We start from the raw sequence: 127,532 nt of genomic DNA, 5'->3' as shown, positions 1-127,532 counted from the left end.
CATAAATTTTTTAAAAATCATAAAACCGAACGTTAATAAATTTAAATTTCAAATTAACGGAAAAAGTCTTCTAAGTTCATAACAAGAAATGATGCCCAAGATTACTGAAACTTTGTATGTCTTTTCGGCTTTAAGGCAAAAACTCAATGGATTTTTCTGCTTACTACTTTCCGCTTCGCTGCAAAGCGTAAAAGTTCAAGAAGAATCTACAATTTTTCCTTTATGTTATCGAAAAAATTGTAAAAAATAGTAGGCTTTAAAATTTAAAATTGCTGAACATATCAATTCTCCGCCTGGCTTCATATTTGGTGTAACGTTTTGACATTTAATTTGATTATGTCAAACGTGTTAAATTACAAAATCAAAATTTGGCACATATCACATATTTTATTACTGTTCATGTTCTTTTGTTTTGAACACATTTCAATTATTGTTCCACATATTTTTTTTAAAGCTGGGTACACATTGTTAGCTATTATTGACAAATTTGCTCAAATATGTACTGCACTTTACAAAAATTTCAAAAAATTTGATTACCTTTATTGTCTGTGAAGAGATTATCGACAGCTGGGAGACAAACGTATTTATGTGTTAGTTAATTAGGGTTGTATTTTAAGACAAATTGTCTTGTGTAAACGCCTAGTCCTTGGTCACACTAGCTGGTTTCATTGAAACAATTTCATGAAATCCAGGGGTCCTAGGTCGATTTCCATACTAGAGTAAAATCATAAAGTTGCTGTAGTGGGGAACTCGATTTAAGAATGCCTAAAAGTTTCAATGAAACCACTCTAGTGTGACCTTCGACCTAGTAAAAGTGTTCATTTATTTGACAGCACTTTGTTTAGATTTTATGGTTGCTTTTTCATTTATTTCTTAAAAAAGGTGCAATTGTACGTCATTTGCCATAAATGATTAAGAAAGTCTAGACATTTTGTTTGATTTTTTGCAAATCAAATCTTTCATTTGATAAAAGAATAAAGAAGGCCGAGCCATTTTTCGAACTAGGTTGACCGTCTATTTTTTATTCTTTTATCGGAAGCAAGCAAGGCAAGTAGGCGAGGCTGCTTATGTACCCAGGCCTAAAGCTGAAAACAGATACAACGTTTGATTAAAGTTTTGCGTTGGGCGTCGAGAAAAAAACAACAACAACAGGGCGACGACGATACCAAAGTCCAGCGTTTATCTGTTTGTCGGCATATATTTCAAATGAATTTGAATTTTTCGGCATCATGCCCAACAGTGTAAAAACGGCCAAAACGACACAAAACTTTACCCAAACGTTGTATCTGTTTACAGCTTTAAAGAAGGCCGAGCCAATTTCGAACTAGTTTGTCCAATTCTTCTTTATTCTTTTATTTTTGTTATGTCAGAAATGAAGCAAGGCTAAAAAAGCCTGTCGGCGAGGCTTATTATGTGCCCAAGCCTTCAAAGCCGATATATAAACTTCATTCATTCATTCATTTCGAAAAAAAAAAAACAATGTATTTCCGCGCCAATTCTAAACGTCATGTATTTTACAAAGTCACCTCGTGGCAATCTTCGCCGTTGACACTGAAAATGGTTTGCTCAAGGGGGTTCACACGTATACATATGTTTATTTGGTTCGATAATTTATATTCAGGGCAATCATGAATATTTCCCTCGGAATTTTCCGAACGGAAAATTACCCAGCAAAAAAAAATGGAAGTGGTGCAAGTTGGAGTGAGGATTTCATTACATGCATGGATGCGCTTCCAGTGGACTAATGAAAAAGGCAATCCTTTTCCTCACATTTGGATTACATCCAACAAGCACTTTTATGTATAAACGATAAAAAATTCAATTTTCATTCAACAAATGAAATTAAAGTAATACGGCGTTTATATTATAGTTTTTTGCAGGGTTAACCTTCTTTATGAGGATTTGTTTGAAGTATATACAATGGAAATGACATTTGAAACCCAGACCCACTGGGTTAACCTTGTTATATATAAACGGCCTATAAGAATAAAATTAAAATGTCTTATTAATGGCCTGTTCCCGTACTTTACAAAGTGGTAAAAGTCGTAAAAGATTTTCATACAAATTTTGTGTACGGGAACGCAAAACTCGTAAAAGTGGTAAAAATTGTAAAAATGGAGTGCTTCCTAGCTGCGTGCTGCGGAAGCAAAATGGAGTGCTTCCTAACTGCGTGCTGCGGAAGCAAAATGGAGTGCTTCCTTTCTGCGCGCTCCCTTGTAAAATTCACTGAGGAATTCATAGAAAAAGAAGCACTTCGTGACACTTGCACCAGTGATTTAACTGCTTCCGTGGATGCAAACTTTTTGCTGGGTATTTTAAAAAGTGAAATTCTTCAAAAATCAATAATTTAAAACGTTAAAACTACTAGAATCACTTAATTATGGAATATTCTTGAAGAATCGACAAAAATATTCCTTTTTGGACAAAAATATGGAAATAAAAAATTTTGAAGTCGGGAAAGGGAACTAATTCCGCACGGAATTTTTATTCATCGTTTACTCAAAATTTGTACGAATTTTTACTGGATGTTGTTCGTTTACTCTACAGTACAATGCAAAAGACCTTAAGGCCTGGGTACATAAGCTACCTCGCCTGTTGGCCTTGCATTCCTGCTTCATTTCTGACATAATAAAATATAAAAGAATAAAGAAGGAAATGGCAATATAATTCGAAATTGGCTCGGCCTTCTTTATTCTTTTATTCTTGTTATGTCAGAAATGAAGCAGCAAAGCAAGGCCAGCAGGCGAGCTTATGTACCCAGGCCTTTAAATCTGACATGTTTTATAAAACGGTTGAATTCGCATTTAAACGAATTCATCAGTCACATTTATTCTTGAGCTCGAGTCGTCATAAAATTGGGGAAGGGTTCTTTGTTTCAATACAAAGAACTAAGAGAACTGATGAGTCCAAGTGGCGTTGGACGAAACTAGTCTTCTCTGCCATCCCCAAAAGTAATCAATTTTAACTACATCCCACTTTAAACTTGTTGTTTTTAAATTTGAAAACAACAAATATGAGATTAAGCTTAACTAACATACAAATAGTAAGTATTTTATTTTTATTATGTCAAAAATGAAGCAGGAAAGCAAGGCAATCAGGCAGAGCAGCTTATGTACACAGGCCTTTATTCATTTACATAAAATTAAGCGTGAAGCAAGCAACAAAAGTCATTGTGTTTCTACCATTAAGGTGAGAACACAATGAGAAATTCATGCTTATCCAAGCCCGAATTTGTGTAAAGGAATAAAGAAATCCAAAATCGCATTTGAATTAGGTAATACCTAGTCTTTAAATTGAGCGAGAAGCAAGCAACAAAAGTCATTGTGTTTCTACCATTATGCTTGGTTTACATTTACGAAATCCACTCGATTTCATCTGTCAATTCCTTTGTGTATACGTCAAATGAAAACTCATCTGAAATCGATTGGATTTCATTTGACGTTTGAGCAATGGAATTGACAGTTGAAATCGAGTGCATTTCGTAAATGTAAACATAGTATTAGGGCAATTTTGTGAAAATTGCCTTTGTCCCCTTAAGCGGAGTACACACGATCAGTTTTGACTGTCGATTTTTCGCAATTATCGATAACTGTCCAACTGCAACCGATTATTCGAGCGAAACTGACAGTCAAAACTGATCGTGTTTACTCCGCTTTGGTCTTATGCCACACGCTGAAACTTGCATTAAAAACTTTCCCATTTTATAGGGGTTCTTAAGTCGAGTTACCCACTACAGCAATTTAATAAAATAACTCTAGAATGGAACTCGAGATCAGTTTTGACTATAGGTTTTGCTCAAATAATCGGTTGCTTGCCAGTGTGGCCGTTCATTTTTGTCAGTCATCGGGCAAACACAAAATATTTTGTGGTTGCTGGACAGTTTGACATTTATCGATATTTCCGAAAAATCGACAGTCTAAACTGATCGTGTGTACCCGACTTAAGAGCCCATAATTTCATGAAATTTATTTCGCCGTGCTGCAGGCGGCATACAAATTCCCTGCAAAAATTTTTGGAAGTTGTGCAATTGGAGTTATGATTTCACAACATCTTTAGATGTAGTCCAACAGAGCTATGAAAAATGCACTCCGTTCGATACATTTTATAAGCAGTTGCTGTAGAGATCCCTATAGAAAAAAACCAGTTGGTTGATCCCTACACATTTCTTCAAAAGACAAACAAGAGTGTATACATTTCGGAGAATTTGTTATAAAATTAAGAAATAAAAACTTAAGTTGCGAACATTTTTGCGGTAATTCACGAGATGGACATTTTTAATGGAGCGGAGTTGGAGTCCATGTCGAAAGCTGAACTAGTGATGGGAAGGCAACATAAAAAACCTTTTGGATGATGAAGCAAAATCAGATTCGCTTGTATTAAATTGAGGATCGGAGGAAGTAAAGGCCTGCGTACATAAGCTGCTCTGCCTGATTGCCTTGCATTCCTGCTTCATTTTTGACATAATAAAAATAAAATAATAAAGAATGCCGAGGAAATTTCGAACTGGGTTGCCCTTTTCTTTTTTATTATTTTATCAGAAGTAAGCAAGGTAAGCAGGCAAGGCAGCTTATGTACGCAGGCCTTAAGCTCAAATGTGATTGAATTTAATTGAAACTTTTTTTTTAAATTTATATAATAAATTTGTGTTTATATAACAAATATTATAAAGTTCTTTGAGTTCTTGTTTTACACAAATAATAAATGCATTTTATTTACATATTTTGGGATATTCCGCAATGGCTTGCATTTTTATTGCATCTTTAGACTGACTAAAAATGCAATCCGAAAAGTGCCTTTAAATTCAATTCAAAACATTACATCAAAAGCTGTGATTTGGATCGAATATGGAGTGCATCCTAGCTGTGTGCTGTGGAAGCAAAATGGAGTGCATCCTAGCAGCGCGCTCGCTTGCAAAATTCATAAGTGAATTCATAGGAAAAGATGTACTCCAACGGCAATTGTAGTGTACAGTTGTACTGATTAAACTGCATCCACGGATGCAAACTTTTTGCTGGGTTACCATAGAAATTTTGAGGCCCAAGTGGCACGTGTTAACATTTTCCGATTGCACTCAAACTTTGGCAATCTTAAAATCTAATAAAACTAAAGCGGGGTACACACAATCAGTTTTGACTGTCAGTTTTGTTCAAATAATCGGTTGCTTGCCAGTGTGGCCGTTCACTTTTGTCAGTCATTGGACAGTTATCGATAATTCCGAAAAATCGACAGTCAAAGCTGTTCGTGTGTACCCCGCTTAAGAGTGCCATCAGACCATCTATTTTTCTTATACTATGTTTACATTTACGAAATCCACTCGATTTCAACTGTCAATTCCATTGCTCAAACGTCAAATGAAATCCTATCGATTTCAAATGAGTTTTCATTTGACGTATTCGCAAGGGAATTGACAGATGAAATCGAGTGGAATTGACAGATGAAATCGAGTGGATTTCGTAAATGTAAACATAGTATTATGCCATGTACCTGTTTTTCAGGTCAGTAAGTTCTACTCGTCGTGTGATACATAAAAAAATTTTTATGAATCAAAATGGGATGACTACACATATTTACTTTTTTCGATAAGAGCGCGCTCTATTCTCGTCTGCAAACATAAAGGGAACAGCTGTTTTTTGTTTGGCAAAGCTGTTGTTTACATTTTTAGGTTATGTCATACAAAAAAACTTAACCTGTAGTGGAATTCTGTAACTCATTTTTCGAGTTGTCGACAAATATCGGTAAAATTAAAATGTTTATAATTTCGGGAATTAACGAACATTTTCGGTAATTTAACAACCAAAATAAAGCTGTTGCTAAATCCTACCGATAGCAAAAGTGTTGTCAGCTTTTATTGACACTTTTCATTCATAATTTTGCATATTAATGTTACCGATTTTTGTCGCTAACTCGAAAATTGACTTACAGAATTCCACTACAGGGTCTCAATTCTGTTTCTATGAAAATGTGAAATGAAAACTTTTATAAAGGAGAAAACTGTCAAATGAAAAAAATTATTAAGGAAATATTTTTCATTTCAAGTTGTCATAGAACAAGAATCCAGCCCCAGTAGTGGGATTCTGTAACTCATTTTTGCTGTTATCGATAATTGTCTGTAAAATTAAAATGCATATAATTTCGATAATTAACAAAATGTTTCGGTAAGTTAACGATGAATAGAAAGTAGTCGCTAGCCTCTACCGACACAAACAGTGATGCCAACTTTTCTTTATGTTTTTAGTCATAATTTTGCGATTTAATTTTACCGATTTTTGTCGGTAACAGCAAAAATGAGTTACAGAATCCCACTACAGGTATGAAAGCAAAAATCATAAACTGTATGAAAAATGATAATTTTGTTGTACATATGAATTTGCATGTGAATATACAAGCTACATAAAATACTCGTACGTAATAAAGCAGATGCTCTGTAGTGCGATTCTCTAACTCACTTTTTGAGTTACCGACAGTTGTCGGTAAAATTAAAATGCTTATAATTTCGGTAATTACCGATGTTTTTCGGTAAGTTAGCGACGAATAAAAAGCAGTCGTATAGTTCTACCGATAGCAAGAGTGTTGTCAACTTTTATTTGAACTTTTCATTCATAATTTTGCGTTTTAATTTTACCGATTTTTGTCGGTAACTCAAAAAATGTGTTAGAGAATCGCACTACTGATGGCAACTTAAACACTTTATGGGGTGCCGCACATGGTACAATTATTTTACAGGTAGAGGCAAGTGTTGTTGTATAACAAACGTAACAGCAACCACATAGGAGTTTGTTTTCCGGGCCACACTATGAGTAATTTCACTGAAATTTTTACATGAAAGTAAAAGAAAATGTAAAATATAACGGTCTGTTTGTTTCATACGAATATTGCAACAAAGAAAAATTGCAGACGCATGAAACCGTGTACACTAGTTTCTTGAAATTATGCATTTTTTTCAAAAAATGCAAATTTTATGTCAAAATTTCATGGAAATTTCTCTAGTGTGGCCCGTTACTAAGGTGTAGTTTACACTATATGTAAATGTCATATGACATGAAATTTTCGATCGTTAAATATTCACTAATATGTGGAATAGTGGAGATTTTCCATACGCCATTTATTCTGTGCGTCCACCCCAACAAAAATATAATAGAATTTCGTCTCCACATTGCCTCCGTGGGTTGATATGGAATGTTTTTATTTCGTGTCATATGACATTGATAGATAGTGTAAACTACCTCTAAGTAATACTAGTGTCACTGTATTTGTAAACAAAACATAAAAAGAATCAATAAATTATTTTAATTTCCAAAATATATATTTTTATGCTAAGTTTACATTTACGAAATACACTCGATTTCACCTGTAAATTCCATAGCTTAAACGTCAAATGAAATCTCATCTGGATTTCATTTGACGTTTAACCTATGGAATTGACAGTTGAAATCGAGTGGATTTCGTAAATGTAAACCAAGCATAAGATTTGGTTACATAAATCTGAAAATCATGAATGAAAATTCGATTTATGTTGAATTCTAAAGTCCTGGGTACATAAGCTGCCTCGCCTGAGTGCCTTGCTTTCCTCCTTCATTTTTGACATAATGAAAATAAAAGAATAAAGAAGGCCGAGCAAATGTCGCACTAGGTTGCCCTTTTCTTTTTTATTCTTTTATCAGAAGCAAGCAAGGCAAGCAGGCGAGGCAGCTTATTTACCCAGGCCTTAAGGGTCTGTTTCAATATGTCGAAAGAAACTGAATGAAAAGGAAAAACACCTAAACTTTGATTGATGATAAACTTTGATATTACCATGAAATATTGACTTTGTTTTTGCTTCGAAACAAATACAACATTTGAAAATCATACACGTGTTAAAAAGTTTTTATTTCGTTTTCATTTTCGTTCGACATAGTGAAACAGGCGGTAATGTTTCCATCCCATTCCTCTAAATGGATAATTGCTAGCAGGGAGGATATTTGTTCAATAAAAAATGAAAATCTGCTTCAAACTTTTGTTTTTGAAATCAAAAAAACTTATGTTTATTAGGGCTTTATTTATTACATGTTACAAAATAACTCACAGTTTGTCCCACCTTCTCTCGATCGCGAAAAAAGTTTTTGCATCGAAACAATTGAGGTATTATCTGTTCTGAACGGAATCACATATTTGGTCTGTTCCTTTACTTTTGAAAGTGAACCGGCAAAAGTAGTATACGTTGTAAACTGCACTCATATGTATTATATGGTGTCTAAAGTAAAGGAACGCTTTTCGAGTAAAAAGTGGTAAAACTTGAAGATTCTTGCACGTAAAGGAACAGAGCTATTGCAAACATTATCTTAAATTGACACTAATGCTTGGTTTACATTTACGAAATCCACTCGATTTCAACTGTCAAATCCATAGGTTAAACGTCAAATGAAATCCAGATGAGATTTCATTTGACGTTTGAGCTATGGAATTGACAGTTGAAATCGAGTGGATTTCGTAAATGTAAACTTAGCATAAGTTGATTAATGCATCATACATAAACATCGATGTAAATGTAGTCCAGTAGTCCGGTCAATATATGTATGCTACCTATGGATTGTTACATACATACATACATACATATATGGTCAGACAAATTACAGAGAGAACCCCCTATTCTGCAAAAACATATTCTCTTAATTTGTGCATATAACAAAAAATGACACGGGGTAATTTTAATATGTTATGTCAAAACTTTATTTATGTTGTTGGTCAAAATACAACAAAAATATATTTTTATCAAGGGATTTGATACTTCATATTCGAACAGCTGGTGTGTTACCACTATCTTGGTAATTGTGTCATGGGTGGAACAAAAGGATGACAGCCAATATCTAGGAACCAATATCTGGTCACGCAAGTAGCACAACAACAACTCAATTTTGGCCGAAAATTCGTCAAAATGTTTGTTTACGTTTTCATACAATTTATTCACATTAACAAAAATTTGACAGATTGAAACCACGACGGTGGCGTTTTACGCAACCTTATGAATTCATCATGGAAATTTGCAATTTAGAAAACGAATGAAAAATAAAGCTTAGCTATGAAGAAGGAATCTCATATGGACAACAAAGTGACTGTTTTCATGCATGAATATGTAAAAAATACCTCTGAGAAGACGTTTAATACCAAGTTTACACTTTCGCTCCAAAATCCACTGGATTTCACGAAGGTGTTTATACTTATTTTTTGTTGATTTAATGGCTTTACCTAATTAACTGCGTGTTGCGTGTGCGTTCAAAAAAACAAAAACAAAATACATGTATTTGTTTTTGTTGTCAATTTTAAATACATGTATTTTGTTTTTGTATTTTTGAACGCACACGGAACACGCAAAGCTATAGGTTTTGGCCTCAAACATATTACAATAATCAAGGTAGATGCATATGCGCAGCTGATCCAACATGAATTTTCAAAACAAGTTTTAAATTGAATTAGTCATCAAAAATATACAACAATATAGAACTTTACAACTTTATTTCGAAAATTATCTATATATAGTATTAATTGTGTATAGTATTAAAAATGAAAAAATAAAAAAATGATTTTATCATTGAGTTATCATTATAATACATTTTGATAGGTAAAAGTTGTGTTCAGAACCTGCAAAATATTGCTACTTGCTGTAGTTTCCCCGTTTAGTGCTAAAAATGCGTTCCTGTACTCCGAAATCTGACAAGACTTGCACTTCTCTTTAAACAAAAATAGCAACAAACAAAATTAGCCAACAAAAATTTGCCAAGTAGAAACTAAAGACCAGAACAGAATCAATCGTCGCTTGCTTCCCCAATTGTCATATTATAAAGGAAATCCGCATGCGTTCTCCTTTATGAGGCTCTTGCATTCCTTTACAATTTGACATTTGGGAAGCAAGCAAAGCAAGCGACGATTGATTCTGTTCTGGCCTTAACAGCCTGTTCATTCGCTTCTAAATACGATAGCTGACACGTTGATTTTGACATTTCTCCTGGAGTTTTTGCAATTTCCGTCATTTTTCCGTTCCCGTATTTTTTAAGAAATTTCTATGGGAAAGCAATTTTTGAAAATACGCTCTTTTTTTCTAACATTACCATTAAAAAAGTACGGAAACATAATGAAAAATAGCATTGTAACAAAGTAATTTAATATTTTAATTTTTATTTATTTAATATTGTTGCAACTTTTGATACTGTTTTAGGCAAAAACAGTGTTGAATATCATGTGTACTGTGATTTCGATGTTGATTTCGCTGAAATCACGAAATGAGATGATTTCATTTTTATTTTGCGAAATCATGATAAATTTAGCTTGATTCCGCTCGAAATCACGAAACGCCTTCGAAATCATGAAACGACGCCGTATGTAAACCAAGCATAAGCGAGGCTGTGATGGCGTTTCTAGTGCGTTTGCTACCGGGATTAATAACCCCTCTGAGTTTCAGATGTCAATTCTATTTGGTATACTTCAGATAAATCCACATAAAGAAGGTTAACCCAGCAAAAAGGGCTAATGCAAACGGTGTTTTATTATCATAATAATAGATCTATCATGATTTACGTAGAATGTAATACCCCGGTTACACTTAAGCGGATTAACCCAGTGGGTTTGGATTTAAAATGTCAATTCCATAGCACAAACGTCAAATAAATCCTCTCGAAGTGGGTTAACCCGGCAAAAAACTCTAGTGTAACCATACTATAACATCTGTCAACCAAATGAAAGTAGAACCATTATCTTGGTAATAAGCACATTTATAAACGTACTATTATTATTGTTCATAAGTACATCACATTCAAAAATATTGAATCTAATTAGTTTTGCTTATTGCTTTTTCATTTTGGTTTTATACATGGTTTAATAAGAAAGGTTAGCCAAAGCTTTATGTCAATTTAAATTTTTTCATTCGAGTATGCCTAAAACTTCAAAACAATATAAACAAACTGTGTATTGCCAAGTTTACACTTGCGCTCCAAAATCCACTGGATTTCACGAAATCCTGAAATACACCCCGGTGTTTACACCAGCGATGCTCGCCCTCTTACACAAAAGTGGAAACAAACCACACGTATTCTCTCTTTATTTTTGATTTGTCATTGTTTAGCAATGGAAAGAGTGTCTTACCACTACTAATACACCAACTTTTCTGAGCATCAATGGTTTACACTTATTTTTTGTTGATTTCAAACATATCACAATGATAAAGGTAGATGCATATGCGCAACTGATCGAACATGAATTTTCAAAACAATTTATTGTAAATTGATTTAATCGTCAAAAATATACGACAATATAGAACTTTACAACTTTATTTGGAAAATTATCGTAAAATTATCTATATATCGTATTAATTGTGTATAGTACTAACAAATGAAAAAATAAAAAATTATTTTATAGTTGAGACATCATAATAAATGTTGATAGATAAAAGTTTTGCTCAGAACCTGCAAAATATTAGTACTTGCAGTAGTGTTTCCATTTAGTGCTAAAAATGCGTTCCCGTACTCCGAAATCTAGCAAGACTTGCACTTCTCTTTAAACAAAAATAGCGCCCTTTTCTCCTGTTTTCTGCCATAAAATGTTGGCCTAGTAGAAAGTAGCAGCAAGCATGTTCATATGTTCATTGGTATCTAATATTATAGCTGATACGTTGATTTCGACATTTCTGCTGGATTTTTTGCAATTTCCGTCATTTTTCCGTTCCCGTATTTTTTACGAAATTTGTATGCGGAAGCAATTTTTGACAATTCGGTCTATTTTCTAACATTACCATTAAAAAAGTACGGGAACACAATGAAAAATAGCATTGTAATAATGTAATTTAATATTTTTTCACATTGTTTACAAATTTTGATATTAACAATTTTTGTTCCAGCAATTCGCACATCTACCTTGTTTATTGTGATACGTGAAAAGTGTTGCAACTTTTGGTACTTTTTTAGGCAAAAGCAAGGTTGTATATCATGTGTACTGTGATTTCAAAGTTGATTTCGCCGAAATCACAAAATGAGATGATTTCATTTTTGTATGCGAAATCATGATAAATTTCGCGAAATCACGAAACGCCGAGTGTAAACCAAGCATATGTATGTGTGGTGTTTGAATAATATGCCAAACAATTTTAAAAACAATCGAATTCAATGATTTTTAAAATTGTTTTTAGACCATTTGTATGGAAGAAATTTGTAAGATTTGCATTGAAACAATCAGTTTATCATATTCACAACTCGATTATGTGGAGAAAACTTAACTCTTCATTCATTTTTCGTGTTTTTTTATAAAATGCTCAAAAAATGCATTGTAAACAAACCCACTTGTTGCTTTTATTTTGAAGTTTTAGGAATTCAAGAAAAACAAGGGTTCTATAGATTTTTTTCATTTAAATCTACCTCTTTACTTATACCATGGTTTTATATTGTTTGACTTTAGGTCATTAAAAACGAAGTTATTTTCTTGCTAAATGCCAAATTTTATTATTTCTTAAACACCCTGTAGTCTTATATTCTCTCTCTCTCTTAATTTACTTGTCCTTTCTCTCTCACGCTCTTTTCACAACACTTCAGTTATCGATAACATGTGTTTTGTGTGGAGCCTACTTGTCAATTGCCGAGAATATCCTTTTATTGTCTTTTCATTTCCTCATTATAAAAAACGACAAACTACAGTACAAAAGTTGTTAAAAAATAATTGTTAAATATTAAAAAATTGCAAATAATTCAAAAGGAATATATAATAATTGTTATAAACTGTGTTATTTATTGTTAGAAAAAATGAGAATGAAAAAATAAGCAAATAAAATGTGTGAGTGAATTTAAAGAAAATTGTAAAAATTAACGTGAATAGGAAGGAAACCTACATACATATGTATAAGAAGGAGAACGAGTAGAAAGAAGTGCAAAAGAAGGAAAACAGAACATCATGTAACGAAGGGATTTAAGCTAAACAGGACAATTCATTACAGCTCCTACGTACTATATGTCGTATGTGTGTAAGTTTGTGCATGAGAATGCTTGTAACGAGAACACCCACAGAACAATTCAAAAGAATCCTCTCTTATACATGTAATATTATGTATGGCAGAGTGAGGCAGAGAACATTTTTGGGTTTCTCTTGTGCTCTCAATGAGCGTAAATTTGTTGTTGTTCACAACGTGTTAGCATCTACACAGGCTGTGAGCGATAACAAATTTACGCTCACTTAGAGCAAATTGGCTCTCTTGTGAGTCACAATGCCTCCTCCTGATGTATGGTGTCTGTTTGTGTTTGTGGGGGAATGAAAACGTGTTTAGCATACGTTTTCATATTCAGGCTTCTCTGACTGACTGTCTGACCATCACACTATTAACCTACAATCATCTGCTGTGATATTATTATGTGCCTGTGCTCCAGTGTTTGTTTGTTTGTGTTCTATTACAACAACGTGATACTTATAGATGGTGGGCATGGAATAATGTGGAGCTACACGTATAAGAGGCTCCCACAAATGTGTATATGTATGACTGACTGTAGGTGATAGTAAGTTTGAAATTAGGTTATCGGTGAGGGTGTTATAAAATATGCCATTACTTGTCCCTAAATAGTTTTGTTTTGCAGAATAAAACTTTACATAAGCAGAAAATTTAAATTGTTTCAATTTTGTGATGAAAATCCAAGTCGCTGGGAATATTTTATTAACTCAAAATGTTTCAGAAGAAAGATTCTTTGTAACTTCTTCCATAAAAAATTAAGAAAAATATACCAATTCACCGTGATACCAATTCAAATACCCGTTAAAAGTGTCAGCTAAAGTGTTATACAAATAGAAGGATCCAGACGATTTTTGAAGTTAGAGACGGATAATAGGATTAATAATTTTGCCCCTTAACGTCCACTCTTGGAAGGCGATAACCGGCTTGTCCTAGGGGATGTTAATCTGCATCATGAAATTACATTTAATCCTAGTAATTGCAAATATATAGCTCCATATTTTGCACCGTCATGTTCTCTTCGTGTCACCTGGTCCGACGATGACGTGAATTGGCAACCTGTAATTCCCTTTGGGTCGGATCATCTTCCTATCCAAATTTCCATCAATATACCGCCCGATTTCTTAAAGTTAATTGACAAGGATTCAGAGAAACTTTTACAGTTTTAGAAGAGAGCGGAGATGAAGAAGCTCATGCATCTCCGCTCTCTCCAAAAGCTGTGAAAGTTCCAACGTGTAACGGGCCCGTTCTTCTAATGTTCGGGTGACAGAGAGGAATTTTCAAGACATCATTAACTCTTCAGCCGCTCACCACATTCCTGTCCTGAAATAAGAGGTCTGTTCGATACCTTTGAAAGTAAAAAGTACTTGCAAGTACTCAGCAAATCCCTAAGAACTTCTCTCAATGAATTTTACTCTCTCGAAGCTAAAAATTTGCAGAATGTTATCAAACAACAATTTGCAATCACTTGCAAGAAGTCAGCTGATTTGACAAAGAAGAAGTTTGGCGGAAATGATTAAATTTAACAATTAAAGGTTGTTAACGAAAATCAATTGATTTTCCACTGAAAATTAAATATTAGCAACAAAGGAAAAATAGATCTAGTGTGCTCCTCCTACTCCACGGATGCACCACTTTTTCTGGGATTTGATACCTTTAAAATAAAAAATAGTCTTCACAAACTACAAAATAAAGGCCTGGGTACATAAGCTGCCTCGCCTGCTTGCTTTTGATAGAAGAATAAACAAGTAAGAAAAGCGTTAAGTTCGGTCGGGCCGAACTTTTTATACCCTCCACCACAAATTTCAGCCATTTCGGTGGATTAATGTAGCCACAACCTTCAAAATACCGAAATTCGGAAGGTACCGTTCTATGGGGGCTATATGATGGCGTGGACCTATACCTACAAATTTCTGGGGGAAAGTTTCATACGCCTTAAGAAGACTAAATACCAAATTTCAGCCATCTCGGTGTGATAATGAGGCTAAAATGTACAAAATATCGAAAATCGGGATATATTGTATTATGGGGGCTATATCAACACGTGGACCTATATAAACATTTTATGGTAGAAATGTTTCTTAGCCTCTGGAAACACAAAATACAAAGTTACAACCGATTCTTTGGTCAAATGGGTCTAATACATTCAAAATATATTAAAATGACGCGTACTTTATAAGGGGCCTTATGTGGGGCTATACCAAAACGTGGACCTATATAACCCAACTTTGGTAGGAATGTTTTCTGGACTCTGAAGACACAAAATACCAAATTACAACCAATTCTGTGGTCAAATGGGTCTAATACATTCAAAATATATTAAAATGACGCGTACTTTATATGGGGCCTTATATGGGGGCTATAACAAAACGTGGACCTATATAACCCAACTTTGGTAGGAATATTTTTTGGCCTCTGGAGACACAAAGTACCAAATTACAACCAATTCGGTGGTAAAATGGGCCAAATATCTTAAAAATTTCTTAAAACGACGACGCGTCAAGCGTCATTTTGTATGGGGGCTATACGAAAGCGTGAACCTACATAGCCCGCTTTCAATACCAAAAGTCCTACGTAAATATAACACATTTTCCCAAAATTTCATCAACCTACGTTAATCCGTTCGGACGCTAGAGTGATTTCCACAGACGGACAAACGGACAGAGGGACGGACATGGCTATATCGATGTCGAATTGTACGCTGATCAAGAATATATATACTTTGTGGGGTCTACAATGATTATTTCGAGTAGTTACAAACGTAGTGACAAACTTAATATACCCCCATCCTATGGTGGAGGGTATAAAAAGAAAAGGACAACCTTGTTCGAAATTGGCTCGGTCTTCTTTATTCGTTTATTTTTGTTATGCAAGAAATAAAGCAGGAAGGCAAGCAGGCGAGGCAGCTTATGTACCCAGGCCTTTAGTTATTTTATTTACCATCTCGTTTTCCATAATACTCGTAATATAGTTATTTCTTCCCCTTTTTATCTTGTAATTATTTTAATAACAAATGGTTGTCTATGTTTTTTGCCAAGAATTGCAAAGTCCGCCACAAAACATTCGAATTTAAATCAGCTGATCAAACTTGCAAATTCTTACAAGGAAAATTTTTGTTTGCAAAAACTTTTAAGTTCTCAGTAACAAAACTCTCCAAAATTCTCTCACAATACGCTCTCTCTCTCTCTTTTACTTTATAAGTTTGTTATCGAACAGCATTTTGTAAAGGTTGGTACAAATTTGTACAAACGTAAGATCTTAGTTTCATTCCAGTACTTTTTGATTGGTAAAAGTGTCAGAAGAGAAAACCGTCGAAAATGAGTTCTACATACACATTTTTCCAAAATGTACGCGTTTCGAGATCGAGTTTGCCTATGGCACAATAATACAGGTACAACGGCAAAAACAGCTGGTTATAATACTAGTTGTCAAAATTCATTATAGTGAATTAAATCACATACAAAATGTAAACAAGCAATTCACAGTAATACATTTGGTCTGTTCCAGAACTGCAAGAATCTACTAATTTGTACTATTTTTTCCGATAACATAAAGGAAAAATTGTTATCGTAGTAAAAAATAGTAGATTCTTGCAGGTTCTGGAACAGAGCAATTATTGTGACCAAATTTGACGTTTGGTATGATTTGATGTAACACCTTCTTATTCCACCATGAGTTTGCCCATAGATTAGCTCTGTTCCTTTACGTGCAAGAATCTTCAAGTTTTACTACTTTTTACTCGAAAAGCGTTCCTTTACTTCAGACACAATACAATTCATATGGGAGCAGTTTACAACTTCTACTACTTTTGCCGGTTTTACCATTTTCAAAAGTAAAGGAACAGACCAATTGTTGACTTGGCAGTTTTAAGCGGGGTACACACGATCAGTTTTGCTCAAATAATCGGTTGCTTGTCAGTGCGTCGCTCACTTTTGTTAGTCATCAGGCAACCAGAAAATATTTTGTGGTTGCTGGACTGTTTGACAGTAATCGATAATTCCGAAAAATCGATAATCAAAACTGATCGTGTGTACCCCGCTTTTCACTTTTGGCGTTTTTGCAGTCTCAAAAGAAATCAACGAATGGTCGATTATAAACTATTTTCTGCGGTTATAAAAAAGTGGAAAGTCGAGTTTCAAGACAACTGAAATAATCGCAAGACCGAAAAATCGCATTTTACCTGCGTGGTGTTAGTAACGATAACAAAAGTTATTGAAAAACATAATACGTTTTTTCCAACTGTGGGGACGAAAAATAGCTACGAATATAAAAATTAAATTTATTTATTAATTTAAAAATAAGCTCCAATGTATAAACGTACACAACAAACTATACATTAAACGAAAGAGGGAGTCCTCACGAGCATTTTGGCATACCCCATGTGTTCCAAGTGAGTGTTTTGTAGAACAAAGTTTCTAATTTTCTGGTTTCCAACTGGTGGTCAGTGCAGAAAATTGGCTCTGGAAGCCACAATATAAAAACGTACGCAAAAGTCTCAACGCCAAATGAAAGAGGGAGTCTTCACGAGCATTTTAGTATACTCCTTGTGTTCCACGTCAGTTTTTTGTAGGACAAAGTTTCTAATTTTCTGGTTTCCAACTGGAGTCCTCACTAGCATTTTGGCATACTCCATGTGTTCCAGGTCAGAAAATTGGAACTGGAAGCCACAATATTAAAAGTACAAAAAAGTCTTAACGACAAATGAAAAAGGGAGTCCTCACGAGCATTTTGGCATACTCCATGTGTTCCAGGTCGGTTTTTTTAGAACAAAGTTTCCAATTTTCTGATTTCCAACTGGTGGTCAGAACAGAAAATTGGCTCTGGAACCCACAATATAAAAACGAACACAAAAGTCTAAACGGCAAATGAAAGAGGAAGACCTCACCTCATTCAGCGCCATTTTTGTTTAAAGAGAAGTGAACATTTTACAACTTTTTTGTGTACGGGAACGGGTTTTCGGGTAAAATGTGTAAAAGTCGTAAACATTTTAAAAACTTTTTTGTTGTGGAACAAAGCTTTCTTTTAATGATAACAGCTTTGTTCCAGAATTAAAAACCACTTTTACGCATTTTACCCGAAAAGGCGTTCCCGTATACAAAAAAAGTTGTAAATGACCTGTTCCCGTACTTTATAAAGTGGTAAAAGTTGTAAAAGTCGTAAACGATTTTCATATAAATTTTGTGTACGGGAACGTAAAATATGTAAAAGTGGTAAAATTTGTAAAAACTTTTTAGTTCTGGAACAGAGCTAAAATGTTCACTACTCTTTAAACAAAAATGGCGCTGAATGACGCTGTCTTTAAAACAATGGTGAGCAAAACATGAAAAGAGGAAATTTAAGAGAGAATTAATATTTAACTTTTCTTGTTGTTTCATTACATATTTAGAAATTTTTAAGCACTAATGTTACTTAAAATCGTGCTACAAATGCATTATTAAAGAATTATTACAAAAAATTCTTAAACGCCCAAATGTTGTTGAATTAATTAAATTAAGAGTATTTTACAGAAACCACCAGTGGATGGACGTGCACACCATTGCTTTAAAAACTTTTTAGTCGACAAATTTGGGCGAGTAAGAAAATAGTAACATGGTTGCCGGTGTCTGATTGGCTGATACGCCGACTTTGACATTTGTGCCAGTTTTTTGACGTATTTTCCATTCTTTCGTTCCCGAACGATTTCAAAAAATTTGTGTGTGAGAACAAATTTTTCGCAGTTCTTACTTTTACGAGTTTTACTGTTAAAAAGTAGGGGAACGAAGCTACGGTTGCCGGCGTTTGATTGGCTGGTACGCCGACTTTGACCTTTGTTCCAGTTTTTTACGTACTCTTATGTTACACGCTAAAACTTTCATACGAAACTTTCCCATTATTTTGGCGTTCATAGATCGAGTTCCATACAAAAGTAATTTTATGAAATTACTGTAATGGGGAACTCGACCTAAGAACGCCAAAATAATGGGAAAGTTTCGTATGAAAGTTTTAGCGTGTAACATAAGAGGTATTTTCCATTTTTCCGTTCCCGAACTATTTCAAAAAACTTTTGTGTGAGAACAATTTTTTTACAGTTCTCTCGAAGCTAATCTGTACATACCCAATTGGCGACAAAACAACTCATTTTCTTCTATTCTTGTATTCTACTCCTTCTTTTATAAATATAATTTACAAATATTTATAAAATGGTAAAAAAATAGTGAACGTTTTAGCATGTGGCATGAGCATGAGTTTACATTAGAACTTTTGCAGGATTTACTAAATGCAGTGCAATGTAAAACCGAAAGCACAATAAACAAAAAAGTTTTGCGTCATTAAAAGGCTTGTATTTAGGTGAAAAGATAAAAAGTTATCTTTTCACCTAAATACAAGGTCTATAGCAAGAAATCGGAATTCGCATTCAAAATAGTTCATATTTTTCTAATACCCCGGTTACACTTAACCGGATTAACCCAGTGAGTTTGGATTTCAAATGTCAATTCCATACCGCAAACGTCAAATAAATCCTCTCGAAGTGGGTTAACCCAGCAAAAAACTCTAATAATCCGGTTAAGTGTAACCGGGATATTAGCTAAAGATTTCTATCAGTTTACATTTTTTCTTTCGATTGTTCCTAAAACGTCAAAACAATATATGTATATAGACAATCTGTGTATGTACTGTTTGAATAATATCCCTGTAGGAAGTGTGGGGTCATGTGTTGACATGTCGCCACTTTGTCTGTTGAAGAAAAATTTTCTTTCCAATTTGAATGTCTAAACACGGTCTTATAGCTGGTTTACATTACGAAATCGAGTCGATTTCAAACTGTCAATTCCTTTGCTCAAACGTCAAATAAAATCGTATCAATTTCATTTGAGTTTTCATTTGACGTATACGCAAACGAATTGACAGTTTGAAATCGACTCGATTTCGTAATGTAAACCAGCTATTAGGAATTCAGGAAAAACCTGGGTTCTATAAATTGTTTTCATTTAGATCTAATGCTATGTTTACATTTACGAAATCCACTCGATTTCATCTGTCAAATCCATAGGTTAAACGTCAAATGAAATCCAATGGATTTCAGATGAGATTTCATTTGACGTTTGAGCTATGGAATTGACAGATGAAATCGAGTGGATTTCGCAAATGTAAACTTAGCATAACTCTTTACTTATACCATGATATGGCCTGTTCCTTTACTTTTGAAAATGGTAAAACCAACAAAAGTCGTAAAAGTTGTAAAGTGTTCCCATAACAATTGTATGGTGCCTGAAGTAAAGGAACGCTTTTCGAGAAAAAATGGTAAAACTTGAAGATTCTTGCGCGTAAAGGAACAGAGCTATAGTCTTCATTTGTTGTCAAAAGTTTCTGTGCGAAGAATCTACAAAATATAGAAGAAAACGATAAAATATTCCGCGAAGCTTAAATAAAGTTGTTGACCACAGATATGGAGTAATATATCCATTACTGTTCCAATTTTAAAATTGGACAATGGTTTACACATAACCAGATTTAATAAATCCACTGGATTTCAAATGTTAATTCGATTGCGTATACCTCAAATAAATCCTCATACGGTTAACCCGGCAAAAAGTTCTAATATTAACATGGCGTGATAGTACTTTTAGTTTGTACTGGATTTAAATACGTTTACATTATACTGGATTTAATAAATCCAGTGGATATAAAATTTTAGTTCCATGCATTCGGCAAAAAATTCTCATAAATGGTGTTAATCCTACAAAAAGCTCTAATGTTAGCATGTCATAGGTAATAACTTCAATTTCTGTGAACTTATAATTTTAAAGACTAAACTTCTATTTCCCAATCGATCATATCATATCATTTTTGCATTACTACTGCCCTGAAAATTCTGTTACAATGTAACCACAATCCTGCTGTATTTAGGCTACTAGTGTGCGATTGTGTGTTTATGCCAAGTTTAGTTAAGTAAAAATTCTTTGTGGATTTTGTAAGTTACTTTGAAAAGTCTCACCACTTCTCTCTACTCACTGCACACTTTTATTCATGAACAAAAATTATAAGACCAAACACAAGAACAACTATTACACCCCAACATGCACTCCACTTATGAGACTCATTAGGTTTTGTTGCTGAATCGTGTGTGTGGGGTTTTGGGGAGAGACAGAGCGGGGACTAGTTGGTCGTAGTTTTGTTTTTTTTTTTCTGTTGGGAAGACGAAAACAAAAACGATTGTAAACGAATCAACGACAACGAAGACCGACAGACGAATGAATGTTGGGACAGACGACTCTTGTTTGGTTGGTTTAGATCACTTGAGATTTTTGGCCTAAATCTGTAGGCCTTGAGAAAACGCAACAAAAAAACTGCGACAACAACAACAACCAAGCAAAAACAACATGCACACTATGAATGAGGGAAATACCTGCAGCAAAGCAGCGCTGTTGACGTTGACTTAATAACGTTGGCGTACGACGAAAGCGTCACATAATAGTGTGGGGAGAATGTGAGAAAAATTATAAGAGCTCCAATACACAGCAACCAACAACTATGCTTAACCATCATCGCTCACATTTCAAACAGAGATGGAAAATGGGAAATTCAAATTGGAAAAGAAATTATTTAAATTAGAAACATATACTTTTTGGGAAGAGGAAAAATTAGGACATCATTCCGTTGTCAATTTATTGACCTGGGGTTTAATTTACTCAATTTGTCCGAAACCGATAACAATGGGTGCTTGCTAGCGTAATTGACTCTGTAGCTTCGTTCCAGTACTTTTTTAATGATAAAAGTGTCAAAAGAGAAAACTGTCGAAAATGAGCCCAACATACACATTTGTCCAAAATGTACGGGAACGGAAAAATTGCAGAAACGTCAACACATCTGGAACAAATGTCAAAACCGACATGTCAACCGGCAAACATGTTGCACATTTTTGCTCGCCCAAATTTGTTGTGTAAAAAGCTTCTAAAGAGAAAGCTACTCTGCGCCATTTTTGTTCGAAGAGAAGTGAACATTTTGCAACTTTTTTGGTGTACGGGAACGCATTTTGGACAAAAATGTGCAAAATGTGTTAAATGTGTAAAAACTTTTTAGTTCTGGCACGAAGCTTGTATATTATAATACGTTAACATATAACCGGATTTATTAAACCTACTGGATTTCACATGTCAATTCCATTGAGTATACGTCAAATAAATCCTCAAAAAAGCTTCAGCTTAGCTGAATAGAGTTTTCCATAGGAAAGCAAGAATTGATTGGAGCTGAATAAGGTTTCCATAGGAATACATTAATTGAGCGGAGCTGAATTGAGGTTTGCAATAGGAATACCTCAATTCAGCTAAGATAATTATAGTTTTCCCTAGGAAAACATCAATGCAGCAGAGCTGAATAGAGTTTTCCATAAGAAAACATCAATTCCGCTAAGCTGAATGGCGTTTTCTATAGGAAAATATCAATTCATCTAAGCTGAATATAGTTTTTTTTATAGGAAAACATCAATTAAGCGAAGCTGAATAGAGGTTTCCATAGGAAAACATCAATTCAGTTAAGCTAAATACAGATTTCCATAGGAAAACATCAATTCAGCTGAGCTGATAGAATTTTCCCATAGGAAAACATCATCGCGCTTTGGATGAATCGTTCGTTCACGTATCATTTTGTGTAAAACTCCGCGTTTTTATCAGGTATGTCACAGATTCGGATCGGAATGGTTTCAATTCCATAATTTCATTTCGACCGTTTTTGTTTTAGCTTCTTCAGATTTCGATCCGAAAATCTCATTATCAGGCATGTCACAGAAACCAATTCCGATCGAAAGTGAAATTGGTTTCGTATTTAGCTTCTTCAGAAACCGAAAAACGAAAAAAATTTTCGGAAGGAAACCGCTTTTGGTTTCTCAAGTGGAATTGCATTTTTTTGGAAATATGTCACTTTAAAACACTCCAAAAACACTTAAAAATAATAAAATTATTGTTTTATTAACAAAATCACATTTATGTTCATATTTTTTTATCATTTTAATTAAAAAATTGCCAAATTTTCATTATTTCTCAATCAACGAAACCACTTGTTAACGAAGTGTTGCCACATAATTTTTTCGTTAAAATCGATTTTTTCGTCGAACAAATATTAATCGTTTGCAAAAACTAAACAGTCTGGAATTACGAATGACAACTTAAAGGGAAGATAAAAAAGAAAACATAACAAAAAATAACTCAAACAAGGAGTTTCGTGCAAAATGTAAGAATTTTTAAATATGTTATTTTGATGTATTAATTAATGTTTAATAAATTAGGGTCAAACACAGAAATTCGGCACAATAAAAAATCTTTATAGATTTTATGCTCACACTGCACTGGAATAGGACAAGGGGTCCGAAGTATCTCTTAAATTCCTTCGGCGTATTTTTCCGCATTGCGCCTCAATTACAGAAACAATTGAAACTCCCGGCATTTTGTAAAAGTTAACTTTCTTTTCGCACAAAAAACTTCCTTTTAATAGAATATTTTTTCACAATTTAAATTTCTACGGCGTTTTCTAATCATAAGGTTTTTGTTTTGATCCTTTTTCGTCTAACGTTGCCATATTTATGCTAAATAATGACAATTCCGAAATTCACCAAATCGATCGGAATCTGAAGAAGCTAAAACAAAAACGATCGAAATGAAATTGCGGAATTGAAACCATTCCGATCCAAATCTGTGACATGCCTGTATTTAGTATAAATATGGCAACATTAGAGAAATCAAAAGAAACAAAACAAAAAGATATGATTGGAAAACACTGTAGAAGTGGGAATTGTGAAAATAATGCGTTTAATACCCTAGACAGACGGCAGCGGTTATTTGCATTAACTGCCTTAATTCAAATTAATTCATGCATTATCCACATTCTTAATGCCCAAAATCAAAGGAAATTTAAACTGAATTTAGCAATTTCAATATGGCAATGCTGTTGAAAATCAATTGTCTTTTGTCAAATTTCCATGTTTAAGAAAATAAAAATGGAAAGCAAATCAGCAATTTTCGCGTTTCTTCAAAATAAGTAGTGGTCTTTCGCGAGTAGAATAGCAGCTAATCGTTTTTCACGCCTTCTAAAAAAATCTTTTTCAAATTTTTATTTTCACAAAAAATTGCATTACCCACCATACCAATTCTATCGAAAATTATATCTTCCTCAAATGTTTTTTGAAGTTTTGCAATATTTTTATAACATTAAAAAGACTCAAAAATATCGCGAATAAATTAAATTTATTTTTGTTTCATCGTGGTGAAAAGATCAAAGGTAGAAAGTGTATTTGTTTCGCATATTTTGTCGAACTTTTGTAAAGCTTTATGAAATGGTCTGCTGGGTACAAACAAACAACACAAACAGCTGTTTCATAAATGCAGATACTATCGTCTGTCAGGGTGAAAAATTAATTCAAATTAGGACATTTTTAATGCAAAATAACTCTGTCTCTGTTCTAAAGAAAGCTTTTTTTGTGCGAAAATAAAGTTATTTTTTTATTGGATTTTCAATTTTTCTATTGGTTCTCCAATGGTACAATAATTTATAAGGTTGGCTACAGCTAACAGCTGATTAAATTTTTTTCTTGTTTTGGCCTATTCTGCCGAAAGCAGTGTTGACATTAGCTGTGTCTGGTTACCCTAAAATTTGTAACAATTTGTACCAATTGTTGCTGGAAGTCGTCTGTTAACACAAAAAACCAGCAAAAGAGAGCGGTTCGAGAGAGACATTTTGACAGTTCTTTCACTGAGAGCTTGCAAATTCTTGCTGGACAAATTTCTTCTAGCAAGCACTTGCAAGCTCTTCTTCTTCCTGAAAACAATCAATCAACCGTTTTTTGTTTTTTGTTGATTTATGTTTGTGAACATTAAAAACAATTTTATTGTGGAAATAACATAGTCTAATTGTATTGTTTTATGGAGAACTAATTTGTAAAGTGGAAAAATACTTTTTTGTTTCATTTTCTTTTTTAATAAAATACAACGTGTTTGCTTCCTTTGTTGGCGGACAAATTGTTCTGTTTTGGCAAGTCAGCTGATTGCTTGCTGGTTTTTGCTGGGAAGGTGTCTGTTTACTTTTTACAATTTTCTAGCAAAAGAGAATAAAAACCCCTTACTCTCTGAGAAAGTTCTTGCTGGACAATTCTTGCTGGGAAAGTAACCAGACAGACTTATTTTTTACTGTTGTTGACTTTATGCAATTAGAAAGGTAGATGCATCCGTGAATTATTCCAACAACAGACTGCTTTAACACTATATCTTAAAATTGAAAACCAGGACAAAAAATTTTATTTGCGTGGCTAAATTAAATTGTTGATTTTTTAATATGTAATAATACTTGCGAAAGAACGATTTGTCAAGTATTAATATTTATTGAAATTTGTTCTAAAAGTACGGGAACGGAAAAATTAAAAATATTGTGAAATTTCTAGCTAAAGTGTTGCCGTATCTGCAAATCTGATGCCAGCAATCACGCTGTTGGATCAGCCACACTTTTCAAGTAGAAGATAAGAGAATAGCATTTTTGTTTTCACTGTCTTAAGTTTTGGGTACAACCATTGCTATTTTTGGAACACTTATCTAGCAATAATATTCTGGAGCATAACTGAAGTGATTTTTATTTTTTACTCTATTTGATACTTCTAACATAAACAGTGAAGTTCTAAATTTCATATGTTTTTATAAAACGGACTAACTATGCATATACATCTACCTTTATTATTGATCTATGTCATTTGACATTTCAAGCCATGGCTACAGGGTTGTATTTTTCAGTGATTTTCATACCTGTAGTGCGATTCTATAACACATATTCTGAGTTAAAAAAGTTAAACGCAAAATTATGAGTGAAAAGTTGAAATAAGAGTAGACAACACTCTTGCTATCGGTAGAACTTTACGACTGGTTTTTATTCGTCGATAACTTAACTAAAAACATAATTACCGAAATTATAAGAATTTTAATTTTACCGACAATTGTCGGTAACTCAAAAAATGAGTTAGAGAATCGCACTACTGGCCTACCTCCACTTTATTATACCATGGTTTCTGCAATCTATCTTTCGTAATGTTAGATTGTTAAGTTTTTACAAATTTACAACGAAAAAATTATGTGGAAATACCTTGTTAATAAATAATTGGTTTCGTTGATTGAGAAATAATGGAAATGTGCGCATATTTTAAATAAAATTATAAAAAATATGAAATTAAATGTGATTTTGTTAATAAAACAATATTTTTATCATTTTTATACGGCGTTTAGATTATAGTTTTTTGCAGGGTTAACCTTCTTTATGAGGATTTATTTGAAGTATACACAATGGAAATGACATTTGAAACCCAGACCCACTGGGCTAACCCGGTTATATGTAAACGGCCTATTACAGTGTTTTAAAGTGACATGTTTCCAAAAATTACAATTCCATTGAATTGAGAAACCAAAAGTGGTTTCAATCCGAAAAAAATTGTCGGTTTCTGAAGACGCTAAATACGGAATCATAAAAAATTCAAGAACAAACTTAGCATCACTTACACATTTTTCATGTGGTTGTTCTTTTCAACGCGCAACGCATCACACAACGGACCCTATGTATTTGGCCCTTTATTAGGTGTTTAGTACTTGGTATGATATGGTGCGAACACAATGAGAAATTCATGCTTATCCAAGCCTAACTAGGCGTTTACACCAGACAGTTTGTCTTCAAATACAACTCTGATTTACTAACACATACATACATTTGTCTCCCAGCTGTCCATTATTTTTTCACAGACAGTAACGAAGACAAATTTTTGGCATTTTTGTAAAAATAATTGAGATAATAATTGAAATGTGTTGAAAACAAAAGAACATGAACAAAAACAAAATATGTGAACGGAAAACAAAAAGATGTCGAAGATTTTCATTCAAAATTTTACAACTGTTTTTGCAGTTGTCGGGACGTCTATGTCACACAGGCAAGTTGTGGGATTTTGACAATCAATACATGAAGTCAACTGTCCTGTCATTTGTAAACGCAGGGTTAAGTTATGTAACAGAATAAAGAGACGCAAGATCGCATTTTAATTAGGTAGTACCTGGCCTTCATTCTTCTACATGAAATACGCAGGCCTTTAAGGCCTGGGTAAATAAGCTGCCTCGCCTGCTTGCCTTGCTTTCTTCTGATAAAAGAATACAAAAGAATAGGGCAACCCAGTTCGAAATTTGCTCGGCAGAACTACCAGGTAGTGGCATCGTAAAATTTTGAATATGTTATGTCAAAACTTTCTTTATGTTGTTGGGGAAATTACAACAAAAATAATTTTTTTATAAAGGAATTTGACTTTTTATATTCGATCAGCTGGTGTGATACCACTACCTGGTAGTTCTGCCATGCTCGGCCTTCTTTATTCTTTTATTTTGATTATGTCAGAAATGAACCAGGAAAGCAAGGCAAGCAGGCGAGGCAGCTTATGTACTCAGGGCTTTACAGCTTTGAGCCTTTTTGGGATAGATGTCCCCATTCTTCTTGTAACTTAGCGTTTACACAAGACAGACCCCAGTTGTTCGGGTAACTAGGGAATAACTAGCAATTTTGCTAGCTACTGGTAAACACCCCTAGTTACCACCCAATCTACTCGCAATGCTATAGACTGGTGAATTTAACATGGGGATGTCATAGGAAGGGGTCTATTGTCCCCCCACTGCATTACCAGTAACCACCCAATTCGATAGTTGTGTGAGAGGCAATCGTCTCTTCATTGCATTACCAGTAACCAGTCAAATCGATAGTCTTGGGAAACCCAATAGTCCCTTCGCTGCATTACCAGTAACCAGTCAGTTCGGTACTCAGAAATGATAGCCAAAACTACTAGTAACTTGAAGTCATTTATTTTATTACATGGAGTGCAAATATTTTACAAAGGACAATATAATCTTGTATACAAATAGATCTTGATCCTTGATACTGGAACTAGTGTATGACTACTTGATACAGCGACTTATGTTTATTTGGTCCTCGGAATGTTTTTCCCGTGGGTCCTTCAGATCATTCAAAAGTTCCTGGAATAAAATGTATAGAAGTTTAATGAAATGGCGCGATAATGAATTGTGTCAAGATATGTATCAATACTTACCACATATATTATAAATATTCTTCTTAAATTAATCATCCTTTCTATGATTTAGCTCGTAACACGTTCTTTTTTGCATCTTAAATTTTTTCACAACAAACGCATCAATAATTTTCTTATTTATGAATAAACAAAATGACAGAACATTTTTTTCTATTTTGTTAAAAAAAAAAGAAATATTGTTGAAAAGAGATTACAAGAGAGAAACATTGTCGATTACACTATCCATCGGTAGTCTGTAAAATAGTCAATATAATACACGCCGCATTACCTGTAACTAGTGAATTGACATGATAGGTAGGGAAGACCATTTCCAGTGGCAAAAGCAGGCTATAGGCTATTTTGTGTGCCATTTTTGGGTGTAAAGTAACTGGGATCAATGAGTAACTAGTTACATGCCTATGTCAAAGTAGACAATTGCTATTTATTGAACAACTGGGACTGTCTGGGACTGTGATTCACTAACACATACAAACATTTGGCTAGTTGCCTCGGCACTGTCTGGTAATTTTCGTAGACAGTAATCATGGACATTTCTGAACAAATGAAAACAAATCTATTTCAAATAACAAAAAAGACAAAAGGGATGGGATGCAACAAAACAAAACAAAATATGTGAACAGAAAACAAAAAGAAATCGACGATTTTCATTCATAATTTTACAACTGGTTTTGCAGTTGTCTGGACGCCTACGTCACACAGGAAAGTTTTGGGGTTTTGGCAATCAATACATGTACTCACCTGTCCTGTCATGTGTAAACGCAGTGTAAGGCATTTTCAGGGATCCTATACTTGAGATGTAATGACTTCTTATGGCCCCGGCACATACGGTCCGATGTGAGTCGCGTCACGCGTTTATAACAACAACCACATAAAAGAAGTGTAAGTTATGCCAAGTTAGTTCTTGAAGTTTTCATGTGGTCGTTGTAACACGACGCTCAACGGACCGTATGTGCCGCGGCCTTTATATTTGTCTCCAAAATTCTCCATACATTTTCTATAGGATTCAAATCCGGAGATTGGGGAAGTGTTTGAATCACTTTTGGATAGTTATATAGCACCTATTCTCGAACAATGTGTAATTTTGGGTCATTATCCTGATAAAATTGGAATGTTGTCCCCAATCACATTTTTCACCGCTACATTTCAAATTATCTTTCAGAATGTTTAAATGACACATCTTATTCATAATTTCTTCGATAAACACAAGTGTTTCTTGTCCAAGGCCGTATTTGCAAGTATCATTTGCTTTCAAAATTACAGTCTACCAAAATTTCTTTTCTCGTCCCATGGTTTTAATTAAAAAAAATTATCTGTCAACCGGGAAACTTATGCGGAATGTGTAAAAAACAACTATTGCAATATTGTGGTTGTAATTTCAACACAAAAATAACTGTTAACCGTTATACATATATACATATGTATCGTGATCATATGTATCGGTTTTTAATAAAAAGTGAACATTTGAAAATTTTGAGTTGCTACCTTTTTTTGAACGGGTGCGACATATTGTACATATTGTGAAAGTAATGTTCAGTTGGCAGTTGAAATTTCCTTGGTTTCTATTAGTCTTATGCCAGACTATGAAAATTTTCATTGAAAACGTTTTGCCATTTTCTTCAAAATTTTCATTGACATCTACACACATATTTGAAATCCTATGAAAATTTTGATATTTTCATTGCTTTGAATTGGTTTGAGAGTTACGAATATAAACACAAAGAATAATTTCAGATTACAGAACCTTGTGTACAGAGTTTCACCCCCTTCACACCTCTTACCTACAAACTCGTTTTCACGTTAATGAAAATTTTCATAGTCTGACATAAGACTTATATCCGGAAAAAAAGAAGCAGTCGCCATGGAGTAGTTTTCTTTCTCTTTCATGTCGTAGAAAGCCCTTTTTGGAATAAAAATTATTTTAAATCTAATTCAAAACTCCCATCCCTGCTTTGGAGTATGCCATTCATGCATGTTGCTTATGTTTTTGCTGATTTTGTTCTTGTTGTTGTGGAACAATTGTTGGGTTGTTGGTGGGCCCCATAGAAGACGGACGATCTGATGTGCAGCATAGAGAAGAATCCCAAAAAAGTTGGGCGTTTTGAATGTTGTTGATGGTGGTCGGACGGTTTTGGTTGCTACTGCCAGAGATTTGTTGATTCGTTGGCTAGTTTGTTTTGCTTTTTGAACGAAACACCAGGCCCCATTGCCAGCCATTTCAGTATGTTTTTGTTTTGCGACCATTGCGGATGCGGAATTTGACGACGGCAACACACGATACAGCTTCTTTTTGTTGATTTTTACGTTAAATTCGTATGTTTCGTTGTTTTTATTGTTTTTCGAAAAAATATTTCTCTGGATGTTTGTTAAACGGCGGTTCCGTTGTGGTTACAGTGTCAAGCAAGAAGTACATTCAGCCAAACAAAGCGCCCAACCAACCATCATCACAAGCGTTGATGGCAAAAACCGAAACATATTGCGGTGGTGAGGCGGTGTTGCGCTCGTTCATTGAGTTGATGCTTTCAGTGCGTTTGTGGGCTTACAAAGCAACGCGTCATTTTACGCTTCTTATGATTATCGTCGGACCTACAACTTAGTTCTTCTTTCGTAGCAGCATCATCATTGTCGGTAAAGCGGGTCGATCGATCGGTTACATATAAAGGAAGAAAATAAAATAAACAAAAAATATAAAGTGTTGCCTTTTGCAATCCGGATTGCAATCCGCTGGCTGTATGTCGCCTTCCACACGATCTCAAGCAAATAGAACGAAAAAATGCAATACTATTTATTGTTGTCGTCGTCGTTACAAAGTTTAATTGGATATTTGTTCTACCAATGAATTAAAAAAAAAAAAAACAAAAACAACAAAAATTTAAAACCTATAAAAATATTTTGTTAAAAAACAAAAGTCATAAAAGAAAAGTGCAATTATCCCAAGGAATTTATTTTTAAATCGTGAAAAAGTCGTTAAGCTGTTACCATTAACGGATCTCTAATCTTGCAATCAATTGGATCACATTCATCACGCTTTAACCCAGTTAAAAAGTTGTTAAAAAGTGAGTCGAAAAAAAATTCCCTTGAAAATTACAAGAAAAGACAACCCAACAAAACATGCCATCCCACTATCCCCCATTTAAAGTAGCAGCACACCTTTATAATGGGTATGCTCATTTTTGTTGTTGTGTTCTAAAAAACCATAAAAAAACAAAACTAAAAACAAATGACCCAAATAATTTTTTTAGAGCAAAAAGAAAAAAAAATAAATCAAGAATACGGCAGGCCGTTATGCTGTTGTTGTTTTTGTAAATAAAAAGTGGGAGAAGAAATTCTTTATCTGCCATTGGGAAACGCGTCGGTGTGTGTTTTTGTGTTCTGTAATGAAATGTCCACTAGATATGTTTTATGGTTGTAAATAATTATCCATATCCACACCTGCAGCGTTGGATTTTTTGAACTCTTTCGTCTAGCGCCCTTCTCATTCACCCATGATCCACCACCCATACAAATGCAAAATAACATTTTTTTCATTCGATAGCCAAGTGTCACAAATACAAATTTTGATTCTTGTAATGGGTTGGTTGGCTTTTTTGGCTCAAATCAGTGATGCAATCTCTAATGATTGCATATGTGACAGGGTTACCACATAGCTTTGTGTGTATGCGAGCGTGGGGTTCACACTTTGTCACAGTAGCCAAGAACTGTCAATCGTTTGCTGTCAAAATCATATGTGGAAGTTCAATGCGACAGGTGTTGGGAATGAAAAAAAATAATGATTTTCTAAATTAATGTTTACATAAAGTTAACGGTGTATAGTTTCAGGAAATTGAGGTTTTTTAAACCTACAGTACGATTACACATAACTGGATTTAGTTAAAACAATGTGTTTAAATTGTCAAATTCATTGCGTATACGTCAAATAAATACTCATAAAGAAGGATAACCAGGCAAAATGCTTTAATGTAAACAGGGGTTTATACATGTTTTTTATTGGAAGAACTGACAAGTATTTTTTTTAATTACATTTTATGCCTGTTCCAGAACCAGCAAGAATCTACAAATTTTTATTTTGCGATAAAATTTTGCAGTTCTGGAACAGACTATTTATTATGTTTAGATGTAATGCAAATTTACAGTCGTTATACAGGGCTCATCCAGTGGTAGGTGATAGCTAAGTGGGTGTGCTTGTGATACCCCGTTTGTACTAAATCGGACTTAATAAACTCACTGGGTTTCAAATGTCAATTCCATAGCGCAAACATCAAATAAATCATCATAAAGAAGGTTAACCCGGCAAAAAGATCTATAGAAAAATGCTGTTTGAGGTTTCTAAAAAATTAATGAGAAGTATTGTGGAGACCATAAGTGGATGGGCTAAGTGTGGGATTGCAAGATCAATACTCCTTGGCCTAAGCAAAGTTTTGTATGTTTGTAATGTATTTGTGCTATGAATAAATTGTGTAACAGTTCAAATTCGGGTTCGCCCTGATGGGGGGGCTAGGGAAGAGGATGGGTTGAGGACCGTAGTGCCGAGACCGCAAATAGGGAGTTGTAACAATTATACCTATTATAACATTATTATGGAGAAGATAAAATTTGGATAGACATTTTGACGATTCAGTTTAGACCTTTGAATCAAATCTTGAACGAAAGAGAAATTTGAAAAAAATCTTTCTTCTCCTCAAAACAATCAAGTATGACTAGTTTAATTTACCAACATATAACAAGGCTAGTGATCCGTCCTTTAAAACTGTTTTGGGTTTTTGGCAATCAATACAACTGTCCTGTCATGTGTAGACGCAGGGTTAGGACAGGTACACACAATTATTGGAAATATGGAAACAGACGATGAGAATAGTGCTATGGACAACCTGACTGACGTTCTTCTTCGCCTGTCCACTTTCTTACCCTGGTATGGCGGAAAAAGGATCTTGTCCAACTGAGGAAAATCGCAAGAAAACTACATAATAGGGCGCATTCGACCGAACTCGACGTTGCTAGGGACTCTTGCAAGCCGAGTTTCAATAAATATAAGAACGAAATCAAACGCACCCAGGGAAAGTCTTGTATTAATTCCTGGGATTCGATAGAACGAGTCAACGACACAGTTAGGTTTCAAAGAATATTCTCCGAGGACCCCAAATCCATTGGTAGTATTGAGGCTCTAAGCCTCTTAGCAGGGAATCATTTTCAAGGCTACAATGACCCTGGTCCTGACGGTATGACACTGGTCTGGCCCTGATGGTATGGCACCGACAATGCTCCAATTTGCAGCACTGTCAGTTGCGATGGAAAAGAAACGTTGAGGAGCGGACGAAGAGGGAAAAAATTGCACTATATTCGGGCACGAAGTCAATCGAAACAAACTGGGGACCGCACCCATCGATTATATACTGGATGTATTACACTGTGGTAAGGCCAATCCCATTCTGCCGGTCTTTAGTCCGGTGCCACTCTCTACGACAAAAACACGACATCCTGTAAAACAAACAATGTGCAAAGAGCAGCTTGAGTCATGAACCATGAGTTCACTCTACGGATTATTGATAGGTAAGTCGACTTTCGATTAATCGAATAATCGACTTTTTGCAGTCAAAAGTCTAAAAATCGTAGTCGACTTTTGTCTGGAGTGAAAATAGCATAATCGATTATCTTGTGCTCGATTTTCGAGTTTGCCCATAAGCGGGGTACACGCGATCAGTTTTGACTGCAGTTTTGGTCAAATAATCGGTTGCTTGTCAGTGTGTCGGTTCATTTTTGTCGGTCATCAGGCAACCACAAATTATTTTGATGCGACTTAGCGGTTTTGAAGTTTCAAAAGAAAACTCGAAAATCGACGAATAATCGTTTTGCTGCTGTTATGAAAAAGTCGAAAGTCGAGTTTTAGGCCAACTGAAATAATCGCCAGACCAAATTCTCGCATTTTTATTTTTTGAAATTTTGCCTGTTAGGGCGAAGATCATTTTTAATGATTCTTTATCAGTTTTCTCGTTTAGAGTTAAGCTTGATGATTGAAAATTATTTGCAAGTGAAAAAGGAAAGCCAAGGGCTCGAACCCACATAGTCACCAAATTACGTTACCTGGTTTCATTGGTGGTAAAGCAAATCTTCGGACGTATCGACTATGTAATGGCTTCTCTGTCCTAAAACTTATCGTTTTTCAAATGCAAATGTGTGTTTACATTTACGCGGATACTTGGCCACAGAAATGTATTTTCTTCACGACAAACGCTTTTTTTGCGCTGCCTTTGAAGTTATGAGTTTTGGCTTTGAACGCTAACACGCCGTGGCAACATTTTTTGATATGTTTTCAAGGACGTGGGTTCAAATCCCAGCCTGGCTCAGCCTGTTTTTTATTTTTTGAAACTTGGCCTGTTAGGGCGAAGATCATTTTTAATGATTTTTTATTAATTTTCTCGTTTAGAGTTAAGCTTGATGATCGGAAATTATTTGCAAGTGAAAAAGGAAAGCCAAGAACTCGAACCCACATAGTCACCAAATTACGTTACCTGGTTTCATTGGTGGTAAAGCAAATCTTCGGATCGCATTTTTAGTTTTAGACCAAAATCGAAAAGCCGAAAAATCGATTATTGCTTCCCATTACCTATACGGATTTAGCGCATAATCGGGATTTATTTTCTAAATCCGCTAGAGTTATCATTTATCAAAATCAGCTAGATTTATCGTACAAAATTAAATCCTCGTATTTATTGTTTCTAATCCGACACAAATCCTCCATTACAACACAGTTTTGTAGAAACAAATCTGAAAGCTTCCAAAAAAGTACCAACAATTGACTGGAGCTTTAATCCTCTTAATGGTATATATAAATGATGCGAGATTTGTAATGGATTTATTAAATCCAGATGAGGTTTTATGTATAATAGTCTAAATCAGCTATATGTCCAATAGTCTAAATCAGCTATAAATTTATGAGGATTTATTTGACATTTGAAGCAATGTGGATTTACTAAATCCAGTTATATGTAAATGTACGATTATTTTATATTTAAATATTAAATAAATGTAAACTCCATCCGAAATAAACCCACCGAAGTGTTGTTGGCGACATTTCCTGAGTATTTCAGCCATGTAAAACGTCTCTACAAGTGGTGTCTTAGGACACGCCGTTCGGACTCGGCGATAAAGTGTAGGTCCCATATCATTGAGCTTATATGTATGAATCGGGGTGCACTCACTGATATGAGAAATGTACTCCGTTTGTTACTTTCTATCAGCAGTTGTTTAGGGATCCCTACAAGCAGAGACTTTACTCAAACGTTGGATTTGCTTTCGGCTTTATTTTGACAGTTCAAGTTCGATCAGCTGGGCTGATATATCTACATTTCTTAGTAATTTTTTTATGCCGCCTGGCAACCACAAACATATTCATGGAACTTGTTGACTGAAGCTATCGATCATGGTACAATAATACAGGTAGCATTATCATGCCAGCTGATGGTAACATAATGTGTCAATTGCATTGAATTAATGTCAAATTTTGACATCTTATGTTGCCAACAATTGCCGATGCGGCTACCTGTGTATTTGTACCATGCTATCGATATTCGATGAAAAATGACAATCAAATATGCTCGTATGTACCCCGCTTTATGGAGACTTTTTTGTGTTAATAGTTGTGTTCTAGAATTAAAAAGTTTTTATAAATTTTTTTAACACATTTGCACATTTTGCGTTCCTAAAACACTGTACAGTTTGTATGGGAGTCATTCTCAACTTTTATTACTTTTGCAATAAAGTTAGTCCCAATTTACATTAGGCGAGTTTACTTGCGGCAATTTTTCTCGTTCCCTTTTAAACTTGCCTTTTGCATTTATACAAAGCAATTCTGTTCCGACAAGTTTTGTTTTCAAAACAATGAAAATAATGTCAAATACGAAAAATATGAAAGGAATTGCCTGAGAATTGCCGGTACGAGCATTTTTTTCCATTTCCATTCCCCTTACGTGTCTCTTCTATAAACTGGGACTTGCCGCAAGTAAACTCGCCTAATGTAAATTGGGACTTAATAAAGTTCGGGAACAGACCAAGTGTAATAGAGTTCTTAATATTCTTGTTTTAGGGCGAAACCTATAGCTCTGCGTGTTGCGTGTGCGTTCAAAAATACAAAAACAAAATACATGTATTTCAAATTGAAAACAACAACAAATACATGTATTTTGTTTTTGTATTTTTGAACGCACACGCAACACGCAGTGCTATAGGTTTCGCCCTTACAAATTTCTTAAAATATGGAATTTCCTAAATAGCAATGGCTGAGCTCAACGTCCGTACTCGAAGCAAGCTGTGGCGATATAAATAGTGAAGAAATTATTAATACAGTGGTAAAGCCATCGTTTTACGAGTATATTTTCCCCATTGTTGTCTAAACCTCGGGATACTCATAGCTGTGCTAAAAGAAATGACTGAAAAAACCGCCTTAAATACCATATCTTTATTTATGTTTTTTTTTTTAGAAATTTGTAATGACACAATAAAAATGGATACTGGCATGACGTCGTATAAGTAAATACAGGAAAATTAATATAATATTGGGTGCACCGTGATGAAATTGTTAGTTAGAACTTGCTCACAAATTTGAGGTTAGATCTTATCAACTGATATTCCCTTGCGTTGATTGTGTTACGATTTTTATTTGCATACCGATTGCAGTATGTGGCTGCCCTTCGGTATGCTTTCGTTTTCATTGCTTCTTTGACGTTGGCATTTTTGGAGGTCTGCGGTATCGGTGACTCATCCGTCTTATTGATTGATGTTTCTCCCTTTGGCACTTTCCCCCTCCAGTGTTTGAAGCAAAGTTTTATTGGACAAAACGTCCGGTCCAGTGGAACAAGTCGCTTCAGTAACCTTAGCAACGGTTTGGGGTGCAGTATTATGACTGGATATGGAGACAACGAACACTGTCCATGGCTTCATACTTTTCTGTCAGTGAAAAATTCTACCGAAAGTCGCCCGCGATTCTCTCTTCCCTGAGAGTTAGGAGGACATTTTCGTCAATGAGATTATGGAATTTTCATCAATTGGTCTGTTCCAGAACTGCAAGAATCTACTAATTTTTACTATTTTTTCCGATAACATAAAGGACAAAATGTTATCGTAGTAAAAAATAGTAGCTTCTTGCAGGTTCTGGAACAGAGCAAATGTTTTAGTATGTGTTTATGTATGGGTGAAGAAAACAACAACCACATGATGTTTATCGTTTGTTTTTATTCACGTACACCGTAAGTGAGAGAGAGAGAAGCAAATGCAAAAAACAACTCAGTGGGTGCCCTCACTACAGCCATGCACGCGTCTTTACGAAAAAGTTAACTACAACTCTCTTTCCCATACAAAAACCCAAAATAGCATTCTCTTGTGCACCATTGCCTCACTATACTTCTTTGCAAAGAAGCCCGTCTCTGATTTAGGCTGTCCCCGCCCTTGGTTACAGCACATTTTTCTGTTACTCTGGTTCTCTTGAGCTGATGGCGACAGCAGAGAGAGACAGAGAGAGATTCGCTGTCAGTTTCCATATTTGTGATGGTCGGGCGTAGTGAGGTTGATGCATTTGTAGAAGACCGAGAGTTCCACAGTATCCCACCTACATCTGTCGAAGGTTTATATTGGAGGTTCTTAGTGAAAGTTCGTATATCCATGAACTGATTAGTGGAGGGACTGAGGTCGACCGCAGAATAGCCTCCTTACCACGGAATGGTATCTAGTAGGTTCCGTTCAAATACAGTTGGTGTCCTAAAGTCGTCGATCACAACGCTTTCTTTAAACTTTGAAAAAGAAAAGCAGTGTGTCTTTGATAAAAAAAAATTCCTTGCTCCGAATTCGATGATCCCCATTATGTGTCCCCTTTTCCATAAAGCTTTCACTTCTCAGAACAGTTGTTTTTTATTCATATGGTTTGTCTTCATTTCAAAAGAATGCCAAGTGCCACAGCACCGTCACCACCATCAATTGCAACCAACTACTCTGTCATCTAATATCCGCTGATCTTCTCATCGTGCATTTCCCTTCGATTGCATTTGTCACAGTTTTGTTTTTGTGATGTTGTTTTTGTTGCTGCTGCTTTTGGTTTCTGACAAATTTGCCATGGCCTCCTCTCTGTTTAGATTTTAGTTGTTCTGTATTTCCCTGCATGTTTCTCCCTCTAAATGTCTGTCTGCCCCATCAATCTCCTACGAATTGCGAAATCCCAGCTTTATATCAAGTAAGAAACACAGAGAAAAAACTGGGTTACTCGTATTGTATAAGCTCACTTACCTTGTGGGCCGTTTCGTTCAATTCAGGTTGTTGTTGTTGGTGGTGGTACTTGCCAGCCAGCCAACAAGCTTACTGAAATAAAAATCAAAGAAGACAAGAGCAGCAGCAGCAACATCAGTTACAATAGCAGCAACAACACCATTATAAAGAGCTTTAATGATTTCATTTGCAGGTGGCTGGCTGCCTGGATGGATGGCTGACTGTGTCAGTTGGTGAACACACCGTGTGTGTTGCGCTGTGTTTGTGTTTTAGATTTCTGTGTCTGCATGGTTGGTTGGGTAAATAGTCGCTGGTTCGTTCGGTCGGTCGGCTTGGCTTACTTTGCTGCAACTTGGTTTCATTCTACTTCTTAGACTTGGTGATTTCATACTCGGTCATTGTAACTACTGCTACTACTATTTTGTTTTTGTAGGGGTTTCTTAAGATACATTCTCATGTTTTCCAAAGTCATTTTTTGTTGGTTTGCGTTACATTTAACCAAAATAGCAAAACAATGAACAGGTGTTGAATGCGGAGGCTGAATATGGACGTTGAGGCCTTTAAAAAAACTATTTGTAAATATTGAAATGATAAGTGGAGGCCTTTTTATTAAAAAGAAATATTTGTAAGTATTCCATCGAGGTCACAGTTAAAAAATTCTTAAATTTTTAATAAAAACTCCATTTCAAATCGGTTTTAAATTACGTGAGGGAAGTGCTTTCCAGTCTAATAGGTCTATAAATGTTTCTCTTGTTCCTGAGTAGTAGTTTTTTTTTTATTTCGGCGCCCAACGAGGGGCAATAAACAAAATTAAGAATATAGGGGTTATGATTGAGAAATCTGTAATTATGGCCATATCGAATCCTCTTATGATATTTTGAAGTATTTACATGGAACCCGTAAGATTTGAAGTTGTTGTTCGTTTTTATTATGGTTTATGATTTATTTTTCCTAGGGTATTGTATCTCCATCCCCAAATATTCTTCTTTGTTAGTCTATGATAATGGCGCCCAACTTTGAGGTAAAGCCAACAACTTGACCTTGATCTGGAATCTTTTAATTGTTTTCTTATTCCATTTTTCAAACGATTTTGGAAGGAATTTTTATCTATTTTTTATTAATTATGTTTTTCTATTTTTCTAGGAAGCCTTCAGTGTTTGTCTTTAATATTGGCGCCCAAGGTGGGGCTATAAACAAAGTGAAGGATATAGGAACTAAGTGTTCTAACAATTAAATTTTAAGATATCTCGAAATAGTTTTCTGGAGCTTATAAGTTATGAAATTGTAGTTCAGTTTTATTATTGTTTATGATTTCTTTTTTCCGTAGATTTTCGGTTTTTAGCCGCATCATTCTTCTGAAATAACAAAAATTTCGATCCAATTTAGGAAGGAATATTTAAATCTCTTTCCTAGAAGCCATTAATCATTAATATTGGCGCCCAACGTGGGGCTATATCCAAAAGGAGCCGTATATTGACTATTGGTATAAATTATCCCATTACAACGAAAATTCTAAATTATTTCTGATGGCGCCCAACCCTTGAGCTATAAATTTAAGTTGCTTTTGATAGAACGTAACCCACCGATTTCCGGTATTTTCAAGTTTTTAACTGCATTATCCTACTGAAATCACTAAAATTTCGATTAATTTTAGGAAGGCATTTTTAAATCACTTTGCTGAAAGCCATTAATATTGATACATAATATTGGCGCCCAACGTGGAGCTATAGGCAAAAGGAGTCATATATTGGCTATGAGTAATAATAAAAATCCTACCAATCATCCCTTTACAACGAAAATTGTAAATTATTGCTGAAGGCGCCTAAAGCTTGGCCCATAACTTTAAGTTGTTTGTTGTGATAGTTTATCAAAAGAAAAAAAAAAATAAATAAATAAAAGAAATTCCATGAGCATCCCCGAAAAAGAGAAGGAATTTCTCATATCGAAAAACAGCCCGATACTTTTTTAGCCAAATCCAAAAGGCGAATCCAAAATAGTACCCATCACTTGGCTGAAATACTCAGAAAACGTTGAAAATATTCATGTTGCATTGCCTGAGATTCCAATTTCCGACCTTTTGTATGCATTGGGGACTTCTTAACCATTACTCCACGGTGGCAAACTAATTAATTATCTTCAACAATATTAATTTAATTAGTTTTTAATTTAATTTCATTTTATTTTTACTGAAAAAATATAACTTATAGTGGCGCCCAACGTGGGAACACATATTCCCAGCAATTATTTTTATCCTCTAACACCATGACTCCATACCTAGCATTTATTGTCAAGTACTCTAAAAAAATAGTAAACCAAAGTGCCCCTTTAAGAGGCCTCAGTCTCCATAACCCTTTTCTTTGGCGCCCAATAGTTCCACTTTTAAAGCAAAACAAAGTTGTTTCTGTGCTAAACTATTAACTACTAACACTTGTATAGCTAAATTTATCACGACCACCAACCACTGAGTAGTGTAACACTAACACTTGTAGTTGTTGTCGTAGTAAATTTATGTCGTTGTATTAGTGTTGGAGGTATTAAAAGATTGTGACATCAAAATAACTAATAAGGAAGGTTAACCACACTCCAATTATCGTCATATCCACCACTATACGTCCCATCAATAGTTTTCCTATTAAACCACATCTTGTCGATCCCAAAACAAACATAAAAAAATTCGTCATCAATGATTAGGGTTTTATGGAGCACCCAGCAGCAAAAACAAAAAAAAAAAAAAAAAAAAACTATCATTTGCATGTTTCAAATCGTAACCATCGATTGCAACAACAAACCTTCTTTTTCAGATGATGTTAACATTTTACCAACCAAGCACCCAATAAACCGGTTGGTATGTAGAGTGTGTCAATCATCAAACTGCTCGAAATTGGGGAACACCCTTGGATTAATAAAAAATTCAATACAAAAAACTATTGAATTTGCATCACTCATCGCTGCGTTAATTTTTTCTTGTTTTTGGTTTGGTTTCGAACACCACCTACGGGTTTTGTATCAATCTAGGTTATTTGAAGGAGGTTTTACGGAATTGCGTTGGCCATTTAGTGACTGTGGTGGCATTGATTTAATTGTTTTTGATAACAAAGTTATGGGCTTTTGGTCAATTGGAATTAAAGGTGTAGTAAAGTGAAGAGATGTTTTTCAATTGGACCCAAAACGAATGGGAACGAAAATGAACCAATTAGATTTGTCTCCAAAACCTGGTCATCAGAAACAGATAAAACCTTTTAAATAGTGTGGATTGTTTTTCCATTGGTTTGGGCGATTTTCATCCACAATAGTGTGTCTTCAGTTTTGTGTCTTGTGTTTTTGTGCATTTAATGTCCACGAAAGGAGACATGTGACATATATTTGCCAAACGTGAAACTATGGGGACAAAGTGAAACATCGTGGAAATCGATAACTTCCTTCATAGTAAATATTGTATCTATTTCAGGGAAAATTATTTTAAAAATTTATTTTGGCGTCCAACGTTGAGTATTGTGGAAATGATGTTTCAACTATTTCTAATGTGGCTGATATTCCTAGAATCTTTTCTTCAATGATTTTTTTGCCAGGGAAGATATTTTTTTGTCAAACTTCACCTTTTGCATATTGGTGTCCAACGATATTATAATTATTTCTAGGAAAGTGTGAATATGAACTTTCTATTTTGGCGCCCAACGTTGCTCCATAGGCAAAGGATAACCTTTATATATGTCTTTTATTTTTGTTTCATATATCTAAACTTACTTACTTAGTTGGCCATTACAGAACATTTGTTCCATAGACCGAACTAAGAAAAGATCTCCTTTCCTCTCTGGTTTTCGCTTGACTTTTTGGAATACCGCGCCTTTTCATTTCTTCATCCACTTGTATGCTCCATCGAAGCTTAGGCTTGCCAATTCTGTGTACACCGCCATGTGGCATGTATTCATACGCCTTTTTAGCGGGTTCATCATCGCTCATTTTCATGATATGGCCTAGCTAACGCAATCGTTGCATCTCGATACGTTTAACTATATTCATGTCATAGTATAGCTTATATAGCTCTTGGTTCATACGACGTCGATATTCACCGTCAACGCAAATCGGCCCGTAGATCTTTCGAAGAATTTTCCTCTAAAACACACCAAGCACTGCCTTATCTGCTTGCGCAAGTACCCATGCTTCGGAGCCATACATTAGCACAGGTAGTATCAGCGTTTTGTATAGTGTTATTTTTGTTTGACGAGATGTGGCTTTGTTTTTAAATTGCTTACTTAAACCATAGTAGCATCTGTTGGCCAATACAATTCTTCTTCTTATTTCACAACTGATGTTGTTTGTTGTGTTTATGGCAGTGCCGAGGTAGACGAAGTCTTTAACTACCTCAAAATTGTAGGTACCAACTTCCACAGTCCGAGCTCTATGGACGCTTTGCGCGTCGACACCATCAATTTGGTCTTTTCGCCGTTTATCGCCAGACCCACACACGAAAGGCTGTCTCCTTGTCTGAAACCACTTTTGGTACAAAATTCTTCGGAGAGGTTATTTCCAATTTTAACTGAGGACCTAGTATCAGTTAAAGTCATCTTACAATGCCGGATGAGCTTTGCGGGGATACCAAATTCAGACATTGCATGGAATACCTTTGATCGGAGTGGACTGTCGAATGCTGCTTTATAATCGACAAAAAGGTGATATGTGTCGATCTGCATCTCTTGGGTCTTCTCTAGGATTTGCCGCAGGGTAAATATCTGGTCCATGGTGGACTTGCCAGGTCTAAAGCCACATTGGTATGGTCCAATTATTTCCTTGACCATTGGCTTTAGTCGTTCGCACAATATCCCTGACACTATCTTGTAGGCAATAGGGAGAAGACTTATGCCCCTATAGTTGGAGCATACAGTCTTATCTCCTTTCTTGTGGACGGGACATAGGATGCTCAGATTCCAATCGTCGGTTACGCGTTCTTCCTGCCAGATGGTGCTAACTAGCTGATGCATATACCTTATCAGCGCATCGCCTCCGGTTTTAAACAGCTCGGCTGGTAAGCCATCGGCTCCTGCTGCTTTATTATTCTTCAGCCGGTTGATTGCTGTTTTCACCTCATCTTGGCCGGGCGGTATACATTCAATACCATCTTCTGGGATTGGATCTGTGGCATCATCGTCTTCGCTACTATTGGATACCAGCAGATTGGAGAAATGTTCCTTCCATATCCTGAGCACGCAATCTGTATCTGTTACCAGATTACCTTGCTGGTCTCTACAGGAGGATGTGACTGTACCAAAGCCATCTGTTTGATGTTTCACTCTTTGGTAAAATTTTCGGACTTCATTCTGGCTCCTGTACATCTCGATTTTTTCACACTCCCGCTTTTCCATTTCTCTCTTTTTCTTGCGGAAAAGACGTTCCTCTTCTCTCCTTTTCTCCCGATATCTCTCTCGTGCGCTACGCGTTGCTACTGATTGTAAAGTAGCTCTATATGCCGCATTTTTCTCTTCGGTAGCAGTACGACACTCCTGGTCATACCATGAATTCCTTTGTGGAGGTCTCTGGAATCCAAGTATTGATTTTGCGGCTGTTTGCATGGAGTGGCAATATTTTGCCATTGTGTTGTTATGTTATCGGGACAAGGAGTGCTCGCGTTAAGCAATTGGGCTAGTTGAGTGGAATATGCTGTGGCTATCTGTTGTGTTTGCAGCCTATCGATGTCCAACTTCCGCGTTGTGTCTGTTCGTGCTTTATTTGCAACGTTTAGACGGGTACGTACCTTTGCTGCAACAAGGTAGTGGTCCGAATCAATGTTAGCGCCTCTGAACGATCGTACATCCAACACGCTGGATGAATGTCTTCCATCTATCACAACATGATCAATTTGATTACTTGTTCTTTGATCTGGAGACAGGCAGGTGCCCTTATGAATATCGAGATGATTAAATCTGGTACTGCTAACTACCATGTTTTTGCAGCTGCAAAGTCTATTAGCCTCATACCATTGTCAGATGTTTCACTGTGGAGACTGAATTTCCCGACTGTTGGGCCAAAGATATTCTCCTTTCCAATTTTGGCATTAAAATCGCCTAGAATGATTTTAATGTCATGGGCAGGGCAACGGTCATATGTTTCTTCTAAGCGCTCGTAAAATATATCATTGGTCTGTTCGTCCTTTTCTTCAGTGGGAGCATGAGCGCAAATAAAGCTGATGTTGAAGAATTTAGCTTTTATTCGAATTGCAGCAAGTCTTTCATTCACTGGGATGAAGCTGGATACCAGATGTTTTAGTCTCCGACTAACTACGAATCCGCAACCAAACTCATGCTTTACGTCATGGCAGCTATAATACAGTGCGTCACCTTTAGGTACCTTTAGGTGTTGTTGTGACGCCTTTCCCAATCCATCGTATTTCCTGTATGGCAGTAATATCGGCCTTGTACTTTTCATGTACGTCTGCCAATGCGAAGACCCACCCTTCTCTATAAAGAGTGCGAACATTCCAGATGCAGATTCGCAGATCATGGTCCTTAAAACGTATGCGGGGTTCGTCAACTTTAGAGGGGTTTGTTTTTCTTTTCTTTCGTTTTTTCATAGTAGGCTGTTTTTTCTAGGGGGGGTGACTAGCCCGACGCCCAAACCCAAGTTTTTAACGTTCTTATGGATGAACGCGCGGCACATGTTAGCTCACTACCTTTAACGAGTGTTAAAGGCAGTTCCCCAGGTGACACCACGGGGAGGTCAGTGTCCACTTGAGATGAAAGAGGGACCAAGATAAATCCTGGGCTTTGCCATGTTAAAACCGGTCAGGACCGTTCCTTGGTATCTTCCACCCCCTACGTCACCCCATGAACACAAGAGTTAATAAATATGTACTACAAAGGTTGGACATAGGGCGATTACGAATTCTCTCCATCTTCTGCGATCATTAACAATCGTTTTGACTTGGTTTCATGTCTTGTTGAGGGTTTCGTTCCGGTCTGCGATGGCCTTGGGGATTCCATTTCAATGCAGATTTGTCTATGTCATCATCAGGTCTTCTGAGAACATGGCCGATCCCCGTCCATTTTCGTTTCTTTATTTCTTTTTCAACAGGTATGTTATTTGATCATTATTAAATCATTTGTGCCTATGGTGTTTGGCCAATAAATCCGGAGTATACGCCTTTGACATGTATTTACTTGTGTTATTCCCCACGTGGTAGAACCATAAAGCAACACAGATAATCTTTGTCTTTTTGATATTTATTTTAAGACCTATGTGTGATGTATTCACTACAAGCTTGTTTAAAATGGCTTCAATGTTCACAAAGCGGTGTGCCATTAGGCAGATGTCATCTGCGTAATCTACATACGTCATTTAGGCGGTTGTTGAGGTTCCATTGAATGCCATATGGTGCTTCGATGTTTGTTTTGTGCATAATGTTGGCAAGCATTATGGGGAAAAGCGTCGGCGAGAGTATACATCCTGGTTTTAGAGCTGGAGTTGTGGCAAATTGTGTGCTTTCTTCGCCATTGAATAGTACATAGCTAGTTGCGGATCATTTGGTTAATTTTGTCTTGGATTCCATTTAGAGAAAGCATATACCATAGTGCTTCACGGGATACCGTGTCAAAAGCTCTTTCAAAATCGTTAGACTGCTCAATTATAACTCGGAAATTGTTAATTTGGTCTGCACATGATCTGTCAGGACGCCTCGTAGCAATATCTCCACTGCTGGACGAATCCTGTTGATTATCAAGGGTGCGTGCCACTCCGTAGAGATTCAAGAGCCGATTTGATTTCCTCGCACGTTGGTGGTAGCATTGAAATGTCGCGTTTTGGGTTTCGTCTTGAAGATGTTGAGCGTACAGTAGTTCGTTTTGCGGGAGTGTTGCTTGATTTTCCACAAAAAATTCGCCCCATCGATTTAGCTGTTCGGTTAGCGTAAAAAGCTCAGCTCCATTTTTGTCTCTGATTGTTGCTATGCTCCTAATGTTGTTTCCACCTAGTTTTTTGATAGTTGCGTAGACTTGGCGCATGTTACCAAAATTTGATGCATGTTCTGCTTCATCTGCGAGGTTGTTGTAGTAATTCTCTCTGTAGATACGTATGAGTTGCCTAACGTTTATTGCTGATCTTCTGTACACCGACTTTAGTGCAGCCTTTTTAGTAGAGGTTCGAGCGACATCCATTATACTCTTCAGAATTTTACTGTTAGTTATTTCTCACCATGTTGACTCACTTATCCATGGTTTCCTGTGTTCTACAGCTTGTCTAAGGAAGAAAGTACCGATACTTTCTTTACATGCTTCTGCAATAGATGCCCATGATGTCGCTTCGTTAATTTCATCACCAATGTTTGATCTCAATGTTTAGTTGTATGCTTCCGACATGGCTTGGTTCTGCAATCTGACTATATTATATTTGGAAGTTGTCTTTTTCTTTTTGATTGCAACAGGTCGTAGTCTGAAAGTTGCAACTAGAAGCTGATGGTCGCTGTCAATGTCTGCACCTCGCCTTGCATTAACATCCGTTAAAAAGCCCACGAAAAGTTTATGATGCAATCAATTTGGTTTCGGGTTCTACCGTCCGGGGATTGCCACGTATATTTGTGAATAGACTATGTCTTGCACAGAAGTCAACGAGCCGGTCGCAGTTCTCGTTTCTGATGTTGCCTAGGCCATTTGGTCTCATAAGTGCTTCGATATTGGTGTTGTTGTTTCCAAACTTTGCATTGAAATCACCAATTACAATTTCTATATCTCCACATGGAAGTGAGCTTATGGTAACATCGAACTGCGGGTAAAAATCGACCTTGCAGAATAATCATCCGGTTCAGTGGGCGCATAGCACTGAATTATGACGATTTTCCGAAACCTCGAATTGAATGTCTCTACTATTATTCTGTCTGAACTTGGTTGGTAGTTTATCAGGCACTTGTTGGCTAGTGGTGTTAGGAAAAGCCCTACTCCATGTATTCGGTTCTCTTTATTTCCAGAATAGAGGAATTTCACCAAGAATATTCAGCTTATAATTGATCATTTCTCGACATACTTGTTTTAGTTTAGATGGTTCAGAGAGAGGGTTATAACGTTCCATGATCAAATCATTATCCGTTTCTTAAAGCCAAATGTCATCATCGTAAGAGGGGTTGTGCTATCTGAATCTGTAATCGTTTCTGTAATAAAATGGCTTTTACTTGTGTGAGTTATCGGCCCACGGCAAAACCTGCTTTTCATGGTACCATTAGGATGAGCGTTGGTATTTAGTCTTCAATTGGGGTTACAAAACTTTCCCCATAAATTTGTCGGCGCAGATCCACGAAAGCAATTTCATTAATTTATAATGGCGCCCAACGGTGAGAAGATATGTTCAGATTAAAAAACTATTGACTGAACCTTTTTCCAGGGACAATGAAATGTTAATAATTCGTATTGGTTCTCAACATGAGGCTATTATAGTGAACGTTGGTTTTTAGGCTTCGTTTGGGGTAACAAAACTTTCCCCATAAATTTGTCGGCGCATGTCCACGACAGCAATTTTACCCAACGGTGAGAAGACATGTTCAGGTGAAAAAACTATTTACTTTTTCATTTGCAGAAAAAACCTTCGGCCATTAAAATCAACTTCAACGAGAAAATTTATAAAAATTGACAGTTTGTTTTAAATTATTTGTTCTAGAATCTTGCCATCAATCACTCCTAACAATTCCTGATCCAATTGCCACAATTGCTAGAGTATTTCTTTTCAGTTTTGATTTTAAAGTCAACTGCTTAAAAATCCCTTCGCTAGTTCCATTGAGTCACTTATCACGGGTAGGGGAAAACTCAATTTTTCGAAGGACCAAAATGAATAAATCTTAAGTGCATAGCGCACACACAAACAATTAGCGATACCAGCAACCCCTGCGTGTGGGATCTTCAACTCTTATCTTAAAACACTTCCATTAGCAAATCAATGGAAAATGTGGAAATCTGTTCAAACTATTTTGAACACCTTCAATTAACGAAATATACCTATTTCTAGGAAAATGTGAATATTCATTTTCTATTTTGGCGCCCAACGTGGGTCTATAGACAAAAGAGAAATATTAACCCACTTATTGCCACTCAATATCGTGGATAACTTTTTTTGGACACATTTTTATTGTTATTCCAATTTCTTGAATAGTTTATTCATGGATGTGAATAAATTTTCCATAATTTTCAATAGTTTCCACACTCTTGGAAAGCATATTTATTCAAACCTTAAGGCACAATGCTCCTCAAGGAGTTAAGGATAATGTTTTCAGAAAAACTTTCACTTTTAAAGTCATAACCATCCCGCCGCCATAAACATCTCTCTCTATCTTCACTTCAACTCCCCAAGGTGAGTAGGTCAAGGCCATGCAAAACTCAAAAGGCGCCATCAAAGGCTAACAAGGAAGAAGAATGAATAGTCAATAAAGAAACACAACAGCAGATATCCGCGCTAAAAAAAGACTCCGATAAAACAAAAAAAAAAAAATCATTCATAATTCTTCCCACTAACTGCAACTAATATCTCTGGGGTATACTTCCCCTTACCAACATATTTTCGCCTAGAACACCAGCAACAACAACTGCAATAATATTGCAGCAATAAACATCTCTAAACAAAAAAAATACACGAAGCAACCAAAATAAGAAAAACCTACAAACATTTCATAGAATAGGTTGCGAGCGATGTTGGCTGACGGCGGCGGCAGGTTATTAGAATAGAGGAGCAAGGTACAAACACATGCTTTGAGACCCAAGACATTTGAAACGAATGAAACAGAAACAAGAACAACAACAACTTTGTAAAAGAACACCAAACCAAATCAAGCCAACCAACCATCCATCCAACCGAACCGAAAAACGAAACGATTGCAATGCCGCGCGAGAGATGTAAGTAGGTTGGTTGTTTGCAGGGTAAGGTGGGTGTATGTTGTTTAACAAGGGGAACGGGGGACGGTTAAAGCTAGACCATCATCTGTTAGATTTGAGGGACAAGACGACAAGAACCTGCACACACACAGACAGCACAGCAGTTGCAATAAATATTTGAGGGGTATGAAATACCTATCTGGTGTGTGTTTCCGTTGCAGTTCTTCTTCCCTCCGCCCCTTCCAACCAACAACCAATCGACCACCTTTAGTTTTAGTTAGGCATGCAATGCAATACGAAATAATTCGTTCTATGAGATTTCTCAATGGATTTATACGATTGTTGTTTTTGCAGATTTTTTGTTGATGCTGGTTAGTGTTGTTGTTGCAGGCTTATTTGCACAACACCGCCGCCGCCGCAACGAGACAGTCATGCAGTAACAACAGCAGCGGTTTTGCACAACAACTCCCTCTCATCAAATAGAAACGAAAAAATTACTCGGCAAACATGTGAGAATATCATATCTCATTTGTGTGCAGATATTTGCAAATACAACAAACTACACCAACAACAACTACTATGTGCATCCATGTAACTACTCCACACACATGTGCTGTTTTCCCAGGTAATCAACGAATCGGAACTAATAGAAAATCATCGGCAAAGACACTGAGAATCTAATAGGGGTGCAGTGTGTTTATGAATGTGTGTGTGTGCGTGGGAGGATGTGGGAATTCATGTGTTGCAATGGGTATTGTGTTGTTGTTATTGGTTTTGTGTGGGTAGGAAGCGGAGAAATTTGTCCACTCTTTGCATAAAATTATCCCTAAAGTGGGAATACAATTTGCCCGAATTCCCATACTAATAAAACAACCTTTCAAAGAGGCTAATAACTGACTGAGATGTAGGGATGTCGATGTTAAAAGATTTTTATGTAATACTGGGTTTACATTAGTAATGACAATTGAGTTAAGTTCGAAGATGGGTAATAAAGATCCCAGCCATTGGGTACCTTCTCCACAAAATTTCAATTTTTTTTGATAAAATGGTGTGCACAATAACTCCCGAAGGCATTAACCGATTTGGTCTAAGGTTTGCACATCGTAATATTTCTGCAAGACATAGATCAGAGTATAAAATATGGACTATATTGGTACACAAATTTCAAAAATATTCTCAAAGGCGTACATGTATCCGATCGTTCTTATTTTTTCTGCAGGGGGCAAGTCCGTACTTCCTGAGATAATGGCACAAAAACATCCTAAAAATGATTCATGGTCACGATAACTGAAGAATTGAGTATCCGATTTGGAGAAAATTTTGGACATCGTAAAATGTCTTCCTAAGGTATCTCAAATTCCAAGAAGGTCTATATCGGACAACATCTTCGAGTACCTCCCTCTCAACAGTACAAAATTTTCGCAAGTGTAGTTTAAGGAATGTTCGGGTATAGTTTTACAAATTTTACCGTAGTACTGCACCTGGTACCTGTTGTGACCAGCAAAAATGGTTCCGCCTTCGTAAGAGTTCAGCATTTTCGCATAAATGCTGTAAGTGGTTCCTTTCACCGATTTCAGGACCTTGGTTAGGACTTTGTTTTTTTTATTCTCAACTCACGCTTTCAGACTGTAAATAGAGTAACAATGGATTTTGATGGTGATATGATGAGATGTATATCCTGGATGAACGCTAAGATGGTGGCAAGGTGATCATTTAGTCCAGCACTTATTTCTTCAATACCAGATGACGACACCTCACCGTCTTCTGTGTAGGATACCATCTTAATGCTTTAAGTTGATTCAGGTTGCTTCACAAGTTAAAGGTTGAAGAGAAGTGTTGACAGAACTCCACCTCGAAGAGCGTCCATTTTTAATTTATTTGCCTGCCTTACGTTGAGTTAAGTATCAAGCCTGCGCTTGGTACTGTGGAATTCCTAATGTTACCCATCAGAATCGAGTGATCTACCATGTCAAATGTCTTTGACAAATCCAAATTGGCGAGCACAGTACGCGCTGGCGGTCGATTGTAGTTGAGGCTAGTTGCAGATTTTCGGTCATGGATGTTAGAAATATCGCTTCCATAACTTTGGCTATTCGTGATAATAAGGATATAGGGCGATATAATTCTCCAGAGTTCGACGGCTTATCAGTTTTTAGAAGTGGGATTACCCATGCAACTTTCCAAATGTTTGGTATTACCAACTGGATAACCGAGAGATTGAATAATTGTGTCAGGTGTTGGACGGTCGGTACTATTCTTCCATCAACTCTTATGTCTAGGCCTGTTTTTAACTCACGCGTCCAGGATGTAAATGGGTAACAGTAGATTTTGATGGTGATATGATGAGATATATATCCTGCACGAGCACGGAGTTTCTTGTTCAATGAAACTTTGAAATGAAAAATATTTTCTTTATAAAATATTTTCATTTGAAATTTATTTCCCTTATAAAAGTTTTCATTGCAAATTTTCATAGAACAAGAATTGAGCCCCAGGTAATCATTCAGTCTATCACTTATTTTTTCAACACCTACACCAGATAACAATCATTGCGTAGGAGACCTTGAGTTGGTACAGGAAGCTTTGCAAGTTATGCTTGAAGAGCAGTGCTGATGGATCTACACCTTGCGGTACCATTTTTAATTTGTGGTATCTTGACTACCGATCTCGGAATTCCATATATGTTGAGATACGTTGAAATAAATATGAAGCCTGCTCTTGGTAATGTGGAATCCATGATGTCTCCATCAGTATCGAGGTGTTCGGTCGTAGATGGTAGCAACAGCGCTTCCAAAACTTACCAAATGGTTTACCGAGAGATTGAGTAATTGCGCCAAGAAAATACCACGGCTATTGCTCCGAGGGGCTTTAGCATCACAATTAAGATGAAATCTGAAACATGAGCTTTTGATGACTTCGCCTTGAAACTTGCGGCTTCGACTACAGCAGCAGTGAATGAGCAGAGATTAGGCTCTCGTTACAATATCCTAAATTCCTGAAGGATAAATCTTTGATCGAAGACCATAACCCACATATTTGAACTAGCATCACAATTATTAAGGTGATTGATCACACTTTTGATGCCTGCCGTCAGGTATGCAATCTTGTGGTCATCGAGACTGGTAAGACGCCGGTGGTGGCGTTGATCAGCAAGTCTTGTTGCAGTCGTGGCATAACAAGGTCTACAATACGGAGTGCTACCAGCTGGGACATGACGCTTGGTATGAAAAATGGTATGTCTTAAGACTTTCTCTCCCTTTCAGGCGCACGAGGATGCGACCGTTGACTTAATGTAGTTTCAACATAATTGGTAAAGTCATGCCAGTTAACTTTGTTGTTTTAAAAGTCGCTAGAGATCTCTACAGTGGCCTAGATGTTTCGGAAGCAGCCAAACTTCCTCATCAGTTCTCTTAACCGCTGACTCGGTGTCGATAAACAGGTCAATAAGAGTGACCAGAAAATTAAACAGAACGAGAAATTTTCTGTATCCTCCTAAATCTGTTGACCGCACAATTGAGTCAGAATAATCAAAATCATATACCCACTACTGTTTTTATGCTGTCTTTGCATCGCAAAGAAGACAAGCATAAGTAGTGTTGTTTGCAGTAAGCAGAGATCACAACAAATTGTTGTTTTTGCTTTATGCGTAGTCAACAAGTAAGGCCGCGCTGATTGCCTGTTATTGTTGTTGGCTTTGTATTGTTGGACTGTGCGGTCAACAGATTTAGGAGGATACAGAAAATTTCTCGTTCTGTTTAATTTTCTGGTCACTCTTATTGACCTGTTTATCGACACCGAGTCAGCGGTTAAGAGAACTGATGAGGAAGTTTGGCTGCTTCCGAAACTATAGTCTTCTCTGCCTCCGCTCGTAGTAATCAATTTCATTGCCCACTGTTAAACATTTTGTTTCTTCAAATATTGAAGCAACAAAATATGGACTTTAGCTGAAATAAATACACAACAAGTATTATTTTGCAGTCCAACAATACAAAGCCAACAACAGTTAAAAATATTCTAAAAGAAATATCAATATAGTTTATAGCGAAAACGTTATGTTATTTCTAATTGAAATAAAATATAACATTTTTAAATAAAGAAATAAATGATGTTGAAATGGCACATAATATTGATGGTAATACTGACATTGTAATAATGATTATAATTAAATGGACTTTATAATATTAATTAATCATAATACTGGTAATATTGATAGTAATAATCCCATTTTAGGGAAAATATTAATGAGGGCATCTATAACGCAAACAAATTTTTCTCGGGAATTGTTTCAGGCAAATCAATTGTCCCTTATACCGCTAATGGGATAAATATTCTTATGATGAAGACATTATATAAATCGTCACTACACTTCCAAACACAAAACAAAAACATTGTTCCACAACATCCCATACGGGATAAGGGAGACTTCTCTCATATCAATGAGTGCACCCCGATTCATATTTAGCTCAATGATATGGGACCTACTGTTTATCGCCGAGTCCGAACGGCGTGTCTTAAGACACCACTTATGGAGAAGTTTTTCAAGGCTGAAATACTCAGGAAATGTCGCCAACATTACTGAGGGGTATTTTGCCACCGTTGAAAAATGTTTGATGTTGCCTGGCCGGGGAATCGAACCCCCGACCTTCTGCGTGCAAGGCGGGCGTGCATACCATTGCACCACGGTGGCATCCAAACACCCGATATATAATACGTAGAATCACTATAACCGAAATAAACTGAGTTTTAATAAACTACTGCAAAAAAAAAATTAACGGACATTTGTAGTAAAAAAACGAAAAAGGAGGACTGTACGTCTTGACTTTTGATAAAAATATGTACAGGTATAACGCAGCAAGTAATATCAATTTTAAATTGAACTTAACTTGTACACCGACTATAAAAACTATATATCTATCGTTTCGTGGGGAATTGGTTTATACCGTTGCCATATTGACGTTCCACAACACTTGTTCATTTTTTCTAAAGAATTTTTCCACCATCGAAGAAATTTCGCAATGCAATCCCTAACTCTCCACACATGATTACAAACACACATATTCATATGTATCTCTCTGCAAACTGAAATGACATATAAAATAAAAACTGGTGAATGATTTCGGAGGTGTTGTTGCTGCTGAAAATGTTGCAATCAATGTCGTCGTCGTGGCTGAGAGTCAAAATGTAGTAGAGTGTTGGCGGGAAATTGCAAGAGAGCTAGAGAATTGAGAGCGCTGCCAGCCGACATACAAGAGAAGAACAACGAATTAAGGCCTCTGTCAACGTCAACCATCAACTGCGACAGCAGATAGTCACGTTAATACGAGCCCACTCCAAACCTTGTTGACCTAATTTCACTACGTCCGCTCTGTCGTTGACGTATAGGTTCGTACAGATGTTTGTGGATTGTGTGTGTGTTTTGTTTTCAAAACTAATGTGGCGATGATGATGATGACGGCAATGCTTCTTTGCAAACTTAAATTTTTGTTTAACTGAGGTGAGTTTTTGTGGAAAATAGTATTTCACCGTTTGTTTTGAGAGAAGATTAGTGTGGAAGAGAATAAGAACGGAACATCACCATCATTACAGGCCAAACACAACAAATGACAATCGGGGGCATAGTCACGAAAAAACAAAGCAAAAAACCTACCACACTTTATTTAGCAAGAAAAAAACTGTGTGTGGCAAACACAAAACAGCCAACCCGCCGCTAAGCAGAGCAAGCAAATCAGGCTGACTGGTGCTTGCTTGTTGGCTGCCTAGCTTTGCTTGCAAGCAAACAGCTGCCGTCATGGCCATCGGGCAATCGGCATTCCTAGAGTCGCCAGAGTCGGTTACACTCCAAACGTCAAACAACTGAAGCTCGCTCGCTGCTCGCTTAATAGCTTCTTTTGTAAATTTACAAAAATTAAACAAAAAATAACAAAAACACAGTATTTCCCGTGGAACACAACGAAAAATACAACAACAATATATACTAAAAATAATAAAATTAAACAATTTTCCGTTTTAAATGGTATGGAAATTAAAATAAAAAAGAAATCATTCTAAAATCTTTTGTGTTTTGTAACTTCAAAATAAGTTTGTTCTGGAAAGTATAATTAATGGAAAATTTAAAAAATGTGAAAATGATACGAAGAATTCTTAAGAAATTCAGAAAATATTCCAAAAAATTATGTATAATTTCAAAATATTTTGAAAAAAGTGCTTGAAAAAAATATTTGTTCAATGGAAGAAAAAAAATCCCCCTTCACAACAACTTCTGTAAGGAGAACACATAAAATTGCAATTGCATCGATTACGTTGGAATTATTGCTGGTGGTGTATCTCGAATGTGTAAATCTGTGTTAAATTCTATTTCGTGCAAACAAACAGACAAAACACACAACCACGAAAACATTCTTTTGTATGCAAAGCAGTTGGTGTTTCCTTCCTATCTTCAGCAGCAATGTGCCCCGTTTGTTTTATATTTGTTGTTTTTTTTATTTGGACCTAACCTACCACATTTTCATTTTTTCTACCCACAACCCACTTCCTCCCGCCTGTGCCTAATCTACCGTACAAATTCCCTCTCGACAACGACCATTACACATCATAACCCCAACAAAAACAGAAAAAATCTTCTCACATATTCAATCGCAAGCAGCAGAAAATGAGTACAAAGCCAAAAACAACACGCTGTAGAAAAAGAAACAGAATGAAAACAAAAAATGACAGCAAAAATATTTGATGAAGAGAAAAATTAGGTCAACAAAACAAAGCCCCCGCAATACACCTGACACCGTTTGTTGCTCTCATACCTAATATGTGGTGGACTCTTTTTGTTGTTTTTTTTTTTCTTTACAATTTCCACCATACCCCCACAGCAACAACAAAAAACACACAATGACAATAGTGCATGGTGGCTCATTTAGCACAACATTTAGTGGGAGAGCAAAGCATATGTGCTAAAGCAGTGATGTCAATTTAGTGAATTTTGTTTCTCAGGTTCAGAAATAATTTTTCCTAAATCAGCTAAAAAAAACTCAATAAAGAATATTTACACAAAATATGTTTGTGACTAGTGACAAAAAATTAACTTCGTAATTCTAAAAGAAAATATTGACGAGGATTTCAAACAAAAATTTGTTCGGGCATTATTTCAAGCAAATCAACTGCCTCATGTTGTTCCAAGGATATAAATATTCTCTTAAGCCGATAGCTATTTTTTACATAATTTTATTGTAATTTTTTATTATAATAAATATTAAATGAAATATTAGTTAATAAATATTCTTATGACAAAGTCTTTATCTTCAAACATATGATAGTATAATATAAACAGTGACCAATTACATTTCCAAACAACCGATATGGAATACTTAGAATCACTATACCCAAAATATCCTAAGGGTTTTAATGAAACTACTCCCAAAAACAAAGTGTGTAGAACAAAGTGTATGAAAATAAATTTGAAGTGTTATTGTTTGCCACGAATTGTTGGAGGACTTCAAACACGCAAACAAAGTTTTCTCGGACATTATTTCAGCAAAAACAACACAGCCCCATAAACTGCCAAGGAGATAAATATTCTTATGGTAAAGGCATTATCCTCAAACAATGTGCATAATATAAATTGTTACGAATTACATTTCCAAACAACCGATATAAAATACGTAGAATTACTATAACCCAAATTTCCTATGGGTTTTAATGAAAATACTCCCAAAAACAAATTGCTTGAAACAAACTGCATAGAAATTCAATAATCTTTTACCAACAAGTTTGAACTGTTATTATTTGTTGGATACGCGATGTTTTACAGAATCCCCTATGAATGTTTATCGATGATGAAAATTCCCACAAGTGACCTTGCTGATTTCCCTTGCTACCTTACTAGGCGTTTACACACAGACAGTATTGGCAAGACAATAGCAAAGTTGCAAACCATTTTCACCAATACATTCATAATTTTCTCTATACATATTTAAAAATTTATAAATGTATTTGTGAAAAAGGTTTGTATTTTTGCTATTGTCTTGCCAATACTGGCATTTGTAAACGCAGGGTTACCTTCAGACAATACCTTTACAGGAAGTATTTATGTCCAACATAAGCTTTGTTCCTTTACTTTTTTAATGGTAAAAGAGAAAACAGTCAAATTGCTCTGTCATGCACAATTTTACCAGAAAAGTAAAGGAACGGAAAAATGGTAGATCTGGTAACAATGCCAAAAAGAAACATAAAAATTAAATTTTCTTTTTATTTTAATTTTGTTTTGTCAGTCTTCGCCTTCGCCTTTTTCTTTTGTTTTTGTTAATTTTGTCTTCATTGCCTAATTAATAATCGTCAAAAAATGTCGAAAAGCCAGTTCTACCATTTTTTACCCGAAGAAATTTGTCTGGTAGTCTGTGGTAGAAGAGGAAGCCATTTTTCTTCTCTCTCTCTCTTAAAACTTGCTTCCAGTTTTACCATTTTTTGAGGTTAAAGAACTCTTTGGAGGGTTACAATGATAACAAATGGTAAAAATGGTCACCTCACGCAAGTAAAGGAACACAACAACAATAAATAAAAATTATTGTTGTTGTGGGTATGAGGATGTATCTCAAATTAATGTCTTTACCCAACTCGAAATGCTTAGAACGAAAAAGGGAAGTTGATTCTTTGAAATGCCTACTTCATGCATCTAAAGATGGAGTATCATCGTCAAACCAAGCTCCAATTCGTTTTAGGTGTACCTTATCATACCTGCGTTTCAAATGCGCAACAGTGATGTTTTGGAGTGCAATACTTCGCATTAATTCGGTACCACTGCGATATGCAATAGGATGCTACATTGCTAAGTGTTGCTAAGTGTTCCATGAAAAGAAACCAACATTTTCGTGGGGAGGTACTGAAATCCTTCATTACAACTTGCTTTTAATTTTTTGTTAACCTGGTTCATGGTTTGCGCCGGGGTTAGACGTAGCTCTAGTGGGGCACCAAACCCGGCAGCTTCTTTTGCCAGATAATCTACCCCCTCATCAAATTTTACACCACAATGACCAGGAGCCCACACCGCATGATATTTTTCCATACTCAATTCTCTATCAATTCTATGGCATTCTGCTATTAAAAAGTTTTGTATCACCTTACAAGGCTGTCTGTAAATATGACCACCTTGTAGTATCCATCTTCAGCCTGCGGAAATCATCGACTTCTTACATGATAGTTTTATTCGTAAATTTTGTTTTTTACTTGGTCTCCTCTCACGTTTTCTTTGCACGTAGCTTTTGTTTTTTCAGATTGTCTCCTCTCAGTTTTTCTTTGCATAAAAGGTTCATTTATAACACTGTGCTACAGTGAAAATTTGCAGGGGTTCTGATGCATAAATTCGGTATTGTGGGAGTCCATGAATACGAAAATACCTTTGTTTTCTTTGGGCCACTTCGTTTTTTGATTTTGTAACGGTAAATGTAGTGAAAAACCGGGTTTCTTGGATTTTCAACTTAAAACAGAACAACTTCTTTTTTCCACAACGGAATTTTACAGATTATTTACGCACGTATTTTCCAACCGATTTCATTGGGTTTCCCCATTTTGTAAAGCTAACTAAATTTCCTTCTTGATAAAAGTAAATAATTACGCAGTTTGGTGTCTTCTACGCAGCATAGAGGACTAGGGAAATGCGTTTTTGTCACACTCAAATCACTATAACTTAACCATTTGTTACCCAATTTTTAAAAATTATGGCTTGTTCGAAAAACATGATTTTCACCTTATAAATAAAAAATAATCAGTAAAAGTCCGTTGTGGACAAAAGAAGTTATGTCCCTTTTAATTTGAAAATCCAAGAAACCAAGTTTTTCACTACATTCGCTACAAAATCAGAAAAAGAAGTGACCCAAAGAAACCAAAGGTATTTTATGTATGCATCAAAACCCCTGTCAACTTTTGTAGCACAGTGTAATTATCAGTGTGACCAGGTCCAAAAAAATGGTGCAGCTAAACCAACATTAAAATAATTCTAAAAAATTCTGAATAAAATATTAAAATGCCAAAAATGCTGCATTTAAAAACTTGTTTTTAATGGTTATTACTGTGGTAAGACGTGACACGAGGGGGGCATTAACCTCGACAGCTTGTCTTTTCAGATAATGTTAAATTTTACTCCACAATGTTCTGTGGTGCACACTACATGATACTTTTACATACTCTATTCTCTAAGAAGTTTTCTGTCTCCACAGAGCTCTACAATCCTCAAGGGTGTCTGTGAATAAGACAACTTTGTAGTTTCCATCTTCAGCCGCAATATCAAGCGGAAATCATGCATTTTACCTCGTCTCCTCTCACTGTTTCTTTGCTGGTAAATGTTGTTTTTTTCCCGGTCTCTTCTCACTTTTCTTTGCCTAAAAAGTTTCATTTGTGATTTTTTTTTAAATAATTTCCAATAATAACGTTTTTTTTTTACCCTGAACTATTGTCAACACTGGTTTTAATCTCTACAATAACAAAAAATAAGAGTAAGACATTTACAAAATCCACAACAAGCTCTCTCATGCAATAATAAAATGAGCAAAAACAAAAACTCTCTCAAAAGAGCAAGAACGAATGTCATCATCATCAACGTAAAACCCACAGTGAGCTAAAAACGCTTTACTCCTCACCGCCTTTTATTGCAATGGGATGTAAACAATAACACAACAGCATGACAATTGCAAGTGCATTTCAGACATGTTTTTTGTCTTTCGTGTGTAGTTGGATCCAAAAATAAAAAAGACAAAAGGAGAAACAAAACAAAAAACTATTGCTTCGTCGTCGTCTTCTTCTTCTGCCTAATACTTTGTGACAAAGTGAATGTATGAATCGTGTGTGGGATGAAGTTATAAAAAATACAATGAATGCAACTGCAGGGTATTTGTTTAGAAATGATGCTAATGCTGCCGCCGCCGTTGCCACTGATGCTGTCTCACTGCTGCTATGAATGCTGTTTATGAATGCAAAGGGAACAAGTTCATAATACATCCTATGGATGCATTTGAATTTTAAATTTAGTTTTGTCAAAAGAAGAAGTGCACACACACGTCCAAACTAAACAAGCAAGCAAAAAAAGAAGCACACATTGATAATAAAAATAAAGCATCTGTAAAGTGTAGTGCTAGGTTGCAAATATCAAAGTTTGTCGTTTCTTTTTTTTTTCAAAGAAACTGAGTTGCCATGCTTAGCTTGGCGTCAATTTGCTTTAAGTTGGGAATATCAATGGAAAAATATAAAACTACAGCAGAGTCTAAAATACGAATATAGCGATAGCGCTTGTATTCTTTTCTTGCCAACGACCATACCCTACATAGTACCTCTGTGTTCATCCGATCACCGAAAGTAGCTTTGAATACGGTTGTTACTAAGATTACTATTGGTACTTTCGGCTAAGAGGCTCGACTAGATGCTTAACTCAAGTACCGTGAATGTCTGATGCTCTACATGGCACTTACTGTCTGTACTTATTGAGAGTATCGTGGTGGCTGTGTATTGACAACCAAATCTTGGCATTGTGGAGTTGAATTTAAACCGCGTACCTGGCCCATAAAAAATTATGAAACTTAGAGAGGCTACGCTTAGTATATCGGTCTTTATCTGATCATCGGAATCAAGTAGATATGGACACAATTACTATCAATATTACTTGTAGTTTGGCTACGCGGCTGGTGTATATGCTTAATTCTAGTATCCTAGTGTCAGATGCTCCAACATATTCGTATCCAGCCTGACACTTGACTAGACTCTTATGTAGGGTTGAATTGTATCCACGCGCCTATTCGAAAAAAGTTGCAATGTTAGATAGGCTGTGGCTGAGCCAAAGGTTGAGTTCACCCAAATATGTGGAGACGTATTATTCCTCATTCACACTTTGATGTTAGGGGCTTGAAGTCCCATCGTGTTCTGAGCGCCGTGGATAAGACCGAACTGTAGGTATCAACATACTCACAATATATTTTTATCCTTTCTTGTGCACACAATCCAGTCAAAATCGTTGCCATCGACCTTAAACAATTTTACTGACAGAACATTAGCTTATGCTGCTTCATAATTCATCATCCAATGAATGGATTTCTTGACCTCACTTTGGTTCTGGGTTATATTCATAGTCGAAAACAATTAATATAAAAGCTTACCAAGTAATTCCAACCGACCCTCAGCGCGCCATCTATATCAAAAGCTACAACATTTACGAAATCCACTCGATTTCAACTCTCAAATCCATAGGTTAAACGTCAAATGAAATCCAGATGAGATTTCATTTGACGTTTGAGCTATGGAATTGACAGTTGAAATCGAGTGTATGTCGTAAATGCAAACTTAGAAAAAGGGTTACCATATGCCCTACCTTTCTCTCCACCAAACTGACAATTGCCGCAAGGAAAATTGCCTTATATAAATATGGACTTACTTAAATAGTTTGAAATATGTGCCAAAATGCATCCTATAGCTTGAAACTTGAAAAAAGTAATGTTTTACTTAGTCGACTGAACAAATTCTTGATTGATTCAGATGCGAAGCAGAGTGACTAGACTATTCCATGGATTTTCACTTGACTCAATGACTCTCTTTAAATACATGGTACAATGTAAGTCATATAGTAGGATATTCCAGAGCCGTATGGTTTCAATAGAAAATGGGATATATTCTAATAAACAACATAGTTAACAATAAATCTTTCAATGTGAACTAATACAGACATGAATTTTAACGATTGTTGTTATGACTAAGAATACATTAAGTAAACAAAATCTAGGATTAAGTACCGTTATGTTTAATATATGTATGCGGACGATTATTACTCGTATGATAAGCGTTAGAGTAAAGTTTTGCGTCATTTCTAGTAAAAGAATAAAAGACAAAGGGCAACCAAGTTCTAATTTCTCTGGGAATTTCTTTATGATTTTAGCAGAAATGACTCGAGGCTTTACTAAAACGTTTATGGCGTTCGGCTTCATGTCGAAAAATCTAAGCCGACTTTCATTATTTACTCTGAATTTAATTAGTCATAAACATTGTGTGTTTGTGCTTGAAATTTCTTTCCTTGAAGAAAAAAAAAAACACTGCATTTATAGCAGTTTTAATAATAAATTTGAAATTTGGTTTGTGGTCAATTAAAATACTACGTGCCTATAATACCCAGAATGTAGAACTTTGACCGCGTGTTTGTAGATAACAAACACACACGATATGCGGTTCGAAACATAAAAATAGTAGCGCACTCTCAGGCTCTTCTGTGGATTTTTTCTTATTTTAATGCTACTGTTTTCAATTATTTAAAAAAATATAACCGCAAATTTCTCAAAATAATAAACAAAAGGAGGGTAATGCTGAGGGTCCCTTTAGCGCAGCTGTAGTCAGCCTTCAACGAAAAAGTACATATGTATCAACAAAACCACACATATTCTCTATTTTCATCTGCAGTAAATAATTTGATGGTAAATCTTGATTTTTTGAAAAAAAAAAAATTACTGAAGCTTGAGTTTGCTGGTTATTCAATCTGGAAAATAATACTTTAAGAATTGTTTTTAAGTCTGGAGTGTTATACCCAATGGCTTAACCTTCATCATTACTCTCTATTACAGAGAGTGTTACAAAATTTTGCTGATTGCTACCAATATCATGATTTCATCCCGGCGAAGGGAATTATCAATTGGTTTCTTAGTTTTTGAAATGATGCCTTTTTAGCGTTGAGGCCACCGCGGTGCAATGGTTAGCACGTCCGCCTTGCACTCAGAAGGTCTGCGGTTCGAATCCCAGGCCAAGCAACATCAATAAATTTTCAACGGTGGCAAATTTCACCCTCAGTTATGTTGGCGACATTTCCTGAGTATTTCAGCCAAGAAAAAACTTCTCTACAAGTGGTGTCGTATGACACGCCGTTCGGACTCGGCGATAAAAAGTAGGTCCCATATCATTGAGCCAATATGAATCGGCGGGCACTCATTGATATGAGAGAAGTCTCCCTTGCCCCTTCCGGGATGTTATGGGAACATATGTATGTATGCCTTTTTAGCGATAAACCGAACTCTTTAAGTGTCTAGTATTCTCATATGAATGAGAATCAAATAAAATAAAAGTTTTCTGTCAATCCGATATTTTTTTCAAGGCATGGATTTTAATTCTTTTTACTCTTTCTAATATTCCATCCTCTAGCTGCCGTACAACACCAAATCAATCCTCCATGTTTAAAATTTTTTTGTAGTTTTGGAGTTGTAGGCTTCACCCGACTTCCTCGCCCATCAGAACCAAATATCTTGTATTTATCGGTGAATATTACAGTCCTCAAGAATTCGGCAGACGCATGTATGTTCATATTGGCGGGCATATTCAAGACGTCATCTACGATTTACATCATATATTGGGTTTCTTTCGGGCTGTTCTAAAATTGAAATCAGCTTCTATCACTGCTCTTCACACAGTTTCTTCGTGGATATCTTCATTCTGCGAATTAAGCAGTTGTGCGCTAATTTTTAGTGCTCTTTTCAATGACAAGGACACATCTCGTCTTGTTCGAATCATTGTGCTAATCAATTGTTACACATTCTATCAGCCGACAGTCTTAAAAGTTCTGCTTGTGATATTTTTGATTTTCTGGTATTTTGTTCACTTTTTTCTTGCTCCTGTTAATATCGCTTGCTCACATTTTACATTTTCTTTTCACTACCATCTTCATCTGTTGCAGATGTTACATATGTTTGGAACTTCTCATACCATTTGGCAACTCTGTTTCCTGTGCTAATTTTCATCTTTTGTGATTTCTGCATTTTCCCGCTCTTGGGTAATTTGTTCTCTCTATTCACCACACTCTATCGCAATAGAAAAATGACAACAAACAAATATAGAATCAAAAGATGAAAAGCCTTCAAACAAATGTACTTGCGCGAACATCCGTGCAATGTTTGTTTCCACACAACGACAATTATTACCACCGCCAACACCATCGCCACCACCTGCAACGAACAACTAAACATAGAATATTAGCAAACAATGTCATTAAGTTTGGCCGCATTTGATACTCACACAGAACGACGCACACATTCACATCAAACTGACTTAAGTAATTTGCTCTCATTTCGACAAGTTGTTGTTCTTGTAGTGTTTTTTTTTTTGTGTACTAATGCCGAATGCCGTATAGTTTGTTGGTTGCGTTGCGGCAACAACAAACAACATTTGAACTACATAAAACAACTTCTGTACTAGACTGACTGTATGTCCGTCCGTTTCTTTTAGTAAATCCGACTTAGTATTGCCAATCAAGCTGGCACTACTACCACCGCAAGAACAGAATATCAACGAATAGTTGGAGTAACAAAAAAAAAATAGAGTCTAACGGTCTAAATATTTTTAAAACATTAGGGTGGGTCGCTTTTATGTTGATAAATAAAGAAAAATTGTAATAGTTTTTTTTTGTTGATCGACACGGTTTTTGTCCAAAAACAAGGTGTAAAACACACTGGCTTTTCGCTCACCATGAGCTTGCAGATCTACCACCTTCTGAAGAAAACCTATTCATTCTGTGATAACAATAGACTAAACAAAAGTGTTTTGGAGGATAAATGGCATCAAATCTACTGGAGCGAAATATATACATAATTTAACCCACTTAGCGCCGAGATTTTTTTTTTGCGAGAAAACTTAAAATTGTTTATGAAAATTATATTTTTGAGACTTTTTAAGCATTTTATAAGAAATAACTTTTTTCTGTAAAACGTATAGTTTTCCTGCAATCAGGCCTTCTTTTAAAAGTGCCAAAAACTTTGGAGGGTAATATTGGTGTATCCTTACATGCCAATCCCTTGGTTTTTGATTGAGAAAATACTCTTACTATATTCCTAACAAATCCCTGACTTTATATGATTCTAACATTTATGATTAAATTTTTATCGCATATTTAAATTTTTCATCAAAAGTCGAAAATTACAAAAAAGTCGATTTTTTTTAATTGCTTGGGTTTTACGCCAATTGCGTGGAAATGCGTAGGTCAAATGAAGCGTTATAAGCATGAAATGACAGATAATAGACAATACTATAACAAAATGCAAAAAACCCCACAAAAATATTCGAAAAAGCCTGAGATTTACGTCAATTTTTGCAACCATTTTTCGTGGCGTTTAAACTACCAGTGGCTTTATCTGGGTTAAATTCTGTTGATCAACAATCACAACTTATGAAACAAAACATTATATTTCTTTATAATGAGACTTTTTCGTTAAAAACTAATTTTGTCGTTGTAAGAATTTAACCCTGGTTCATCTCAACCATGAAAACTTACATATATTGCTGATAGAGACAGAGCTTATATGGTGAATTTCGTTCCGCTCAGAGGAATGAGCGTTGGTAAGCCCAGGGTTTCAGATTCTGGATAACCTCAATAAATCCTTCCTCAATATACCCACCCACCATTCCGGTAAATCCTACTCCTAACTACTGAAGATATGTATAAAGGGTTTTCCAATATGGAATTGGCAAATTTGGATTTCATTTGTTATGTTTTACTGTTTTAGTGAAAATCCACATGTGTTTCATGAATCAACACTTCGTCCACAAAAAATAACTGTTTGATGCGGTTTGCATGCTGGCGGAGTCATTGACACAAATTTCTTCGTCGACGATGCCCACACGCAGAGAAAAAAATATGATTGATCCAACAATATTCGAAGAGCAAAATATGTATTGTAAAGATATTGTTAAATTCCAAATGTAGTATTGTGATTCCAACAATTGGGTTTTGTCAACTGGACAATAGTTCTCTCTTTTCATCGACAATTTTTTCTCTACTCTCGCTATTCGATTCCGTGTTGAAAAAAACAATTATGGTGAGTTTTGTTTGTATGACATGATGCCTTTATCTTTGTTTTTGTGTGTATGTATACCAACAATGAAACTCTTGTTTTTATTTGTTTCTGTTTTGTTTCATTCTTCTATCTTCATTGTGCTTTGAGGTTTAGTGTTATACCGGAGTTTGTGTTTAATTATTCCTTATGTTGTGGTGGGTGCTTGTGGCTTTTTGTTTGTCTTTGTTGTCAGCCAATGCAGCAAACCATGTATTGTGTTCATCAATGATTGCAATATTATACGCGACATTTATATCCATGTTATGTGAAAAGTGTATATGAGAAGTATATACACTCAAATCAAAAATTTCTGGTCTGGTTTTCTGGGTTGACAATACTTTTTGTAAACAAAATTAGATTATGATAGTTCCTACAATCGGTATTGTTAACGATTTTTACAATATTGCGGAAATTCGAAAGTTGTTTTTGTTTTCTATGTTTGGAACAAAAGATGGTATTTTTGGATTTGGATTACAATGTTTGAACAAAACAAATACATTTTTGGAACCAAAACAGATATTTTTGTTCCAACAAAAGCGAAAAATATTTTTTCCCTGCGTGCACGTCACGTTATCGTGAAGGACAACGCTAGCGCACCATACTCATTAATTATTTTTGGATTGAATTGAAAGATATTGACCACAAGTCACATAGTACACGTTGCCATCGACATATTCAAGGATAAGTTTGTAAATAAATGGCTCAGTCTATTAGCCATCTCGTTCCTGTGATCTGATGCCACTACACCATTTTCTTTGGGGCTACGGACGTTGGGAGAGCTCAGAGACAACATTGAAACGGAAACAGCCACAGTTGTGAGGCCGAGTCATCGAAAATTGGGTCCATCATATGGCAGATGCAAGTGTGCCCGCGGTGGCCATATATACGAAGTCGAGTTTCATTAATAAATGTTTCGATTGTACTTCAAGCCGATAATAATTGCTCTGTTCCAGAACAGGCAGGAAGCTACTATTTTTTACTACGATAGCATTTTTATACCCTCCACCATAGGATGGGGGTATATTAAGTGTGTTATTTCCTTTGTAACTACACGAGATAATCATTGTAGACCCCACAAACTATATATATTCTTGATCAGCGTGCAATTCTACATCGATATAGCCATGTCCGTCCGTCTGTGGAAATCACTCTAAAATCCGAACGGATTGACGTAGGTGGATGAAATTTTGGGAAAATCTATTATTTGTACGTAGGACTTTTGGTATTGAAAGCGGGCTATGTAGGTCCACGCTTTTGTATAGCGCCCATACAAAATGACGCGTGACGCGTCGTCGTTTTAAGGAATTTTTAAGATATTTGTCCCATTTTACCACCGAATTGGTTGTAATTTGGTATTTTGTGTCTCCAGAGGCTAAAAAACATTCCTACCAAAGTTGGTTTATATAGGTCCACGTTTTGGTATAGCCCCCATATAACGCCCCATATAAAGTACGCATCATTTTAATATATTTTGAATGTATTAGTCCCATTTGACAACAGAATCGGTTGTAACATTGTATTTTGTGTTTCCAGAGGCTAAGAAATATTTCTACCATTAAACGTTTATATAGGTCCACGTTTTGATATAGCCCCCATAGGACGATATCTCCCGATTTTCGATATTTTGAAGGCTTTGGCCTCATTATCACACCGAGATGGCTGAAATTTGGTATTTAGCCTTCATTGGGGGTATAGAACTTTCCCCCAGAAATTTGTAGGTATACGCCCACGCCATCATATAGCCCCCATAGAACGGTACCTTCCGATTTTCGGTATTTTGGAGGTTGTGGCCACATTAATCCACCGAAATGGCAGAAATTTGTGGTAGAGGGTATAAAAAGTTCGGCCCGACCGAACTTAACTCTTTTCCTACTTGTTTCCTTTATGTTATCGGAAAAAATAGTAAAAATTAGTAGATTTTTGCAGTTCTGGAACAGACCATATGTTTTCAAAGCATTTCAAATGGTTAGCGTTTTATTTAAAAAGTAAGTTGTCAAGTTTAGAATACCTTCAACGATATTCAGTGTTATCGGGATTCAGAGTCAGTTGCAAAAGCGCATTAAGTTTAAAAGTAAACTGAATATAAATGTGAAACTTATGTTATAACTGCTTTGTTGGTTCATTCACACCTGAGCTACCTTCCTATTATGTATATATGGGTATAAAATGACCCAAAGTCTGAAAAGTTTGCAATCAGCTCAAAATAAAGCTTTGGAAGTTTAATATGTATAATCTGTATAATAAATCTAAGAACACATACAGAAAACTTATTCAGAGATCACGCTAAAACCATATTGCATATTAAAGGCCTGTGGGGCCACCATGGTGCAATGGTTAGCACGTCCGCCTTGCACTCAGAAGGTCTGCGGTTCGAATCCCAGGCCATGCAACATCAAATTTTCAACGGTGGCTGAATTCCCCCTCAGTAATGCTGGCGACATTTTCTGAGTATTTAAGCCATGAAAAACTTCTCTACAAGTGGTGTCGTATTGCACGCCGTTCGATTCCGGCGATTAACAGTAGGTCCCATATCATTGAGCCAATATGAATCGGCGTGCACTCATTGATATGAGAGAAGCCTCCCTTGTCCCTTCAGGGATGTTGTGGAAACCTATGTATGTATCAACTTTTGATGTACGATTTTCGATCCTTAGAAGGAAATATATCGCAAATTATTAATTTTTAGAGGAACATAGCGGTGACTCGGAGAAACACAAGGCGAGCCATGAGCTTGAGTAGTGCTAGATATCGATTTGAAGTTAAGAGTTTTTACGGGGCCACAATAGGCTGATGATACTTTGAAATTGTTACTCCAATTGGACAAAAATAAAGAGAATGAATCTAATTATTTTTACAATTGACGTACACCAACTTTGAATCATTCCTTCTTAAATATTACATCTTCCTTTGTGAGGCATTGTAAAACTAATTATAACATTTCCGCATCTCATCATTAAAACCAGATAGCCGCAGCTTGTGTATATACAAAAATAGGAAAAACCCCCGACGTCTTTGCAATGTGAGTGGTGCAAGGCACTAGTTTTAATTTAGTAACACTGAAAAGACAAACAACTTCTAGTAGAATTTATATAAGGTGCATATCGAGACCACAATAACCCTTTTTGCTTTGCTTTTTTAGATCCCATTCGGATTTATTCAATAGGAATTTTGTTTTCCAGTCCTATGCAATATTGGAGCCCTTAGTCGAAAGTCGCACTAGAGTGGTTTCACTGAAATTTATAGGTATTCTTAGTTCGAATTCCTCAACGCAGCAACTTCACGGTATTAATGCACTATGGAACTCCACCTAGGAACCTTTGATTTCATGAAATTGTTCCAATGAAACTACTCTAGTGTGACCAAGGACTAAGAAAGTAGAAAATATTTTTTCTATTTTAACTGTTGAGCTTGTATCAGTTAATGTTATTCTGCATAATTGTATTAATTTTACAAACCAACCGCTGACATGGCTGGAACACCTTAAACATTATATGGGTTATATGGAAATAGGTTTTATGCCTGTTTTTGGTTCTGGAGTATCTTCATTGCCCCCCATATTCGATACCAATAGCTTGATGAAATTTGGTTTACAGATACTCAGTACGCTATCTCTATAAGTTACCAGATTCCCTTCATCATCTTTGCAGGAAAATATGGCATACACTTCAGTCTGGTGTTTTACCATACACCATACCTTTGAGTCTGGTGCTTTACACTCTGGACTTCATTCTGCCTCCTGAACATCACTCTCACAGTTTTCGTGGTCTTTCTTCTTCTTCTTCTGAAAATGCGCTTCTCTTCTTTCCTTTTCTCCTGATATTTTCAAGGTACCTCGTATCCTGATCGTTCTATGGATTTTTTGGTTTGTTTGAGGAGTTGGCTGTTCTTTGTCTCTGCTCTTCAACATTGACGGGACAAGGAGTGACGTCTTCATGTGCATGTGGCTCAGTTGAGCGAAGTAGGCTTGTGCTATCTGTTGTGTTTTGCAGCTTTTCAACATCCAGCTTCTGTTCTGTGGTAGATCAAACTTCTGCGCAACATTAAGACGAGTGAGTGCATACCTTGGCTCCAATAAGGAAATGGTCCGAAACAATGTTTACTCCTCGGTCATCTAATACACTGGAAGATGGTCTTCTGTCTATCACAATATTACCGATCTGGAAGTTGGAATCTGGTGCTGCTCATTACCATGTTTTTTGACGCTACAAATCGATCAACCTCATTCCTTTGTCAGATGTAATATAACCATCAGGTCTTGGGGGACTTCATTGTTCATAATGAGTTGCGGCATTCGGTTCTCGGAAACGACTCTACATTTTGCATGGTTAATGAAGAACCCCTACCAGAATTAGCGGAGATTGTCACAGTTCCCCAGATATAACCATCGTGTCACCTGGTCTGATAAATGATGTCACCTGGCAACTCGTCGTTTCTCTTGGATCAGACAATCTCCTCACAATTGTCTCCATCAGCCCAGCGCCCGATTTCATCACCTCTGAACGCCACACTTTCATCAATCATGGGAAACTTAATCTGCCCCACCTTTCTGATGTTCGGGCCGCTCGCCAAATGCCGGCTGGTGGAATACCCGATGTGATACCAAACTTCCCAGCAGAGGTAAATGTGCCTGATGAGCAGCTTTGTCGTACCAAACCCAGAGACCCCAGAGTCAGGGAGCTTACACTGGAAGTTTGCAGCTTGGTCGGTGAGCATTAGCGGAACAAGTGGTTAAATCATCTGAAGAGTTGTAACATTGGAGTCGGAATACGTGAACTATGGACAAGTCGAAGTTCGAAGGGTTCGACAGTACCCTAGAAAAAAGAAAGATTGGACCTCAATCAAGTTTGGCAACGATACGCTGACTGCTCCGAAGACAGTTTTTTAAGCACCCTGGGAATGACAGGGCGAAGAGAAGATTACTACGTCGCAATAGTTCTCTTTCTGCCGAGGATATACAATGGATGATGTTGCGAATGCGTTGGGCCCTGATGGTATCTCCATGGTAATGCTTAAACAGTTGAATGTTTCGGGAATCGAGTATCTCACTAAAATTCTCAACCTGTCACCATCGTTCCCGAAGTCTGAAAAATAGGTAGGGTGATCCCGCTATTAAAGCCAGGTAAGGACCTACCAAAGGTGAATCATACAGACCGATTTCGCTTTTGTCACCCATTGCAAAGGCCCTTGAGGATTTAGTCCTCCCCAGCGTCAGAAATAGCTATCTAGTTGCCGATCATCAGTATGGGTTCCGTAAGCAGCACAGCGCGACAAAAGCCCTGCATGCCATTTGAATACATATTAGTCGAATACTCAACCAGAGCGAGCAGTGTGATAGAACAGTATCAAGCGTTCCACGCTATTTAAGGACATCGAGCAGAATATCCTCCGGCCAAGTTTGAAACGTTGGATAATCTATTATATGTATGTGTTGACGCCAGTCGTTAGTGGAATTAACGAATAAGCCCAAGCCCCCTAGAGTGAAACAGGGAGTTCCCAAGGTGGGATGATATCTCCGAAACTGTCTAACCTCTAGCTCTATGTCTTTCGCTGCCTCCAGACGGCATTGAGATCTTTACGTATACGGATGATTGTAAGATCTTGGCGTTAGGTACCTTCCTGGATGTCAATTGTGAAAGGCTGAACTCCTATTTGACTGATCTTATTACCTTTTCCACGCGAGGAATCTGCAAATATCCGCCACAAAGTCTACGGCCACACTGTTCACCACATGGACGACAGAGGTGAAAATTTAGTTGAATGTAGGGTGCCAATTGTTCCGAGGTAAACATCGCTACAGATCACACCCGTACTATAGCTCTGCAGCAATTTTCGCAATAGTTGACATCCCTCCTAAAAAATTGGTTTTTGTACGTCAAAAATCGACCAACTTTACATCCCGGTTGAATGACATGGTCGATGGTAGCAGAATTCCGACCTGAACATGCAACAAGCTGTGATGTAGGAACAAGATCCTCAAAGCCCTAGCCGGCAGCACTTGGGGTGCAGATAAAGGAACCTTGTTGACATATAATATATAAGGCGATAGTTCTATCTATGGTACGAGTAAGCAATGCGGCGTCAGTGTGGTCCGCGAATACAAGTGCAACGCAATGGAAAAATATTCAAACCTGTCAGAATGCCGCACTGAGAACTGCAACAGGTTGTCTCCTTATGTCTTCGGTGGACAAAAGATTCTTCCAATACAGCAACACAATGGCATGCTTTTCTTGCATTACTTGCACGGGTGTTACCATGAGAAACATTCTGGCATGGCACCCAGGCGTGTCAGGAGGGGTCTTCATGATCTGGAAAAAGAAGTCTAAATGTACAAAAGAACCTCTAGATCAACAAGATTCAGAGATGTAGATACCATAATCAACTATGATGTGAATGCGATCCTCCGAGAACATCCCCATCTATGGCACCTGAGGTGCCCCGTCAAACCAGAGTAGTTTTGGCTCAACTACGCTTGGGATGGTGCAGCCGTCCAAATTCCTATAGGGCAACGATCGATGACACCATGCAAAAACAATACAAAGGCCCATACAACACACTAAACGTTTTCAACTGCCCTGTCAAACCTACTCAACTATCTCCGCTAGATTTGTGGTTATATCCCATCGAAGCATCCACATTCCTAGAATAGGGATACACAGTGAATTGCAATAATCGGTTTTTCGATTATTCGGTTTTCGTCAAAAACTTAAAACTCGATTTTCGGTTAGTCGATTATTTGAGTGTTCTAAAAGTCGACTTTCGATTAATCGTTAACCGCCGAATATCGATTATAATCGAATATAATCGACCCTTTTCGTTGATGCGATCCGTGATGGTTATATGTATAAAAAAATACCGCCAATTATGCGGTTTTAGCACACCCAATAGTCAACTACGACTAATAGTCGACCACGATTAATAGCCGACTACAAATAATAATAGACTACGACTAATGGTTGACTACGAATAATAAATAGTTGACTCCCTCTTCCGAAAGTCGACTAAGAATAATCGATTTTTCGGTTTTCGCACAATCAATAGTCGACTACGACTTTTGGAAATTTTACGGTTAATAATCGATTAACCGAAATCGATTTTACGTATCCCTATCCTAGAAATGGAGATGGACCCAGAGTCAGAACAATACAATACGAACATAAAAACATATCAAATACTAGCTCTGTTCCTTTACGTGCAAGAATCTTCAATTTTTAACACTTTTTACTCGAAAAGCGTTCCTTTACTTCAGACACAATACAATTCATATGGGAGCAGTTTACAACTTTGACTACTTTTGCCGGTTTTACTATTTTCAAAAGTAAAGGAACAGACCAACTGTTACAACAAACATTAATTGTATTGGTGGAACCGGTTTAATTTTTTAGCCAGCCACCCTAATATACACATGATCTAAAAGTTTGCGGCCAATGCTCATGCTGATGTTGTTGTTGAGGCAAGTGTAGTTTCGCAACACGAAAACAACAAAAATAGTGACGACGGCAACAACCACACATACTAAATCTGTGCGGCAGCATGAAATCATCGTGGCGTAACGTTAATGCCAAGTCGTTTTTGTTGTTATTTGGCTTTTTATACCCTACACCACATTGTGGTAAGGGGTATTATGTCTTTGTGCATTTGTATGTAACATGCATAAGGAAACGAGATAGACCCATAGTTCCTTTTGGGGATATATGTATATAGAATCACTTTCTGAGTCGATTTATGCATGTCCGTCCGTTCTCAACGTACAGGTCGCATTATTGCCCGATTTATCTGAAAATTGGGGAATATCATTATTTTAGTCATAAGAAGATCGCTATTGCTTTCGGTGAAAATCGGTACAGATTTGGATATAGCCCCTATATATATTTTCGACTGATTTCACGTATTTGCTGCCCCAACACGCAATATACATATATGTCCGATTTCTATGAAATTTGGAATGTGTGACTAAATTCGGCCAAGAAATAAACGTGCCGAATTATATCGAAATCCGGGCAGATTTGGATATAGTTCCCATATATATTTTCGACCGATTTCACGTATTTGCTGCACCAAACATACTATATGGTAACATGGGGCGCCTTCGCCACGTTTTTGTTCAAAATGTTCTCATACCGACACCGTTAAAGTTTTTTCAAGTATTATTTTTGGTACAAATATTAGCATATCTTGACTATACGTCTTGATATATAAATGGTTATAATTTTGTTTATAAAATATTATTTTTGAGAATTTACAAAATGTGTAAAAAGTGGCGAAGCCTCCCCACCCATGGGGCAGCTTCGCCATCGATATTGAACATTCTCCAACGGACTCTAAAACTATAATTTACCATACTTCTTCCTTAAATATCAACATTATGCAAAAAAGGAACATGTTTCCTATTGAATAATCAAAAATTATTTTAAAATTCACAAAAAGTAACCGATTCTAGCGGTTAATTGAAGTAGGTGCCTTGAATTTAGGTACAAAAATCATAATATAACTAAAACAAGACACGTTTAGGGTAATATTTGATTTTAACTTCATATTATAGTGTGGTATATCTATGGTATAAAGAGTTTAAGTTAAACATGACAAATTTCTAACATTAACCTACCACGCCCCCATCATGGCGAAGGCGCCCCACCCCTAACATATTTCATAATATTAATATATTGACATTTGCAATTGCTTTTTTCATGCGAATTATTGGGATTTATATTCTTCAGTAGTTGTCTACTAACGGTATAAAATGTGTTTTTGATATCACAAAAGGTAAGGAAGATATCACAAAAAATACCTACCATAATTATTTTTCCCAATACCCTGAAAACACAAAACCGCGTGCGTCCGCTATCATACCTATGACACAACTGCCAACTTTTGGGAGATGATACATCTTCATTAAACTAACAATTTTGCTTTTAACGGATTTTTTCTAGAACTTATATTTTGCGAAAAAATCAGCGCTGGCGGAGCCGCCCCAGTGGCGAAGGCGCCCCATGTTACCATATATGTCTGATTTCGATGAAATTTGGAATGTGTGACTAATTTCGGTCAACAAAAAAACGTGCCAAATTATATCGAAATCGGCTTAGATTTGGATATAGCTCCCATATATGTTTTCGCCCGATTTCACGTATATATGTATGTCCAATATCGATGAATTTTGTAAAGTGTGACTAAATTTGGTCAAGAAATAAACTTGCCAAATTATATCGAAATTGGCCTAGATTTGGATATAGCCCCCATATATATTTTCGCCCGATTTCACGCATTTTCTGCACGAAACACGCTATATATGTATGTCCTATTTCGATGAAATTTGTAAAGTGCGACTAAATTTGGTCAAGAAATAAACTTGCCAAATTATATCGAAATTGGCCTAGATTTGGATATAGCTACCACATATATTTTCGCCGATTTTAGATATTTGCTGCACCAAACAAGCTATATATGTCCAATTTAGATCAATTTTGTAAAGTGTGACTAAATTCGGTCAAGAAAAAAACGTGCCGAATTATATCGAAATCGGCTCAGATTTGGATATAGCTCCCATATATAATTTCGCCCGATTTCACGTATTTGCTGCACCAAACGCGCTATATATGTCCGATTTAGGTGAAATTTGGAATGTGTGACTAAATTAAATAAATAAAGAAATAAATGTGCCAAATTATATCGAAATCGACCTGGATTTGGATATAGCTCCTATATATACTTTCGACCGATTTCACGCATTTTCTGCACCAAACACGCTATATATGCCCGATATCGATGAAATTTGGAATGTGTGACTGAATTTTGTCTAGCAATAAGCGTGCCAAATAATATCGAAATCGGCCTAGATTTGGATATAGCTCCCATATACATATTTTTTCGGCCGATTTGAGGTATTTGCTGCACTAAACACGCTATATATGTCCGATTTCTATGAAATTTGGATTGTGTGACTTAATTCTTAAAAGAAATAAAAGTGCCAAATTATGTCGAAATCGGCCTAGATTTGGATATAGCTCCTATATATATATTTTCGCCAAATTTCACGTATTTGCTGCACCAAAACGCTATATATGTCCGATTTCAATGAAAGTTGGAATGTGTGACTAAATTCGGTCTAGAAAAAAACGTGCCAAATTATATCGAAATCGGTTCAGATTTGTATATAGCTTCCATATACATACATATATTTTACATATTCGCAGTGGTGTAGGGTATCATACAGTCAGCCCCGACCGACTTTGATCCTTTCCTTACTGGTTTACTTTTTGCCATCGTTTTATTTGTTTGTCTGTTTGTTGTTATCTTCTCTCTTCTTTTGGTTCTGGTGGTGTTTCCATTTTCATTAATTGCTGCTGCCGTTGCTGTAATTCCCTGTATTGTTGTTGTTGTTGGTGATGGCGATGATGATGATGTGCAAAGCTCTTTGGCTGTGGCATTGATATGTCAGCAACACCAATTTGTTTTGTCGTAGAGTCGGTTGGTTGGTGTTGTTGGTGGGGAGGTATGAAAAAGAGGGGAAATTCCTGTTCCACTTTCTATGTTTGGGAGCATAAACACAAAAACATCCAAACAAACGTACACAAAAGAAAGCAAAGAGGCTAGGCCGCCCCGTTTGGCTGGTTGGTTAGTTGCAGACTGTGTAACACCACAACAACACGCGACAAAGTATGTCATACCGTGGAAAGTGGTTTATTGCTGTAATTTTCTTGTTGTTGTCGGTTTTTTTTTTTGTTATAGCCTAGTCCGTGAATGAGTGTTCCTCTTCTCTGTTGTGTTTCCATTTCTTTTTTGCTTTTCTCCCACTTAACAGTTCTTATTTTTTGCTTGTTATCAACGTTTCTTTTGGCTCGTGAATGGATGGTTGTGTTTGATTTTTGAATGACGTCGTACGTTGCGTTGCAAGGTACATTGGCGTAGAGCGCATACCACAACGTAGCACACACATGTTGTGTTTATTTGGCTTTATCGGGTTGTTGGTGCAGATCATGTTTTTGTTGGAAAATGTTGTTGAAAGGGGGGCAGACATACGGCGGGAGACACATAGAGAGCGTCAGCGGGAGAAGATTAGTGGAGAAATGGGATGTGTGCCCAACTGTTGTGGTGTTTGTTGCAGAAGGCATCATGTGCAAATTCAAGTTGGGTGGTTTTTGTTGTTGTTGTTTGTGTTGCCTCTTTGGTTTTCCACTCTGTTATATTTAGACAAGATTGGTGGATTGTTGGCTAACTAATCATGCTCTAGTTTTTCTTGTTCTTGCCCGTTGTAAATTTAGTTCTTTAGTATAATTTTGTTGTTGTTGTTGTTGTAGCTTTCGCTTATATTTTGCAACACAACAAACAGCACATCAATTTTCTTTCTCTCTTCTCTCACACAATTCTCTTTCTCTGTTGGCCAATCCATCCATTCAAGCCATTTTTGGGGGGGAAGACTATGCGTAGAAATATGTAGACCAGAAAACAACAACAGCACACAATATTTTGCCGCCGCATCGTTGAAGGAGAAAACAGGTCATGGTGAAATGACCGCTTAACATTGTTACCTAAATCAAAAGTGTGTTGTGTTGAAATGTTTAAGGATGGATGAAGCAAACATGCAATTTTCTTGTTGTTGTTATTGTTGGCTCTTCTTTGCTCTGTATGTGTGTGATTTTTGAAAAATAGAAAAGGTGTTGTCGGTATCCAACTAAATGGGAGCATGACGCATGATTATTTTGTTGAATTTTTAATCAATTCTATGTTGAGTATTGGTATGTTTGTAATGCGGGGGGAACTTTTGCTGTGATTTTAATTGAATATGACGCCTTGTCCGGACATTGCTATAAGCGTGTGTGGTTAGTGGCTTAAGGGGACATTTTATTCTCTTCGTTGTTTTTATGTACTATTTTTAAAAATGTGGCTGACCATTGTCCTTTGTGTGCCATATAAATAATAATGTTCAACTTTAATTCTTAATAAATATTTAATTGACCACAGAGATTATGGATGGATGATTCACTGAACGTTTTTGTTGTTTTAATCCCAGAAATGGGGTGTCTTTAACCTAAAATATTATAGTAATCATCACAATTATGATAATGTGGAGAGGTTTTTTTGTGGGAGATACATAAGGTTTGATTCTAAAACTGCAAAAACCTATAAAATACTGAAAAAAGTTATAGGGGAAAGTGGGCCAGTAGTTCGTCTTTTAAGAATTTATTTACATATTTTCAATCTTTCGAACCTCCAAGTGCACATTCAATTCATATTGCTTCAAATATGTAAAATAATGCTTAAAATATTAGTCAAATTGTTAGAGAGGCTGACTTTAGCAACACCATTACAATTATTGTACCAATAGTTGGTCACATCAAGGGGGAAGTGATCGGCATAACCCTAACCAACATGGACGACTCTGATTAGGAGGATATCTGAACAGCGTTCCTTCTCGGATCACAGGATGATACTTTTCGAATCTTCTATACTTGGAATAATACAGAGTCCCCATAGAAATCTCAGAAGAACGGAATGGGGTAAATTCGAATCTCTGACGGCTTCAAAATTGTGCGGAAGCAATGGCTTTCACTGAGGAAGCCGAGAGAGCTGTGATTCCCTACCCAACACTCTGCTGACTTGCTATGACTATGATTCCTTTCCAATCATCTATCCGGGCAAGAAATCCCAACCGGTTTGGTGGAGTAAACAATAAGCCAATTTTCGTAAATTAGCTAGGAAATCCTACAATAAAGGTAGTAAGACGAAACACAATGCGGATTGGGATGCCTACAAAGTTAATTTCAATGAGTAAAATAGTGAAATCAAAAAAGCTAAGCGAATCTCTTGGTTTAATTGTAGTGAGTCTATAGAGGGTGTTAATGAAGCTGCTAGGTTTTGCAAGATACTAACTAAGGATCCCAAATCCATAGGGATTTGTGGTAGAGACTCTAGATCTGCTACCAGGGATTCACTTTCCCGATTGTGCGAACTTTGATGGTGTCCTTAGAATGCGGCGTATATTCTCACCACTTTTCATGGCTTCTGGTGATAAATGAAATGGAATTCTTGGGTGTTTCGAACGACTGAAGAATAAAATGATGTCAAATTTTTATCAATCCTGATTGACCTTTTGCAAAGAGCTTTGCTACAATTGGCAAGCTGGATCATTGTCATGCCTTGGAGTTAGCCCGGAGAAGACGGAACTTATATTATTCACAAGGAAACGTAAAATTCCCGATTTCCAGCCTCCACTTGGAAGGCATTGGCACATTTTCCGGAAGCAAATACAATACTGGAACAAAGCTTGACATGGAAAAGGAATATCGAGGAGCGGATTAAGAAATGACTCATTGCACTCTACACGCAGAGAAAAAATATTGTTGGAACAATCATATTCTAAGAGCAAAATAGTGTATTTTAAAATTCTTAAAATATGTATTGTTGGCGCAACAATATATTTTGTGTCATCATGTTTCCTAATAAAAATATATGGTTGAAACAACAATATATATGTTCAGATTTTTAAAATACACTATTTTGCTCTTAGAATATGATTGTTCCAACAACATCTATTCTCTGTGTGTACTCCTGCAAGAACTCAATTGGGGTAAGGTGGGAATTGAGACCACAAATTATACACTGACACGTTATCCTACCCATCTTAACCTATGGTGGACTTGATTTGTGGCAAGCACTGGAGAACAAAGCGTTACTAGCCAAACTATCAAGCGTACAAAGGACTTCCTCTATCCCGATTATCGGCTTAAATAAAAGCACCCTCAGCACGCCTTAAATGTTATTTTGGATCTCCAACCTCTTGACATCCTAATCCAGTTTCAAATGGCGAGGCTCCGAGTATCAGGATAAAAAAAAATAATTAATAGTTTACTTGAATTAAATGAGGAGCGTTGCGTATGCGATTGTGTACCCACCTCCTTCAGGTTTGACTCCTTACGTGTTATCGTTCCACGTAGGAACATATGGGCTGAAGGTATTTCTCCTCTGGACGGTCTGGCAATATATACAGATGGGTCCAAGATGGGAGAAGGCACCGGCGCCGGCGTATACTGTGAGAACCCACTACCTCATCTCCTAACTCACGTTCAAATCAAGCAATAACTCTGAAAATCTATCATCAACTTTACCGCATCATTATCTCAATCTTCAACCTACCCAGGATGAACACAATGGACCAACGGTCTCCAAGTGAAGCAGTCAACTATACTATTAAATGGCTGCCCATTACTAAACATAGCCTAACCTAGTGGTCGGAATTCTGCTGCAATCAACCATGACATTCAGCTCAGTACTCACCTCTGCCGTCCATGGGGTGAACAGAGTGGACGTAGGTTTAGTGGCGGATATTTGCATTTACCTCACGTGGAAAAGGTGGTAAGATCAGTCAAATAGGAGTTCAACATTTCACAAATAACATTAGGGTACAATCCTGGCGTCGAGATCGTACTATCATACGCATACGTTACGATTTCAATGCCGTCTAGAGGGGGTGGAATACATGAGGTTAAACAGTTCTAGAGACTGGGCTTGGACTTTTTGTTCCTGAATTCCACGTACGACTGGCGTCCACATACATATATTATTGATTATCCAAACTTTAAAACTTGGCCGCATCCTATGTGGGTGACCAGGCTCCCGGCTCATCCATTTATTTCAGCATTAACAGGGCCCATGTTTTTCGCAATATCATCCATTGCTTATTGTGGTGGTTCCTCCTCGACAGGAAGAGATCTTATGTGGCGTAGTATTCTTCTCTTTGCCCTGTCACTCCCGGGGTACTAGACGAACTGTGGATTAGAATAACTTGCGCACCTCTCTGGATCAGTTAGCGTAACGTCGCCAAACTTGACTGCGGTACATAAATATAATACGAGCAATGATGATGTCTCGTAACGTTCTCTCTGCTACCCGAACATCACAAGGATTGTGTAGATCTATGAAGAGGTGTTTAGTGAACTCTCTGATACTAGGCATTAAGAGGTGATGAGATCGAACCGTCCGCTGAAGGAGTCAATTATTTTATATGGGGAGATGGTCGAACCAACGAGAAACGACATGTTCACCTGGCAACATTTATCAGACTAGGTGACACGATGGCGAACTGTGTCACTCTACGCTAATTCTGGTAGTGGTGTCCTCATTGACCGTGGATCTATTAATCTGCTCAGTCAGCACTATACCTCTCTGATAATTTCCGAGGACCGAATGCCACAACTCATGATGAGCAGTAAAGTCCCCCAAAAGACTAGTCGGTGACCTTCCAAAAGCGGACAAATGCTGGGCCTATACGGCCCCCATACATTCCATGTACGGGTCATTAGAGCCCGGCTTAATAGAGATAGGCCTGTATTGAACAGACTGGTGCAATAGGAAAGCTAATCTCCCACCTTCCTTCCCCAGTGCGTTGTAACCATAATAACGCTGTGAGCTGCAGTTGTTGTTGAGCTTGGTTTCCTGCATCTCAGTGACCATGATATTGTTTCGACTCATCCACTATATCCTCAATCTTGTTTCGGCGTCCATTGCAATTAAATAGCAAAAAGTAGGCATTTTCAAGGATTGGGACTGCGGAGAAGTCTCGTATTCTGATGACGATGACTCACTGGGGGCTGTGTTCACGCAGCATTCAGCAACATAGTCCCTCACATGGACGAGTCCCGAGCAACCCCTCAGATGCACCCACTCCCGGCATCTATTGCGAATGTGACAAACCGATCACATTCATATTGGTCCTGGGATTTCCTCCGTCCCCGCACGGACCAAACGTATCCGGGTCAGACATTCCGTTATATGTAGAAAACGGTAATAAATACAAACATATGTATGTACACTGAGGTGACAGCCGCTGACCGGAACGCGGGTGTTGTGAGTTTCCGGGCCAATCCGGTATCCAAAAATCCGCCGCCATGGGATTGATCATAACTTTTGAATTAAGTATCCGATTTGACCGAAACTCAAGTTCCAAAAAGATCAGGTACCTTCCTCACAAAAGTTCTAAAGTGCAGTTTAAGGCTGTTTGAGGATCATTTGGAGATTTTTACCGAAGGTACTCCTTGTGGTCCTGTTTACAGCGATATAATGTTTTTCGTGGATCCAAAACTCAAAATCGTACGGTTGTTGTTGTTATTTTAGTTATCTGGTTCTGGTTCCTCTGTATTCAGACACAAAAATTCTGCAACCTGGACTGGCTGCGTTCTTGAAGAATCAGGAACCAGGTGAGCGAGGTTAACTGGGCAGCTAAACAAATGCAGCGTGTCATGTTATCCCAAATCACATGCCGGGCATGTGTTGGGTATCGTGGCATCAATTCTGGCCCTATATGAATTGAGACGGCTGCATCGACCGAATCTTAAGTGGGCTAAAACCAATCGTATTTGCCTTGCTGTTGGCGTTCTTTTCCAAGTACGGCATTCACACTGTATCTCTGCACTGCCTGCGCGACCGTCTCAGTGCGGATGCTAAGCAAAACTGACTGATAGGATCGTTGGTGTAGAGGTTCTCTTTTATAGCTAAGGACCTCTCTCTCTCTAGATTATGAAGATCTCACCTAACGTGCCTGGGTGGGGGAAACCTGTCCACAAAATCGATACTGCTTCAACAACATCCTGTTGTGCTGTTGCACCGGCGATACCCTCGTCTACTCATGAAGATGGTCCACTGGCGTCATGAGGAGGCACCCTGTTGGAGTTCTCACTTCGGCATTCAGACAGGTTTGAATATTATTCCAATGCGTATCGCTAACATTTGTATTCTACTACGCTGGCGCCGCACAGCATACCACACTAGACCATTGATTTGTAAGAGGTCAACAAGGTTTCTTTGTCAGCAATCCCAATTGTTACCGTCCACAGACTTCAGGACATCGTTGCTACTTCTGATTTTATCGTTAATAGCTGTGGCTTGTGCGGACGACTTAAAATGCTATTGAACGTTACACCTAATATTTTGGATATTTTGGAGTAGTTAGTGGTCGGAATCAGGACACCATTGACCAATATGTTCAGTGGGAGCCTCATTTCAGTGGCGAACTGTGTGACAGTGGATTTAGCGGCGGATATTTTCGTATTCCTCGGATGGATTCTGCGGTGAGCATGGATGGTGGACATGATAATATTATATGGATAATATATAATATATCATGGAACACATTTCGACGCTTTTTACATTTCCCTAAAAATTGGACCCTAGGTGAACTCAATATTTGAAAGCGACAAAAACATTTACTTTAGGGTTATGACTTTTTTAGAACCGCATATTTTGATGATTTTTTACCTAAGATTACATATTTATAAAGTGATTCGATAAAAAAGTTTTGACAAGCAGATATTTAACTGAAAATTAGGTATAGGGGCACACGACATAACCAAAATGACATACCCGTTTGGTTCTCACTAATTTTATCATCGTATTATTACATATATATCATTTTATATTATGTATAACTTTATTTCATATATCATAAAAATTTAAAGTGGTTTGAGCGGAACCTTTTTCAATATTTAAATGGAATAAAAGTTATTTTAGTCATTAATAGGCAAAAGGTAATTCTATCGCGCAACAGTAAATAATTTTTTGACATTTTTTTTTTCACATCATAGTATTTCTCAAAAAAAAAAAAAAAAAAAAAAATCAAAGCGATTTGTGCGGAATCTTTTTTATAATAAAGTGAATGAATGTTATTTTAGGCATTAATAGGCCAAAGTTTACAAATTCTCACTACAGGAAATCATTTTTAAGATAAAATGTTAAAAATTCATAACCCTAATTTACATAGTTCGGCCAACTGAACGAAATGCCCATTTTAACTGATGTTTACGGACCTCTATCATATCGGATTTTTCTTAGGATATAGCTATATGCATTTCCCACAACTTTCCCCCTTTTCATGCATGTGTCCATATTCATTCGAAGTAGATTTCTTACTCATAGTATACCCAATTCTAAATACATATGTCGAAGAAAAATTTCTAACTTTTTAAAGCTCCTCTACAATCGGTAATCAACCTCGAAAATAAACATTTGTGGTGTCCCACAAAACATTGAAACTCTAAAAAAAAACTAAACACTAATTCTAATTAAAATAGTTTATTGGAAAATCTAACCACATTATAGTTGATGTAAAATTGGAATTTTTATATAAAGATTAACAAAGGAAAGCTCAGAAATGTAATGGACCACAAAAATGTATACGTAGGTAGGTGTTGGGGGTGGGGGTGTTTTGAATTAGAAAAAGAAAACTATAAAACATTAGCAACTCGTTATTTTTAAACATATACTTACATGATGTTGGTGTTTCTTTTCTGAAATAGTTTGTGTGGGGGTGATTAAGTTGTTAGGGCAGTGTATATAAGTGCATACATATATGGATGTATGTATGTATATATAGTTGCCTGTTGCCACGTTAAATTACAAACCAACGTAAGTGAACATTATTTATATAAATCAAAAGATATGACAAGAGTGCCAAATAACCTTTAAGAGGCACATAAAAGATTCGATATCTTGCGTAAAAACTCGCGTCAGTTCATATATGTCACATTCTACAGGAAATTCAGGGCCACTATAAAATTCGGTAGCTATTATTCTTTGTACATACTTGACTGCGATGCCGCACAATATTCGTATACAATTCCAGAATATTTCTATATGTCATGTACTACTATCATTCTCCGCATGTTCTTTGGCCAGGAAAGAGGTTCCATAAAATAGAATAGATAAGTTCCTGTAAATTAGTTCTTTATTGTTTTTCATAGACTATACACTTCGCGTGTTTAAAAATATAGTTTGCTCTTGGATTCAGGATGACCTCTACCTCTAGAGTCTTGTCCATATAAAAATCGTTTATGTTAGGTCATTATAGCTCTCAATCTTTATGTTATATGTAAGGTACCCCATATGTACGTAAGTACACACATCATTAGAAATTGTTACAATGTATACTCTACGTGTATGTAAATATGTGCGTATAAGTATTTATAAATGTAGGGTATTTGTGTGTTTTTCTTCTGTAAGTAAATTAGGTCTTTCTTTTCTTTTTGCTTGAGTTTTTCATTCTTTCGTTGTATTTTGCAAATGTTTGAAGGTGTTGAGATTTCTGTTGAGCGTGAGTGTGTGGGGGGATATGTGGGCCTGCATGCCTCTTTCAACTTTTGTTTTGCAACTGAACCCTATTTTTAGTATCAAACAGGCGAATGAGTAGAAAGACAAACATTTTCTGGGTGATGAAACGAAAGGGGCCTATAATAGGTTCCTATGAGCACAAACACGCACATTTGTACATACAGTACATACATATTTATGTGCATGACTTGATTATTTGTATGGTGTGAAAGAATATATTTAAGAATTACAAGGTTGCCTTAAAAGTTGGTCGGTATGCACAAAACTTAGGTGCTTAGGGTTCAAAAACGAATGTAAGACAAGTATGAATATTTGCTATAAGGGTCTATATTAAAGCGCATAATCCCAAAACATAGCACCATAGATGATTAGTAGAAGCAACCTTTCTTTTAGAAAGGGTCTACCGAAGCACCCATTCTTTTAGAAAGGGTCTATAGAAGCACACTTTCTTTCAGAAAGGGTCTACAGAAGCACCCTTTCTTTCAGAAAGGATCTATAGAAGCAGCCTTTCTTTCAGAAAGGGTCTATAGAAGCAACCTTTCTTTCAGAAAGGGTCTATAGAAGCACTCGTTGTTTCAGAAAGGGTCTATAGAAGCACCCCTTTTTCGGAAAGGGTCTATAGATGCACCCCTTTTTCAGAAAGGGTCTATAGAAGCACCCTTTGTTTCACAAAGGGTCCATGGAAGTACCTTTTCTTTCAGAAAAAGAAGCAACCATTCTTTCGGAAAGGTCAATGAAAGCTCAATTTCTTTCAGAAAGGGTCTATAGAAGCACCCATTTTTCAGAAAGGTTCTATAGAAGCACACTTTCTTTCAGAAAGGGTCTATAGAAGCAACCTTTCTTTCAGTCTATAGAAGCAACAGTTTTTCAGAAAGGGTCTATAGAAGCAAAATTTTTTCAGAAAGGGTCTATAGAAGCAACATTTTTTCAGAAAGGGTCTATAGAAGCACACTTTCTTTCAGAAAGGGTCTATAGAAGCAACCTTTCTTTCAGTCTATAGAAGCAACATTTCTTTCAGTAAGGGTCTAGAGAAACACCCTTACTTTCAGAAAGGATCTGTAGAAGCAGCCTTTCTTTCAAAAAGGGTCTACAGAAGCAACCTTTCTTTCAGAAAGGGTTTATAGAAGCAACCTTTCTTTCAGAAAGGGTCTATAGAAGCAACCTTTCTTTTAGAAAGGGTCTATAGAAGCAACCTTTCTTTCAGAAAGGGTCTATAGAAGCACCCATTCTTTGAGAAAGGGTCTACAGAAGCAACCTTTCTTTCAGAAAGGGTCTATAGAAGCACCCATTCTTTGAGAAAGGGTCTATAGAAGCAACCTTTCTTTCAGCAACAGTCTATAGAAGCACCCTTTCTTTCACAAAGGGTCTATAGAAGCAGCCTTTCTTTTAGAAAGGGTCTAAAGAAGCAACATTTTTTCAGAAAGGGTCTATAGAAGCAACATTTTTTTCAACCTTTCTTTCAGTAAGGGTCTATAGAAGCAACATTTCTTTCAGTAAGGGTCTATAGAAGCAACATTTCTTTCAGTAAGGGTCTATAGAAGCACTCTTTCAGAAAGAGTCTATAGAAGCAGCCTTTCTTTCAGCAACAGTCTATAGAAGCACCCTTTCTTTCACAAAGGGTCTATATAAGCAGCCTTTCCTTTAGAAAGGGTCTATAGAAGCAACATTTTTTCAGAAAGGGTCTATAGAAGCAACATTTTTTCAGAAAGGGTCTATAGAAGCAAAATTTTTTCAGAAAGGGTCTATAGAAGCAACATTTTTTCAGAAAGCGTCTATCGAAGCACACTTTCTTTCAGAAAGGGTCTATAGAAGCAACCTTTCTTTCAGAAAGGGTCTATAGAAGCACCATTTCTTTCAGGAAGGGTCTATAGAAGCACCCTTTCTTTCAAAAAGGGCCTATAGAAGCAGTCTTTCTTTCAGAAAGGGTCTATAGAAGCACCCTTTCTTTGAGAAAGGGTGTATAGAAGCACCATACCAGGGTCTATAGAAGCAGCCTTCCTTTCATAAAGGGTCTACAGAAGCAGCCTCTCTTTCAGGAAGGGGTTTTTCAGAAAGGGTCTATAGAAGCAACCTTTCTTTCAGAAACGGTTTATAGAAGCATCCTTTCTTTCACAAAGGGCCTATAGAAGCAGTCTTTCTTTCAGAAAGGGTCTATTGAACCAACCTTTCTTTCAGAAAGGGTCTATAGAAGCAATCTTTCTTTCAGAAAGGGTCTATAGAAGCACCACTTCTTTCAGGAAGGGTCTATAGAAGCACCCTTTCTTTCAAAAAGGGCCTATAGAAGCAGTCTTTCTTTCAGAAAGGGTCTATAGAAGCAGCCTTCCTTTCATAAAGGGTCTACAGAAGCAGCCTCTCTTTCAGGAAGGGGTTTTTCAGAAAGGGTCTATAGAAGCAACCTTTCTTTCAGAAACGGTTTATAGAAGCATCCTTTCTTTCACATAGGGCCTATAGAAGCAGTCTTTCTTTCAGAAAGGGTCTATAGAAGCACCATTTCTTTCAGAAAAGGTCTATAGAAGCAACCTTTCTTTCAGAAAGGGTCTATAGAAGCACCATTTCTTTCAGGAAGGGTCTATAGAAGCACCCTTTCTTTCAAAAAGGGCCTATAGAAGCAGTCTTTCTTTCAGAAAGGGTCTATTGAAGCAACCTTTCTTTCAGAAAGGGTCTATAGAAGCACTCGTTGTTTCAGAAAGGGTCTATACGAGCACCCCTTTGTTCGGAAAGGGTCTATAGACGCACCCTTTGTTTCACAAAGGGTCCATGAAAGTACCTTTTCTTTCAGAAAAAGAAGCACCCATTCTTTCGGAAAGGTCAATAAAAGCTCCATTTCTTTCAGAAAGGGCCTATAGAAGCACCCATTTTTCAGAATTTTTACTTTAAAAAACTGAAGACAGAGTTCTCCATTAAATTACTGAAGCCTTCATAGATGGATCGAAGCCTCGAAATCTTTCCAAGAAGAGCTGAAAGCTAACAGAAAGACTCCATAGAAGCACCCTTTCTTTCAGAATGGGTCTATAGAAGCAACCTTTCTTTCAGAAATGGTCTATAGAAGCAACCTTTCTTTCAGAATGGGTGTATAGAAGCAGCCTTTCTTTCAGAAAGGGTCTATAGAAGCACCCTTTCTTTCAGAAAGGATCTATAGAAGCAACCTTTCTTTCAGAAAGGGTCTATAGAAGAAACCTTTCTTTCAGAAAGGGTCTATAGAAGCACCCTTTCTTTGAGAAAGGGTGTATAGAAGCAATCTTTCAGAAAGGGTCTATAGAAGCACTCGTTGTTTCAGAAAGGGTCTATAGAAGCACCTCTTTTTTCGGAAAGGGTCTATAGAAGCAACCTTTCTTTCAGAAAGGGTCTATTGAAGCACCCTTTCTTTGAGAAAGGGTGTATAGAAGCAATCTTTCAGAAAGGGTCTATAGAAGCACCCCTTTCTTCGGAAAGGGTCTATAGAAGCACCCCTTTCTTCGGAAAGGGTCTATAGAAGCACCCCTTTCTTCGGAAAGGGTCTATAGACCACCCTTTTTCAGAAAGGGTCTATAGAAGCACCCTTTGTTTCACAAAGGGTCCATGGAAGTACCTTTTCTTTCAGAAAAAGAAGCACCCATTCCTTCGGAAAGGTAAATAAAAGCTCAATTTCTTTCAGAAAGGGTCTATAGAAGCACCCATTTTTCATAATTCTTACTTTAACAAACTGAAGACAGTGTTCTCCATTAAAGTACTGAAGCCTTCATAGATGGATCGAAGCCTCGAAATCTTTCCAAGAAGAGCTGAAAGCAAACGGTCTTTCATAGACGAGTTGAGTTCAGAGAGGTGGTTTATAGAACTTAAAACAGGAGTCTTTTATGACAGAGTGAACATGAACTGAATATGAAGAGAGTGAGATATTCCAAGACGAGCTGAAGCCTAAGAATCTTTATTGATGAACTGCAGCCAGAAAATCGTTCATAGCGAGCTGGAGCCACGGAAAATTTCATTAACAGACTGAAGTCAAGAAGTATTTCTTAGAAAACTAAAAAAGTTCTGAAGCCAGCGATGTTTTCATATATGAACCGAAGCTTAAAATCTTTCCAAGACGATCTAGAAGAGTTGAGATGGCTTATAAAACTGAAGGTCGGAGACTTCAGTGACAGACTGAAGACAAGAACTCTAGCAGAAGCCCGAGAATTGTTATTGCTGATCGAATTAAAGATGATCTGAAGGCAGATTTAAAAGTCTACTTGAAGCCAGGGACGCTTTCACAGACGGGCAGAAAGCAGGGAGTCTTTTTAGCCGAGTTAATGTAAGGAGGCCTTTATAGATGAGTTAAAGGTGTCTCAAGTGAACCGTATATGGTTTATAGAATGAGTGAAGTAAGTAGTTCAGCCTAGTAAAATTTTAATGAAATAATTTATTATTTTTTAGCCTTCTGGTAATGCTGAAGGCAGCTTGTTTACATTGCTTTGTAAGGGATTATTTGGCTCACGTGACTCAAATTTTTGTTGGACTTCTGAACCACCAGTAGGTCAAGATCCAAGATGTTGTGTGTTGTCCCTTATCAACTACTTCACGGGTCTGGAATCACGTTTATGAGATATCGAAGCTTTCAACAGATTTGCCAGTGGTTTATTTCCAAATTTCGATAACCCAATATCTAAAACAACAACATCTAAACACTTTCGAAAATGAAAATGTTTTTTGTTTGTTCAAATCTTAAACAAATCTTTCTTTATATGTGTCCAAACATTTCTTAAGCCTTAGCCTAAAGCCAACAAGTTAATGACTATGAAAAAAATTAGGAAACATCTTTGCTTTTGGCAAATTTGAATATAAGTTAGTTGGAATTAGGAGTTATTATCTCCAGCATGTCACAACACAGCACTCATCAGCACTTCCCTTCCTCTAAGGCGGGTTATTAAAATCAGTGATGACCCATTTTTGCTTTTATTTTTCCTCTCGTATTTTCATCTGGCAACATTGTTTACATCATTTGCATTATGTGCGGATGAATGTAGGTAGGTGTAGGCATAACTGGGTGAACTTAGCCCAATGAGTGGTGTTGGCTGGTGTGTCGTTCTGCAAACATCATCACATGAAATCCAAACGCAATTTTCAGGGCTGCCATAAAAATGTTTATGGGCTGTTGGTGTTCCCAATGTGTGGTTGATTTTTAATGAGTGTTTTTGTGTTTGTGTGTGGGACCCAAGTTGCAATGCACTGAGTGTGGGGATAAATAGCCAAGTTTCTGGGTTAGCTAGTAGACACCAGCAACTTGCCACCCAACCAACCATCATCCATCTAATGTTGGGGTTTTGTGTGTTGACAATGATGATGGGTATGTCATTATGGGTGCCAATGATTTTGTTGCTTGCCTGCCTATCTGCCTCCAAGTCTCCTCCTCTAGTCCCCCTTGCTGTTGATGACGTACATCATACATTCCATGTCCCTTACTCTTCTGAAATTTTGTGTGAGTGTGGTTTGCGAGTTATGTGGTCTTGTGAATGTGAATATTTTTCTCCTGTTTTCTTTCTTTTTTGGTCTTTGCTTTGAGCCACAACGACAACATTGCCGTTGTTGTTGCTGCTGTTGTTGTGTGCTGGTGTTTGTTTCTATTCAGTATCAAAAAGCAAAGTGACCTAGTTGGCCTTAAAAACTTGACCTAATGACTTCGTTAAGATGCGCTTTGTGTTGAAGTCGTTTTATTTGTCGTGTGGAAGGAAAAACAAATGTTGGTGGTTTGAAAGAAATTAACAAAAAAAAAAAAAAAATCAGTCAGCCAGCCCTGCTCATTAATTTCTGACTATGAATATATTAATTAATTATTTGCTACTTTTTTGGTTTTTGCCAATTCCCAAGCATTTATTTTTGGTTTTGTTATTGTCTCCATAGAGAGGTATGTGGATGTTATTTTGAATATCTTGGCCTCATCTGTTTTCTTTATATGCTGCTATAGAGTGCATCACTATTATCTCGGTCGGTGGTGATCCAGTTTAGGGGTTTATTGCTTTTGCGTTGAGTTTGAAGATGTAATCATAATGAGGAAATTGGCACAGTGTTCGAAATGGAACATGTTTGTCCTTAAAAAAGCAATTTAATACATATAATTGTTTAGGGTCTGTTTGAAAATATTCTGCAAAGAAATTTGATGCTAAAGTAAAGGCAATGTTGAAATCGTTTGCAATAATATTGACTTTTAAAGATGTACCGAACAAATGTCAACCACCTCCGTCATCAAACTATTGTGAATCCGCCAAATCGAAAGTGAAAGTGTTGGCACAGATAGCTGCCTAATATAGAAGTACAGAAGCGATCTCCCAAAGTATAGAAGAACATTATAGTACGTTTATATATAACCGGATTTAACAAACCGACTGGGTTTCAAATGTCAATTCCTTTGCGTATACGTCAAATAAATTCTCTTTGAAAAGGTTAACCCTGCAAGAGGCTATAATATAAACATGACCTTAAACTTGATATTTAGGTAGGAAATAATTTATGTTGATATCTACACCTTTTCAGATGTAATTCGAATTATTTTAATTGTAATTCGAGAATTCTATTTGTAATTCGAAGCATTTCATCTGTAATTCGACAATTCCATTTGTAATTCGAATTATTTCACTTGTAATTCGAATTATTCCATTTGTTATTCGAATTATTGCATTTGTAATTCGAACTATTCTATTTTTAATCCGAAATATTCTATTTGTAATTCGAATTATTATATTTGTAATTCGAATTATTTTATTTGAAATTCAAATTATTCCATTTGTAATTCGAATCATTTTATTTGTAATTCGAAAAAGCCAGATATATTAAATCAATAGAAAAAATATTTTGTATTTTTATACCCTACACCACTATGTGGGGAGGGTATTATAAGTTGGTTTTGGCCAAAAAGTTTGTAACGCATCGAAATAATGGTCGTAGACCCATACTTATATATATCAAAATGAATGTCTCGACGAGCTGAGTCGATCTGGCTATGTGTGTCCGTCCGTCAGTCCGTCAGTCCGTCCGTCCGTCTGTCCGTCTGTCCATCTAAACCTTGTAATCACGCTACAAGTCGCAATTTTGATCGGATCGTCACGAAATTTTGGGTGTTGATGGGGATCCCGGAGGGGAAGAAGCCTATTGATTTTGGTGATGGTCGGATAATATTTAGGGGTCGGAATGGGCAAAAAACTTATGTGGATAAAAAGACAACGTTTTTTTCCAAAGCTAATATCTCAGCTTCTGTATGGGGTATGCCAAAAGCAAAACCTGACAATGAAAGTAGAAAATATCGCCTTTCTAATGATGTAAAGTAGGTTCTTGTAGGTGATCAAACAACGAAGATATCACAATAGTCGCAAATAAACCCCAAAATTTCATATTTGCGAGTTTAGTTATAATGACGAATATCACAGCTTTGGCTTGGGACTTTCCAAAAGCAATGCCTGACTATGAAAGTAGATAATTCCACCTTTACAATGATGCAAACTAGGTCGGCGTAGGTGACCAAATAGCGGAGATATCACAATAGTCGGTAATTCATCCCATTTTTCCATTTTTTTGGAAATCACGCTACAGGCGGCAATTTTGATCGGATCGTCACAAATTTTGAGAGTTAATGGGGATCTCAAAGAGGAAGAAGCCTATTGATTTTGGTGAGGGTCGAATAATATTTAGGGGTAGGAATGGTCAAAAAACTTATTTGAATAAAAAGACAACGTATTTTTCCAAAGCTAATATCTCAGCTTCTATAAGGGGTATACCAAAAGCAAATCCTGACAATGAAAGTAGATAATATCACCTTTTTAACAATGTAAAGTAGGTTCTTGTGGGTGATCAAACAACGAAGATATCACAATAGTCGCAAATTAAACCCAAATTTTCATTTTTGCGATTTTAGTTATAATGACGAATATCACAGCTTTGGTTGGATACGTTCCAAAAGCAAAGCCTTATTATGAAAGTAGTAAATCCCATCTTTGAAATTGTGCAAAGTAGGTTGGCGTAGGTAGTCAAATAATAGAGATATCGCAATAGTCGTTAATGCATCCTTTTTTCCACTTTTTCTGCAATCACACTACAGGTCGGAATTTTGATCGGATCATCACGAAATTTTCTCACAGAGATAGAAGCCTATTGATGTTGGTGATGTCGACAGTAGTCAAATATAAAATTAAATATTATTATTTTGGTTCAGTTCGCCTTAAGTCATTTGGTATAAAAACCAGATAGGTGAAAACTTTGGTATCTCCATAAAAGGAATGTTTTCGAGTCAAAAGATTATTCACAGAGGTAGTGGTGTAGGGTATCATATAGTCGGCCCCGTACCGACTATAGCCTTTTCTCACTTGTTTTTTTTTCGAATTACAAATAAAATGATTTGAATTAAGATGGAACAATTCGAATTTCAAATAATATAATTCGAATTACAAATGGAATAATTCGAATAATAAATGGAATAATTCGTATTACAAGTGAAATAATTCGAATTACAAATGGAATTATCGAATTACAGAGAAATGTTACGAATTTCAAGGAAAATGTTTCGAATTACATTTGAAAAAGGTGTAAAATAATATGCCACTACCTCTTGTAGAAGGTAAGTGCTAAGTCCAAGAAAGTGGGGTTACAAACAGTGGTCCAAATAAATAGTTCGTCGATCAATCTTCAAAATGCTTGCGTTTTGCTAATAAGTTTCATTTGGAATAGAGCGCAAAAGTGTTGAAGGAATGGTCTGACATACATAGTTAATTTTTGAAGTTAATCCTTTCGATATTTATCGCACTCACCAATCATATGAGTTGGTCGCCGCACGGCAGTTCAGAAATCGATTTCTCTGGCCGAAACATCATTTTTTGCCGTCACCGACTGTCAATTTTCATATGGGATTCGATAGCAAATTTATTGAAGCTATGCAAACCAAAAACTTAGGTCAAAATATTGAAAGGTGTGGGCGTGGTGTGCTACTAAAGCAGGGCCAGGCACCATACTTTTCTATTGCATACTTTACGGGGTGTCATTGTGTGAGTGCATGCTTTTTCAATGGGTTGAATTGTATGTGTGGAGAGAGCAACGGCAATTTTGGAAAATACGTCATTTCTGCAAATTTCTGGAGAAAGAAATAGCTATTTCTTGGAAACTATAACAGATATTGTGTTCGTTGTTTTTTTGTTGGATTGGTAGGATTCAATACATCATCGTATCACAAATAATGTCTGAAAGTGTCCTCTTTCAGCCCTTAAGGCCAGGGTACATAGGCTGCCCCGCCTGGTTGCCTTGCTTTCCTGCTTCATTTCTGACATAATAAAAATAAAAGAATAACGAAGGCCGAGCCAATTTCGAACTGGATTGCCCTTTTCTTTTTTATTCTTTTATCAGAAGCAAGCAAGGTAAGCAGGCGAGGCAGCTTATGTACCCAGGCCTTTATGTACCCGTCCCATTCGGTCTCTTTAACACTTTTTTAAATTTATTGAAATTACGTAGGTAAAAATGTGAGTTTTTCCATACCGTTTACCATATTAACTATAGCTTTTTAAGATAAATGGAATTTTTTTAATATATGGGTTTTTATAAGTGTTATAGTTATAGTTCTAGATTTTTTTTAATCTTGAAACAAATTAATTTTTTTAAATTTTTTTTTTTAAATTTTCCAAAAAAATGTTTTTTTTATTTTTCTCTGTATTTTTGTGGTATGTTTATTATAGTAGTTAGAACATATGAAAAACTCAAAAACATTCATATTTTAATGCAAAAAATAAAAAAAAAACTCAAAATTTTAACTTTGACCTTGAATTTCACTGCAACTACTAGCTGGTTGTGTTATTTGTGGAACAAAAAATATGGAAATATCTCTATCCGTTCAAAAGTTACAGAGTTTTGACGGTGAAAAACGATTCTGAACCACTGTGCCCCATAGGGACTTACAGCTTTTCGACCATTATGTTGGTAAGCATGGTCTTGCCCATGATGAAACATAATATCGCTATAAACACGACAATTAGGATTACCTTCGATTAACATTTCCAAAGGATCCTCGAATAACCCTTAAACTGCACTTAAGCAAGAATATTGAACTCTCTGAGGGACGTACCCAAAGCTGACCTTTTTGGAACTTGAAGTAAGTTTGAAATTAATTTGACTATGCGCAAAGCTTCGGCCAAAGCGGGTACTCAATTCGTAATTTACAATGCTCATCAGTTATTTTAGTTGATGCCGACAGGATTTTTTAGTGCTTTTGGGGCAATATTTCAGGAAGTATGGATTTGCCCCCAAAAGAATGGTAGGGAATATTTATGGACTTCATAAAGATATTACATACATTGAGAATCTTTACAGTCGGAAGCAGAAAGACTTTTATAGATTATATAAGAAGTCTTTCATAGAGGAATTCAAAACGGGGTTCTTCATAAAAGCCTGGGCGTCTTTAATAGACGATCTGAAAGCAGAGAGTCTATTCTAGACTTGCCGAAACCAGAAAGTTATTTATTCAAAATATGAGCTGAAGACAGAGAGTTTTTCATAAGCGAATTGAGGCAGAGGGTGCATATGTGTGCGTCCTACTCAATGCTGTCTTCTGATTGGCAAGATAAAAATTTTTTTTTCCTAGAAGAGTGATTGATGTGCTTAATGACAGGGCCTGTTCATGTTTATACCCTCAGTCTTTATACTAACGTTCATACGCGCAAAATGTGCCTGATCGAAATAATGTTTTTAAACCCCAAGTATGTTTGGACGAAATCCGTTTTAGACAATTTGTATCCGATTTGGTAATGTCCGTCTATCTGGCTGGCTGGAGCGCACGATAACTCTCGAACGGATGATCAATTTGGTCCAAAATTTGCCTTCGAAATACTTTGACCAAACTTAGTTTAAGTTCGAAGATGGATCATATCAGTCCACACCTTCGGGTACCTCCTCCACAAAAGTTAAAAAAATTTCGAAAAAATTGTGTACACGATAACTCTTGAAGGGAGTAACCGATTTGGTCCATACTTTGCATATCGTCAAATTTCTTCTAGACATAGTGGACCCACTTGTATGGAGAAAGTGGCCAAAAATATTTACAGCGTAAAAATCAAGCCAATGCGCCGGTTATAGCTTTGTACTGATGCGAAGAGTGTTTTAAGAAACCACGAGCGTAACATTCTCACCCCTTTCCCCCGGTAAGAATTGTTTTATGCTGTTAATACAAAATGACATGAACAAAGGTCCTGATTATTTTATGATGCAAAAATAGGCTTGGGGAAACAAAACAGTCTCAAAACAACATAAAATCCAACCAATTTAGCGAAAAAATCAATTTTTTTTTCTGAAAATTGGTAAAAATTTTTAATATAGATCTTATAGCGTTCTTCCTGGAAGGCACGTACCTCCAACGTAAGACAAATTTGGAAGAAGATTTCTTCATCTTGCCACTGATGCCAATTATGTTAATGTACGTGGTCAGATAACAGAGTTATACGCTAATATATCCATAGAAACCCTATTCTAGGGCAGCTGATTGTAATACTGAATAATCTTAAACCCATGACCTACTTTGGAAAATTATTCCCGAGGTGGGCATCATGACTAAAACCTTAGGTCAAATTTAAGTATATGATCGAATTGGCATTACAAAATACACTAAGAAAATATGGAGCTAACTAGAATTTCACAACACGCTAAACCACTATTTTTTAATGAAAATTAAGCTATTACCTCCTCTTTCAAAATCCACTATAATATTTTGCTATACGTATTAGTTTCGCGATATTTTGAATATATTTACTTGCACTTAAAATATAGGTTGTACTCAAAACAAAAAATATTAGACAAATGTTCCGACTTTTGAAGCTATTCTTAAGAAGGTCGCGTTCGAATGAAACAAAAACTAATATATTTTTAAAAAGGTCAATGTTATTGCTGTCAGAGTTGTCAGATGTTGTACCAAAATTTTGACATTAATTTTTTTATTTTTGACCAATGTGTGGATCCACTGTGCATAGATGAGGTTCCAATATGGACTTTATCGGTCCACTCCTTCGGGTACCTCTTACATAAAATTCAGGAAAAGTGAATATTAACAGCTGGTGTCGAATCACTTAGTTTTTGCTTTAATAACTTGTATTGGCTGCCCCCATTACAACGGTACAAGTTTTTTCAGGGGCAAGTCCATACTTCCTGAGAAAATAGCCCGAAAGATGAAAAAACCCCCTATGACACCATGTGTAATGCCTGGAGCGCACCATAAATCTCGAACGTATGAGCCGATTTGGTCCAAAATTTGGTCTTCGTAATATTTTGTCCAAATCGGTTGACTGCTTCAGGTAGCTCCGACACAAAAGTTTTCACTAAAATGGTGCGCACGATAATTCTCGAAAGCTGCAGTAGCAGCAGGTTCAAATGTGGAATATATACGTCAACCCTTTGGGTACCCCCTCACAAATTTTCGGAAAAGTGCTTTGATTCTTTTTTCAACAACTTGAATTCACTGTCTTCATTACGAAGATACAATTTTTTCAGGGGCAAGTCCATACTTCCTGGCAAAATAGCCCGAAATGTGTTAAAGACCCCTATGGCACCATGTATAGTACAATACCGGCGCAAACCAAAAGTACGCGGCTGATTCATTTCGGATGGTCCTGAACGTACATACCACTGGGTATTTTCCGTTGCATTCAGAGTGTGTGTTGTTTTATTTTTGAACTGCTAATTTAGTCATCGGTTGGGCAATATTGTTCTTTTGTTTATCTGAACAATGATATAGTTTGGTTTATTTAAAGTGAGTGGTCTATCTTAAAATCGTCGTGTTCAACTACCACAGTTGATCGGAATCTACTGGACGGGTTGAATATTCATATCAATAATTTGCTGGTACCACGCGTCAGAATCGTTTTTTGCGTGGCCAAAACTCAGTTACTTTTAAACGGATATAAATATTTTCGTAATTCCTTTTGTTTTGTTCGACAGATAACACAGTCAGCTTTCCGGTGAATAAAAAATTCGGTCCTGTAGTTGCAGAGGAATTCAAGGTCAATATTAAACTTTTGAGTTTATTTTTACTATTTTTCATCAAAATGTGAGGGTTTTTTTATACATTCCTATACATTAACAAATAAGAAAGTATCAGTCAGCTGTGCTGACGGAGATATACCCTCAGCCACTGACCAAAAAACAGTTTGGAAAATTTATTTGACATTTTTTTTAAAAGTTATTTTGCACAATAGCCATATGTGCCCACAGGATTTTGGTGCTTATGGGCCATTATCACAGAATATATTGACTTACTCCGGAAAAAAATTGTACCGTTGTAAATGAGGCCGATAGAAAAAAAGAATCACAACGATGCGAGAGGAGCTCACAAACTTCACTTTTTCCGAACTTTGTGTGGAAGGTACCCGAAGAACTGGAACAATATAGTCCGTATTCTAACCTGATACATGTCTGGACGAAATTATACAATGTGCAAAGTCTGTACCAATCAGAAAGTCCCTTCGAAAATTATCTTGCAGATATGCCATTTTGGTTGGTGCTGTCAGGGTTTCATGGAGACTTTAGGCTAATATCTCAAGAAGTATGGACTTGCGCAAGAAAAAAATTGTACCGTTGTAAAGGGAGCCGCAAGGACAACCTTAAAATTCACTTTATCCGAATTTTGTGTGGGAGGTAGCCGAAGGAGTGAACCGATATAGGCCGTATTCGAGTCCGATATATATCTGGAAGGAATAATACGCTGTGCAAAGTTTGGACCAAATCAATTGTTCACTTCATGAGTTATCGTTTACACCATTTTACAGAAACATTTTGAACTTTTGTGGGGAGGTACCCGAAGAAGTGGATCGATATGGCCCATCTTCGAACTTAAACTAAGTTTGGACAAAATATTACGATACCCAACATTTGGTTCGAATCGGTTGATCCGAGACAGACAGACGGACGGACATGGTTAAATCGACTCCAAATTGTCTGAAAGGAATTTCGTCCAAACATACTTGGGGTCTATAACCGTTATTTCGATGAGGCGCATTTTTGTTCAAAAATTAAAAAAAAGTAAGCAATTGCTATGGGGCCGACCATGTGATACCCTACACCACTACCCCTGCAATCAACTACTAGCACAGAAATAACCACAAACAATCCCGAAGGGACAAGTGTGACTTCTCTCATATTAATGAGGGCACCCCGATTCTTATTCGCTCAATAATATGGGACCTACAGTTTATTGCCGCGTCCGAACGGCATGTCCTAAGACTCCACTTGTAAAGAAGTTTTTCATAGCTAAAATACTAAGGAAATATCGCCATCATTACTTAGGGGTATTTTGCCGCACTTAAAAATTTTATGTTGCCTGGCCGGAAAAAATCATAGCCTACATATTTTGTTGAATTTCGGAAGGGGCGGGGTACTTCCCCTATACCCTATTTCTTTAAAAATGCTTTATCTATGTAAATAAAAATCAAATGTCGTTCGTTGGTAATGGCATCAGTTGAGAACGGCTGGATCGATTTGGATAATTCTTTGTTTGAAATGTTCGTCATAACCCAACTTAGGGTTTTATGCAAAGAAAATCTGACAATGCCCACTTTTTTCAATTTTCAATTTTAATATTTTCTAAAAAAACTACTGAATCAATTTTATTGAAATTGTCACGGAATGTACAGGCGGGTTACTTCGTGAATTGTCCGGGAATGTACATGGATGGCCCCCATTGGAAATAGGATTCATATTTTGTTGAATTTCGAAGGGAGCGGAGTATCTCCCCTATGCCATATTTAAAAAATCCATATATTTATAGGTACTTCTTTGGGGCCTAAAAGCCGACCACGCCTACTTTTTTAAATAAGTTATATCTCCAAAACTACTAAACCGATTTCCATGAAATTTACAGCAAATGCTAAGGTTTGACGTGGCAATATATACATATTTTATGAATTTCGTAGGAGTTGGGGTACCTTCCCCACACCTTTTTTTTAAACTCTATATGTATCTGCCAAACTTATGATTATAACGGTTTCAGCATTAATTTTGGGAGGCAATGGGGTTGTGACTCCTACCCAAGCATATTTGCTAAAATACCGGACCACTTTTTTAAATATGTAATATCTTGAAAATTCACTCTTTTCAATACATTATTTCTCCAAAACTACTGAACACAATTTCTCGAAACTTTCAGAAAATGTTCAGGAAGGTCCCGTGGTCCAAAATGCCATATATTTGTAGAAGAATTTCGGTGGCCTTTTGTTTTATAATCGCTATATTTGCTAAACTCATGAGTGCATCGGCTTGCAAATTAGTTTTCAAGACAACGGTAGTTGCGCCTCCGTTCAAATGTTCTTTCTTTGTGCACGAAGACCCGACCACTTTTTATGTACGTTATATCTCGAATCTAATTAACTAACGAACCTATTTTCATGAAATTGTGTGGAATGTTGGCATGAATTTCGGAGGTGACACGTCATCTCCCCTATGAAGAAAAAGGATATATTTACAAATTTCCTTAAATGGTGGGGTTCAACGGTCCATCAGCCATGAAAAACTAAAAATGTATAAGTCTCAATAGGCGGAAGAATTCGACTTTACCATTTTTTTTAACTTTTATAATTAGATCGCTTTAGGGTAAAGATGCGGGACATGGGCGATAATAAATCCTAAACAGCATTAATGAGCGAACAAATTCGACAAAATCCGTAAGAGAAAAGAAAGGTTGCAGAAAAAATCTTTTGATAAATTTAAAATCCTCAATGAATAAATCGGTTTGACAATGGACCCAACAGAATTGAATAGTAAAGCATAAAGTCCACAAAAATGGTCGTGAAAACTCTATACGACGGCCCAGCAACGCGGACCTGGGTCTCCTAGTTTTCAATAAATGTAAAAAAGTATAAATCGGACGGAACGGGACGGGTACAAAAGTAGATAAGGGGAGGAAAGAGGACACTCTCGGGCACATTCCTGCTTATACAAACCTTGTCCAATGTTGTTCCATAAAAGTTCTACTCCACTAAAGTTCGAATTTCACTAAAAATAGCTCACTATGTGTACACTAGGGTTATGACTTCTTTACAACCTCATATCCCTGTATCATTGCGCGATGAGTTTCTACATAAGATTACATTCAATCTTAATTTTTATTTCACAACTGATGTTGTTTGTTGTGTTTATGGCAGTGCCGAGGTAGACGAAGTCTTTAACTACCTCAAAATTGTAGGTACCAAATTCCACAGTTGGTCCGAGCTCTGTGGACGCTTTGCGCGTCGACACCATCAATTTGGTCTTTTCGCCGTTTACCGCCAGACCCACTTTCGCAGATTCTGCTTCGACCTTCCTAAAGGAATCAGTTACTTCCTTTACTGATCGTCCCATGATGTCTATATCATCAGCATAAGCAAGTAACATGTGGCTATTGGTGTAAATTGTGTCATTTCTTTTGACAATTGCATCTCGTATTACCTTTTCCTTGTCTGAAACCTCTTTTGGTACAAAATTCTTCGGAGAGGTTCTTTCCAATTTTAACTAAGGACCTAGTATCAGTTAAAGTCATCTTACAAAGCCGGATGAGCTTTGCGGGGATACCAAATTCAGAAAACCTTTGATCGGAGTGGACTGTCGAATGCTGCTTTATAATCTGCATCTCTTGAGTCTTCTCTAGGATTTGCCGCAGGGTAAATATCTGGTCAATGGTGGACTTGCCAGGTCTAAAGCCACATTGGTATGGTCCAATTATTTCGTTGACCATTGGCTTTAGTCGTTCGCACAATATCCCTGACACTATATTATAGGCAATAGGGAGAAGATTTCTTGTGGACGGGACATAAGATGCTCAGGTTCCAATCGTCGGGTACGCGTTCTTCCTGCCAGATGGTGCTAACTAGCTGATGCATACACCTTATCAGCGCATCGCCTCCGTTTTTAAACAGCTCGGCTGGTAAGCCATCGGCTCCTGCTGCTTTATTATTCTTCAGCCGGTTGATTGCTGTTGTTACCTCATCTTGGCCGGGCGGTATACATTCTATACCATCTTCTGGGATTGGATCTGTGGCATCATCGTCTTCGCTACTATTGGATACCAGCAGATTGGAGAAATGTTCCTTCCATATCCTGAGCACGCAATCTGTATCTGTTACCAGATTACCTTGCTGGTCTCTACAGGAAGATGTGCCTGTACCAAAGCCATCTGTTTGATGTTTCACTCTTTGGTAAAATTTTCGGACTTCATTCTGGCTCCTGTACATCTCGATTTTTCACACTCCCGCTTTTCCATTTCTCTCTTTTTCTTGCGGAAAAGACGTTCCTCTTCTCTCCTTTTCTCTCGATATCTCTCTCGTGCGCTACGCGTTGCTACTGATTGTAAAGTAGCTCTATATGCCGCATTTTTCTCTTCTCCTGGTCATACCATGAATTCCTTTGTGGAGGTCTCTGGAATCCAAGTATGGATTTTGCGGCTGTTTGCATGGAGTGGGCAATATTTTGCCATTGTGTTGTTATGTTATCGGGACAAGGAGTGCGTTAAGCAATTGGGCTAGTTGAGTGGAATATGCTGTGGCTATCTGTTGTGTTTGCAGCCTATCGATGTCCAACTTCCGCGTTGTGTCTGTTCGTGCTTTATTTGCAACGTTTAGACGGGTACGTACCTTTGCTGCAACAAGGTAGTGGTCCGAATCAATGTTTGCGCCTCGGAACGATCGTACATCCAACACGCTGGATGAATGTCTTCCATCTATCACAACATGATCAATTTGATTACTTGTTCTTTGATCTGGAGACAGCCAGGTACTGCTAACTAGCATGTTTTTGCAGCTGCAAAGTCTATCAGCCTCATATCATTGTCAGATGTTTCACTGTGGAGACTGAATTTCCCGACTGTTGGGACAAAGATATTCTCTTTTCCAATTTTGGCATTAAAATCGCCTAGAATGATTTTAATGTCATGGGCAGGGCAACGGTCATATGTTTCTTCTAAGCGCTCGTAAAATATATCTTTGGTCTGTTCGTCCTTTTCTTCAGTGGGAGCATGAGCGCAAATAAAGCTGATGTTGAAGAATTTAGCTTTTATTCGAATTGCAGCAAGTCTTTCATTCACTGGGGTGAAGCTGGATACCAGATGTTTTAGTCTCCGACTAACTACGAATCCGCAACCAAACTCATGCTTTACGTCATGGCAGCTATAATACAGTGCGTCACCTTTAGGTGTTGTTTTGACACCTTTCCCAATCCATCGTGTTTCCTGTATGGCAGTAATATCGGCCTTGTACGTCTGCCAATGCGAAGACTGCACCTTCTCTATAAAGAGTGCGAACATTCCAGGTGCAGATTCGCAGATCATGGTCCTTAAAACGTTTGCGGGGTTCGTCAACTTTAGAGGGGTTTGTTTTTCTTTTCTTTCGTTTTTTCATAGTAGGCAGTTTTTTCTAGGGGAGGGTTACTAGCCCGACGCCCAAACCCAAGTTTTTAACGTTCTTATGGGTGAACGTCGTATTATTACATATGTATATATTATTTTATATTATATATAACATTATTTCATATATCATAAAAATTAAGAGTGGTTTGTGCGGGACCTTTTTCAATATTTATGTTATTTTAGTCATTAATAGGCCAAAGGTCATTCATTCGTGCAAAAGGAAATACTTTTTTGAGATTTTTTTTTTCATTTCATAGCATTTAAAAAAAAAAATTAAGTGGTGGCAAAAGTTCATTCATTCTCACTACAGGAAATCATTTTTGAGAAAAAAAAAATTCAAAAAGTCATAACCCTAACAAAAAAACCCAAACAAAAAACTATGAACACGATATCTGTTATAGTTTCCGAGAAATATTTTTCTTCCTCGAGAAATTGCCAAAAATTACATATCCAAAATGGGGAAAAAATTCCGTCTTTAAGCTGGGTACACAATGTCAATTTTGAATGACAGCTTGCGGTTGCTTGCTGGTGTGGCCGTCCATTTTTGTCATTATTCATCATGCTACCACAAAATATTTTGTGGTTGCTAAACGGTTGGTCAGTTATCGATAATTGCAAAAAATCGTCACTCAAAACTGACAATGTGTACTGCACTTTAGGAGCATGCCGCGCCCACACCTTCCTATAGTTTGACGTAACTTTATGGTTTCCTTAGTTTCAACATGATTACTATCGAATCCCATATATAATTAAAAATTGGTGACGATAAAAAATTGGGGTTTTGGCCATGAAAATCGATTTTTGAAACATTGTGCTGCGGCTCGCAATAAATGTTGCAAAATAGGTATTTTTTAGAAATTTATTCTAGAAAACAGAGTTTCGCGGGAGACTTGGGAGAAAATAACCCAGTCGAGGGAAATTTTACTTTAAATAGTGCATATCGGTCAATTTTACCGGAATAAGCAAATAAATCCTCTAAAATATTTCTTTGAGAAGTACACGATTACAGCAAAGAAAACCGGAAAGGGTCAGTAAATCTAGACAGTGTTTTCCCTAGGAACTTTGCCAACCTCTTTCTGTTGAGTTTTGACTTCATGAGAGTAGTGAGTGGTGTTTCTTTGTTTTGCAAAATAATGTCAAGTGGCTTCCCATACACATATAGCCCAATTCCGGTTGTTTTGAAATCAAAATCATTATCAACCACTGCAACAAAATCACAACACCTTCATTCAGCTCAGCATAATATTTATTCCACTTCTTCATTTTATGTAGCATTCTTCTTCATTGCCTTCTGCATCAATTCATTCAATTTGCCAAAGTGTTCCATACACACAGCCCAGCCATAAATCACCAAAAGCTGAGGAATCTTTCACAATAAAAATGAAGAAGATAACGAAAAAAAATGCTGGTATATTTCTGTTGTTGTAAACATCATTATAGTATTCCATTCCCAGCACCAGCCAACAACTCTTAATGCCTAGACAAAACTTAATGACGGATGGAATGGTAATGGGTGCTGGCGGTGCTGCTGCTGTTGGATTAGATTTGCTTTTGGCCGCATTTTTTGTTAACGAAAATTCACACATTATCTGTGTGTGTGTGTGCGTGTGGGTTGATTAGTGGGCCAAGCCATCTTTTCCGAAACATTTGACATAATATTCAATGTTAATTGGATATGGTCCAAAAACACAATACATACTACATATCTTGGTTGTTGCTGATGTTAATTTCTTCTTTGTTTTATGGAAAAGCTTAAGCTGCAGATGAAGATGATAATGTTGTGGCATTGTTGGTGTATGTGTGCAGGTTTTTTGCGCAATCTAAATGCAGTTTTTTTCTTTCTATGATTTTATGTGAATTCCAAAAATAAAACACAAAATTATTAATTCAAATCTCTAACCCGAATACGACGAATAAACCAAACCAGAGTTTAAAGTTTTTTTTTGCATCTGTTTAGCTCTTCTCTTTGTGTTTAATTTATAATAGTGGGGAGATTTATTTTCCTAAAGCTCTTCATTCATTCATTTGTAGTTTTCTTATTGTTGCTTTTACCCCCCTAGGGAGTTGTTGTTGTCGATTACACAAAAATACCAGCTTCCTGAAGTTCAAGGTAACCTTGTTGATGATTTGTGATTGTGGCTTTCTTAATGGAGTGACGTTCCACTTGATAATATTTTATAGCTTAGTTTGTTTGACACTTTGAACTACTTTTTTGAATGTCCCACTCTAATTTTTTTCGTTTTGATTATGAAATGAAAGGGAATTATGAAGAAGAAGACACTTCACAACTAATAAATCATTTTGTTGGAGTTTTGAGGGTCTGCCATATGATTTCATTTGGGGGGTACACTTTGATTTATATAAAGGTTATTGAATAGATTTCAAGGTAAAGGCTTTATTAACGAGTTTTCCTATGGAAAACTTCTATTCAGCCTGGCTGAATACAGTTTTCCATAGGAAAACATCTATTCAGCCTGGCTGAATACAGTTTTCCATAGGAAAACTTCTATTCAGCCTGGCTGAATACAGTTTTCCATAGGAAAACTTCTATTCAGCCTGGCTGAATACAGTTTTCCATAGGAAAACTTCTATTCAGACTTGCTGAATACAGTTTTCTATAGGAAAACTTCTATTCAGCCTGGCTGAATACAGTTATCTATAGGAAAACTTCTATTCAGCCTGGCTGAATACAGTTTTCCATAGGAAAACTTCTATTCATCCTGGCTGAATACAGTTTTCCTATAGAAAAAAATTCAGCCTGGCTGAATACAGTTTTCTGTAGGAAAACTTCTATTCAGCCTGGCTGAATACAGTTTTCTGTAGGAAAACTTCTATTCAGCCTGGCTGAATACAGTTTTCTGTAGGAAAACTTCTATTCAGCCTGGCTGAATACAGTTTTCTGTAGGAAAACTTCTATTCAGCCTGGCTGAATACAGTTTTCTATAGGAAAACTTCTATTCAGCCTGGCTGAATACAGTTTTCTATAGGAAAACTTCTATTCAGCCTGGCTGAATACAGTTTTCTATAGGAAAACTTCTATTCAGCCTGGCTGAATACAGTTTTCTATAGGAAAACTTCTATTCAGCCTGGCTGAATACAGTTTTCTATAGGAAAACTTCTATTCAGCCTGGCTGAATACAGTTTTCTATAGGAAAACTTCTATTCAGCCTGGCTGAATACAGTTTTCTATAGGAAAACTTCTATTCAGCCTGGCTGAATACAGTTTTCTATAGGAAAACTTCTATTCAGCCTGGCTGACTACAGTTTTCTATAGGAAAACTTCTACAGTTTTCTATAGGAAAACTTCTATTCAGCCTGGCTGAATACAGTTTTCTATAGGAAAACTTCTATTCAGCCTGGCTGAATACAGTTTTCTATAGGAAAACTTCTATTCAGCCTGGCTGAATACAGTTTTCTATAGGAAAACTTCTATTCAGCCTGGCTGAATACAGTTTTCTATAGGAAAACTTCTATTCAGCCTGGCTGAATACAGTTTTCTATAGGAAAACTTCTATTCAGCCTGGCTGAATACAGTTTTCTATAGGAAAACTTCTATTCAGCCTGGCTGAATACAGTTTTCTATAGGAAAACTTCTATTCAGCCTGGCTGAATACAGTTTTCTATAGGAAAACTTCTATTCAGCCTGGCTGAATACAGTTTTCTATAGGAAAACTTCTATTCAGCCTGGCTGAATACAGTTTTCTATAGGAAAACTTCTATTCAGCCTGGCTGAATACAGTTTTCTATAGGAAAACTTCTATTCAGCCTGGCTGAATACAGTTTTCTATAGGAAAACTTCTATTCAGCCTGGCTGAATACAGTTTTCTATAGGAAAACTTCTATTCAGCCTGGCTGAATACAGTTTTCTATAGGAAAACTTCTATTCAGCCTGGCTGAATACAGTTTTCTATAGGAAAACTTCTATTCAGCCTGGCTGAATACAGTTTTCTATAGGAAAACTTCTATTCAGCCTGGCTGAATACAGTTTTCTATAGGAAAACTTCTATTCAGCCTGGCTGAATACAGTTTTCCATAGGAAAACTTCTGGCTGAATATAGTTTTCTATAGGAAAACTTTTAATAACAGTTTTCCTATTTTTATTTCAATCTCGAGTTCCAAAAACCTAATGTACGATTTTGAGGACACTTGTAGTTTCTTCTTCTGCACTCATTAACATCAAATTAATCTCCCTATCTAACCACATGTGCGTCACATTACTTCAGCCAATTTGTATAAATCATATTTTTTTGCATGTTTCAGCAAGAGTTACTCAATTCTTTAGAAACCCACAGAAGAAAAATCACCAAAAGTAAAACCCCATTAAGCCAAGCAACCAAAACGTTCCAAAAGCAACAAAGAATTGCAACATCAAACATCTTTTGTTGCTGTTGTATTGTTGCTTCTTCTATGGTGGTGGTGGTGGTGGTGGTGTGCCATAGACTAAAAGTCTATGGATTGCATTTATATTTCTACTCTTTTGGAAGCTATGAAACACGTCTATTTTCGCAATAAGTATCTATCTATCCATCTGACTACCTACCTACCTCTGTGCTAGCTGTTCAATAACATCTATAATAGTTAAGTACACACAAGTGGGTTTCCATATGCCAGAAAAACACAAAAGTAAACGAAACAACAACAACTAAAAAAGTATTCTTGAAATCTTCAAAACCCCAAACAAGCACCACCAGCGCCATTACCATTACCATCATCGTCGTCATCATCAGCCAAATATTCACATTTAGCACACACATACTGGATATTGCACATAGAATGCATGTCTAGCAGTAGTTGTTGTTGTTGTCCACATCCACCTGATGGCTACAAAAACCACTTTTATCGACAGAGTCAATGTTCCAAATGCCTTTACCAAACATTTGGTGGCTGCTAGTCGAGACGCCGATTTAAGTCTGCCAAATAACCAACGAACCAACCAATCGGTAGCAGCATGATGACGACAACGTCCTCTACTATGACGAACCGTCCATGGGTTGGGAAATCGCATCAGAAACTAGTTTATATAGCTGGTGCTTAGTTGACGGCCGGATAGCCAAAAAAATCAAGCAAGTAAAATTGAGCGCAAGCTTTGCTTGCTCTGCTTTACACTTGCATGCGTTCGCCATAGCAGTTAACGACCTAGCTTTTGTATATTCTTTGGGCCACAGTTGTGGAATGAATATGGTGTATTAGTCGTGTTTTGTTATCGGGCAAAAAATAAAAATAATTCTTGTAAGTTACAGAATTATTTAAAATTTAGTTAAAATTTTCTTAAAACATAAAAATTTTCAGCCAAGCTGAATAGAAGTTTACCTATATAAACCTCTATTCAGCCTGGCTGAATTGAACGTTTTCCTATGGAAACATCTATTCAGCTAAGCTGAATTGAAAGTTTTCCTGTGGAAACCTCTATTCAGCCTGGTTGAATTGAAGATTACCTATGGAAACCTCTATTCAGCCAGGCTGCATTGAAGATTACCTATGGAAACCTCTATTCAGCCACTATTTAGCTAGATTGAAGATTTCATATGGAAACCTCTATTCAGCCAGGCTGAATTGAAGATTTCCTATGGAAACATCTATTCAGCCAGGCTGAATTGAAGATGTCCTATGGAAACCTCTATTCAGCCAGGATGAATTGAAGATTTCCTATGGAAACCTCTATTCAGCTAGGCTGAATTCAAGATTTCCTATGGAAACCTCTATTCAGCCAGGCTGAATTGAAGATTTCCTATGGAAACCTCTATTCAGGCAGGCTGAATTGAAGATTTCCTATGGAAACCTCTATTCAGCCAGGCTGAATTGAAGATTTCCAATGGAAACCTCTATTCAGCCAGGCTGAATTGAAGATTTCCTATGGAAACCTCTATTCAGCCAGGCTGAATTGAAGATTTCCTATGGAAACCTCTATTCAGCCAGGCTGAGTTGAAGATTTCCTATGGAAACCTCTATTCAGCCAGGCTGAGTTGAAGATTTCCTATGGAAACCTCTATTCAGCCAGGCTGAATTGCAGATTTCCTATGGAAACCTCTATTCAGCCAGGCTGAATTGCAGATTTCCTATGGAAACCTCTATTCAGCCAGGCTGAATTGCAGATTTCCTATGGAAACCTCTATTCAGCCAGGCTGAATTGAAGATTTCCTATGGAAACCTCTAGTCAGCCAGGCTGAATTGCAGATTTCCTATGGAAACCTCTATTCAGCCAGGCTGAATTGCAGATTTCCTATGGAAACCTCTATTCAGCCAGGCTGAATTGCAGATTTCCTATGGAAACCTCTATTCAGCCAGGCTGAATTGAAGATTTCCTATGGAAACCTCTATTCAGCCAGGCTGAATTGAAGATTTACTATGGAAACCTCTATTCAGCCAGGCTGAATTGAAGATTTCCTATGGAAACCTCTATTCAGCCAGGCTGAATTGAAGATTTCCTATGGAAACCTCTATTCAGCCAGGCTGAATTGAAGATTTCCTATGGAAACCTCTATTCAGCCAGGCTGAATTGAAGATTTCCTATGGAAACCTCTATTCAGCCAGGCTGAATTGAAGATTTCCTATGGAAACCTCTATTCAGCCAGGCTGAATTGAAGATTTCCTATGGAAACCTCTATTCAGCCAGGCTGAATTGAAGATTTCCTATGGAAACCTCTATTCAGCCAAGCTGAATTGAAGATTTCCTATGGAAACCTCTATTCAGCCAGGCTGAATTGAAGATTTCCTATGGAAACCTCTATTCAGCCAGGCTGAATTGAAGATTTCCTATGGTAACCTCTATTCAGCCAGGCTGAATTGAAGATTTCCTATGGTAACCTCTATTCAGCCAGGCTGAATTTAAGATTTCCTATGGAAACCTCTATTCAGCCAGGCTGAATTGAAGATTTCCTATGAAAACCTCTATTTAGTCAGGCTGAATTGAAGATTTCTTATGGAAACCTCTATTCAGCCAGGCTGAATTGAAGATTTCCTATGGAAACCTCTATTCAGCCAGGCTGAATTGAAGATTTCCTATGAAAACCTCTATTTAGCTAGGCTGAATTGAACGTTTTCCAATGGAAACCTCTATTCAGCTAGGCTGAATTTAGCGTTTTCCTATGGAAACCTCTATTCAGCTAGGCTGAATTGAACGGTTTCCTATGGATACCTCTAATCAGCTAGGCTGAATTGAAAGTTTTCCTATATAAACCTCTATTCAGCTAGGCTGAATTGAACGTTTTCCTGTGGTATCCTCTATTCAGCTAGGCTGAATTGAACGTTTTCCTATGGAAACCTCTATTCAGCTAGGCTGAATTGAACGTTTTCCTATGGAAACCTCTATTCAGCTAGGCTGAATTGAGAGTTTTCCTATGGAAACCTCTATTCAGCTAGGCTGAATTGAGAGTTTTCCTATGGAAACCTCTATTCAGCTATGCTGAATTGAACGTTTTCCTATGGAATCCTCTATTCAGCTAGGCTGAAGTGAAAGTTTTCCTATGGAAACCTCTATTCAGCCTGGCTGAATAATGTTTTCTCTAGGAAAATTCTATTCAGCCTGGCTGAATATTGTTTTCTCTAGGAAAATTCTATTCAGCCTGGCTGAATAATGTTTTCTCTAGGAAAATTCTATTCAGCCTGGCTGAATAATGTTTTCTCTAGGAAAACTTCTATTCAGCCTGGCTGAATAATGTTTTCTCTAGGAAAACTTCTATTCAGCCTGGCTGAATAATGTTTTCTCTAGGAAAACTTCTATTCAGCCTGACTGAATAATGTTTTCTCTAGGAAAACTTCTATTCAGCCTGGCTGAATACAGCTTTCCAAAACTTCTATTAGAGTTTTTTTTTAACTGAAAACTTAAATGTGTGGAGGTGCACAACAATAAAACCCATCGAATATAGCCTTCACTTAAGCATGCGTGGTTTACTAATTTGTGCAGACATACATATCAAACTGAGATTTACTTTTATATATAATAACATGCAGACATACATACACACATTGCATATGGTATACTCATATCCGAAATGTATGCCATGGATTTGTTTTGGCTACAGTAGCTGGGTTTCATATATGGATGTATGTTTTGTTTATTGTATTGAAAAAATTGAGATCAAATTAATATTAGTATACAAATATACATACTTATGTATATCCCATTATACAAACATACACATGGATATTTAAGTATATCTGTAGGTATCACTGAACTTCCACATGGTTTCAGATAACCAAGTTATGTTTAAAACTGTTTGTGAGTGTGTGTGACTTTTTGTCAATGCAAGCTGGAATCATAAATGTAGGTTGAGTTGAAAGTTCACTTGCAGAGACCTTAATCCAGCAACCAACGTCAACGATCAATCATGATCTCCAACTGTGTACATACATACATGCACAAATTCAACTACTCGTTGCAATTATGGTGGTGATGGGAACCTGTTTGAAAAACTTAAATATTTTGTAGCTGATCTTTAATAATTGTTGATGACCTCAGGGCAAGAGATACCTTAACCTGAGGTGAGAGAGGTGGCTATTACAAGTAAAATGAAATTTTAAAATTTTTATTATCAAAAATTAACACCCCAGAATCTGCGTTGATTTATGTTTCCCTTCCTATTATTTGTTTTCTTTCAAAATATTCCTCAACCCATAACTAATCTCCTTCTTCCTTCTCCTATTTCATTGCAGCAAAATGACCGACACAATGAGTTCTGCCGGTCAAATGGAGCTATCGCTCAAAGATAATGGACTCATTGTTGATATGTCAACAACAGCATCACTGTTGCATCACAATACTTTAGCCTCACACGCTCATGCCTTGCGTAGCCTTAAGGAACACCATCATCATCAACAACAACAGCAGCAGCAGCAACAGCTTCAGTTACATCACAGCTCCGAAGATCAATCATCTTCGTCCTCAGATAATGGTGGTGAGAAACCAACACCAATAACAGCCAATGTCAGTATATCGCCAACAAATCTCTCAACGAACAACAACAACAATTCAAATGCCTCCAATAATCCTACAACATTCCGTTGCGAACGCTGTGACAATTTCGAGACAAGCTCCCGAGCCACACTGCTCTTGCATGTAGTCCAATGTCTATCAAATTCAGCTGCGGCAGCAGCACGCCTTAAAAATGAAGATGTCGATGGTGGTGATAATCTACAAAGTTCCGCCACAAGCAGTGGTGGTGGTCCAGATCAACATGCGGCGCGTGCACTGACACCTGTGAGTGGCGGGGGTGTGATCAGCGCCATTGCCAATGGTAGTAATTGCACTGCCCCAGCCAATTCAACAAATCCGTCTCAGCCAGCAGCATCGTCCCGCAAAGTGTTCGAATGCGATGTCTGCAATATGAAGTTTTCGAATGGTGCAAATATGAGACGTCATAAAATGCGACACACCGGTGTCAAGCCTTATGAGTGTCGGGTGTGCCAAAAGAGGTATGTAACAGGTTTTTGGATGGGGATGTTGCAATTTCTGATTTTTGTGTCTGCTTCTTTTAGATTCTTTCGCAAAGATCACTTGGCGGAACATTTTACCACACACACAAAAACGCTGCCGTATCATTGTCCGATTTGCAATCGAGGCTTCCAGCGGCAAATTGCCATGAGGGCCCATTTCCAAAATGAACATGTGGGCCAGCATGATCTGGTAAAAACCTGTCCATTGTGCAGTTACCGTGCTGGTTCCATGAAATCCCTGAGAATACATTTTTTCAACAGGTCTGAAAACAAAGAAAATCTGCTTCTTCCTACAAGGCGAACTAATAATCTGAACTTCATTCCTTTTTCCGTAGACATGGCATTGATTTGGACAATCCTGGACCGGGCGGTTCATCGTCGCTGTTACTCGCTCTGGAGTCACAGGCATCACAGGTGGCTGCCGCCGCTGCTGCAGCCGGTTATGTGCCGACTGGTCTGAATGCCGTTGCAGCAGCGGCTGCAGCTGCTGCCAATGCCGTTAATTCCAATGCGGCCATTGTCTCGGCCGCCAACAGTATGCCCAGCCACCAGAGCGACAGCGGCGAATCGCTACGCTCCCTGGAGAATGCAACACCGCCAATGCATTTCTTAACGCCTCACGTGGAGATCTCAACACTACCCGACAATGGCCTCTCGGATAACGCTATGTTCAATGTAAAGCAATGTTCCAATTCTAATGATTCTCTTATGTCTGTAGTAAACTCATTGACTTCCTCTACTTCATTCTATACTCGTTCGTCCGTTGAGAATGTCCTCTTATGCGTTTTGCGTGCATTTGATTTGCAGGGTCACACCAGCACCACCACCCCCAACAGCAATACCCCCAATAGCAGTAGCAACAACATTTGTAGCAGTGGCAACAACAATACAACCACATCATCAGCCGGTAGTACCACGGGAGATGTTATGGGTCCCCATGATCGTGACACCATCATGGAGTCACCAGTGCCGTTGACCATTAATATGCCACCACAAGAACATCCATTAGATTGTAATGCCAAATCGTTGCCTTCGAGTACCAGTAGCAGTGCCAGCAGTAGCAGCGGCGTCGGCGTTGGTGTCGGTAGTATGGGACCTGGTTCGGGCGGAGCTCTATGTGGTGCCTTGACTTCCGTTTCGCCAAAAAATCATCATGAGAATCATATAACGCCCTCGATTAGTCTCATACCCATTAAGCAGGTCAGTGTAAGTTTCTAGTTGGTGGGTAAAGAAACTAGTAGTTGTTGTTCTAGTACATAATTTATATTTTTCCGTCACTATATGGACATGCTCCGGATGTGGAGGGTAGGTTGTTAAAATATGGAAATTATATTTTTGAATTGTTAAATGAATGATTACTGTTTGTTGTAAACATGAACGATAGTTCATCGCAAAATGTGTACTATATATCGTCAGTCTATTGTACATCCTAACAAAGCTGAGATCAATTTTCTTTGTAGACTGACACGAGTGTTCCGTCATTAAACCAGGCTGAATCGAAGATTTCCTACAGAAAACTCTATTCAGCCAGGCTGAATTGAAGTTTTCCTACTGAAACCTTTATCCAGTCAGGCTGAATTCAAGATTTCCTATAGAAACCTCTATTCAGCCAGGCTGAATTCAAGATTTCCTATAGAAACCTCTATTCAGCCAGGCTGAATTCAAGATTTCCTATAGAAACCTCTATTCAGCCAGGCTGAATTCAAGATTTCCTATAGAAACCTCTATTCAGCCAGGCTGAATTCAAGATTTCCTATAGAAACCTCTATTCAGCCAGACTGAATTCAAGATTTCCTATAGAAACCTCTATTCAGCCAGGCTGAATTGAAGATTTCCTATGGAAACCTCTATTCAGCCAGGCTGAATTGAAGATTTCCTGTGGAAACCTCTATTCAGCCAGGCTGAATTGAAGATTTCCTGTGGAAACCTCTATTCAGCCAGGCTGAATTGAAGATTTCCTATGGAAACCTCTATTCAGCCAGGCTGAATTGAAAATTTCCTATGGAAACCTCTATTCAGCCAGGCTGAATTGAAGATTTCCTATGGAAACCTCTATTCAGCCAGGCTGAATTGAAGATTTCCTATGGAAACCTCTATTCAGCCAGGCTGAATTGAAGATTTCCTATGGAAACCTCTATTCAGCCAGGCTGAATTGAAGATTTCCTATGGAAACCTCTATTCAGCCAGGCTGAATTGAAGATTTCCTATGGAAACCTCTATTCAGCCAGGCTGAATTGAAGATTTCCTATGGAAACCTCTATTCAGCCAGGCTGAATTGAAGATTTCCTATGGAAACCTCTATTCAGCCAGGCTGAATTGAAGATTTCCTATGGAAACCTCTATTCAGCCAGGCTGAATTGAAGATTTCCTATGGAAACCTCTATTCAGCCAGGCTGAATTGAAGATTTCCTATGGAAACCTCTATTCAGCCAGGCTGAATTGAAGATTTCCTATGGAAACCTCTATTCAGCCAGGCTGAATTGAAGATTTCCTATGGAAACCTCTATTCAGCCAGGCTGAATTGAAGATTTCCTATGGAAACCTCTATTCAGCCAGGCTGAATTGAAGATTTCCTATGGAAACCTCTATTCAGCCAGGCTGAATTGAAGATTTCCTATGGAAACCTCTATTCAGCCAGGCTGAATTGAAGATTTCCTATGGAAACCTCTATTCAGCCAGGCTGAATTGAAGATTTCCTATGGAAACCTCTATTCAGCCAGGCTGAATTGAAGATTTCCTATGGAAACCTCTATTCAGCCAGGCTGAATTGAAGATTTCCTATGGAAACCTCTATTCAGCCAGGCTGAATTGAAGATTTCCTATGGAAACCTCTATTCAGCCAGGCTGAATTGAAGATTTCCTATGGAAACCTCTATTCAGCCAGGCTGAATTGAAGATTTCCTATGGAAACCTCTATTCAGCCAGGCTGAATTGAAGATTTCCTATGGAAACCTCTATTCAGCCAGGCTGAATTGAAGATTTCCTATGGAAACCTCTATTCAGCCAGGCTGAATTGAAGATTTCCTATGGAAACCTCTATTCAGCCAGGCTGAATTGAAGATTTCCTATGGAAACCTCTATTCAGCCAGGCTGAATTGAAGATTTCCTATGGAAACCTCTATTCAGCTAGGCTGAATTGAAGATTTCCTATGGAAACCTCTATTCAGCCAGGCTGAATTGAAGATTTCCTATGGAAACCTCTATTCAGCCAGGCTGAATTGAAGATTTCCTATGGAAACCTCTATTCAGCCAGGCTGAATTGAAGATTTCCTATGGAAACCTCTATTCAGCCAGGCTGAATTGAAGATTTCCTATGGAAACCTCTATTCAGCCAGGCTGAATTGAAGATTTCCTACGGAAACCTCTATTCAGCCAGGCTGAATTGAAGATTGCCTATGGAAACCTCTATTCAGCCAGGCTGAATTGAAGATTTCCTATGGAAACCTCTATTCAGCCAGGCTGAATTGAAGATTTCCTAAGGAAACCTCTATTCAGCCAGAACGAATTGAAGTTTTCATACAGAAACCTCTATTCAGCCAGGCTAAATTGAAGTTTTCCTACAGAAACCTCTATTCAGCCAGACTGAATTGAAGTTTTCCTACAGAAACCTCTATTCAGCCAGACTGAATTGAAGATTTCCTATGGAAACCTCTATTCAGCCAGGCTGAATTGAAGATTTCCTACAGAATCCACCATTCTTTTCTAAGCACATCGGAATAAATTTTTGATACGATCGAATGATATTTTTAAAAAATGCATCCTATTCAACTGAGCTGAATGCGTGTAACCCCACCTTTATAGATATTTAAGAACGTAGTTAAGTGAAGATAGAGGAGTCTGTTGTAATTTCCAAAGAAAATTAACTAATTCAATTTTGATTTTTGATTAGGAACCACCCAGCGAGGATAATGCGACGAAAAACTCTGTTAACGGCGATGGCATGAACGGTGGTGACAGTAGTGAATCGGAATTCTCAACACCCAATACGAGATTAACATCACTGATTAAGGTAAGTATGAAGATAAAAATGCTTCCCCAAAACACCTCAGTAATCTATTTATTTCCTTTTTTGGACAGGTTTCACCGTTGAAATCATTGTTGCGGGAAGATCTTAAACGCCGCATTTGTGCCAAGGCCAATAATCGTATAACCCGCAATGCTGCCTCCATGGAAAATAACAATGTGATACAAAGCAGTTTGACACCAACATGTGGAACTGCTACTTCGTCCACTACGCCGATATGCAATGGCACCATAACATCAACCGGTCCCGAAAACGATTCGGCTGGTCTAAATCGTAAACAGATACTCACTTGCCTATTTTGTGGTATTGAATTTCCCGATGAAACTTTGTACTTCCTGCACAAGGGTTGCCACTGTGAGAGCAATCCATGGAAATGTAACATTTGTGGGGAGCAATTGAACAATGTCTACGAATTCAATGCTCATCTGTTGAGCAAAAGTCATCAATAGCAACCAATGCATAAGGGTGTCATGTTGACATCTCCGGCAAAAGATTAAGGTGTGGTGGAAAGAAGGTGTATGGGGCCCCATTCGGGGGAACCCATAACAAGAAGAGCATAGCGTAATTGTAAAGTTTGAAGTTTGGTCTCGAAACAAAGGATCTATAATCATAGAAAGAAACTCATCGGCAAGAAATGGAGATAGATAGAGCGAGAGGCATTTGATTCTTATTAAAATAAATATAATTATTATTTTTATTTTTGTTTTTATATTTCATATTCATAATGGTTTTTTACATATATATAAAATATTATTATTATTTTTTTATTTTCGTTGTATTTTTTTCATTTTTGTTATTCATATCCTTACAGTTAATTGTAGATATATTTGTAGGTTAAGTACATAAGTAATACAAAAAAAAAAAAAAGAAAAACAATAGAGAAAACAAAAACACATTTTTAAAAGCTAACAAATTATAAACAAACAAAAAAATCAACAAAAAAACGTGGGCAAAGGCAATATTTTAAGTAACAAACAACAACAACAAAATTTAAACTACAAATTTTTAAAACAAAAACAAACAAACATTGGAGTGTGATAGTTAGTCGTTAGATTTTAACAAAAAATGAAACAAAACAACAACAAGAAAAAACGTTATTAAACAAATTAAACACAATGTACTTTAAATGAATGAAACTTGAAACAAACCAACAACAAGTAAAGAAAGAAGAAAATTAGATTTTTATTAAAGAAAACAAAAACAATAACAACAACGCATTACAAACAAATAACAACAACAATTGAATATATTTGCACTTGTAATAAACAATAGAGTTGACATAAAATTCTTTAAGAACACACATTTTTTTGTTTTTTTTTTTTTATAATTTAAAATTATACCCCTAATAGGGGCTTACCACAAATTTTGCAAAGAGTGATGAAATAGGGGATGCTTGATAATGTTAATGGATGCTTAAAATTATAATTATTACAGAATTAAAAAAAAAAACATATTTGAAGGACCGAATTGTGTAACGAAATTTAGAACTTCAAAAATTTGACATATTAACATATGTACATCAGGGTTATGCGTTTTTACAACATTGTATCCCTGTATCATATTTTGATTAGTTTTTACCTTAGATTAGATAAAATCTTAATTATAAGATGATTCGATAAAAAAGCTCACGCACAAAGTCATTTTATAATTTTTCTATATGAGCTTTTTTGACAAATTTTTAAAGTCACTTTTAGCTGATATATAACTGAAAATAAGCTTTGGAGCCACACGGCTCAATTAAAAAATGGCATAACCATTTTGTTTCTTACTAAATTTGTCATCATATCATTACATATATATCATGTTATATCATATATAATTTTATTTCATATATCATAACAATTAAAAATAGTTTGTGCGGGACATTTTTCAATATTTAAATGGAAAAAACAAGTAGGAAAAGCGTTAAGTTCGCTCGGGCCGAACTTTTTATACCACCACAAATTTCAGCCATTTCGGCGGATTAATGTGGCCACAACCTTGAAAATACCGAAAATCGGAAGGTACCGTTCAATGGGGGCTCTATGATGGCGTGGACCTATACCTACAAATTTCTGGGGGAAAGTTTTATACTTCCAACGAAGACTAAATACCAAATTTCAGTCATCTCGGTGTGATAATGAGGCCAAAACCTTCAAAATACCGAAAATCGGGAGATATCGTCCTATGGGGGCTATATCAAAACGTGGACCTATATAAACATTTTGTGGTAGAAATGTTTCTTAGCCTCTGGAAACACAAAAGACAAAGTTACAACCGATTCTGTTGTCAAATGGGACGAATACATTCAAAATATATTAAAATGACGCGTACTTTATATGGGGCGTTATATGGGGGCTACACCAAAACGTGGACCTATATAAACCAACTTTGGTAGGAATTTTTTTTGGCCTCTGGCGACACAAAATACCAAATTACAACCAATTCGGTGGTAAAATGGGACAAATATCTTAAAAATTCCTTAAAACGACGACGCGTCACGCGTTATTTTGTATGGGCGCTATACGAAAGCGTGGACCTACATAGCCCGCTTTCAATACCAAAAGTCCTATGTACATATAATAGATTTTCCCAAAATTTCATCCACCTACGTCAATCCGTTCGGACGCTAGAGTGATTTCCACAGACGGACGGACATGGCTATATCGATGTAGAATTGCACGCTGATCAAGAATATATATAGTTTGTGGGGTCTACAATGATTATTTCGAGTAGTTACAAACGGAATGACAAACTTAATATACCCCCATCCCCATACCCTCATATGGTGGAGGGTATAAAAAATGACAAGGAAAACTGAGTAGATTATGAAATAATAGCTAAAAATATGAGATACGTGTATCGGCGTTTTCAAAGTTTATATCGGAACGTAACCAAAGTAGGCGGGGCAAGTTCCGACCATTTTTAGTTTTTTTTCGAAATATTCGAGCTAAGATAACTAGAAATCATTACATTTTAGGTACATAGTGTCTTTGGCAACTTTACAGAGGAGGATGTGGGAAATATTTTTGTTAGAAATTTTAACCCTCATGCGGTTCATCAAAGGGGTCTTTTTGGTCCTTTTTTCGAAAATCTTTCAAAACCTCCTTTAAAATGTGATCATATCAAATCCAAATATTCTACAAAATACACCAAATACATACACCAAATCTGTACATCTTATCTAATCGCCAGGAATCTCTAAAATTGAAAAACACGTTTAAGGGTTAAAGTCGGACTTCATCTGAGTTTATTCAAAATTGTCCCATAAAACATAATTATAGAGAGATGACGTTAAAGACAAAAATATTCTTCATCAAATTTCACTATGGGTCACAAAAGAAATGAAATGTCTATTCATATTATATATCATGAAAATATCAGTATCAAATTTGCTGAAAAAACATGAAAATATTTCCCAATTTTTTGATGAAAATTTTTTCCTTCTTTTTTCGAGTTGATACATGAAAGTAACATAAAACTTGGTTCTAGGTTAAAAGTGTCAAAAAAAGCAAAATTCTACACAAAATTTCACTATGAGCTTCAGAATAAACCATATATCTAGGTATACTATTTTCATAAGAAATTAGATTACAAATTTATATATTTTAGAAAGAATTTATTATTTTAAAATTGGACTATTAATTTTACATAACACTGTGCAACATTTTTAAGGTGATCTTGTGCAAACAATTCGAACTGAGGATTTTTTGAAAGTACAGACCCAAACGACAAGAAACCCTAGTTGGGTTTTGTTGTGCCAGATCCAGCTCGGATTTTATGGCACAATCTAAAGATCGTTAAATATCGAGTTTTTAAAGAAATTCGGGGCTATATCTCTGAAACCAATGCGAATCTTCTTCTGACATCTGAAGCAAATTTGTAGATAAAGACAAGAATACAATATTTGGAGAAATAATGAACTGGAAAAACTACATTTATTGCCTCAAATTTCAAAATATATGCAAAAATTCCACAATTTTTATACATTTCGCACCGTATCTCCAAACCCGTTAATTTTTTCTGAATATTTTCTTTTGGAAAAATATTCCCTGGAATGTAATACACAACTCTTCAGAACATTGTGTTAAAATGCCTCTATGTCGTTGTTTTCAGTACATTTTTCAATGACGATTTAATAAAAATGTCAATAATGTAGTGAAATCCAAAATGCGAGAATAAACCCTTGTTGTGAACTGTGTTTGAAACACGCGTTGTAAAACATATGATGCAAAATACCGCTGAAACAATATGAAGTAAGCATTTTAGAGTTTCAGAATGTTCTAAAGAATTGTTGAGAATTTTATTTGGAAGATTTTTGCAATAGGTTACTTGGTTCAACTCCCAATAGTTCAGCCGATACTGACCAGAATTTCAGAAATTATGTAAAATTTTCTATATTTTATGGATTTTGATGTCCTAGATGGAGTTTTTCTTATGTGGTTTTTTCAAAAGACAAGTTCTACCAGTTTAGGGCTACAATATTGCTAAAGACAGCAAGGCCAAATTCCTATTCGTTTCTGAGATAAAGGCGTGATAAATGCAAAAAAGTGTAGATTTAGCCCGGTTTAGATGAGGCCATAAAATCCGAACTGGATCTGACAGGACAAAACCCTACTAGGGTTATTGTAGTCTAAATATGTACTTTCAAAAAATGCATACTAGAAGTTGTTTGCATTTTCAGTGTTGCATAGTGTTATTAATGACCCAAGTTTTGGTATATGAGAGCATTCAGTAGTGGAATTCTGTAACACATTTTTTGAGTTACCGACAAAAACTAAACTAAACTAAAAACGCAAAATTATGAATGAAAAGCATGAATAAAATTGACAACACTGTTGCTATCGGTAGAACTTAGCATCAGCTTGATTTTGGTTGCTATCTTACTGACAAATTTCGTTAATTACCGAAATTATAAACATTTTAGTTTTACCGATTTTTGTCGGTAAGTCAAAAAAGGATTTCCAGAATTCCACTACAGAACTATTAATTGAAAACACTTCTTGCAGAAAGGCACAATGTAGGACGATGTATCTATCATATAATCCCTCATTTTAGATAGTTTAAGGTACGTTTTTAGCCCATTACCATGACGTTAATACCCCGGTTACACTTAACCGGATTAGCCCAGTTGGTTTGGGTTTCAAATGTCATAGCGTAAACGTCAAATAAATCTTCATGAAGTGGGTTAACCCGGCAAAAACTCTAATGCGTTGTTTTTTTTTTAAATTTTATTCTTCTGACGGAAACAAAATTTTGATTTTAATAAACTCACTGGCTTTAAAATGTCAATTCCATTGTCTATACTCCAAATTAATCCTAATAAAGAAGGTTAACAACTATAATATAAACAGGTCATTAAATACCCAAATAAACACTCAAAAAGGTATTTAACCAAGAATCACCCTTTCTAGTTATCTGCTAATTCGTTGACCATTGTATTACTATGTCCTGGTGCCCAGCAAAGTTAAACGATGTTCCGTATATCAATCATATAGAGCATGTTTACAATGCAGTATAGCTCATCTGTACATATCGCTCATTTTCTCCAAAAAGTGACAAATCTCAAAAAATCCAGTTTCGAGAAAACCGGTTTTTATGTTGGCGATTGAGATTTGGCTTCCCAACTTAAAAATACATATTATTACACAAAAACAAAAATAACTACTTGGACCCTATTCTGTAAACAGCTAGCCAGATATCAGTGCTAAATTTTTGAGCAAGATCAATCATGATTTAAAGTGCTTTAGTGCTTCATAAACTCAAAACACATTTTTGTTTAATTATGCCAAACTCGTAGTAAATGAGCAGTAACTCTATGAGTTTTTGAAATGTCAACATGAAAATTTGACACAAGAGAAAATATAACTTGCAGAAAAATAGAAATTGCTAACTCTAAAAACGCATTTTTTGAGTTATGTCACTCTTTAAGTAAAAGAGCGATATGTGGTTTTCCGAAAAAGCATAAGTCTTATGCCAGACTATGAAAATTTTCATGTACGTGAAAATGAGTGTATAGACAAGAGGTGTGAAGGGGGTGAAACTCTGTTCACAAGGTTCTGTAATCTGAAATTATTCTTTATGTTTAAATTCGTAACTCTCAAACCAATGCAAAGCAATGGAAATATCAAAATTTTCATATGATTTCATATTTGTGTGTGGAGGAGAATAATAAAGAATTTTCTAATGAAAATTTTCATAGTCTGGCATAAGACTAATAGCCAGTTTCTCTAAGACGATCGAAAGGTTATTCGAACAAATGTTAGTCGTTCGAATTTGAACGGAATTCGGTTTCTGTAAAATATACATTGTCGTTCGACACGAGTTACGTTTTCGATTTTCATGTCAAATAATACTTTACGTTAGAAAATATTGCCAGATTATTAAAGTTTGCTTTTGGTGAACTTTTGTTAAAAATAATACGAAATAATATGCTTGCTAATACAGCTGTGTTCCTTTCTTGTGACATTCTGTCAAATAAATGAAGTAAACAAATATAAAATATTTGAAGTTTAAACTTATAAAGAAAGTAAACAAACGAAAATTAATTAATCTGTGAACAAATATAACAATATTGTGATGGATTTAACAGCAGCCGTGTATTTTTTAAACGAGTTGGAGGAAGAAAATCTGTCCATACCTCGTAAACAGTTACGAGACGCATATAATGTATTGGAAATCCCATCGAAACAGTAAGAACACCATCTTCACTTAACGATAAATATAAATACATATATGGCGAAAAACAAAAATTTTTTACAATCGATGAATCCGAGTTTCACCCTTTCAGAATTCGCGAACTGTTAACATATTCTATATAGTATGATATACATTCTTTAAACTGAAGTGTTTTAGGAGGAATCCCATAAGGTCGGCCATTAAAATTAATTTACGTGGAAGCTGTGTTGGCATCAATGTAGAAAAATAGGTAAAAATGGGTTGAAGCCAACAAGTTTTTTTATGCTCCCTTCCAATTTTAGGCTTAACCTTACATTTTATAGACATATGCCCAAAGAAAGACTCAAAGAATACTTCATGGGCAATATGATACTAGTGTATCATTTTTCGATATATCCACTGCATCCACCTAAAATTGATGCTGACATTTTGAAGCCGGAATTTCGGGGTTTTTTGAATTGTTTTAATAATTCGGACGCGCAACAAGATAATATTCAAAACTCACATTAGGATTATAAAACTCGCGATTCTACGTCGTTTAATGCATATCTCATGAGTGTGCTCCTTACAGCATCCTAGTAATTGGAGTCTAAAGGCCAATATTTGATGCGTGATTTTTTTTAAAAAACCTATTTTTTGCGTTTAAAATTTACAAGTGCCATTCAATTTCCTTTGTACCCCGCGTGAATTTAGTTTTTTTACGCGACGGATCTAGTGAGACCTTCCGCGATCGAATCCATCCACTAAAACCGCGGATATAGATACCCTGAAAATAGGAAAAGCAGCAAAAATTATTTCGACAAATCCGCGCACTAAACCGCGATTTTCTTTAAAAAATTTTACATAATTGGAATCCTTTATACGCGATTATAATATTTGCGAAAACGCGTGTCATAAATTACAGAGATTCGCGTGTAATATGGGTTTTTCACCAAAAATAGAATGTGGAGGCACATCCGCGGTTCTTGAAGAATCTAATTAAAATTGGTATATTTGGACGTATTTTTGATATGCGCTGACGAAACCGGATGCGCATCAAAATCGTATGCACATTGCGCGACTTTTACCAACTTTAAGGTTTTTTGCAGTGTATGATGCAACTGGTGGCACACAATGGCCCCTGAGTGAAACATCGAAATATGCATAAATTTTGACAGAGATTGATTCACTGTATCCAAAAACGGATGCGCATCAACCGACTTTAACTAATTCGCGAATAACAGGCTTTTTAATTATAATATTAATTGAATGATTGTAATTTCAATATTACTCTTAATTTCCTACCCTTATAAGTTATCACAGTAATCAGTTAAACTCTCGCGATGGTAAACCATATGTTTTGATGAAGTTTTAACTGTATACATTCATTATTCTATGGGATTTTAGCAAAATAGTTGGAGAACTCCCAAATATTTTTTTCTAATTTTTAGAATCAAACCAAAAAAATATTTGCAACAATATTTTCCAACAATAAGTTTTTCTCTTTTGTTGTTGCAATTTACGTACCCAATCTCTATAAATTTGGTATCATATTTTTCTACGCATTGTCTAGATTCCGCATATATTCTTTAATTTATTTTTTGAGGGTTTGTACGGATTCTGGGACAGGATAATTTGGATTTACTTCAAAATGTTTTTATTATTTGTTGACTTTCAGCGAAAATAATAATACATTTAATAACTATTTAAACATCTACGAATAGATATGGACTGCTGTTAACGATTTATGCATACATTTTCTCATAACAACAAAAAATATATTTTTAAATATTTTTTCTTTATATGAGAATAAAAACCACTATAACTTTTGCGCGCATTGGCCAATTTCGTGAACGCGAGCAGATTTGAAACCGGATTTTTTTCCTTTACCTCTGTACCAAAAATCGTAGATGTGCTCGTAAAAAAAATTTTTAATTTTTTTCAAATGGAATTGTAAAGGAATTTTGTTATTCGCCATATGCATTTTTAAACATTTCTTGCAGATTTATTTCAAATTTTCGTATCAACAAAGAATTTTCAATTATTTGTATTTCGGGTACTGTGCTAAGGATTTCATCATTAATAGGTGGTGCCCTCATTGAATTTGACTGAAGGTGATTCGATTAAAGAAATAAACGAGTTCTCCAATGCAGCGGAATCGGTTCTGTTTCCTTATAACCAAATAGGTTACATTTGGAGCTGCGGCAGATGAAAGTGAAAGTGTTCTGTCAATTATTTCCTCCATCTTAGTCAAATTGCACATTTTATATAGCCCACCACCAGTTTCCCGAAGACTTTTTTTGTTCTCAAAGATCTTTTTCTTGGTCCTAGATTTCAAATCAGCCCAAGCCTGCAACAAATAAGAACAAATGCAAGCCAAAATGGTTATGATGAAAAGGATGCAATGGAGGTAAACATACTTTTTTCCATTCTATTACGGCTCTCAATGTTATCTCCTTCCACAATTCGTCCATGGAATTCTTGTTGTTGCAAAATACTGGTGCCCTTCTTGCCATTTCCGGATGTTCTTCCATAGCACCAAATATTTTATTTGATAGGCTGTGGTTTTCCTTATACTGAAACAATAACATATATGTATTTTTGGATCTCTATAAATGCATAAACATGCATATATGTATAACATACCTTTTATTTTCCATTTTTTCTAAGAAATAAATTATTTTTGCTTTTAATGTTTTTATATTTTCTCCATTCGAAAGGTAAATTGATAGTGACTGATTTTGACATATCGTTTCGGATATTTGACAACTTTATCGTCGTACAGAAACTCAAAATGATTCAAATACACACAGTTACGTTACGTTTTCTTTCGAGTTGTCGATTGTAGTCACCAATCGAATAGAACACATTTACTGAAACCAAAACTGGATTTCTTTTCGAACTGAAGCGAAAGAATACTATCTATCGTCTTAGAGAAATAGGCCATAAGTTGATATTTGAAATTTTCAAGAAATCAGAAATACAAACAATCGAATCGGACTATCGATTATATATTCGGAATTGGGTAGATTGGTCCGATATTGAAGATTATATTCCATTTCAATAAAAAATAGGTGTTTATTGAACGATTTTCTCTCGTAATGAAAAAAACTGCAATGGAAAACTTGCATGCATTTGGCGCGGCAACTTTTTAAAGTAGAGGAAAAGTGACAACGGCATTTCATAATGTTTTTTCATGCCTTACACGGCTAGGTGGTGGCATTTTTGATAATGCTACATCCCTAATGTATTTCACAAAAAATAAAATTATAATTTAAACATTTTGATATCTTTGGATTTGGATTGTTTGGAAAACCTACTTATCTTATGAATTCTTTTGTTGCAATTAAGCCTTTGTCACACTAGAGCCGCTTCATTGAAACAATTTCATGAAATCAAGGGTTCCTAGGTCGACTTCCAAATTAGGTGGTCGATTATCGATAGCAATTATCGTTGAGTGGAGTTGTCAGTTGTCAAAATTACTTTATGTATGGCAACCTTCAACTGAAGTTGCGAATCTCAGTTGACGAACCGGCTATTTTTCAGCAACCAGTTATTTTCAGTTGCAGTGAATATTTTCAAAGAAACAAGAAGTAAAATTGAAAGGAAAAAACATTTTCTTAACAATTGTTGATTATTTGCATGATTAATTAATTTTGTGTATCAAAAATATGGTGAAAATAACAACAAAACAACAGTTAGAAATATTAATTAATAAATTGAGTGCAAATCCAATGTGCACATGGGTTCATCTATACAGCCGACTACACTAGGGAATTTAGTTTTTGACTAAAAATGATTTTTGTTTTGTCTTTTTTACTCCTCCGTCAACTTCGAAACGATCCAATTTGTCCTCTATCAAGTGGATAACTTCCTTCAATACGTTCGACAATGTAGATTGAGCCATGCACTTGTGCAATTGTTGTAATCATTGCCATGGGACTTTTGGAAACATCCCTCCGCAAAAAATCTCAACGCAGCGCACACTTTTAAAAGTGGGGTATTGCTCTTGATCTGTAACTTACATTGAAGTCATCCTTTAACGTTTCCACAATG

General features: G+C 36.6%; 1 protein-coding gene across 5 annotated transcripts; it reads left to right on the top strand.

Annotated features, from left to right (window-relative positions):
* Positions 1-30,058: 30,058 nt before the first annotated feature.
* Positions 30,059-117,565, top strand: LOC141405822 (uncharacterized). 5 transcript variants are annotated; one of them, XM_073990557.1, is made up of 7 exons: positions 30,059-31,090; positions 112,037-112,795; positions 112,859-113,077; positions 113,152-113,491; positions 113,624-114,022; positions 116,706-116,825; positions 116,894-117,565. In XM_073990557.1, exons 2-7 carry the CDS (start codon positions 112,041-112,043, stop codon positions 117,287-117,289), a joined length of 2,229 nt encoding a protein of 742 aa, XP_073846658.1. In that variant the 5' UTR covers positions 30,059-31,090; positions 112,037-112,040; the 3' UTR covers positions 117,290-117,565. The 5 variants fall into 5 exon arrangements, with proteins under 5 accessions (XP_073846658.1, XP_073846662.1, XP_073846660.1 ...); XM_073990561.1 differs by having other exon boundaries at positions 30,062-31,090; positions 113,624-114,016; XM_073990559.1 differs by lacking the exon at positions 30,059-31,090 and adding an exon at positions 31,177-31,195.
* Positions 117,566-127,532: the final 9,967 nt, after the last annotated feature.

This window comes from Musca autumnalis, unplaced genomic scaffold (assembly GCF_047663935.1).
Source record: "Musca autumnalis isolate F117 unplaced genomic scaffold, ASM4766393v1 scaffold_5, whole genome shotgun sequence".
NCBI classification, from domain to species: Eukaryota; Metazoa; Arthropoda; class Insecta; order Diptera; family Muscidae; genus Musca; species Musca autumnalis.
The sequence above is the reverse complement of the archived record's forward strand: the minus strand, read 5'-3'. Positions and strand labels throughout refer to the sequence as shown.

Coding starts and splice junctions, on each gene's coding strand:
- LOC141405822 (XM_073990557.1), top strand. CDS start 112,041: ATGACCGACACAATGAGTTCTGCCGGTCAAATGGAGCTATCGCTCAAA. Junction 113,078..113,151: donor AGAATACATTTTTTCAACAG/GTCTGAAAACAA, acceptor CTTTTTCCGTAG/ACATGGCATTGATTTGGACA. Junction 114,023..116,705: donor TACCCATTAAGCAGGTCAGT/GTAAGTTTCTAG, acceptor ATTTTTGATTAG/GAACCACCCAGCGAGGATAA.